Genomic DNA, 121,896 nt, shown 5'->3' on the forward strand with positions numbered 1-121,896 from the left:
ACAACCTCCTAACCTCAATGGAATTAGGGTTTGGATTTATTTTAACATAATACACTTGAATAGCATCTAAAGAAATTGCTCACCCTCATCACAGAATCATCTGCACTCTTTCAAGAAACTTCAATCATTCTCTCTTCATTCAAACTTTTTTGGCCAATCAAATATAGAAGGCCAACTCTCTCCCACTCCAAACCAGACTAACAGACTCAACAAAGACAAAAGCTCCGTCTTGGCCCCCCAGGAGTTACTTGAGATGAAGAGGCCCATCCCTGTCATCCTGGATATTTAGTAAAAGAGCAGAGGCAGCAGGGGTTGGTTATATCTCATGGGCCTCATCATGTATGTGTATACAATACACGTACACACTCATTTTACCATCTACACTGCCTGGCTTTCATGTTTTCTGAATTTCACAGAGTGTCCACACTATGGCCTGCTCCCCAACTTTAATGGCTTGCAGTAAATGATGAAAATATCATTGAATATGGCCTGCATAGGAAAATTAAATTCAGTCAACATTTCAGCTTTAACATTAGATGTAGCTAGTAACTTAAAGGGTGCATTTCCATTAGTTGCGGGGTCAAAACCTGGCTTGTTGAAACAAATGTTGAAGACTAGTTTTTTGCAGTGTATATATTAGTGGAAAAGTTTTGGAGTGTCCTTATGCCTTTGTTTTCTTGCTTGTAGCCTTTTACCCATTCACTTCCATTGAAAGTCATAGACATTAAATTATTTTGGAATGCTGGTATCCAGTCATTGTGTTTAACTGCAATTGACTGTGAAATATGTTCAATCGGATATGACTGACCGTCTGATCTTCATCAAATCAAATCAAAAGCCTTTCTTGTCATCATAAACAGATGCGTATAACAAAATTGGTGGTGCAACTCCACAAGGTGCATTTTCCCAGTAAAAAACAACATAAATAGTGATAGAAAAGTATAAAAAGTCACATCCCTGCTAGGTACATTCTAAAATATTGCACCCTCCAAAGTTATTGCACAGAAGGGATTGTGTGTCATGCTAACGCAAGTTCAGAGTCCCGATGGCTGTGGGAAAAAAATGTAGATATGCATCTTGGGTAGTTATCAAAATCTGAGGCATTTGAAAATTCCTCAAAATGTGAGCAAATTACAGCTATTCTACATCCATGTGACAGTAAATGTCAAGTGTGGACCTTAAGGCCTAGGAAGCACAAAAGCATACTTTAATTTGTCCTGTTAGAATAAATAGGAAAGAGACAGACAAAAGACACGTATAAATATGAAAATGAGGTGAGGTCAAACCATATGCAACGCCCTCCCAGTCAAAATGGATTGTCCGCAATGGCAGGCAATGAGTTAATTCTATCACAGTTAATTCAATTATAATGATCTTTCCTTGTATCTGATTCCAATGGTTTCTTTTTAAAAAAGGTGCTGGAAGGATTACAAGTTGGCCCTCACATCCTTAGATTATTTTAAAGCAGCCCTGGAAGAAAAAATGTGGACAGCCCTGGTATTGGAATTTCAGCTGAGTGGCAATGGCATCCAAATCCCTCCTTGTTTTGTGCCTTTTTTCTTTTTAGGCAATCCAAGCAGCACTGTATAATTCATGCAAAGACGTTGACCCTCTTGCATGTTTTGAAAGACGGCGCAGGTTGAAACCTTTTGCCTCCCTTCTACTTTGCATGGTTTTTCTGAAAAGCCTCTCCAGCAGTGCTGTGGCGCACTTTGAAAAGAATGTGAGAGGGACAGAGAAAAATGTGACACAATGAAAAGCACATAGTTTGGTGCATAGACATAGCCAAGAGAACATTGCGGGAGAGTCAAATTAATGGCATCAGACAGCCTTGTGACAAGAGAGGCCATTATGTGACAGTATCACAAAGCCTGTAAGACTCTGGACTCCAACGTTGAAAAAAAAAATACAATCACACGTTTAAAAAAAAAAACACCCCACTTCTACCAATCCTGGATAAACCTCCTGACAAAAAAAGACCCCTCTGATATACTTTGGGTAACCCACGTAATCCATGATTTTGATACAGAGCTTAATATTTTCTGTTCTCTTTGGATTTGGCAAGAGCTTGGCAAATATCAATGTGAACAAAGATTCCCTTAATAGAGATAAGAGTGTGTTCATAATCATAGCTGTGAGGCAAAAAGAATGCTATACAGCTACCCCACAATCTTAAACTGCACATGGAATGGGTATAACAAAGCGTGAATATCAATGAAACCTTTGGATCGCACTAATTTAACTCCTGAATCGGTGGCCAACCGATCGCAGTGCACAAGGAGATGGACAACCATGCACACTCATACCTGGGGGCAAATTAGAGTGTCCAATCAGCTTACCATGCACGTTTTTTGGAACTTGGGAGGAAACCGGAGTACCCGGAGAAAACCCACGCAAACCTGGGGAGAACATGCTAACATGCAAACTCCACACAGGTGTACGTGACCTGGATTTGAACCCAGGGCCTCAAAACTGTGAGACCAACATGCTAACCACTCCCACCACCGGGCCGCCCTTGACCATATATGCACTTCTCTGGGGGCAAATTAGAGTGTCCAATCAGCTTACCATGCACGTTTTTTGGAACTTGGGAGGAAACCCGAGTACCCGGAGAAAACCCACGCAAACCCGGGGAGAACATGCTAACATGCAAACTCCACACAGGTGTACGTGACCTGGATTTGAACCCAGGGCCTCAAAACTGTGAGACCAACATGCTAACCACTCCCACCACCGGGCCGCCCTTGACCATATATGCACTTCTCTGGGAGCAAATTAAAGTGTCCAATCAGCTTACCATGCACGTTTTTTGGAACTTGGGAGGAAACCGGAGTACCCGGAGAAAACCCACACAAACCCGGGGAGAACATGCTAACATGCAAACTCCACACAGGTGTACGTGACCTGGATTTGAACCCAGGGCCTCAAAACTGTGAGACCAACATGCTAACCACTCCCACCACCGGGCCGCCGTTGACCATATATCCACTTTTCGTTAATTATTGTCCATTTTTGTGTACAAAAATGTGGAAGCTCCCAAAAGAAATTGCTAAATTGTATAAAAGAATGTAAAGTTTGGAAAACCAAGAAAGAACTCGAAAAAACATGATACAATCTGTATATATGGCTACAAGACACGGAGTCATAGATATTAAGTCCAACTATAAAAAAAATAATACCCGCCAATCATATTTCTCATTCGTTTCCAGCACACATTTTCTCATAACTTTTTCGTTTTCGGTCTTAGCAAGGGTTATTTTGTTTCCTCTTTGTAGACAACTCAAAGAAAACTGCTCAGGAGGTCAAGGGCATGCGATCAGGTACAGTTTCTCTCATAATATTCATCTTACCACACACATTGGTTTCCTCGTTCCTCTTGAGAGAACAAAATCACATCCAAGAAAAATTAAGATATTGAATGCCAAGTTAAAAGGTAGGACGCGGTGTGGTCATGTACACTTGTCTCCAGCTGAAACTTTTAACAAAACTCGTAGGAATAACAGACTCAACTGTCTTATAACAATTCACTCTCAGCACTTCCTATTCTATTCAGACCATATATTCTGTATGTAATGTGCATATGAGGACTGACCATGAGGTCTAAAGGACTGCAGCGAGTCGGATACTTTTCTCTCACCAAACTGCACCGAATGTTGATATGGGAATCCTTCCATACTCATCTCCAGCTTTCTTTTGGAATATTTTTCCTCTCCCACACTGAGCAAAGAGAGAATATTTGGCAGTGCGTGTTTTCTCTGTAATTCAACAGGCTGAATTTTTAGAAGATGAAGTCAACTATGGTGGGAAAGACATGGTAGACTTTGCTTTTTGCCATGGAAATGTTTTAGTGCTCTAATATTTTGGAAATCAAAACAGTCTGTTAAAGTCAAAGATTTATTGGTCTCACAGCAGTTTGGTACAAAACATTGACAATGTGTTATATAGCAATAAGGTGTTTAGTGAAGCAGACACCATTTTTAGCCCTGTTACTCCTTCCAACCTTAGCAAGCAGAGGCCAGATCATTTGAAGGCGGCTCAAACATTATCCTTTGATGCAAGTAATTTGAAGAATGATTCTTTTTGGGTAGGTGCCAACTATTGTAATTACTGATCACATTCAATTTTTACAGTACATTAAAACTATTGCATGTGGTACAAGTAATGTACGAAATCCATCAATGTTACTATGCTAAAGGAAATGAATGAATGAATGGATAGAAGGAGTGAGGGAGCGAAAGAGGGTGGGAGAGATGGCGGGTGAGAAGGATGGCTGGATGGACTGATGGATGGATGGATGGATGAATGATGGGTGAACGAATGAGTGAATGAATGAACGAGTAAGCAAGAAGTAAGAGCAGTTTAGAGTATTCAACTAGCCTTTCATGCATATTTTTGGAATGTGCTAGGAAACCGGAGTGCCTGGAGAAAACCCACGTGGGACCAGGGAGAACTTACAAACTCCACACAGGTACATAGACCTGGCTGAATCTCATTATACTTGTATAATGATAATAAAAGCATTCATTTAAATAAAATGTAATATTTAAAAGCAAAATTATTTTGGGGAAAAATCAAAAGTATACCAGTGTGTTTTTTTCCTTTGGCGCAATGGACAGAATATTTCAAGAGGTAAAATATAAAAATACTCCTAAGAATACATGCGATAAACGTGCAGCCCATCAATATTGGTATTGTTATTGTATCAAGCATGCTGAAAAGGCAAACATTTTTACACACATATTTTTGGTGTTCTATTACCTAAACGTCAAAATAGCATACTAATATTTCTACCACCAGTGGTCTCGGCAAGCGTGGACCTGTGTTAATAATAACTGTGTTATTCTTGTTTCATTAAAAACTGACAATTTACATAGTGTGGCTATATAATGCATGTATCAATTGCTCATAGCACTGTTGGAGAAGTTTGAAACAACACTCACGGCAACAGTCCTGTGTTCAGTCATATATAAAAGAATCAGACCTACCTCTGTCTCTAAAACGTGTGGCTTTGTTACAACTCTCCAAAACAAACAGGAGGTTAAGGGGTTCATTATCATTTCAAAAGTTCCTAGGAATCGCATTCTAAAACACTTGATATAACATTCAACCTCCTGGTTGCTGAAGTGCAGCCCTTAATTTAATTATCGCGCATTATCTGAGAGACCATGCTACAATAAGAATATATATTCTCATGAGATTCACACTCCCAGATCCATCAGGGAGGATTTCGAGGCCGTAGCCTTTAGCCGCACGGAAATGACAAAGGCTTATAAGAATGGGATCACATGCACAAACAACCGTAAATCCCTTCTGCGCAGGTGAGAGTTATGCAGATGCTCATTTAGTCTGTAAGAAAAATAAGACCCTAATTACCATTCAATCTGTCTCTGCCTTCATAAGTTCCCACCCCCATCTTCCACTTCTTTTTCACACTGCAATGCGGTTGTGGTGTTTGCCTCAAGGCTGGTGATTGCAGTGTGGGGCTCCTCCGAGAGTCCTCCCTTGTTATTATCCTTAAACAAGCAATTATAGCCGAGCCCCTGAGTGGAGCAAAATAGGGAAGGCACACCCACAAAAAAAGCTCTGAGCTCTATACACAAATGAATAGTTAAGATCCACCGAGTAATTTTGTCTCATTTTGGCTGTATACGTCAGGCAATTCTGTGATGGGAGAAGAAATGTACGCAAGACACAATGAAAACATTCATAGTGAAACTCAAAACGGCACAATTGCAGTAGTTCATGGTTACAAAACACGTTTGACTATTTTTGTAATAGCACAGCAGTAATTTTATTCCTTTGGCTTTTGTGGTTCAGTAAATAAGCAAGCAGACAAGACCACAGGAGGGGCAGTTCCAACAGTTTTTTATTCATTCAATTTCCATATCGGTTATCTTCACAAGGGTTCCTGGGGTTACCGATGCCTATCCCAGCTAATTATGGTGACTATCCAATCGCAGGGCACGAGAAGACGCACAACCATTCACGCTCACACTCATACCTGTGGGAATTTAGAATGTTCAACCAGCCTACGCGGCATGTTCTTTGGATGTGGGAAACCGGAGTACCCGGGAAAAACCCTGCAATCCCGGGAGGAACATCCAAACTCCACACAGGAAGGTAATTGGACAAAATTATTTACTGTAAAACCATAACCAAAGATCAATGTGATGACGCATTAACCCGGGCCACCTGGAATTACTCCAAAATCTAAAAATCAAAAGTAACTTACAACAGCCTCAGAATCAACAGGAAGTCACCAGGGGACAAAAATCCACAAAGTGGCTCAATAGCCAACAAAACGCACACCTAGATTAGCATAGCTCTGAAATCAACAGGGCATGACCCAAAATCCCTCAAAACATTAAAAGTGACATAGATTTTCACCAATAATAACAAAAAAGTGACAGGAAATGCCAAATTATCAATAAATTGTGACCTGAAATAAACAAGAAGTGACCCAAAATAGCCTAAAATAAACGATGCAACTCATGCATTGTACTTTGTACTACTGTGCTGCTTGCAATACGCCACACAGGCGTATTGTCCGGTCAACCAAAAATATAAAAAAAGAAGTACATTTGTACAGAAATGATCTACCCAATACTGGTCAATTTGACATGTAACATAACAGGATGGTTAATGGAAATGTGATTTACCATAAGTATGCACAATAATCGAGTGGTTACTACTACATTAACCTCCCAGTTGTTGAATTAAGGCTCCGGTCTTCCTGTGTGGAGTTTGCTTGTTCTCCGGTGACTGCATGAATTTTCTCTGCGGACTCTGATTTCCCCTGTCACAACAACACAGTCAGAGTGACAGAGTAACAGACAGATATGCCTGGACTGCACTTCCAGTTTTGATGTGATCTCATCCTGGTATATTACTTTCCATAGTTGCGTCATCTGCTGTTATAGAAAGTAATTGATGGTGCCGTCATGTTACTTTTGGCACTCAATTTTCACATCGCTGAGTTACGAGAGGACACAATTTGATCTGCAAGCTCATTTCAATTTGAAAAGCAAATGCAAATGATAAGATCTGTGCCGAAATGCAATCAGATCTGTAAAACTGCCCTTTATTTTTTTAATTGTATGGTGCATTCAGGGGACAGCTCAAATTGTGTAGTAATTACAACATATAAACATTCAATAAGCATACATGCAACCAAAGTTGTTAAATTACTGTACTTTTTTCTTATGTTGCATTAACCGGAATATTATTGCTTTTGCTTTGACTGTTGGCGACGTTAAACTGCTTTTGGCAATGATTGAGGCATTTTTGCGTGACAGTTTAACTATGACGACGCAAAACTGGATTTGGCAATGAGCAAGATGTTTTTGTGCGATGGTTTAACTTTGGTCTGAATGCATCTTTACCAATATTTGTCTTTGCATCCTCTTTGTAGGATCATTTTACTGTATATTGTACTTTTTTTTTTACACTGCCTTGTGGTGTAGAGGTTCACGCGCCTGATTACGGTGCGGGCAGGTTCAATTCTCGCTGGTGACGGTATGATTGGTAGTGCGGATGGTTGTTTGTCTCTCTGCTTGCCCTACAGCTGACTGGCAACCAGTCTAGGGTGTAGTCTGCCTTTCGCCTGGAGATAGCTGGGTTAGGCTCTAATAACCCCCGCAACCCTTTCGAGGTTCAGTGAATGTATTTTTTATGGACTGGTTAGGGGTATTCCTCTTTGAAGCTATCATGTAAAAAAAGATGGCAGAAAAGGCACAGAAACTCACAAAAAGGACCAACACTACGCAATAGCTAAGAAGAAAAACTATACCGGGACTAAAAGGCAGAATAAAAATTTGGGAATCATTAAATTTAAGCGTCGTATGTCGAGGACAACGAAACCCGAGGACTGTCAGATGATAAAATTTGAAGATGTGTACCATTTTTGGAAGGCGGAATTTCTGTCACTTGTGTTAATCAAAACTTTGTACCTTGTTTCAACTCATGACTTTCAGATGTGGGGTCTACTGACAAACTATATCTTTCTTATAACCTGTCTTTCTTAATGAGAACCCATTCTAATATTAAAGCTCAGGTTGCTGGCTTGGAACAACCTTAACCACAAGCAATGGAATGACACCATGTCACTGCTCATCAAGTTTCCTACAAGTCCCAAAAAGACAGAAGATTCTGACATTATATTCACAATTGCACACCATTTTGACATTCACTTTTATGACTGGTTTCTCAGTTCATAAGCTCAGAAAACCTGTACACATGGGAGCTAAGCTGTCAGGCCAAGGATGAGCGGAGGATTTCTGGTTTGTGCTAGGCCCCTGCTGAGCAGTCGCCCAGTCCCCTGACCTGTCGATAAGTGGCAGGGGATTATTAAGTGCAACAGCACTTTGTGCTCCCCTCTCATTGGGGGTTTTGTTAGCTGCTGCAGCTGTATTTCTTTCCACTGTGTGGAGACACTTCTCCATCTCACTAACATTAATGTTTATAACTGCAAATAAAGTACATTTGTTATAGTATATACTGTTATCTATTAAGAAAAATGAGAAGCAACTAAACACACTGGAAAGCCTGGGTACTGCTTGCCAACTGATGAGCAGTGAACATTTTGGAGTTATGTCAAAATATACAGGATCTCTATCTACAAATGCTTCTACATACAACATATTCAGGTTATGAAAAGCCTTGATGGCAGACCTTTTGTTCCTAGATACAAAAAAAACTGTGCAAGATTCAAAAAACTGTCCAAGATACGAAAAACTGTCCAAGATACGAAAAACTGTCCAAGATACGAAAAACTGTCCAAGATACGAAAAACTGTCCAAGATACGAAAAACTGTCCAAGATACGAAAAACTGTCCAAGATACGAAAAACTGTCCAAGATACGAAAAACTATCCAAGATACGAAAAACTGTCCAAGATACGAAAAACTGTCCAAGATACGAAAAACTGTCCAAGATACGAAAAACTGTCCAAGATACGAAAAACTGTCCAAGATACGAAAAACTGTCCAAGATACGAAAAACTGTCCAAGATACGAAAAACTGTCCAAGATACGAAAAACTGTCCAAGATACGAAAAACTTTCCAAGATACGAAAAACCGTCCAAGATACGAAAAACTGTCCAATATACGAAAAACTGTCCAAGATACGAAAAACTGTCCAAGATACGAAAAACTGTCCAAGATACGAAAAACTGTCCAAGATACGAAAAACTGTCCAAGATACGAAAAACTGTCCAAGATACGAAAAACTGTCCAAGATACGAAAAACTTTCCAAGATACGAAAAACTGTCCAAGATACGAAAAACTGTCCAAGATACGAAAAACTGTCCAAGATACGAAAAACTGTCCAAGATACGAAAAACTGTCCAAGTTATGAAACATCAAACGGAATATAAATATGAAAATACAATGTAAATCATAGGTTATTAGTAGGACTTTTTCATTTTCGTACTGTGCATCCTCGTAAGGCTTTTGGTGGTTGCCGTAGCCTAACCCAGCTGACTGGTCGCCATCAGGGATGATTTCGAGGCCATAGCCTTTAGCTGAAAATGCAGGGTACAACAATAGTATAAAAAATTGTGGAACATTATATGCTAATTTAATGTAAAATGTCCTACTAACAAAAAATCCAAGTAACGAAACCACTTCTGTAACCTATTACTCACATAGAGGTACCACAGTATATTTTCTATACTGTGATCCTCATTAGGGATGTGGTGTATAAGTAGGGCATATTTTAACATGGTATTTACAAAGATAGAATTCCAATCCCCTTTTCCTCCTGAATATGATCGCATTGGGAGCCTCGGAATTTCATCATCCTTTTCTTTACTTGGCTGCCACAAATCAGGTGATAAAACTGGTTCCAAATATGACCATGGTTGTATGTGCAGGCGTCAGGATTTACATCCCTCTTAAATCCTTCACTGGTTTATTAACCTTGTTTAAAATAGCTACGTGAATGCAGTTTAGAGGTATTCACTAAGGATTTACAGTACATAATGACGCTTTAAAAGAAGCATTATGGCCGTTTGCTGTTCAACACATTATTGCCCCTTTATGGAGTAGCAAGCATTTTTCTTGGGGATTTTTTTTCATTTGATCTTAACACTGCACTTTTAGAGATCACAAAAACTAAGTGTTTTTGCCAAATGCACACCCAAGTATCTGCCATCACAAAAATTAGGAGGCCGGAGGATTTTCCTGAGAGTTATTTTAATGTATTGGGTAACTGTATAAGAAATGAAAATACAAAAATAAATAGATAAATAAACAGTATGAAAAGATGGTGTACTGTAGAGTAAGGGAAAAGCTATTTTTTATGACAATAAAATGACAAGGTTATCCGTGCAAGCACATTCGCTTTTGACCCATCCAAGTCAAAAAGCCATCCACTTTGAAGTACATTTTAGACTTTTAGAGTGTAGATAAATCGGTTTGGAAAATGAATGCAAGAATTGAATTGAATGCTTTTATTGTCATTCTAACAAGTGTAATGAGATTTAAATGAACGAATAACCGTATGCCCTATGTGTGTCTCTGTAAATGTGTACCAATTTTGGGACAGTTTTTCCCCAGAGCCATCAGGGCTCTGAACTTACATTAGAACAATCACACGCACTTCGGTGCAATAACAATGTGCAATATTTTAGAATATCCTACAATTTTTTTTAGATTATCGGATGTGACTTTTTTAAATTGTTTATTTATGTTTTTATTGGGAAACACGCACTTTCTGGAGTAGCACCACTAATTTTGTTATATGCAGTTGTTGTACTATGACAATAGAGTGGTTCCTCGAGATACGAGCTTAATTCGTTCCAGGACCGAGCTCGCAGGTCGATTTTTTTCGTAACTCAAAATAACGTTTGCCATTGAAATGAACTAAAACCAAATTAATTCATTCCAACCCTCTGAAAAAACACCAAAAACAGGATATTGGATGGGAAAAAAGTTCTATTTGTTCTAATCCGCCATCTATTAACAAAGTTTCAAATAACTTGTAAGTAATAAGTTTTTTAATAGTATACTCAAATATTTTTAATAGAACTAAAATTAGACGGATTTCGCGGAAGGTAGAGAGAGAGGGACAGAGAAGGGTGGCAAGGGGGGGGGAGACTTTTTGCATGGCAACGCGCTCATAAGATAACATAAACAAATCAAAACCTGCATCTCAAATTTCTTCTATGTCGGGCCACTCGTATGTCAAGGTACCACTGCAAAGGCGTTTGACTTTTGACTTAGGGGCGTTGCATTTGTACTATTTTTATTGCTTAATAAGGGGAACATTTAACCGAGTTTGACAAGTAAGAGACAATCTTGAAATATGGATAGTGGTTGTTAAGACACAACCAGGGAGAGCCATGTAGTGTGTAGCGCAGGAATCAATGCATCCGCGGCAATATTTTCATAAGTGTTCGCTTATAGGTGAAGGCAATAGTTCACATTACAACACAGATGCCGTCTGTCCTTAAGTGTTTCTGCAGCGCTTTTAACTAATGAAATGCAAGCCAGCAAGATTGAAATTATTTAGCAAATGAGACATGAACAAATCTCAATGTCTTCTAATATATTTTAGACCGCAGACTAATATTAATTTGCATTTCAAAAGTCTCCCTTTCAACTTTTTTCCCAGCTAAAATCTGAAATGTAATGATGAATTTCCATGCTCAAATGGAGGCTGTCTCTGGCCAATGAAGGGTTAAGCTTGCAGCGGCTGGTATGCTCGCAGCAGGAAAGCAAAGGCCGGGACTGGGCTAGTCTCCAAACAGATGTTGGTTTGTTTCAGGGCTGTGGTTAAATAGTTGGATGGGGTTCCAGCACACAGAGGAAACAGGGGGGAATTAGAAACGAGAGGATTCCAGCTGCACAGACAGGAAGAGAGCAGGCAAAGGGAGGGAAAGAGTGAAAGGCCCCAGTTAGAGACAAACTAGGAGCATTGATGTAGCGCTAAATAAAATGGATGCTAAAATGCATGACCTCCAGTGCTTCATAACCATAATGCAAAGTACCAAATGAACAGAAAATGTATGCTCATTTTCCTTTTAGTGCAAACTTGTATTGTGTTGTTCTGTTCAAATACCTGTCACACTTGTATCCCATTTATACAAAAGTGGAATTTTAGAAAGTATTAATGTGTCTTGGTTGTTTACACCATTTCATTTTTTATCTGAAATTGAAGAATAAAATAAATTAAATGATGAAAATAAAGATGTTAACTATCAATTTACCTGCTTGCAAGCTGGACTGGTAAAATGCTGAATGTGTGTGTGTTTGTGTGTTTGTGTGTTTGTGTGTTTGTGTGTGTGTGTGTGTGTGTGTGTGTGTGTGTGTGTGTGTGTGTGTGTGTGTGTGTGTGTGTGTGTGTGTGTGTGTGTGTGTGTGTGTGTGTGTGTGTGTGTGTGTGTGTGTGTGTGTGTGTCTAGTATGTCTAGTATGTGTCATCGTTTATCTTCAACCTACACAAGGGACTAAAGATGAAAATTAGCCCTCGGCTACAATCTTACATATTTACACACATATGTTCATTAACATGCACATGAATATGTTCATTAACATGTGCTGTCCATTATTAAATGAATCAAACACAAGCTCATGTACACTTCTTAAAGAAAGATAATAGCGATAAAAGCAAAAAAAACATCATGAATAACATTCATATATAAAACACAGTGGGTCAAAGTTTTTAAATATCAAAAGTGATAATTTTTTAGACCTCTTAATAATAGAGAAAATAAATGTATAGTATAAAATTGTATATAAAGGCGTACCCATGAAAAAAATATGACACAGCATATGGGTGCAACCATTTCTTGATTTTAGTCATACCCACACAGGTGCATGTGATAGCTATCAATCACATAACAAGAAAGGGCAGGAAATGTGGAATACTTGCAATTTATTGGCTAAAATACTCTGGGGGTTGATAAAATACCTATCAAATGTTTTTCAGCTAGTTCCTGTAGAAGTAGTCTAATATTTAGCTACTTTTCTACTGTAAATATCAGAAGAAAATAGATTTATCTTCTTTTTTATTCTTTAGGGATGAATATAATAAAGATGTTTTCTTCTCCCTTCAACTCTTTCAGTCCTATCGATGATGACAATGAATCTTTTCATCCATCTGCTGTTAAGTCAATTGAGTTTGTCCCTTGTAGGCGTTCTATCCTCTTGAACTGGAAACTCGATTTATACTCTGTGCTAGAATGTATTGGACGTGAATAACTGTCAAAGGAACCCAATGAGTTAAAAGGCTTTAGTCATGTCTTCTTTCCTAATTTTTGTGACTTTTGTAGAACTGTAGAAACATGAATTCCTTCAGAGAAGTTTGTGCCCTTGGGAGCAAGGAAAACACCAGTTTTAGCATAAATATCACTTTGAAGCCAGGAATGAGAAAATGGGGTGGTAGGAAGGAAAGGAAGGCGGAGTATCTAAGTCAAAGATGGGGGCGGAAAGAGGAAGAAAGAGTGTTTGGCTAAGAAAGAAACTCTGCAAAAAAACTTTTTTTCCGAGTTCATATCTTGCTAAATGTGTTTCCTTGGCTCTTTGGGGCCCTAGCTGTAGTTGCAAGGTCCATAACTCATCCCCTATTTGCATTTAGGAGTCTGGCTGATGCCAGGCCTCGGTTGAAAACAAGGCATATACAGGAACAGTTTTGTGACATTGTTACTACAGAGAAGAACAGAACGTTTAATCATCAACACTTTTCAGAAGCATGTTCCATACTTAAAAAGCAACACGAAATCCCTCAGAAAACAGATAAGACACACATTCATCCTACTCACCCGCACTCAGTGAACCGCAGAAAAGTGTAAATGTTGTTTGAAAAGTTGATTAAATAAATACTGGTGAATGCTGAGACATGACTGAGCAGAGTGGATTGAAGAAGCGCCGCCGTACATAACAAGGCACAGGATGATTACATGAACTGGCACAAATATGTCAATATGATGGGCTTTTATTTGTGTACTTTCCTCTTATTTTTTTGGCGTGTTTTGTGCAGCAGCCAGCAGGCAAGCGTAGAATCTTTCTAATGAGATTATGAGGTGTTTAACTGGGGTTTGAGGGAACATGTTGCAGTGTGGCATAAAAGGCACCCCTATCCAGCTGTGTTGTCTGGAGTACGGTCTGGATTCTGTTTTGGGGGCCTCCCCCATACAAACATATCATATAAAACACATGGAATAGATGTTGACAATGCATGTATACTCTCCAGGTATGAGAATGAGACCAATATAAATAAGTATTAGAAGTATTTCGCTCATCTTGTCGATCAAACCAAAAGCTCGTACCTTGAAATACGTGCTGGTTTTAATCACATTTTTTTATCTTTTTATATGGGTAATGCAAAACATTGGTATGGTTCCAATTTTCAAAGACATAAAGCTCATTTCTTAACATGGTTAGTGTGCCAGGGTGCGTAAGCAATCAGCAGACTTCTGCAGCAATTCAAATTGCATTTGCGTGTGTGTGCGTCAGTGCAAGTCATCCAAAAATTATGAATTTCACTTCCAACCAGCACGACATCATAGAAAAAAGCTCTTGGGCCTGAGGCTGAAGAACCTTTAGTAGAGAGCAATCCGTTTCGATACTTGCCATCTGCGTTCCACAGACAACTGTTGTAGTCATATCAGGAAATGAAAACAACATGTTGATGCGGTCTCTTGATGGCTGGGCTTCCTCCTTACCATTGTGGTCTTCGAAAGACTAAGCCAAACATTATGCACAGAGTCATATAACAACCATCCAAGTCAGACACATTGAGTCACTTTTCAAAACAATAGAGTTCACTTGCCAAATGTATAATTTCATCAATGTCTTGTGAGATCAGTGTTTTCTAATATTGGTCTTTCTGTTTGATACAGCATTGAAAAATGTCCAAGATTTGATGGTGGACTACTGGTAACAGCCGGTCACAATGTGACTTTTTTTCAGAAAAAAGAAACGTTCGAAAAATATTCTTAATGAATCTTTAAAACGTCCCAAACCAATGCCTCCAGAGAAGAAGAATTCCAATTTCAGCCAAAATACGCCTTCATTTAGGCTACGCTTAATGTAGGTGTGATCTATGCCTCTAATGTTGATTGATGCAAAGAGGTTAAAAAGAATAAAGTTTATGTAGTGTAGTCATACCTTGAGATACGAGCTTAATGCATTTCGGGACTGAACTCGTATGTCGATTTACTCGTCAAATCAACGTTTCCCATAGAAACGAACTACCGTATTTTCACAACTATGTGGCACATCACATTTTAAGCCGCAGTGTCAGTAATGAGAGAGAACCCTCCCGCGTCTTGGCCACCTGGGTCTCTCGTATGCTCGTATCTCAAATTGTGTCTCGTATTTCAAGGTAAATATTTGCTCTAAATTTTTCTCGTCTCTTAAATTGATTTTATTGTTTTAATGATGAAAATGTATTCAATTAAGTGATAAACACTTTTTTACCAGTCCAAGTACACCAGTTCAAAATGAAATTTAAAGATGAATAGGTATTTAAAAAAGAAAACAATCAAACAGAACTACGATGACTTGAATTGCTTTATCTCATCCGCCTAGCACAGGGGTGGCCAACCCGCGGCTCGCGAGCCGCATGCGGCTCTTTGCCCGGTTTCATGCGGCTCTTACGTCCATATCAAAGTTTGTATTTGTGTTTTCTTTTTATTTGCGTGTGCGCTTCGCTTGAGTTCAATACGGTATTTTCGTCCAATGCGCATGTGCTCGGGATGAAAATACCTCAAAGTTTCCCAGTAGGAGCAAGGTCATTTAAGTAAACGTTTTTAACAGAGTGGGAGAGCTCCCGTGAACCAGAAGCGACAATGAACAGCGTCGCGCACACAAAAAGTATCCCAAAGATCGAGCGTCGGCTGAAAAAGCCACACCCCCTGCGAGGCAGACCAAGGCGAGAGTGCTCAGCCGGGAGCAGCCAATAGAAGAGTGAGGCGTACACCACGTGGTGGGCGCGCTACTTAAAAGCCATTCATAATAAATGACAGCTCACAAGGAGCGATTGTTGCGCAAAAATAGGCTCTGATTTTATGCCAGAAGTCCCACTAAGTAACATGCATAGCAAAAGAAAAACGCTATTGTAAATTATTATATTTTTGTTTGTGGACTTGGTTGAACTGAGAGTTTGTCTGTGTGAGACAGTGCACACAATGTTCATTGTTGATAATGACTGGCCTGTGCTGTTAGTGCTGTAGGAGTCAATTTATGTCATTACTATGCTGGTGTGTGACATTTACAATAAATGTGGCTGAGCAAAGGTATGTGTATGATGTGGCTCTTTGCGGTAACACAGTAAAAAATGCGGCTCTTGGTCTCTGACTGGTTGGCCACCCCTGGCCTAGCATATATATCTTAGACTGATTAGGTAACTAAAATTAACCACTTTTGAGACAAAATAATAATAACAAAAATCTGAATATATAGACTACACATTACATTCTCATACTTTCCAATATTAATGTTCGTCTAGCCTTTAGATTGTGTCTTCCAACCCGAATTATCAAATATCCACCTTTCTACATGAACTGGGGGAGTTTAGACTGAACCGTCAGCAGATAAGAAGTCTACTTGACACAATTATCTCCTTTGCAGTCGCTCTCCAAATAATTTTGGCGGGTACCCACAAAATTGTGTGCATTGAGAGTCTGTTTGAATTAGTGTAGCATGAGTGATGTATCAAAGACTTATGAGAATTGCTATCCTGTCCATTCCCCCTTTCCTTCTCTTCAGATCACTTTCACACTACTTGTGGGGCCTTAACGTGATCCAATGCAGCAGAAGCTAATTAAGATGGTGAGGCTGGCATGGGCTTTGGCACTGCAGAGAGTCTCAGATGAAAGCGTCATTAATGAATCAGAATCCTGTGACTGTTCTAATAATTACCTCTATTGGAAAAGAGATGAAAGATTAGACTGAAGAAAGGATTGTTGAGATTTTCTCAACTGTAGAATACCTCTGTATGTACAGAAATTGCCTTCAATGTCATGAGCAAGTATTGTCTTGAATCAAACACCGACCGCATGACATTTTGCTCCTGGCGCTTCATATTATAAAGGCTACGACTTTATTAAGTGTTATTTCTTGACCATTTTTGTTTCCTTTTCAAGATGTTTATTTTTGTCCTAAGATTCTAAATTACCCCTAGGTATGGGTATGTGTGTGCATGGTTGTCCGTCTCCTTGTGTCCCCCGCCTCTGGCCCGGAGTCAGCTGGTATAGGCTCCAGCAACCCCCGCCACCATAATGAGGAGAAAGCGGTTCAGAAAATGAGATGAGATGAGATGTTGTCATGCGGTAAACAATACATATGTATTCATTCATTCAATTTCTGAACTGTTTATTCTCACAAGGGGTGCCTATCCCAGCTAACTACTGGCAGAAGAAACGGAACAGGGTGATTCAGTGGCCAGCCAATCGCAGGGCGCAAGGACACGGAGAGGCCATTCACACATACACTCATACCCAGGGGCAATTTAGAGCACAGGTGGAAAAATCCAGTCCTCCAGAGCCCCTATTCAGTCTGTTTTCCATGTCTCCCTCCCTCCAACACACCTGAATAAAATAATGGGGATTGGTATGAAGCTTCTGGACAGCTTGCTGATGAGTTGATCATTTGATTCTGGTCTGGTAGAGGAGGGTGATATGGAAAACAGATTGGACAGGGGCTCTCGTGGACCGGACTTCGCCACCCCTGATTTAGAGTGTTTAACCAGCCTACAATGCTTATTTTTTTGGGATGTAGGAAGAAATCGGAGTGACTGGAGAAAACCCACACAAGCCCGGGGAAAATCACTTTTTTCTGTTCACCCATAATAAAGTCATAAAAGAACCAAACTTCATGTTTTTTGTGACAAAGAAGTATCTGTTCCAATCACTCTATCAGAGAAAAATCTGAGTTGTAGAAATAACTGGAAACTCAAGAGAGCCATGACATGTTCTTCACAAGTGTATGTGTACGCATGTATATATATATATATATATATATATATATATATATATATATATATATATATATATATATATATATATATATATATATATATATATATATATATATATATATATATATATATATATATATATATATATATATATATATATATATATATATATATATATATATATATATATATATATATATATATATATATATATATATATATATATATATATATATATATATATATATATATATATATATATATATATATATATACGTATATGCAAGACCCATACAAGTCAGTGAGTATCCCCCACTCCTATAGCGATGCACCATATACAGTATGATGTGAAAGTTCTAAGCTTCCAGTGCACAAACACTGATAATGAGTTAGTTTGAAATTAAAAATTGATAGCTTCTCTCAGAATTTTCTATTGAGAGAATTAACAAATGTCATTTTTAATGATGTAACTAAATCTCTCCTTGGAAATCATACAGTATGCATTATTTAAATGAGTCTTTTTAGATGTATTTCAACATTCCTGAAAAGGAAATTCTATAATTTATCCTCATCTTGAGTGAATAGCTGGTTGTAAACAAGACCATTTGTGAGTGGGGTGGAGAGTTTACTTGAAGCTTATTTTAATGAAAGAAAAAGGATTAAAATCCCTTTATGGTGCATGTATAACTCGTTGGCTGCTGTTGACGGCACTAGACGTCCAATTAGTCCTTTACTAAATGAGATTGAGTGAATTGCGCCTGCAATAGGTCAGACAAGTATGCATTGACAGTGACAAGTATGCATTGACAGTGAATCTTTCCAATTTAAATGGCAAATGATTTAAATACTATGAAATATGAAAAAACAAATTTGTTGCCAATTATAGAGTGACTTGGGGCTATAGGTAGTGTGATGTAATCTCCCGAATACGGGATGAATAAAGTTATCCAATCCAATTTTGAATTCATTTGTTTTATAATTATCAATTTCATTTTTTATATTATTTTAACATATACACGTATTAATAGAAAAAAACTGCACACAGTGAGGTCCCACCTTGACCCAGAACTGTGAGACCAATGATTTTACAACTCTTTCACCAGTCTGCCTGAGATTTTTATGATTCTTAAAATGAAATCCCGTGTGTCCATCCTCAGCTAGACCATAAAGGTATGCAACGTGTGGTTTTATGCAGGACTGACCAAATATTTTTTGGGTTGGCCTCCCGCTACTGATTCCGACACCCAATTTTTGGAGAAAAAAAAATAGACTGGATATTGAATGTAGAGTAATTGCTATTATGACTTGGTCCGACACTGCTTGAGTCATTGTCTGCTATTGATTCCGCTACACTAGACGTCCATACCTTTTGAAGTAGGAAAGCTAGCAACCAATGAAATAACGTTTATTTAGCCTCCCACTTCAAATGGATTGGACCTCTACAAGTGATTATTTTCATTTCACAAGAGAATGCTTATTGGCCCCACACAATTTGATGTCTATGATCAACTTGTGAAGGACCAGAGTGCAAAGGCAGTGTGCATAGGCTTATCTGTACCAATACTGGACTGTACTGTACTCGAACCTAGGACCCCAGAACTGTGAGGCAGACGTGCTAATCACTCATCCACCGGCCACCCTTATAAGTATATAAATATCTTCATTCTAACTGATTTGAATGAATTTCCATACACGTTACCTACAGTCATAACTGAAAAAAAAACAAAATAAAGACAATAAAATCCCAACTAACAATTGAAAAAAAAACTTGGGATCCATTGGAATGTTTAGATTGTGAATTGTGTTGTCAGTAAAGTTTGAAAATGTAACTATACTTTCCAAGATTAGACCTATTTAGGAGAGATCTTTGAGTACATTCTGGAATTTTGACCTCTAAAATAATATCAAAATATCACTGTTGAAAAAATGAAGACTATTATTTGGAGTTCTAAAATAATGAAGGAATGCCTTCTTTATCTGGCATATGCGGATGTCTGCTATTACTAGCTTGACAGCTCTCTTGCCTCCTGTCTCTGAAAAGATAATGGTGTGGGCTCTAACACCAGCATATCCTGCCTGCAATGCAAGAATGTAAACAGACCCACATGTTATGTCTAAGATACCAAGCCTGATTTCATAATCTCTGCTATTATATCCAGCTGGATGAGTTCACCCAAGATGGCCTAAATTTTGATGGGAGCTAGACATTCCCATTGGAAAGTGTTATTTCAGCCTATTGGTGTGATATTTGCATGTCCTCCCTGGGCTTGCGTGGGTTTTCTCTGCGTACTCCGGTCCCCTTCCACATTCATGATATGCAGGTTGAATTGCTACTAGGTATGAGTGTGAGAGTGAATGTTTGTCCGTTTGGCCACCAATTCAGTTTCCTCTGCCTCGTCCCCGAAGTCAGCTGGGATAGAGGCAGTGTGAGAATATGCAATTCAGAAAATGAATAAATATACTTGTATTTTATTCACAATAACAACCAAGATGTATTTATTTATTCTTCGTATTTTTCTCTTACACTTCACTATTTAACTTGTGCAAAAGCTTGCCAAAAATGAGGCTATAGCAAGTGTTGTTATACTGATAACATAAAATAAAAACCGAAATGCTGACTATCAGATATAGATACAACTCTGACATTATTTTTATTCTCAAAATCAGGGGTGCCTTATCTTCCAAAAAGTCTGTGGACCCTCTGATACTGGTACGTATACAACCTATTTCATAGTAATTCTTAGAGAGTTTTTTTTAGCACTTTTAATTCATTTTGAAAAAGACTGTTAGCACCTTTACCTTATGGCCGTAGTTGACATTTTATTTTTATTTAGTTATATAATTCCACACAAAAGCTATCAGCATTTATAAACTTAAGATAACCACAAACTATCTCTTGAAGAAAATGAGTAAAAAACAAAACTCTAGAAGAATTTTACGGAGGAAATAAGCAAATGAGACCACAGAAGTGCAAGAGAAAGCTTCAGAAAATATTAAGATTTTGACTCATTTGCGGATTCATTGCAACAGGTGATGCAGAAAAGGGACACCTGCTTCGTAGTATTTGCGGTGAACAGATAAGTAATAGAGCAATGAAAACCATCAAAACGTATTTCCCGTACTCAATTGAAATACCCCAATTTAAACATGACATGCTCTCTCAATTTTTGGGGAAAAAAGGCAACTTGAAGTAAAACTATAATTATTACGGGTTACCACCTCAACAAACGAGGCTGCCCTGAAAGCATCATTCTTAGTTTCAGACCACATTGCCAAAGATAAGAAACCCTGAAGTCATTCTGCCTTCTACGAGAGGCATTTGCCCTGAACATTTTGGACAGAATGAGAGGAAAAAGATAGCAAATAATACATTTTTAGCTAAAACCATAATAAGAAAATGTAATAAAATTGCGGCACAGTTGTTAAAGGATAAATAATTCACTGTGATACGGAATTCAGTTGTGTGACCATTGATGATCCACCCAAGGCAATTTTTCATGGTTTTGTGCAATTTTCCTCCAATAGGATATGAACGAGGACTTATTTTGTGGGTTAATTTTGCCAACCAACACCACAATTGGCTCAGGAAAATGAGCCCATGACTTCCACTTGTAAATCTTCTTGTATACAATTGGTTTAATTGCATAATATCAAGTGGAACAGTTGTATTCAGATTGAATACTATGAAATGACATTTAATCTTATCATTTAATTACCTGTGCCTTACAGAAATATTTTCATATATAAAATTGGTCATGCGTGGAATAAAGGTTAAATACCGCTGCTCTAAAGTGGATTAACATCTATTGCTGTTATTTTTCTATAAATATCTTAGCCGATCTCATCAGAACTAATACAAATATGAACAGAAAAAAATTGCGTGTCTAACATTCCATAATTCTGATTGTAATCAATAGCGTGGCCGCTATTTCCATTAGTCTTAACACTCAGAAAAGACTACATCCCTCAAACATAACTTATGACCAGTCTTGTTATTGAACTGATAGTCTTGTGTCAGTGTTTGTATGTCTAAATGTTTGTATGTTCTTCCCTAGCTCAGGCAACAGAGAGGGCCGTCTGTCTTTATTTGGCAGTGTGCTGTTCCAAAAATGCCTTTATTTTTTCCACTCGGCTTGAGCGTCAGTATTTCTGTAGCTCAAAATTCTGTCTTGCAACACTAAGTGAAAATTTCCCCGAGCAACCCCAAAACTCGAAAGTTGAATAGGCAACAGTGCACTGGACAAATTGCAGTCTAGAAATCTCTGCAATAACAGCTTTTGTCAGACGCACCAATGACTGAAGATTCTCAGCTCTCCTCCAAATAGAAACTTTAAACTGTGTCATTTTACGCCTTTAGATACCAGACACCAGATATTGTTGTCTATGTCGCGGTACACCACCAAGTACAGCTCGCAATGACATTCTCGTTGGATGCCTGCAACTTCCCCGATCTGAAATCAGTCGCTCATTTTGGTCTGACACACCTCCCATACAAATGAGTTCCTTCTGTGCACATGTATGCAGCCACAAGACACAAATAACTACATGCAGCTCCCTGTAATGACATGTAATGGACAAAAAAGGCTACCATTATAGAGGGAGGGGGAGAAAAAAAATAACTACTTTTATCTTGCCTTCTGGAGATGTTACACTCTTACAAGGTCTCAGGTCAGGAATTTGAAATTGTACATACATATGCCAGTGGGGGAAGTGAACGTATAAGAAGCAAAAACATTAAAACCCAATCACATGTCTTCCAGTCTCCGTTGGCTATCTCAAAGCTGGCTGCTCTTTTTTGAAACCTTTAATTTAAAGTGTTTACAGCAATGTAACTATAACTGCATGACTTTGGTCAACAAATAAGTTGGAAGGTGAGTCCCTAATTAAGGCAAACTCGTTCTTCAGACTGGTAATATTTCATTCTGTCATGATAATGATCACCCAAATATTGTTAAAATGAATAAATCTAAAAATCCGGTATATATATATATATATATATATATATATATATATATATATATATATATATATATATATATATATATATATATATATATATATATATATATATATATATATATATATATATATATATATATATATATATATATATATATATATATATATATATATATATATATATATATATATATATATATATATATATATATATATATATATATATATATATATATATATATATATATATATATATATATATATATATATATATATATATATATATATATATATATATATATATATATATATATATATATATATATATATATATATATATATATATATATATATATATATATATGTATATGTATATGTATATGTATATGTATATGTATATGTATATGTATATGTATATGTATATGTATATGTATATGTATATATATATATATATGTATATATATATATATATATATATATATATATATATATATATATATATATATATATATATATATATATATATATATATATATATATATATATATATATATATATATATATATATATATATATATATATATATATATATATATATATATATATATATATATATATATATATATATATATATATATATATATATATATATATATATATATATATATATATATATATATATATATATATATATATATATATATATATATATATATATATATATATATATATATATATATATATATATATATATATATATATATATATATATATATATATATATATATATGTGTGTGTGTGTGTGTGTGTGTATTGTTGTATTCCTTGGAAAGATTTCGTCATGAGAGTTTTTTTTTCCAATTGAAACATTTGACAGTGGAACAGTCACCCTCTCTGTCTCGACATATGGTTTAAGGGAAACGGAGGCCAGGTGAAACAAGGGCTGCCAGACGTGGCAGGTAATATAGAGTTCAACAGGAAATGGGCCTCAGGGATGAGGAAGGGCTTATTTGTAATGTCTATACAAGTGTGTCTGTGTTTGGTCTTTGTAAACCGCTTTAGAAAAGTAGAGTGATTTATATTTACGGATAATGTTAAGTGACTGGTTTTGGTGAAAAGGTTCGGACAAAACTGCTACAAGTGCATGAAATGGTGTGAATGTGGAATGTGTGCGCATGTGTGTCTTCTGCGAAAATAGATGATTTAGAAAAATATATATCTAAATTCCAATTATATTACATTATATCTTACAAATTTTAGGACTGACAAAAGCAAGATTCCCCAAAATTTGAGTCAGAAATTAAGGAGTCAAAAATGAATCTTTAATTGGTCCTTGACCATAAGTAAATGTATCCACATGACATAAGATAACTATTGTTCTGTGTAGTAAAAATGGTGCCTTACGGGATGCGTAGAATTGATGTTAATGACAAACTTTGTGTTAAAACACCTGGTTATGGTCTAATTTGGGTCTTAAATCGAAAACCCTTGTACTTTTATACAATACTTGTCATATTCCTGTATTTGGCCTGCCTGTGTCCTTTCAGCAGAAACTAGCATATCATTAGCCAAATCTTATGAAGGTCGAAGGTTGTAACTTTCTTCACATGAACCTACACTTCTAGAATACATAGTAACATCCCCTCCAGGCACCTCATTGCAGCATATATTAAAGTCACAAGACAGTACTACGTAATCAAATGACCTTGGCAACAACGATTCTAATGAGCTTCTCGGTGGGCTTTCCCAACTCCGACAGGACATGAAGAAACACATGTAATCAAATATGCTGTTTTCAAACAAGGACAAAAGATGGCCTTCACTTCACGTATGTGACAAGCAATATATAAGTTTACAGATGTACTAAGGTGGTCGTAATGTGAGTGTTCTCAAGGAAAATGAGGTGAGATTTTTTTTTTCAAAATAACTCGTAAAAAAACAAAAGTAAGAAATCTGACTCTTGCTTGCCTATATTCAGAGAAAAGTAATTTATTTTAAATTTTGTGTATGATTAAAGCAGCAGTGCACAAGTTTAAGATAACGTGGGCAAAAGCACTGATGAAAACATTTTTTCCTTATTGTATATAATTCAAGAACTATTTGTTTGGGAAGCTGAATTTCCTCCTAAAACAATTTGGTAGCAGCAAATACATCAGTTTTCATTATATTTTGTCCTCATTTATTTACCATATTTTTCAGACTCTAAGTCACATATTTTTATTTGATCAGAAACAAAGAACAAACAAATTGTGAAGTAACAATAGTAAAATGAAATACATCAAGGTAAATAGGTATCTATGAAAATAACAGTTTTTCAGTTAACAAAACAATATACAGAATATTGGTGGTCAGAGAAGGGAAAAAATATATATCCTAAGTCGCATTTGAAAATTTGTCGCAGGCCCAGTAAACTATAATAAAAAGTGCGATTTGTAGTCAGGAAAATACGTTACATGCATACATACAAACTTTTATTGAAAGAGTTGTACCCCACTTTGTCAAATGATACACCAGCATTTTTCTTTAGCTTTGTTATAGTTTTTTTTGTATACATTAGATATACAAAAGAATGCATTCATTCATCTTCCGTACCACGCATCCCTCTAAGCGTTGCAAGGGGGTTGCTGGAGTCTATCCCAGCTGACTTCCGATGAGAGGCAGACTACACCCCAGACCCGTCACTGGACAGCCATTGAGTACACAGAGAGACAAATGACCAGTCACACTCACAATCATACCGCCACCAGCAGGAATCGAGCTTGCGCCTGCTCACATCAAAATCAGGCAAATGAACCACTAGGCCATCTGGCAGCTACTGCAAAAAAGAAGATTCCAATGTTATTGTCATACTGCACCTGCAGCCCTTCCAAATCACTAAAACAAAGTAAGACATTAATGCCCTAGGACTACAAATGCCCTCAGAATCAGAAATGTTGCTGAGTTCCTTCTCTCCCTGTGGTGCTTAAGCATAAAGCTGTCAACTTGAGAAAAAAAGCTCTGGCCTTTATTCTCCTCTAGTCTCACTTCTCGTTTGCTTTAATCTGTTCTCCTGAACAAACCCAGGTCAGAACCCTTTCCTTGGAGAGCAGAAATAATACCTTCCTCAGTCAATAGGGATTTCGAGTCAGCAATACTCTGACATCACCTTGAGAGGGGGGGAAAAAATGAGGCAACTCCCTGGCCAACGTACACCGAGGAACATGATGAGGTTAATGAGGAAGGCGGGCTCCCGCAGCTTTCCGACGTCTACCAAGAGCTCGGTTCCTCCAGAGACGACCGACATCAAGGCTAAACCAAGAACTAGTTAAATCTCAACCCTAATGACCTTTAAAGTGTCTTTTTCTCCGATAGACCAATACTACAGTAGTAGGTTTGTGTTTAATTTTGCAAAGCCAAAATGTCAAATGAGTGTTCTTTTTCCTTGTTATCAAGATGGGGACACAGAGAAGCCTGGTGGAAGCTGTTGTAACACGCTGTGTTAGTTAACAGTTTTAAAGGTGTAAAGGATGGCAGTGATTAGGCTATACATGCGTATGCGCATGCACGCACCCGTGTGCATGTGTCTTTGGGGCTGGGGCAATTTGTGAGTTTGTGGTGGGCTGGATGAAAGGTTCCCTGTGGAAATAATTATCCCCACTTAAGTTCATGAGATTGGGGGTGAGGTAGGGGTGGAGGAGGGTTGATAGGATGCTGTGTCTGAGAACAGCAGGCTAATTAATTACACATCAGCTTGTGGGAATATTCAGCCTAAATGCCAGTCAGGTCCCTGCGAGTCAACACACTTAACAACTTTGAAATGCACATGCAGCAAAACATTCACACTGACAACAACAAATCTAAATGATTACACGTATGGAAATGAAAATGTTGTGATTATAATAATAATTTTATACTGAATCCCTGTTGTGTAGTGGCTCACTTGGTTGACTGTGGTCATCTGCACAGTAGTTTGCTTGGGATAGACATCAGATCACGGCATTTAACAATTTTACTACAATCACAATGTGGTTCTTCTCATCCCAGCTAACTGAAAAGGAAAGACTAGTTGCGAGTCAGTCACAGTAGCGGGTGAGAATAGAGACACAGAAAAATACATTTTACACATAAATAAATACATATATCATGCAACACACTTAATTATTATGTATTTATTTATATGTAAAATGTATTTTCCTCTGTTATCACCCACTACTGCATTTGAATTTCCTGAATACAGGATGAATAAAGTTATCTAATCTAATCCTAAATCTAATAGAACTTGTGTTAATAAATAAAAGTGACCTTTTTGGGGTCTTTTGCATCCTGGTTTCATTCAAATATTTTCTAAACCACTTTATCCCGACAAGGGTTGCGGGGGTGCTGAAGCCTATCCCAGCTGTTTTGGCGGCTAGATTTGGGGGACACCCTGAATCGATGGCCAACCAATTGCAGACGGACACATTTTCACGATCACACTCATACCTCGAGGCAATTTAGTGACCAATCAGCCTACCATGCATATATTAAAAATGTGGGAGGAAACTGGTGTACCCGGAGAAAACCCATGCAGGCCCTGAGAGAACATACAAACTCCTCACAGATGGACTAACCTGGATTTTAACCCAGGACCCCAGAGCTTTGAGGTCAACGCCCTAACCACTCATATGCCGGGCCGCTCACTCTATTTTCATAAATTTAAAACAAAGGTAAACTGTGGTAACAATGATAAAATCTAAAATGTGTGAAAGCTTTGAAGCTTTGAATCCCTAGTAGCACGAACCTGCAAAGACTCATTCAATTATTTTCAACAGATCTTAATCATGTTAGGATCATGAGGCTATCCCAGTTGACTCGGGGAAAAAGGCAGAATAAACCCTAAACTAGTCGCCAGTCCGTCTTAGGGCACACATAGAGACAGGCAACCTTTTGTACTGACAACCACATCACCAGTGAGCAACTCTGCCCACACTGGAGTCAGGTGAATGAACCATTAGCTTTCCAAACCTGTAATTATCCAAGGTTACAGTTTTCTGCACACATCTGGTAGCAGTGACAAGATCTATCTGATTTTGTCATATTCATCTCGATTCATTGTCAAATTGTGCCTTTATAAAAAGGTTAATATCTGTGCGGCAATTGCCAACATATGGATTTTTCCACTTGCCTTTGTTCATGGATAAATTGAACAAGCAAACCAGAATGTGTAGTTGAGCCGGCAGTCGTGTCTCTATCCTTAGCTACAGTAGTGAAGTAAGATGAGCTTTTAGCTCAACCTTCTTTCTTGCATTTGTCTTGTTACCATGGGTCATGCCTGTAAAGTCTAAACAAATTATGAACAGTCTGACACTTAAAGCATCCTTGCGGAAACTCCCGCAGGCCCTCAGAACCGCATGCAGAACTTTCCTTGCGCTAATAATAAATTTTATGAGAAGAAAAACGAATTAAACAAAACCAAAATGCCACGTAAGTGAACCTAACTGAACTTGCAATATATTTATACATACACACACACAAATATATATATATATATATATATATATATATATATATATATATATATATATATATATATATATATATATATATATATATATATATATATATATATATATATATATATATATATATATATATATATATATATATATATATATATATATATATATATATATATATATATATATATATATATATATATATATATATATATATATATATATATATATATATATATATATATATATATATATATATATATATATATATATATATATATATATATATATATATATATATATATATATATATATATACACATATACATGTATATATATACATAGATGTACATATGGTATACGGTAGGTCTTAACATTATTTTCAACTTTAGAGTATAGGTAAAGGCATATGCCGGTTACTGGTTAAAAGGTGTATCAGCATTTACTTTAAATTTGCCAGAGCAGTAAAAATAACAAGTGAGTGTTTTCATTAAAAATAATCTAGAAACGCTACACCTGAGTATACAGTATGTCACATGCCAAACTAAGAAGCAAAAGTGTAACTACTTGCACTTAAGCTTGGACATCTCTAAAGAGTTTTGGCTGAGATGAGTCACTGCAATGCTGATATAAACTAATTATAACAACAATTCAAAAATAAGTGTTGATTGCTGCCTCACACCTCTCACTCCTCTCCCACATCATTGCCTACAACAAGCTGTCCTATGTTTTCAGAAGTCTTGTGTGCGTAGGTGGAACTTTTTGTGTGTTTGCTTCTTTTGATAGCCCACCAAGTCTCCAGAGTCCTCCTTGAAACCTCCCATCCACTAAAATTCTCATTCTGTTTCCTAAGCCAGTCTGCCTTCAATCAGCGCTGATGCTTAGTTTCCTGCTCTTCTTTAACCAATACAGGCAACCAAATTCAATTTTTGTACTCACTGTGCTTGAATGCATCTTTACATGGTAAATTACAGAGTAGCATTATGTCACGCCACGCATGCCTTAAATTGCTGATGGTTTTGGTTAGTTTTATGGACGTACATGTGGATCTTTGAGGTGCATGTAGAGTAACTGGTGACTAGTGTTTGTGTGTGTAGAGAGAACATGTGAGGCCTCTATTTTTAAATGAGAAAAAAAATGTAATTTAGCCTTTGAGAAGTCGGAGGGAGAAAACTGGCATGGTTCTGCAGGAAGAAGATGGACTGGGCACAGGCGTGCACCATATGCTGCTGCAACCCATGTTTGGTTAAACAGAGACAACTGTACACAGTAATCACATGCATATTTCTTGTTTCACATAAAAGTGTTGATGCAAAAATGATGCACATAAAATGATCTGATTTCTTTGAGAGATTGTCAAATGACAAAGAATAATGAAGGTGACGAGATTCCTTTGTAGTCACAAGGTAATGCATCAAACCAATTCGACTTCATGGGAATCAAAGATACCCACTTTCCGCTGCGTGTATAGAATAATAACATAATAGTAAAGATTTAATAGTGGAAGGTGGCAGTCATTGAATGTGGCCACCGACCTAGTTTAAATGGAGGGGATAACTATCTCTGTCAATGGCTGCCAATGAGGTGTTCAGGTACTTCAAATCTCACAAATGTCAAATGCGGGAGAAGACTAAATTGCATTTCATCTTACATTCCATTTCAAGAAGTAAAGTATATATCTATACACCTAAGGAAGCTTATTGGATTCAGCTAAAGAATAAATTTAAAAAAAAAACAGGCCGTTATTAAAATCTTTTTTTTTCAACAAAAAACTAAAGAAAATCAAATCAAAAAACAACCCGAGAAGAAAAATAATTATTTGAAAAACAAAAGAAGAAAAACAATTCATTAAAAAAACCTGGAAAAATAAAATAAATTTGAAAAATCTGCCAGGGCTTTTTATTTTATTTTAAGGTGACTACAATAAGCTTTTGTTTTTATCGGTCAGCAGGGAAATTTGACTTCCAAATGAATACTAAATTATCTAGAAATAGCAAGAGGTAAATATAGTTTATTTACATTTGATCACACTCAATATGAATGTCAACCATAGAAAGTCTTTAACACTTTGCAAAAGGGTGCCTGAGGAGAAATTTGCCAAGCCATCGCTCCCTCGTCCTGAGAGTCACATATATAACTATCGCACCACCGTTCAATTTTACATCTCTTTGGGCAATTCTGTTGTTTTTTTCGTGTTTTTTTTTTTTTTTTTTGAGGCAATGACGCATACATCTACAGATTATGAGTCACAGTGACCCATTTTTTCATTTGGTATAATTGGAAAGAGGATAATCTCATCATTCCAATGACATATATATCATTTTTCACCTTGAAATTTAGAGTGGAGCTTGGTTTTCAAAATTGAGTAGAAATATACTTTTGATTCTGATGAAACTGATTGACAGATAAAGAAAATCTGGAATGATAGAAATTCCATTGTAAAACTAATCAAAACAAATTTGTAAAATCAAAGGTCAGGTTCCTGAAAAGTGTGTTCCTTTTTTGTACTCAATTCTTAACATATCCAAACAATATCTTCAAATACTACCTCCATTTATTTTTTACCCTGCATCTTCTGGCCACATGTTTCACTCAGATAAGAATGCTCTGGGATATTATTAAAAGGAGGATGTTCAATTCAATGGAGCAAAACACATTGGAAATTAGAGTACAAACTACTGTTTGCTTAAAATAATATTTGAGCCAGCTGCTACACGACAAAATACTTTTGATAATATCGACAGTTAATGTTGTATCACACACTGCAATGATCATTTCTCTGTTATAAAACATTTTCTCATCAATATAATCATTCACTCATTCATTGATTTTCTGATCCTCACAAGGGTCTCGGGGGTGCTTACTACGCTAACTAGCTACTACAATTTAGAGTGTTCAACCAGCCTATCCTGTATGTTTTTGGTATATTAGGAACTGGATTACCCAGAGAAAACCCACACCAGGCTGTGGAAAACATGCAAACTCCACAGTGAGGATCGAACCCTCGACCCTAGGAGTGTGAGGCAGACGGGCTGCACTAGTATATCATGGACTGACTTTATATGTGACAAAAAGCTGGTACTTGAACTACAGAAATGGCTTACTTTGACTTTTACACTGCAAGGCATGCTGAAATCCCCATTTTGTCTTAAATCCAAGCTTTTTATGTAGCCATTCATGTTACAAGAATAATTGCAGCCACTAATGTGAATAAATTGTTTTAAGTGGCACAAAACATCATCTGTTTAGTGAGATATATTTCCCTTTTAGTGGCATATAGGTTAGAGGAGCGCGACGTGAGTGGCCAGACTGCACTCACTTTGGATCCGCATCCTATTTATATATCTGCCTACTAATTATGCCTTGGTTAAGGTTTGAACAAAATCTGAATTACTACACTGTTCACATTGCATTAGGAATGTATGTATGTGTATTGTCAAATTGTCTAGGCCAATAGAGAAGCCTTGCTGGACCTCAACTGCACTAAGTGCATCAAGCTGTGACCTACTTATGTCAAGAAACTTTTGCATTCTTTTTAGGCTTTTTCCAAGCTTTCACCGCAGCTTCCTCCAAGTGTTGTTATATTTAACTGTTTAACATTCGTTCCTACCCTCCCAGTTCAAATCTATGCAACGTCTACTAGCTATAAACTAAACAAGATGAAGTAGAGAATATCCACACTGTAAAAACACACCTACATAAAATGAGTTCAATTCCCTTGTTTTTAATTTACATCTACTAGAAATAAGTGAAATTATCTGCCAGGGCATTTAGATTTCTTAAAATAGAAAAAAAATATATTAGTACTTTTATATCAGGAAATTTTAAGCTCTACATTTATGTGTCATTTTTGCATATAATAAGCAAAAATCACCTATTCTAAGCAACAAATTAAGGAAATCAATTCTTTAAAAAGCTTCAATCACTATCAAGCAAAAGATGAACTGTATTTTAAACCTTTCCCATGCATTAGGATTTATAAAGGCCTGTTTGTCTTTCAAAATTATTGACAACAATGCTGTCATGATGCAGCCTGGTGGTTCACTTGTATGGCTTTGGTGTGGGGAGGTGTGGGCTCGATTCCGGCTGATGACAGTATGGTCGTCTGTCTTTCTGTGTGTGCGATTGGCGAGCCTGATGTCACCTGGGATAGGCTACGGCAACTCTCACGAGGATCCGCGGTACGTAAGATTGATGAAAAAAAAGTCTACACCTCTTGAAATTTGAGCTATTTGAGATGACAATAAATGGGATTTGTTAGTTATATTAGAGGGTTTCTTATTTTAGAGGGGGAAAATAAATGTCAGAAATATTTTGAATTCCAGAATAAAAAATGTTCGGAATATTGTTTAAAAAACATTTTTCTCCTGATTTACTTGAAAAATGACCTTGTGTGAAGATATAAGAGTTTAATAAGAACAAAGAAAATAGTTGTATTTAAAAAAAAGTAGAACATTCTTACACATTAATTTTTAACTCATTTTAGCACTCAAAACAAGCTGGGGGAAATTATTTGGCTAGATTTAAAGAAATAAATCTTATAGTTATACATTTGCAGTGCATTTGCTGGTGCTGTTAAGTTGTTTAGTGATAAGAGGCAAGTTTTTACCTTGTGTACTACTAATATGTGGATAAAACAAACACGGTGTTAAACCTGATGGGCTCACTTTAAGAATACAAAAACAAATTTGAGCAGCAAATAAAATAGCCATCCTGACACAGTGTGTCCATCTGTTGCCTGAGGGAATGGCAGGAGTGGGACTGTCGAGCCATCTAATGGCATCGGGCCTTGCCCAGCAGGGCTTTATAACAGAGGCGGCCCAGTCTTGCTTTGTCTGGCCCACAATGCACTGATGCTGATATCTTTGCAATGGCCGATCAAATACAAAGCAATTGCTGCTTATAGAAAAATTGCCGTGTCAGAAGAATGAATAGCAGTTTCAATCGAAGTGACAAAGAATACATAATGATATCCGTTAGTTAGGACAAGAAATACATGGCAAGTTCCTTAGTCGAAATATAATTTATTCAATGTAAGTAAAAGGTATTTTTGAATCTGAAGTTTTAGATATTTCAAATATTACTTTAGCACATTCTTTTTTGTATGCAAGAATTCTAAAACATTTTTTTAAAAAGAAATCATCAACTCTTATTAACGGTGGCTTGCATGGTTAGCAGGTTGGCCTCACAGCTCTGGGGTCGTGGATTCAAATCCAGGTCGGTCCACCTTTGTGGACTTTGCATTCTTCCCTGTTTTTTTTCTGGGTGCTCCGATATCCTCACACATTACAAAGACATGGATGATTTAACACTCTAAATTGCCCCAAAGTATGAGTGTGAGCGTGAATGGTTGTCCTTTGTCTCCTTGTGCCCTGCCATTGGCTGGCCACCGGTTCAGGGTGTCCCCGGCCTCTGGCCCAAAGTCAGCTAGGCTAGGCTACAGCACTCCCCTTGGTCCTGGTGAGGATAAAGCGGTTCAGAAAACGAATGAATGAATAAATTGCTCATTGAAATTGTGAGATATTTCATATCATATTTTCTTTTCCTCAACATTATACTCAACTAATTCATTGAGTGAGATACATTTTGACAAGTGTTTTGTTGGTTTCATCTTCCAATTTATGGACAGTATCTCCAATTGCAGTAAATCTTCAGTTTGGCGACCAAAACATTTTAAGGATTGTATATGTTGTGTGGGCCTTTTTGTCTGGCATAATTATTTGAGGTGTCAGTTATGCCTCCCACAATAGGAACAATGGCTCTCATTCACAAACGCATTGGAAGAAATGTTATCAATGATGCACAAATTGAGCATAGAGGTATGTGAAATCATTCTAAAACGAAACTGTCAAAGAATATAAGTAATTATAGGTCATTTGTATCCAAAGAATGCAGTGTTTAGCAAGCTCTGAATTGTATGAATGCATAATGTTACCTTCTTCAGGTACAATAGTAGTAATCAATTTACAACAATCAGTAATATAATGACAAGCCGCCTCGTATGATTGGGACTGCGGATGGTCGTTTGTCTCTCTGTGTGCCCTGTGACTGACTGGTGACCAGTCTTGGTCGTAGTCTGTCTTTTGCCCGGCAACAGCTGGGTTAGGCTCCAGCAACCTCACAAACCTTTCGAGGCTGGGCGGTATGGAAGATGAGTGATACATCAATGATGCAATGACACAATGATATTAGCACTGACAAACATTTCCGTTTTAAACCATGCAAACACCACCCAACAGAAATAAGTGGCCTACCAGTAATTCCGATTTTGGTAAATCAAATTATACACTCATTCATTCATACATCGTCCATACCACCCATCCTTAAATGGGTTGCGTGGGTTGCTGAAGCCTTACCCAACTGTTTTCGGGCTAAAGGCAGGCTACAACCTAGAATGGTCGCCAGTCAGTCGTAGACAGACTACCACTCACACTGCCACCGAGTGGGAATCAACCCCAGACCGCCTACACCAAATTCAGACGGAAGAACCACTGTACCATTGGGTGGCCGTAAATCAAATTTGTTTTTTATTTTCTTTTTATTTGGCCTCATATGTTTGACTTAATAGTTTTCGGAGGAAAATGAGAGTGAATATCGTTTCCTCGAGAACACTCTGATCAGGCACACGGCAATTCCATACACTGCACAGCTTTACTTAATTGCACTGCTGCGCTGAGGAGCACTTAAATTCCCTGTAAGATGAATGAAAAGATAAAATAAAATAAAGCTGGAAACTCCCTGTTTTGGAGCTTGCAAGTATTTCAGCTCACTGTTTTATCCTTTCATGCCATTAAAGATAAACACTTTTCTATCTTTTCTATCAAAGTACTGATTCAATTATTAAGATGCATAAACGGATAAACTAGCACTCTATATTAATCATATCCTAAGATAATCATCACTTTTCACTATTATTTCAACATAAAGGAGGCTAATTCACACTGAATTATTTGGCCGAAACCTGCAATCTTTAATGATTTTGCCTTATGAAACATGCTGTGATGACAATTTTTAAAGAGTAATAACATTCAATATAATAATATTAATTGCCAACTAGTTATTGGTGAGGAGTGAAATTACTTTCAGGGGTCAGTAAAATTTCCCCTGGAGAGATTTTAAAGTACAACTCATGTAATTGGATTAAACATTTTGCTCCTTAAATGACAAGCAAAGCAGGGAAAGTAGTTCCCAAACCACATTTGAGACCAAAAGTACACCAAAAATGATTTATTAAATAAAGGAATGTGACGGTGTGTCTGTTTCTATGTCAGTTTTTCACGTGCAAAAATACGGTATTAGACTTGGCCACAGATGAATGTGATATTGGGCAATAATAACATAATCAGGAAGGCCAGGTAGATTAGAGGACTCTGATTAGGTCATATGGTAGTAACATTGATAAAATGTCTGCACACATGTCAGGCCAGCCATTTGCCAGGATTATTGGCTGTTTTTTACATTTGTTTCGCCACTAGAATTACTACTTAGATATATTCAACTGTATTATATTATTAAACACTACACTTTCCACTGGAGTGGACATGATAAAGTTGTCTTTTTCATTAACCCACGATTCTTCAAAACCAGTCCTTAGGGGCCACTGTTCAAACCGATCCAACACATACAATTAAACTAACGAGGTTTGCCGATAAAAATTGGAGCACCTGATTGCAATCAATAGATTGCAATCAATGGATTACAATCGTAAATAAACACCAGATTGGTAAAAGGGTTCTTTTTTTCGTTGGAATGACATCCTGCAACCTCTGTAGGCAGAATTGTATGTATTTTATTTTATTTTTCAAATTTTCAACAACCGCATGTCAACAGAACTTGTTTTCACTGGCAATTTCATTGTGCAGTACTCTAGATAGTAATTTGTGGGGTTTTGCATTTCCTTTTTAACTCTTTGGCTTCACTGAGGGCACTAGACACCCAATCCATATTCAATGGGAGGCCTGGCAGGTGTTCATTCGGTTCCACCTTCCCATTTCAAAGGGTTTGGACATCAACTAGAGATGAACCTATTTACGCAGTTAGAATTTAGTTTTTAAGAACCATGTGATCTTAGGTCTATCATTGTCAATGGGACTAAAAAAATATTTTTTTATTGTTTATGTATCAAAAATGGTAAAGAGGTTTTTTTTTAGTATCGATATCAAGTAGAATCCTTTTTGCATCATGACAACAGTAACCGTTAGATCTGAAAAAAAAGCTTTTTTCTTGGAAAGTTTAGCGACTGCAGCTTATATGCTTATGCGCCTTATAGTGACAAACAAAAGCAGTGTTAGTTTTGTTCACTGTGTACCGCTCGAAGTGACAAAACAATCATTATTCAAAGCCAGAAAGCTACAGAACTGGATAAAGCTGTCTCAAAAGTCCTATTGACACAGTAAACTTGGTAGATGTGAACAAATAGGATCTGCTTTTCTTCTCACTGCGTGTCATTTAGTCATTTACTCGCTGAGCCAGTTGAACCAGAGGTGACCTTTTGACAAGGGAAATGAATATGCCGCTCACATAAGCAGTGAGGGCTTGAGAGACAAATGGAGGGAACGAAGGGATGCAAAGATGGAGAGCCTTAAGTCAAAGATAAAGAGAGCCTGACAGGCTTGAGAGAGTGGTGGAGAAAAAAAGAGGAGGGTTACTGGGAGGGGAAACTTTGAACTTCAGAAGGTCAACTGCTTTCATCTTTACTTGATGGCACTACTGTAGCTACGCACAGCTTCCCAAATACCCTGAAGTACTCCGGTCAAGCATGCAGGGATGGGGCCACGTCCCACTTTGAGAAGCGGGTCTGTCTATGCCTCGAGGTTCGGAGTCTCCTTCAGCGTTTCCAGCAGACAAGGGCCCTGCATTAATCATGTGCAACATGATAGTCCCAGCCTTCCCTGGGGGTGCTGACCCTAAACAGAGTATGACAGTGGGGACCTTAGCGCACCTGCATTGTTTGTGTTTGCCTAGCCTATATTTAAGAGGAGACGTAGCCCAAAAATGATAACTATGTCTGAGGCGTGACGTAGTCATCTTGCCATTGACTTCTCGGCTTCCTGGTGATCCTTATTCAATGGAATCCATTTGGTAAAGATCAATTTCAGACCTTTTCATGGGAGGAACTTTCCAAAAATATACAGCTGCTGATTGGACGATAGCAACATTAAGTAACCACATGACGAAATGGTCGGGAGAAGCACAAAAATAGTTTACTGCCCAAAAAAAAAAGCTTTCAGACCTTCTTCGCTCAACTTTTAATAAAAAAAAATGGTATTTCCGACCTGACTTTTGAAATTTATGTATGAGAACAAATGCAGCATAATATTAAAAGTTGTCAAAGCAGAAGATGCATATGAAAAAGCAAAAACATCGACTAAGGAACATTATTCAATTGTTAAAATGCCAGTTTTTTTTAACAAACCAACACTGAATCACAAGAATTTGATTCTAGTGATGTGGGTGTGACTGCATCTTTTTACAGTGTGTAGAACATTTGATTCCAACACCTTTGACTAAGCCTTAGTCTTTCAGTGTGGGTGGATGAGTGGAATGATCCTCCTGTCCATAACTTTTAGTCATTCACTCATCAAGAGTTTGTTAAAAGGCACCAGAGGGCCGGCGAGTGGGTGAACCAACACGTGTCCAACTCTCTTTTCAGCCGCACCACTTACCACTTAGCACTCACTAAGCCTACTTACTGAGTCGCTCTCTCAAACATTGATATCAAACTGCGTCGCCTACACATGGCCGTACAAAATAACACAAACGGATTTGACTGGCGCCATCAAACACACTGCATTACTATTTTTCTACATATGGTCAAAGCCAGTCAACGTTTGCTAATAGAAAAATGTTGGGAAAAAAGAAGAAAATTCAAGCCCCCTTCATTTACTATTGAGCCTTTGAGATAGATTACATGCCCCAACCACTGTGAGCATCCATTAACGACACATTCTTATTTAAAAAGTGAGCAATTGGTGAAATCACTGTTATACTGTACTGAATATTTGTTTTATGATCATTAATTGTGAATTTATTAGAAGTTGCCATGTATGTCGAGCAGAGTTTAAATAGTTTTTGAATTTAGTTTTGCTAATTTTTCTATGTTTATCTGCTCTGTGATTGGCTAACAACTAGTTTAGAGTGGACTTATACTTGCTCGTCACCAAGACAAAATCAACAGTTTTTGGAGTCCAGACAAAGATAAGACTACATTTATATGAAGACAATAGAAATAAATTGTTATAAAATGTACAGGTTACAGTTATTGAGTGGTCAGCACGGCTGATTGAAAGTTCAATACAAGTAGGTTTGTGGAGTTTGCATGTTCTCCCGTGCCTGCATGGGTTTTTTTTACAGTTAGCTAAAAACATACATGATAGGCTGGTTTAACAGTCCACATTGTCCCCAGGTATGAGTGTCAGTGTGCATGGTTGTTTGCGTCTTTGTCACCTATGATTGGCTGACCCCCAATTCAGGATGCCCACTACCTACTGCACACTGCTGGGATACGTCTCATGACCAATATTCCCTCTAAGATGCACGCATGCGCAGTTGCACACTACCCTCATCTTCTCTGCACAGCAGCAATCATATGGCGCGCAGTAAATAAAATCCAAACTTTTACTTGGCAGTCAGTGGCAATAGCTCTGTCCACTCTTATGTTTTTTGTGTTTCACAGCATGTTTTACTTGAAAAATTAGTGGGAACATTGACATGCAACTGCTTATGGCAGGTGTGACACTGGTGTACCCATAGTGAGCAATAATGATGTCGCTCACACTGGTACTCAGTTCGCTCAGAGAGGTTGTCTTTCCACCTGAACCAACAAAAAAATTGGGGGAACATTGCTCATTACCCTTGTGTGAATAAGTAGCAAAGAAATTGAAAGAACGGATAAGAATATACAGGTTTGGTGGAGTATTAATAATGTATGCAAAGAAAGTATATGTTTATTTTAACATGTGTTTATCCTTAAAGTTTTTCTTTGAAGTTGAAGTGCTGGATTTGACTCCCCTGCTGTCCAGTCTGGGCCTTATTGAAAAGATGAAATGGAATTTTTTTTTCCTTCCCTAATTTATATTGTAGCCAATCTGTAGTGGAACCTTTAGCACCTTCCTTTCCAACCTTCCTAGAACTTAACCTTAAGCCAGCACACTGTCTAGTTACCAAAGTCTACTTCCTAAGAAATCTGTGATGAGGAGCCTCTACAGTTGTGTGTTGATGGCTGTCTTCAGCAGCTGCAGTTGCGGAAAAGGCACTTCAAAGGACGATAAAGAGTGTTCAGAATTGCGGGGGACCCGCCTTCCCTCAACCACAGACATTTTCACAAGAGAGAGGGCTCTCTGCATCATCAACGACTAACTTGCCCAGAACACGCCGTCTCTCGTCTTCTCCCCTCAGGCAGAAGACAAAAGCGCATCCAGAACTTTCGCTGTATCCTTATTTCTGCTTTATTGGCATTTCTGTTCACATTCAAGTAATGATGAAGCATTTTTTTTACTTCTCATTGTATTTATTTGACTTATTTTGTGTTTATGAACCTCTAAATTATTTTGAGTCACTCTCTCTGCAAATGTGTGTTGATATAGTGGCTATTTAATAGCTTGAAAACGCCATCAACTTTATTTGGTTAAATGTTGTACAGCACTGCTTAAATAGCTTGCATACCTGTCAACTGGTACGTTCTCGCCGTAATTGGTACAACTGAAAGCCCATTTTTATATTGGTACGCTGTACACATGAAAATGGTACGCTAAACGGTGATTTTGAGAAAAAAAAATAAATTAAGGCACTTTCTAGCCATTTTTCACCATCCGCCATTGTTTCTTCCCGGAAACGCATGTCTGCCAAGTGATATATGTACCGGCGCCTCTGATTGGCTAAAAAAAAAAGATCATGATAAACATTTCGTTTTGTAACACTTTCACCATGTGATTTCCGTTTCCTGTTCCCTTGTTTATGTTTACTTTCATTTGATCAGATAAAGTGGTAAGATTTTCCATGTATTTATACATATATGTAAGGGCGAAAACAAAATTTGGTAAGATCACAAATGGTTCGAGGTTGACAGGTATGAGCTTGAAAACGGCAACAACTTTAGTTGGTTAAATGTCGTTCGGTACTGCAGAACTTGAGTTATTCTGCAGTCTGAATTCTTTATTGAAGTAGCTCCAACTAATGATCCTGGTTGCCAGAGACACATTGATTTTTCCCTCGACTGGCCCAGAGGCTGCAGAGACCTGTCCTTCAAATGCACTATGATATGCCAGGGCCACTGCTCAGCCTAGAGAGGTCTGCTGTCACAGCCAGTATTCAGGGACCGTCTGATGAATTCTCCTGTCGCTTTAATTATGGAGTCATTCACTCACTACTACTGTGTTTGTGTGTGCATCTTTGTCGATGCATCAACAATTTACAGAGACCAGCACTTGTAGAGATACATATATATAAAGGCAAGTACTTGTGTCAAGATTTTGATAACTACATGACTTTTTAAGATTAAATGTATGCATGTGTATGTATATATGTATGTTTGGATGTATGTTCATTCATTCTGAAACGCTTACAAGGGTTGCAGGGGGTGCTGGAGCCTATACCAGCTAACTACAGGCCCCAAGGTACACCCTGAATCGGTGGCTAGCTAATCGCAGGGAGCAAGGAGACAAACAACCATTCACGCTCACACTGATACCTAGGTGTAATTTAGCGTGTCCAGTCAGCCTACCATGCATGTCTTTGGAGAACAAACTCCAGACAGGTGGACTGACCTGAATTTGAAATCAGGACCCGAGTTATGAGCCCGACGCGCTAACCACTCAAGCCGCCATTAGTATATACATTACTATTACTAGTATATACATATTACTATTTTTGAGGTGAGTGTATGTATGTGTGTGTGCGTTAATGAGTTTGTCCGTTAACATCGGACAAAATGGAGACAACACCATACATCGAACTTGAATGCAGTTTTGAACCAGAAATTGCAAATCAATGGCTCTAGGATGTCATCATGCTCGAGTTTTTAATTTGGGCCCCAGTTTTTAAAAGAATAGATATTTCTAACTGGGAGTCGCATTTTTAAGGTGAAAACTTTTTTTGGTACATGCGACACTAAGACAAAAATTACTTTGTTTATTTAAAGCACCATAAAGACGCAAAGATTTTAAGCCTACCTTTTTCTAGGTCAATGGCTGCACGTATCTAAGAATCAAAGAAAAACCCTCGATTTTCGACACTAGAGTGCATTCTCAAAAAACAACCTACCACTAAGTTCAGCACGTTTTACGGCTGCCTTTTACATTCAACAAGCAGAGGGGCCCGGCTTCTGTTACTTCAATTGGTGCCTCATATCCAGGTAAAGATCAAGTGTTGGTATCCCATTTCAGCTCCTTTAAAAAAAAACGATTCCTCCAGGCATGGTCGGCAGTCTGGGTCTTAGGGGGTTAATATATTAGTCTTTTCATATGCCTGTAACTGATATTTAATCAATACATGTGCTGATAATTGTACTGTATTCTGATAATTGTACTGTATTTTGATTTAGGCGCAAAAACTAGGTAGTATGGTTGGTATGTAGTAATAATAGGGGTGATCCTAGTTTGCGGTTTTTCGATTATCGCGGCCATATCTGGTCTACATTATTAATACATTATTAAATGAGGGATTATATATATATATATATATATATATATATATATATATATATATATATATATATATATATATATATATATATATATATATATATATATATATATATATATATATATATATATATATATATATATATATATATATATATATATAAATACATACATATATCATCATCATATTCATGCACCTAGTCAATAGCTTTTTCTAGTGTTTCATTTATTTTTTTGTTTGTTTTAGGCTCCCTTATTTTATAAATTTTGATTCTGGTGCTACCTTGAACATCTACTGCCTTCTAGTCATTCATTCATTCATCTTCCATATCGCTTATTCTCACAAGGGTCACGGGGCTGCTGAGCCTATCCTAGCAGACTTTAAGCAAAAGGTGAACTTCACCCTCCTCTACTCGCCAGTCAGCCGTAGAGCACTCAGAGACACACAATCACCCACGATTTCCCCCACCGAAATTAGGTGAGCGTGTTATCTGTTGGCTACTATATACCAATGAGTATTAATATTCAAAACTGATAATATCTGTCCTTATATTAATGCTAAATGTGGCACCCTCATACATTAGTAAATCTGACAAGTATTAATGCCTCACTAGTCCTGACACTCAAAGCGCGTCCCTGCCGGGACCAAACTTTGATGAGGCTTGAGCCGACAAGACGAGACGGCCCCCGGTGGGCTGCCATCACATGTGCATACAGTCCGCACCCATTTATTTATTTATTTTTTAAAGTGTGCAGTTGTTTACATACTACCACGACAGCGTAAAGATTTGCAGCGGCTTGTGTAGGCGTAAGACTGAGAGGAATGAGCGTCGGGATAAGAAGGGAGGGGGATGGCGATGAAAAGAGAAGTAGGACGCGAGCGGGACCAGATAACTGGCTGCCTTCCTCCTTTTTCTACATCTCCTCCTCCTCCTCCTACCGTCTCTGATGGTCTCAGAGGAGATGGAGGAACATGAGCGCAGGCCAACATTTCCACAAATGAAGCGATTGCTGCATCCCAACTACTCCTACCATCACTTTAGCCAACTGCTCTCTTGTTATTAACATAGAACTGCACCTACAGGGCCAAAATTCTGCAAGGCAGTAAGACAAAGAAAGCGAGCACAAGATATAGAAAAGCAATGCTTAGTTACAATATGCAGGAAACTCATTAACTCTTTCAGTGAGGGGCAAAAGAGAGGAAAAAACATAAAAAGGTGGTTGAAGAGAAAGCATGGTGCTTGTGCTTTAGGGTTCTAGTAAAAAATGAATTAAAGGTATATTGGCATTCCTATTGAAAAACAAAGAACCCGGCAGCCCCCTCTTTGTGGAGAAGCACACAAAAGGGGCTATAGTAGAGAGGGTAAAGGTGTCAGTCACAGAAGGAAAAAAGCATTGATGTTATAGTATGTGGAAGCCTGTATACGCATTCTAATTAGCTTTCACTCACTGCCTGTGAACTTTGTAATCCAAATCACAATCAGAATTGTTTAATGTATTTCAAGAGTTCAAGTTTTGGTAGGTATTGTATATATATATATGTATGTGAAATAGTAAAGTGAATATTTCCTGAAGAAAATAGAACTTGAGGAACATACATACATATCTCATTAGGTAAAATAAGTAAAAAAAACATTTGTAGTGAATACATAATGTTCTTTTTCCCCAAATAACTCAGTGAAATTAAATACCTTTTAATTCTAAAAGTTACTCCTTGAAGTGTGTTTAAAATGGAACACTGCGATTTTGACACAAGAAAGAACATTATCTACTGTGTAAACTAACTGAAGTTCCCACTGTTGCTTGGGCACATTACTTACAATAAATGTTAACTTTTCTTTATTTTTATAAATACAGTTTTGGAATTATAAACCATATTTATGGAAAACTTCCGGGTCATCTATTCAAGAACATTAACAAAGTGTGGTCTAAATGACCCAGAATGTGGTATCCATATACAATATAAATTGTTAATTAACACTAAAATTAATCAAATGTTCTTGTTTTTGACACATGTTTTGCATTGTACTGATATCATTACATAAAATACATTTAATTACGCAATTCAACACTTGAATTGAATAGAATTTTTTTCTCAGTCATTTGTCTAATTGGTCTTATAAAATAATTAAAATCTAACTTATGGTCATCAAGTAAAATAAAATATTTAATAGTTTCTGATTATAGTTAAGAAAGTCAAGATGTTAAAACTTAGTGAAAGCTTATACCCTTTGTTGTTTGCCCCAAGTTCGGTTTACCGAGAGTGATGATTCCTCCTCCATGTATTTGAATTTGTTTGTGTTAGGGGGGTAGGGTTAGGGTTTATAGTTAAATGATATACATAGAAGTTTGGCTTTGAATTGTCATCATCAATCTTCATTTTACCCCGGCAGCATACATTTTCTGAGCAATAGTATTTGTGATTTGATTGACAATTTCTTAAAATAGTATACCTGAAAAAAAACAAGAAATATATAAAGCAGCCATGTCTGTTTTATTCATATTTCCCTCTATTTCAATTACTTAAACATTTTATTACACAAGTAGACATGATAATTAGTGTTTTCATATTTAAAAAAATGATTCTTTGGATAAAAAAGTGACCTGGGAAAACTGAAAGCAGCTTTGAATTCAGCACATACAAATGTGTTAAAAATACCTGTCAGACCAAGCAAAAACTGTGTTAACCAGTGTTGTCCTTCATTCTCAAACACATTTCTCACAACATTCATCATCATATCTAAACGCACTGAGCCATTCATAATAAAGCTATGGAGAAAGATGTGTTCTATAGTAAGAAACAGACAAATCAAAAGAGTGTAAATCTCAGAAGAACAGGAGCAACTAAATGCATGAAGATGTTCGTTTATAGCAAAAGCACAAAAGGAAGTGGCTGTGTTGATGATCCTTTCAATGTGGCTTTCAATCAAGGCGTCTTTCTGTTAATCGGTACAGTTGTGCAGCATTGTGCAAAATGTGAACTTTTACACCTTTACTGCATGAATTGTCCACGGGGCCCCACGAATGCTTCAGTTCTCTCAATCAATATTTCAACGCCGAGGCGTCGCTCAGCCTACTTCGAACCTGGATGGCTGCCAACATTCAGTTTTATTCCTACCAACGGTCAGCCTACACACACGCATCCACAGGAGCATCAGCAATCAGCACACTAAGCTTTGTTTTGAATTGCTAGGTGCAATCATAAATAATTATAAGCCGTTGCCTGTGGCTTCATATGTTGTTAGAAAAGTAGTGGTGAAAACAATATTTTTCATGAAAAATGGGCACTCGGGGGCGGCATGGTGGTCAAGTAGTTAGCACGTCTACCTCACTTTTTCCAAGATCGAGGGTTCAATCCCAGGGGTCTCGCCGACCTTGCTGTATGGAGTTTATATGTTCTGCTCCGTGCCAGCAGGGAGGTTTTCTCCAGGTACTCCTGATTTATCCCACCACCCCAAAACATGAATGTCAGCCTGAATATCAATTGGTGTCTGTCTCCTTGTGGCATGTGATTGGAGCTGCCCTTTGTGAGGATAGGAAACAAAACAAGCAAAAAACAAGCTACAGTGGTACCTCGTGTTACAAAATGCTCGTCCTATGACATGCTCGTGGTACGACGAAAATTTCGATCGAATAATTCGCCCGAGATACGATCAGAATTTCGAGATGCGACCAAGCCATGTGGCCATGGCACTGTCTTTTTTGCATCTCTTTTGTGTATAAAATATATCTACGAGCACTGGGCGAACTTTGCATTTCGCCACCCTTTTTTCCCCCCACGTTGGTCTACATTTACATACAAATTAACAACTGCTTTGGCTCGGCAGAGTTTTGCAAAGAAAAGGTGACCATTGACAATCGACATGAAACACGAAATAATTGAAAAATATGAGAGTAGGGTACGTGTTACTGAGCTTGCTACGAGAGGAATCCGTCAACCATAGCAGAAGAACACAATTAAGGAGAAGAGGCCTTCTAAAGGACTAACTATCATTTTCCACCGGTGCAGTGACATTCATGACGAGATGGACAGCCTTCTTTTAAAACAGATAGCAGGAGATAGCGTAACCGAGTCAACCATATGTGAAAAAGCCAGCGGAATTTACATGGATTTGATAACAACGAAAGGAGAGCCTTCAACACCTTCAGAACTCTTTAAAGCTAGTCATGGCTGGTTTGAAAAAAAATTAAAAAGATCGGGAATACACTTGGTAATCAGACACGGGGAAGCGATTAGTTCCAATTCGAAGGCCGCGATGGAATTTACCAAGACATTTGCATCGATTATCACCCAGAAAAGTGACAAAACTGTATTTTTTGGGGGAGAAAAGATGCCCAGGCGGACATTCATCGTGGCAGAGGAAAGGGCATTACTGGGGCATAAACTTTCTCAAGAAGAAAAGATTGGAGATAATTTTAGGGGTTGTTGCTTCATCAGTGTAAATGCAATTACGTATCGCTTAAGTGGCATTTTGAATACCCGAAGAGCAACTTGTGTCAGGCCTCTTAGTTTGGAATGGTGTGAGTAGAGCAGAGTGCATAATTTTCTAACGCACTTTTTCTGTAAACACTCTACATTGCCCCTAGGTATGTGTGTGAGTGTGCGTAGTTGTCCGTCTCCTTGCCCTGCGATTGGCTGGCCACCAATTCAGGGTGTCCCCCTCCTCTGGCCCATAGTTAGCTGGGATAGGCTCCAGCACCCACCGCGACCCTAATGATGATAAAGCGGTTCAGAAAAGGAGATGAGATGAGATGTGAAAATATGTTTCCATTACTATTGAGGCTATTTCCATTTCTACACTGCTGGCTCCATCACTATTGACTGAAACTGCTTTACTGTTACAGCATCATTGCTGTTGAATTGATCTGTTGACCCTGCGAATTCTCAACCAACGCCAGCTGGCATAAGCCACCCTGTGATCCTGCTGTGGATTCTTCATAAGTCACATAGATCCTGAGTGAAAAAACACGACGCCCTATGTAAAGAGGATTTAACCTTCTGGGCTGGATTTATTTCCTCTTCCATTCCTTATATTATTTGTTTATTTTTTGGTTAAGACTTACTACTCCTACACTTTGGGCTTGTCCCATGAGGGTCTCTAATACAAATCAACTTTTTTTATTTGACACTGTCCTTTGTATCATCCACATTCGTGTCCTCGCTTACTACATACATGTGTCTTTGACTAGAAGAGAGATCCAAGTTGTTTTATAATAGAGGGGTACAATCAAGAATGGAGTGGGATTTTCATTGAATAGTTCATATAGTGTGTTCTAGAGGTGGAAGGAGTGTTAGATGAACTGAAGAATTTGAAGGGCGAGATTGAGATTGAGGGCGGTATAGTGAACATATATATATTTATTTTCCAAGATAGCGCCATCACGCGGCAGCCCGTGGCAGTAGCTCTGTCCACTCTTGTTTGTTTTTTGTGTTTTACAGCCTTTCTATTTTACATTTTAATATTTCTTAATACATCCCTTTTACTTTGTACGTTATCCTTCGTACTTAAATGTTTTTAAAACTTTCTTTGTTCTGTTAGCCTGGCTTCTTTATGCTATGTCTTTTTTGGAACCAATAGGCCTTGACTATGCTGTCATACACATGGGACTAGCTGTTACAATACGCAGCAGAAGGAGCAACAACTCAAGGCTGCAGGAAATTTGGACCTGGACAAAATCTACGCTTCAGACCAACCATTCCATCATGGGATGAGATGGAAGAGCTGCCGGCGCTTACCAGCCCAGAAACGGAGTCGAGGGGTCCTACTCTGCTTCTGTTGATTCTTCAGCTCCAGACTATTGAGGAACTGTGCGGATAAGCTTGGAAGAGGGACTCTGCATATTCTCTACCTTGGTCACAGTATGCAGAAGTTCCCCATCTTGTGGAAGACATCCTATGTGTGGTTCCAGCTTTATCCAACTCCACAACGTCTTTTTCTTTGGGGTAAAAGGTAAAAAAAAAAGTTTTAAACTGACAAATTGTCTGACACCCATCATTGAGGAACAAGAGACCCACAAACATACATGAAAGTTACGGTCCGCTTTTTTACATATGTTGCCCAGTGAGACCTATTAATAGGCTATTCAAATGCATTCATTAAGAAAAATAAGACTCTGTAACTTTTGCAAAGGCAAAATAGGCAAAGGTTTCATGTGTTAATTTTGGAAATAAATTGCCAAAAAATATACTCACACTGATTTAATCTAGCTAATATTCTTGGATAGAAAAACCTGCTTCTTGGCCAAGAGGCAGACACGTCCTGCAGCGCCGACAGTGACAGCTACTGACATAATGATGCACGCAGTAGCCGCTTTGACAGGCGGCGCACTGAGATGCTGATCATTTTTGTCAAGCTGAGACGACAAAATGCTGCAGCGACCCATAAATATTGAACCTGCCTCGTGGGGGGCAGGGCCAATGACCTGCATGGGATTATTCTGGCCTTTCCAGTAATACAAGTTTGCATACTACTTGTGTATGTGCATTTGCCACTTGCTTTAGTATAGGTTAAAAGTCAACTCTTTTATTGGACTAAATTCACATTGAGAGATGATATATATTTGGAGAAAAATACAAAAAACAAATTGCTTTCTTGGATGAATAATGAAAAGCTTTTTTTTCTATATTAATTTTCCCTTTTTTTAAAAGAGGCTGGTCAACAAGTGTTTGCGATTTTAGCTAGTAATGTTGCTTAGATACCATTTTTATGGCTCTTCTTACTTTCTTAAATAATCAAATCTAAATCATTAATTTAACCCAAATTAATGAATATTTACTTAAATGTAATGTAATTGCTATTAATGCATTGACTGCCATTGACGTTTTTCTCATGAATGAACGTTCTTTTTCTGTTACCCTCCTATTTAAATGGATTGGACATCTACTTGGGATGCTCATTTCAATTAATAGCAAAGCCTCACGATTGAACATCCATCATCAATGAGAAGGGTGACAAGTGCTCCTATGTCTATGGCGGTATGCATAATTGACAGCTCTATAATGACATACTGAGCGGTAATTCTTCATACTCCTTGACAATTATGAAATCATCTTAGTTCCGTATTGGTACCAACAGTTATACTAGTATTGATGCAACAGTGTTTTTCATGGAACTGCGTTTTAATAAGGTTTTAAGATTATTCCACGAAATTTTAGTTTTAGCGTATGAACTGGGAACTGGATTTTGCCTGTGTTTGCATAATCTCAGATTGCAGCATTGTCCTTTAAAAATATTATTAAGTTCCTTTTTTTCCATGAATAGAGCTAAATATGCTACTGTATACATATTTTTAATACAATAACTGTGTAGAAAATAATATAATTTGCAATTCAAATATGACGTTACATGGCAACATTTACATCATTGTTCAAAATATACCCAAATGAAAAATATATAGTTGTTAGATTGCCTTAGTTTCACTTTTCTTTCCCAAAAATGTTTTGTGGCCATAAAGTACGTACATAAATAAAGCAATGGTAATACATTCCTACCTACTAATACATTCACACAGTATTCATGAGTGATAGCACAGCCTAGTCCCTAAAATGAAATTAATGCAATAATTCAATTTGATGGCTTTGGGTCAACGTCTATAAATAGAATCAATTTGGAGACTCTCGCAAGGGAGTCCCAGTCAAGGCCCTAAAAAATGTGCTAAAAGGTCATGGGGAGTTCACAGAGTAGTTTAAATTGTTGAATGGTCTAATAAACATATCCACTAATCTTTTAAGAGTTTTACTGTTTTCATTCATTTCTTCATTTATTTCTGCTCATTTGATAAAAATTTCATTAATTCCTTTGAACAAAGCAGCTCAGTATCAATAAAACTTTAAAGCACAGCTATGTTTCATTGACAATCCAAAGGAAGTGCAAATATAAACAAACGCATCTTAAAAGTAGGCCAATTGATGTTTCATATTCTATCATTTTAAATGTGCTTTTTTTCTAAGCCTTTTACCTAATTCATAGTTATTAACAGTTAAAGACATGAAAAAAATGCTGAAAAACATGGACATTTGTTAATGCATACTTTTGGGTGAATTAGTAAATATGAAATAGTAAAATGCCGCATTGATTCCTGAATTATTTTCTACATGTAAAATTACATTAGTCGCCTCAATTTTTACTATATAATATATATTTATATATATATCTATATCTCTCTCTCTCTCTCTCTTTATATATATATTTATATATATATATATATATATATATATATATATATATATATATATATATATATATATATATATATATACATATACATATACATATACATATACATATATATATATATATATATATATATATATATATATATATATATATATATATATATATATATATATATATATATATATATATATATATATATATATATATATATATATATATATATATATATATATATATATATATATATATATATATATATATATATATATATATACATATGATATGATATTTTATTCGAGCAGATCAAGCAGAACCAAAAATATGATTTAAAAAAATTCAGGTGATGATTAATGTAATTTTACATGCAGAAAAGAATTCAGGAATCAATACAGCAGTTTTTTTTTTTTTTTACTATTTCATATTGTGTGTGTTAAATGTCAGATTTTGAATGTAGGGACAAGCTGGAACATGTACCAACCAAGTAGTAGAAAGTTATTCTGTAAATTGAGCACCTTTTCCTGAAAGGTGTCCCAATACATTTGTGTGCATATTTTTCAAAGGCTGATATTTTTCCATCTACAAGAATATATATAGTGTGTTACATACTGTATATCTGAAGAGAAATATATGCCAGCCAATTAGAATATGCTCCATTCAGCTGTAAATAAAATAAAAAAAGAAAAATGTTTTCATGAATTAAACATGACTTTGTAATTGACTGTACATTATAAAACAGCAGGAGACGTGGATGGTGAGGAAGACCGAGAGCTGCAGAGATACTCCAGAGACTAATAAGCTCGCTGTGGGGTTTTCCTCCTCATGTGACTGCTGTAATTGGGTCAGTCAATAGACTTATGTGCAGAACTGTCGCTGTCTGACGGCTTTGCTCACTCTGCTGGCTCAAGTAACGTAAGGACTTGCCAGAGTTTTGTCAATTTCACTACTTTATGTGAAAAGAAATCTTGTCTGCATCATATTTATCTAATTTGACGTGAAAAGCAAAGTTGAAATGAACAAGTCAATCAATTCACTATTTCATTCCATCTTCCATACCACACATCTTCGAAAGGGGAGTAGCTAGAGCCTAACCCAGCTGACTTTGGGCAAAAGGAGATTGGTTGGAAGTCAGTCGTAGGGCAAACAGAGAGAAAACCATGGCCCTTTGGTCCCTAAATAAAGGCTGGTGATAAGAAATGGTCAGCAGACGGCTCAGATAGGAGACCCTGGTGGAAGGCCGTAAGAATCAGGTTGTAGGCTCTTTGGTTCATTCAGCCAAGTCTCCGTGAAGAAGATAATGCAGATTCTCCGATATTGTCGTTGTTGTTTGGTAGGGTCGTTAGCTCTTCCATCTTATTGGGGAGAGATCTTACGTTCCCCATAATAATAGATGGAATGCTAGGTCTGACGCTTTCTCTCCTGACATTTTCCTCCAGCCCTCCATCCTCTTCTCTTTCTCTTTAACTCGACGGGGAGGTCCAGGGGAATCCAGGTGTTGCGTAGGGCTAACAGCTCACCCTTTGTGTAAAACAGCGGAGGTATGACTGAGTGGGTCAAAAATGTAATGGCCAGAATTTGCAAAGATAAACTAAACTAATAGATCAAAGACTGACTGCCTCTCGCACAACTTGAGTCTTGGAGTAGTCTTGAAAGTAAAGTTTTAAAACATTAAAGTATGGAATAAGTAAAGTAACAAGTAAAATCTTAAGAGACACAAAACTTAAAAATAAAGGATAAAAAGCTCTAAAAAAGCTGTAAAAACACAAAATACGAGTAAGGGTTTAGGGAGGTACTGCAACTAGCAGTCACTTTGAACGGAGCCTATGATGTCTAAGTGTCTTCTCATTAAAAGCAATTATCTTCACCTTCCATCTATACTTTTTGCCTGACACTAGGTTTATTTAGAAGATAGACCTAACAGTGGCCATCTACACATTAAACTTTTAAGACAACAGATTGGAGGAAATGTATCCTCTTCTTCAGTTGAAACGAAAACCTGCACCCACTGCAGCCAATGAGGACTGGTTTGGACACCCATGCTATAAAACCAAGGTGTCCACATTTGACCTCAAAGGTTGCATTGGTGCAGGTTTTCATTCTAATCGATTAAAACAGGGGTCCCCAAACCAGTTTTCGAAAACCCAGTGGCGGGCCATCATGGCCTTCTCTGCTGGCCTAAGAAATATATGAATCATATATTATATTTTGTCCATCAGTACTTCTTAAATAATTCCAAATTGTCTGTTAGCTTCCTTTCATTGCTTTTCCCTTAGTTGTACTGCTCCCAGATGTGAGTTTTCATATTGAAGCATTTAACCAATCATAGATGCCTTTTCTCTAAAAGTATCGAAAATAAAACTATCTCGAAAAGCACTCACTTCAAGAAAAGGAAAAAAATGATCAGATGGTGTTTATTTCTCATTATCCGTTCTATTTGTGTAGAAGCTAGAGATGCAATGATAACAATGAGAACAACCTAATTTCTGCCCCTCAAAGTGAAGCAGGGTTGTGGGGGGTGTTGGAGCCTATCCCTGCTGACTTTGAGGCCATATATATGTATATGTATACGCACACGCCTAACTTTAGTGCGTGCAAGGCTGGGCTCGATTCCCACTGGTGAGTATTTTGTATTTGAGAGACGTTTTCAATTTATTACCATTACCTAAACTGAATTCATCAACAAGCTGAGTTTGGAGTCGCATGGCTTTACATGCCATGTTTACGAGATCATTATTGTCTAAGTGTTTCACCAAATAAGCAGGAAAGAAACTGGGCCATTCAATCTGGACAAACAACTTTATTTCTGGTAATGCATCTATACACTGTACATTCAGTCACTGCAGTATATAAGCATAGCTATTTTCAAACATAATCGCATAAAGTCCTTTACTTTACAATATTTTCGGTATCGTGCGAAAGATGTGCTGTTGGGAAAAGATGAGCGAAGATGAGGGGGATCACATGTGGCCAAGCTTTTTGTACTGCATTTGTAGCATTTAAAAATGGGAAAGATTCCATTTTGCCTCTTACATAAAAATATTTCTAGAAGTTTTATATAGCATTAGCAGCAGCACAGGGCTAAACAGAGGAGAACAATCTTTAAGATGACCTTGTGTAAATGTGAGTGAGAAGGGAAGTTCCGCTTTGTGATACATACATTACATAGATTTAAAAAATATATGCACTGTTGAAAATAAACAAAACAAAAAATGCCATACAAAGACAACGGTTAAAAAAGATGAATGAAATAATGTAGGGAAAAGCCTTTTACGCACTGCATGAACTGTTTTTGAAACATTTTCAAATGCAAATTTAAAAAAGAAAAACATTAAACAAGACCTCTATTGTAAGAAAAGATTTCATTTTGAAAAAGCAAACACAATGTACATATATTATACAGTATTGTTAATGAAAAAAATATTTACACTTTGTAAATTCGTATTCAAATCATCACACTGGCAAGTAATTCTTTCTCAACTTGGATAGTGATTGCTGTTTTTAGCAAAATCCTGTCCAAAACAAGACAATGACCTTGCTTTGCACGGGCCGATGTCATTATCCTCTCCCTCGTTTTGTAGAAAACCATGCACAAAGAAAACTACACACAGGCTATCAACATTTTAGAGTGTAAAAACAACTACAAAATGTACCAATTTGCAGAGGCGCCAAAGTGGCGGACGAGGGAGCGTCATGTAACTCCGAGCTAGCCTTTTGAAAAAAGTCAGAATAACAATAACCTCTTCATTATCCTCAACATGCATGATTTAGCATCGTGTGTCCACAAACAAGGATTTAACACATAAAGTAAAACTCTTCATATGTACAACAGTAAATCGAAAGAGGTGGCTTATTTTTTCTTCCAAAAAGAGAACCTATAAAAGTGTTTGCGCATGCACGTCATTGACTTGAAATGAAGAATAAAAAGCACACAGTCTTGGGAAAAGAAACTTTACGTCTTTGTTAAATTGCTCTTGGCTTAGGGAAAAACAAAATAAAAATTAAAAAAAAAACGTGTAAACTGGTTGTACTTGATTGCTGTTTTGTTAAGAGCTGCTGGGAAAGTTATTTTTTTTAATCAATTTCTTTTTTTTTTTTTTTTAAATAAAGTAGTTGTCTCTCCCTGATCACTTTCTTCTATAGCTTTCCTTGTTTGGAAACCTTTCGCCAGTGTCAGGCACTTGAAGTTGTCCAGCATTGCATGTGATACATATTTCTTCATATTTTTGTATTTTAACGCATATATACAGTTTCTTGCTTTTAGTTACCATTTCCTCCTCAAGATAAATTGCATCAAATTTTAAACCTTATACATAAACAGTATACAGTAAATGCCCGATATTGGACGATATGAATGGCAAACGTTCTCGCTTTCATGCATAAACAAAAATATGAGTTTTGTATCAAAACGCGAACATAACAGACAAGCAGTAAAATACCTCCGCATTTAGAATATTAACAATCAAAGGAAAATAGCATTAACATCATGTACATTCTGATTGCATTGTACCCACTGCAACGGCATCGTAATGACAGTCTTTTTTATCTCCATGTTTTTGATTAATTGATTTAAAAAAAATAAAAATCCAAGTGTGATTGGTTTTGCATGTTTTTTTTCAAAATAGAAATCCCACCATTGAGATACACACTGGTGACGAATTATTAGGCAGTGAAAAATGATGTTAAGCCTGTATTACACCCATAAAAATAAATTCCCTCCTCACCACAACACATCAGCTAAAGTTGAGACAAGATGAACTATAACCTAATTTTAAGGAACCTTAACCAATTATCACATACATCTGCGAAATGTCCCCAATACGGGATGAATGAAGTTATCCAATCCAATCCAGCTATTCATTTATTTTTCCCTCTTAATTTGTCATCTATTCCTATGTTTTGGTGAGCCAAATTGATTCCAAAATTTCCACCAATCAGGTAGTAACAGGTAGAGCCTTGATTACCTCTCTGTTTATTTACAATACTTTCCCTTAAGTAAACAGAACAATATTTAACAGAGAATGAAGGTAAGCAAAAAAATGTTAACTGGATTTATACGGTAGCATTCACATATAAGATGATGTTTTCAAAATAACGTTGAAGACATAATTGGGAGTACAATGCATAAACAGTTTGTTAGGACAAAGTGCCATTCATTATGAAGTCCCAAAAATATGTATTTACAGACCTTAACTTAATTAATGTGACGTGTGGTTCTTGCCAAGGATGCCCCATACAGTGATGACTTTACTATATTTTGATTAATGAAGGAAAATAAATGTCTGCCCATGCGGAATATGGGATATTTAGAAGATTTGACACCTCTGGGTTTTGACCCAAATGCTTCAACCTGATTATGGCTGGTGACCTGTGTTGAGTGGACTGAGAGTGAGGAACACTAGACAAAAACTGATGGATATAGTCTGATGGTTTCAAAATCAAGTGCTCACTTCTAGAGGCAGATACCCGTTGCCCACCCAATCACGTTAATTTGAATGAAGAAGAAATGTGAACCATTACTTGATTATTAGCTCTCTGTCTGATGTGATGACTTCCATAAAAGCAAAAATGAAAAAAAGTCAAATAAAATAAAATGGCGGCACATTTGGGTATATCATTTGTCTGTATTATTTGTCCTCAGATGTATTTGCATGTATTTCTTTCCATAGTCTCTATAGCTTATCAAGTCTTGGAAATTTTCCGTTCTCGCTACGTGGAGAAAAACTTGGAGGCTTCTGCTGTACGACTAGTAGTTGATCCATTTCATCGCAGACCTTTTGACCTGTCTTATCGGACACAAGCAAAACCACATTCTCCTTTCAGTTCTGTGAGTTTGAAGGGGATGCTTGCTTTTCCCGAGTGAAGATGAAGAGCCAAATCTGGCAGGTCTATGTTGTTCACCACGCTGTGGGGTGAGCATGATGAAGACAGGTGTGAATGTTGGTCCTAGTCGTTTGGGAAAGTGTTCGATTATGCAGGTGGTGGGGAAAAACTTGGCTACTGGGTTACTTTTTGGCCGTAATGTTTTTGTCCTTGGGCGTCAAGTCTTTTTCACTGCCGGATTTTGGCCAAAGCTGCTGTTGCAGATCCTTCACCACCCTCTCCAGGTGCTCCCTGGCCTCCCGCTCGTGCATTAAGTCAGCTCGAAGCTGCTCACGGTCAGCCTCGGCATGCTGCAGTTTCATCTGGAGGTCTTCGATCTGGAAAACATCACGAGACGAAGATAAAATCATACACCAGAACATTTCTGACTGCGAGAGCAGTGATCCAATTACTGACCCCTTTTCCCCCGCAGACAAACAGACGAGGAAAAGAAACAGAGGCAACGAGAAGAGACACGACAGAAGGATGACATGAGACTAAGCAGACCAGACAAGATAGACAGACGGATGCAATGAGTTCAAATAGGGGGAAAAGTGACTAAACGTGGAGGAACAATGGACAAAATCGGATAGACGGCAACAGTAAGGACAAATCAGAGATTGTAAAGAATAGATGTATAAGTAGTGTTTGGAGGATGTAGGAAAAAAATCCTATTTGATAATTATTTTACAGCAAAATAATGACATGTCATGACTTAGTTTCTACCCCCTTTAATTTTAAATATATTGGACATCAATCATCATCAAAGGACGCCAATAAGTTAACTTTTTGTTTTATTCATGAAGCATTATGTAGTTTCTATTTTGTGGTGATTGATCACAACACTGGTTAGCTTATGTCGTGACATCTGGTGGCCATTCTTCATCGTTGATTTGTATAAATATTAACATTGAACGAGTTGAGTCGTGGATTTTTATAATAGATTATTACAATCCACGACAGTGACATAAAAAGAATTAATTATTTTATTTAATCTACTTTTGGCATCGTATATCATCATATTGCCCCAGACAAGCTGAGTTCTGTATACTATTTGTGTTCAAATGTGTTGAAAAGGGGTAAAACTTGTGGTTTTACAATTATAACCTGTAATTTTCTTAGTTTTGATTGTCTACCAATTTAAACTGAGAGAAGTAATAACCAAACTCTCAGGTTTTGCAAGCAAAAGCAAAAAAAAAATGGTCTTATCTCAAGGCTAACCTGTTTTTAAACCTGGTACTGCACTGAGAAAGCTATTGTTTATGATTGGTTCAGAGCAAATTATCACTTTTTTTATACTCCTGCATTCACTGTTGCATCACAGAAGTTGAAGGTGTGATGATGCATTATTGTATTAGACACAACTATCCCAATTTGGGGCTGAAAAAATCCTCAATGGTTTTACAACGTATTTTTTTGGAGTTTCTTTGACTTGAAGGATGGCAACGTTTGTTCTATGTCAATGGCAATGGATCATGATCACTCAATGCTGGCTTTACCATTTGGATTTGATCTCTCTCATTGTCAATGAGTAACAAGAAATTAAACTGTTAAAATGCTTCAGCCTGTCAAATCGGAGAGAGGTCTCTACAAGTAGACAGACAGCTGGAGAGCACAACCTTCCTCTTGTTTTGTCTCATCTGCATTTCCTATGAAATTTCTTCCTGTTTCCTTTCCGGTGACGGATTGAATTTAGGTCTCTGCATTTGAGGCAACACCCTTTTATTTTTGACCGGGGAAAAGGAAATATATATTTTTTCCCATCCTTTCTTCCCTTCTCGGCAGACCTTAAGAGGTCAGTCATGAACTACTCAAATGACTGTACATACAATTGTATGGTTCATTAACGTGCAGACTTGAAACCACTAAAGTTTCTTTGCATGTTCATCATAAACCTTGTCATTCAGGGATGTGTCAGGTCAAGAGGAGGAGTTTTACAAGGGTTTGAAAGTCCAGCTGACCTGCGCAGAGTACTTTGCACGTAGACGTCCAGCTTCGCAGCCTTTATCGCAGACCCTCAGCTGCCGAGCCTGCTCCAGCTCGCGCTTCAGACGGATTCGCGACTCGTTGGCTTCCTTCATCTTTTTCTCACTCTCGGCTCGCAGGCGTTCTATTTCCTTCCTCAAATTACGTTTGGCCTCGGTCGCCTCCCGCAGCTTCTCTTTCTTCGCAACCCGCAAGAACTCCAGCTCCTGGAAAAAGATCATTTGTCAGAGTTGTTGCTATGCAAAGCAGGAAACAATCTTGGATTATGTGCTATTCACCACTTGTTTTATGTGCACCAGGATTGCTGTTGTAAAAGCAGTCTCTGACCGTTTACTCGAGAAAGCTATGGTGTCAATGGCAGTGTTTACGTTAAAAAGTCAAAGGTGAGGCCAACGTGTAGGCTAACCAAGGTTCCTTCCTTTAAAATGCTTCAAGTGTTTGTATGCGTCAGTAGTAACCATAGTCTACTCATGGGAAATTGAGTTTCGACAAACACGTCTGTCATTAAGTTTTTTCGGTTCCAAGAAAAAGAGACTCTCCCTATCACACCCTTTGCGCTATACAGACTGTACATGAGACCGTACTTTCAACACTTCTCGTTTCCTCATCGAGTGTTGTTTCAGCTAAACCCAGCAGGAATGGCAGTTTTTCACCCCCAACCCCCCCCCCCCCCCCCCCCCTCTCACTCGCTAACCAAGACCACACTTCATTCAGCCTGAAGCTTGTTTGTTGGTTCCTGGAGGTTGTGCTTTTTCTTGCCGCCTCCTCAGAACTCTGATACAGAGTGAAAATCGAGTGTCGTTCTACTGGAGTAGCTTTGGGTTGCTCAACATTTATTTTTGTGCCCCTCTCTCACTCACTCACACACACACACACACACACACACACAGACAGTTTGAAGTGCATTTTCTTGTTCCCGGTCCAAGACCAAATATAAAAATGGAAGTCTGGCCTTTCCTTTTGCAGAAACATCCGCTCTCATTGTTATCACTTGCCAACTCACACTACACTTTGCAGGCAGTGATGGTATTCACATGTTTCATTTAAATTCCCAAATTGTTTCCATAATGGTGAATCCTGAAATAAAGAGCTTCATAATTCTAAAGAGGCCCTAGAGAAGGCATTGTGACTTTGTGGGCTTGATGACACGTCACTATTTGATGAGGTTAGTGCTGACTATAGGATTGATTTTTTTTATTTTTCATGTACAATATAATTCACAAGAATCTGTCAGCGTGTCCATCGGGATTCAAAGTGTTCAAGGGATCAAAAGGTATTAAGTACTGTATTGTCATTGGACAGGGAACCGTTTTCAGTCACTGTTTTCCCTTTTATAAATATTTTGGTCTCAGGACAAGTTTGATTATATAATCTGCCTGTGTTTTTGTTTTTCATGTGGACGTTAGACATCTAGATAGACATAAAGTGTTCTTCTATTCGGGAATGACCTATTGACACTTTGTGAATCGACTCAGCATTTAATCTATGTTAGCATGTGTATTATCACATTTAACACATTGGCTGCCATTGACAGTGACAGACATCTAATGTGTTCATTCGCTTTCGTTCTGCCCAGTTAAAAGGGTTTTGGATGTCTAATAGTGACAAACTCATTTGTATTTACACATCAAGTTTGAAAAAAAGGGCAAATGATTGAACATTTATTAAGGTCAATGCCACGGTGTTATTAGTTGGGGCCTACATTTTCTAAACTACATGGATATTCATGTATGCTAGTAGTAAGTTTAGGAATGTTCGAGTCACTTTTTCATCTTCCATACCGCGTATCCTCGCAAGGGTTGTGAGGATTGCTGGAGCATAGCCCAGCGGACTTCGGGCGAAAGGCAGACAACAATCTACACTGGTCGCTAGTCATCCGTAGGGCACACAGAGACAGACAACCATTCACACACCCAATCATACCACCGTCAAGCAGCAATTGATCCCACGCATGCCTGCACAGAAGTCAGGCGAGTGAAACCCTACAACTTCAGTTGGCTTGTTGGAGTCATGTTTCGGATATTGAAGATCAGAACTTTTCTAGCAAGAATTTAGATCTTTGGATTAGTATTTAGAAATTACCTGCTGAAGGCTGCGCTTGGCCTGTAAGGCAGATCCCAGCTTTTCTTCCTGCTTCACCCTCATCTTAACTATCTCATGCAGGAACTTCTCCTTTGACTCTTTGGAGTCCAGTCCATTGTCCAGCGCCTGCCGCAAGCTCTCCAGCTCTGACTCTAGCCCCAGTTCTGGAGGTGTCACAGGGGCTGAGATAGCTACAGGGGTAGTGGCCTCAGCAGTTGTGACAGTGCAGATTGGCCCCAGGATGCCAGGTGAACTCAGATCCTTGACTGAGCTGGACGACGTGAACGATGGTGATGATAGGGAGGACAAAGATGATGTGACTGTTGGGAGAGAGATTGAAATGTGTAGGAAATGTCGGTCCGAAATGTCATTTGTTTCATATTCCATGTATTCTGTTCACGTTCTTATCTTACACTCATCACGGCTCTCCACTTCGATCTCCACCTCTGAGTCTTTGTCATCCTGGGTTGATGGCTGCTTGCTGGCAGTGGAGGTAAGGGAGCAGGTGCCTTCAGGAGCTGGAAGTTGAAGGTCCACTGTGGCTTTTCTCTTCCGTGGGCGAGAAGTGGCATTGGCACCCTCACCCGGGGGTTCCCCTGCGCTGGGGTGTGATGTGCTGGGAACTGATGGGGACATTGGACCCACCTTTCCCAGAGGCAGTGGTGTGAGGGCGACATTAGGGGCCACAGCATTCTCCAAGCTCTTGTAGTTGTAAAAGCTAAAAATCATACAATATCAAAGAATCCAATTTATTTCAAAGGGAACTGTTTTCATTTTATGTCCTATGTACGTCATATTGCGTTTTTAACACTGCACTAGGAGGTGGCAGGGATCGTTCGATGTGGCAAACAAGTTACCTAAGGTGGTTACATTTTTTTTAATTGACCAAAAATAGTCAGGGTTAATTCTGAAGGTCTACATCAAACAATGAAAGTAAGCGCTCCAAGCAGTACAGCATTTGGATCCCATCCTACTCCCACTTTATGAAAATCTGGGCCAGATCTACAGTAATGTTACACTGGCAACAGTATGCCAAGTGTGGATTAATGGTATGAGTGTGTCAGATGTCTATTAATGTTTAAGTGTGGGTGGCAGTGGTACAGTCAGAATGACTTGATCAGATCCAGTGGAACAAAGTGGTGGTAATCGCTCACAATAAAGACAGGTAAGTATTTTAAACATAGACCCCCGCCTCCAAACCAAAAAGTAGTTATGTACTTACTTGTCTCTTAGCAGAGTGAGAGGGTGACTGGAGGGTTCCTTATCACCAACCGAGATGTGTGGCGACCAGGGTCTAAAGGCTGATGGCCTCTGTCTCGGCTGAATGCAGTTAAGACCCTGAGGGTGAAAATGCATGAAGCAATTTAAGAAATGCTGTTGGCAAGCAATTGATTCTTACACAATTTATGATAGATGTATATTATATTTAGCAAGTGTGGGGTTTACAATCCATGAGGATTTGTGTAGTTGAGTGCTTCTATTGGCATCTGCCCAACAATTACCGTATTTTTTCGCATATTAGCCGCCTCCACATATAAGCTGTACCCTTAAAATTGCCTTAAAATTGTTGAATTTTACAATGTATTTTTTATAAGATGGCCCCTGATTTTCAATTCCCACCCCCATATTGATGGTTTTAAGTACAAATGTGTTACTTTGAAGGGAAAATCTTGAGAAAAATCACCGAAAATGATATTTCTGAAATACTGTATGAATCGATACAAGTCATAAACTGACATTCGGGTCTCAAAGACCAAATTATTACTGTTCACAGGGAAAATCTCAGCAAGTGTTGAGGTTAAGCGACGAGGAAAATGAATGAATGAATGAATGGTTGAAAGAACTATTATTATTGTCTTGGCAACCAATCTGGGTGCAAAAATTAGCTATGATGGGCACCACCTTAACCATGATGAGCACAAGTATTTTTGAAAATGGCAAAACTCCCTATACTATGATTTAAACAGACTTAAACATTTTACACATGAATGCATAATAATATTTCAGTTGTACTGTTACATGTTTAAAAGGAAAAAAGGCAACAAAATCAGGTGGATCCCAGAGGGGAAAAAAATCATGTTTTTATGTTTGCAATGTCTTCGTGGAATAAAATGGAAATAAAATGAGAGAAGTGACCACTGTACTGACTGTACTATTTTAGCCAATCAAATATGATAATCCAATACTTCGCACTTCGCAAACAAAAAAGGTGGGTTTAAACTTTCTTGATTGTCAGAATTCAAAGAAATTTGAAAACATTTGCATACTTAAATACTTTGCGGAACCATCTTTCACATAGTAAACTGGGACTTGTCTTTACCAGTCATATGTTAACATACTATGTGTTTGTGTATGTACAAAGTTAGACCAACCTTATTGGAGTTTGAAAATGATTGTAGCCAGTCATGCTGCTTTTCCTTGTCAGCCACCGGGGTTTGTATTGGGATGTCTTCGTATTTGGGCTTTTTGATTGGGAGGGGATCCGACACCTTGAAGAAGATGGAATTGACTGATTATTGTATGATATCGAATGGCTTTAAATTTCAATTTCATGAGAAATATCCAGTATTTTATGTTAATTCTGAAGAAAGTTTTAAACTCAAGCAGATCTAAATCAATGTTCTTTCCTCATATTACGTGAAGGGTCTTCCCCACTTGGTGTGTAATCATGAACTGTCACACTATAGAAGGCCAGTGAACTGCAATGCATTGCATTGTGCCAGAAAAACCAACATGTTTGTGTGCAAAATGGAATTATTGATAGAGGAGGTTTTTGATAACTGGAAGTGCCAGTACTTTTAAATTTAGATGCAGTATTGACTTTGGATGACTTTGATAGTGTGGTAATCCTGAAGCAACTCATACACACACCCGCACACAAACCAGATGATGATAATGTGTCACACACCAAAGCAAGCAAGCAAGGCGTGTTTGCTCATGAGTTGCCAAGAGTGATGGCAAGAGGTGACTGGGGCACTGTGTATGTCTATGGATGTGTGCGCCTGTGTCTGTCACACATGGACACACCCATAAAGACAGACAAGTAGGGTTTTGTTTCTCTTTGCTCTGTAGGCTGGCTTTATGGCACTGACCTCAGCCTCTCCAAAGTGGGGCTGTCACGAGCTGCCACGCGTCCGCGCTTGTGCACGCGCACACACCTGTGCATATGTGTCTATCTATCCAGTTTTTTTTCCAAACTGTTCACAGTCAAGCTGTTTTTTTTGTCTCAATGAAAAATTTTTTTTTTAGTAGACTACAATTCTATAACAATGGTCATATTTAGTACAAGAGATAGATAATTATTCCACAAAGGGTAGCAGAGGGTCCTGGTCTTGGTTTCAACCGATCCACCACAGACAGTATATCCAAAAAGGTTTTTGCTTAAACAAATGGCAAACGACTGCAATTAATTGATTATAATTGTAAGAGACTGAATTGGTGAAAAGGTGTTAAATTGGTTGGTTGGACTAAAAACCTGCCCCTACTGTGGCCATTTGCAGACTAATTGTCCTCCCATTTTTTTATACTGTACTCGGAAAAAAATGTTTTAGCTAAATGCATTTTAGAACTGGCTCAACTTTTCCATCAGGCAGTGGTTTTGCCTGACAATAAAATCAGTTGGACATTATTATTCTAGCCTTGGACAATCAATAGCTAAAGGAAGAACTGTCTGTGGTTATCAGCATTTCATACTGATAAGGAGATATGCCCTACATATCGGTTTATAGAGTTATGCCTTCAGGCTTGTGCCTACAGGTAAACCGAAAATCTGGCCAACACTACTTGCACACCCACAAACATCCACAAACTATAGTACACTCTGAGCAAAGTCTCTATGCCACGTGTCTTTCCTCTTCTTGTGAGTTATGACTTGCTAGACCATTGGAGAAGGAAGGGAGAACTGTGTATCAGCAGAATTTATTTGACTAACTTGGTTCCTGTAGGTGGGAACCCACACCCGGACAGCTAGAGTGACAGTTGAATAGGCGATATCTAATGATATACAATATGATAATAGTGATGGCTCCAAGGGACCAAATCAATAGTGGTACACTTAAAATCTAAATATGAGTAAATATGAGAATGTGGCTCTCTTGATTATATATAATGATCAAGTGTGCAAAGAGAGACACTAATTCCGCTTTAAGTGTGTGAAAGCATGTTTCTGCACTCTTTTCAGCCCAACCCTTTTATGATCCCTTGCGGATTACCCAACATAGACAGGATGTCACACTTCTTAGATAAGGGTTTCCGAATAGCTCTGTGTTAGACATTACTTTTCTGCATCATCTACAGAACGACAATACCTCATATTGATAATATGACACGTTTAGAATATCTATGTACTTGCATCGTTCCACTGTATGCAATGTAGTATTTAAGACACAATTTGCTGCAATAAAAAACACCATGTAGTTATTGTATGGTCTTAATTCTTGAATGCCCTTTAATGCTTTCAGGGTTAAATAACGTAACTTAACACGACTAGTGTGTCGAGAAACCAAGTTACAGTGATGAATGGCATATGTGGAGAAGTAGAGTGGCAGCCCTGTGTCAGCTGCCATAGAGCCCAGCCAATGCGGGAGCTCCTATGGGTGCACGTGTCTGGGCAAGTGGATTTCTGTCAGTATGTCTGTGTGTCTGTGTGTGAGACAGAATGGGTGGGGTGAAAGCAACCTTCTCAGTTCGAAGAAAGTCTGCACTTTCTGAAACCCTCAGTTTCAGAACACTTCCTCTGTCTGCAAACCACTAATGTATGACAAAGGTCAACTTTGTGAAGAATACTTCTTTAAACATATTTTGCTCCAGGGGCTTAAGGCATGGCATGCCTTCCGCGCCTTTATGTATGCTTGGTTTAGAGTAATATCATTACATATATGTTGTAATACATTTAATTTGAATATTGCTGTTTGAGTTCAACATTACATAACATTTTTTTTCAGGTCAGTGTATCAAATCTGCCTTGTCTGTTATAGACAGTCAAATTTTAAGATTAGATTGAAAAAAATGTAGGTCGATCTTAGTGTTCAGCTGTGTTATATTTAACGGTGCTTGAAAGATTTTGAACATTTCTTTGGAAAGAGTCTACTGTTAACCTTTTTTTATGTACTAGTTTATTACAGTTCAGAATAAAGAAACCATACCAATTAACATAAATAAATGTATTAAAACTACGACTGTAAACTATTATTAATGATTATTCAAAAAGACAGAATGCAATAAAAATTAAACTTCTTTCTTGGTCAGATTGGCAAGCCCAACAACATCTGCCACACATTTCCATTTACTAGAACATTTTGGCAAGAAACCTGGCCCAGTTTCCGAGTAGTTAGCCCATTGGCGTTACAGTTGTGAGATCAAAAGTTTGATCCCAGGTCCAGACCTCCCTACGTGGAGTTTGTATGTGGGCTTGAGTGGGTGTTACTGGGTACTCTGGTTTCCTCCAACATCCCCCAAACAGTCTAAATGCCCCCTATGAGTGTGAGCATGAATGATTGTCTGTCTGTCTGAATTTAACTTCACAAACTCATTATAAAATGCACAAAAATCCACATGGCAACCAACATTATGATATGGCCTATAGCTGTTTCTGCCTGAACACATAATTGCTGACTGCAGACATGAAATATATCTTTTTTTTGCTTTTTCTCATCAATAAGTCATTCATACAAATCACAACAATGACCACGTTTTTTTTTTTTTTAAATGAAAGCACGAGTTTTAAAATAAGGTGTGCATAAATGAATGCCAGAAGATACCTGACGGCAGAGCAACCTCACAGGACAGATAGGATTTTCTAACAGGCCCATTCACGCCTGCGGACCGTATGTTTGACATCAGTGATCTACCAAATATGTATTGCAATAGAGTAATTGCAATGGAAAAAGGAACAGCCAGATGGAAGGGTGACATACGTTCAACTTTGCTGGAATAATGCCAAAATGACCTCCGAAGATCACCCTGTTTTCTGAAAACTTGATCTTTGTGTATTTGCTCACCGCAGAGGTGAAACTAGCCTAAGGATAGTTTTTAAGTGAAGACTTTTTCAGCTATTTGGGGTGTCATGTGAGCAAGACACCATCAAATCCCTCAAACTTTAGCTCCATCTCATATGACAGACAGCAATTTATGAGATAAAGAAAAATCTCTTTCTTGACTCTGTCACCCCCTCTTTGCTTCATAATCTGCCACATGTAGTAGTCCGTTTGTCTGCAAACCATTTCCTGAGTCATAGATTACAGGATATCTTCAACAAACAAACAAGAGTGTTTTTCCCTATGAAAATAGCAGCATCATTTTTTAAGGAGAGGATTCCTAAAGACTCGCTTTTAAAATGTATTCCGAATGAGTAAATCTTAGCCACTTTTGAAAATTCTATTGACTGCAGTTACCATTTCCTTAAACAGGAAACAATTCTTGCTTTGACCGCATAATGTGAATAAAGACTGCATGACTGAAAGTGGCAAACAGTCTTTTTTTTTTTTTTGCATGGTGCTCGACTGGTTGCTTTGCTTAACAACCCACTTTTTAGGCCAAGATGAAAGGTCCAAAAACCTGTTTTCTTTGCTCTTTCTAAACTCAGGAGGGTGAACACAGCCACGCCCTGCCTATGACCTAACACTGGCCTCTGCTTGTCTTACTAGAGGCCCCTGTCGTGTTGAAAGAGGAGGCGCCCTCTGTGAAGAAAAAGGTGGAGCGCTTCACCTCTTGCAGCTCGGCCACATACCTGTACATCGACAAACACGTTTTAAACTTGGTCACGTTTCTTTGCCGTTGACGGCAATAGACGACCGTAGCAGTGAGACGTGATGACTCAATGCCAACCACCCCAAACTAAAATGAATTTGATGTCTATGAGTGTCAGTGACAGGGAATGAGTTCATGACAAATTGTCCTAAGAGCTACGCAACTGTTTGTACAGTTTTACCATCGGAACAAAAGAACGGAAACACTACCTCCCCTTTCGAGTAAGTTTCCTTAACTGTGCTTGAAGGTTGCGCCCTCAAAAGCACATGCACAGCTTCAACTGGCGACTTCATCCTGCTATCTTTCAAGTGGCTAGGGATTTGACGGGAAGAACAGTAAATGTATCCAATAGAGTAGCAAAAACAGTCTGCAGTCACCAGAAAACCACTGGCACACTTTAATGTTAAGGATGATTATTATTCAAGACTGGCTTTCTTGGGCTGATTCCTGACATCAGTTTGAACTGATTTGCTGACTACACTTAAAACGGCCTCATCTAGAATTCTCTTTGATAAGGGAAGTATCGTGCAAACTTTTCATTGCTCTCAGCATATAACTAACTACAGTACTAGAAATTAGTTTGTCAGTGTTCAGACAGCCGCTCAGGTTATTAGGTAACTGTAAAAAGCAAAAAGTCTTACACCACTCAGCCAAAACCAACCCGTCATTCATGCTTTCAGCACGTAAACATCAACGGTGTTCCTAAAACAAAGGTGCACTGCAACGTAGAAAATGTCATTCACATAATCCTTCAATGTTTTTGCGGGCGGGAAACTGACATTTTCATTTCTTTCATGTTGAAACATGAATTTCCACATCCTCTGTTCACAATATTTTTACAGCAGTTGGTCTGTTGTTTTTCATCAGCCTACACTTCCAGGACGAGTCCAGCAAAGCTGGTAAACAAAATAAAAAGGAAAGCAGAGCCGCAGCCATAAAAAATGCTAAAAGTTAAGAGTCGCTGATTTAATAAAAGGGGCATGGTGGTTATTTTGTGTTATACAATACTGGGTAACAATGTTTGCTCCTCAATATAGCAAACATGTAAACACTCAGGGATCCAGTGGAACAAATGGGAGGATAAGAAGCTGCATTTGTCCCATGTCCCAAAAGGAAGGAAAGTTCAACTCTCACAGGCACATTAGGGGAAAAAAAGGCAGGAAAAAAGTTACAGGCTCTGCAAAGTTAAGGAAAGCATGTGTTGGATCACATAAATCACATAAACACAAAAATGTTTGCTTGTATAAAAAGACGTCAACAAATAATATATGTCCAGTTGTATAACATCTTCTAGAATGTGGTAAAAATATATAAAACTTTCCAAGTATTCAATAACCCATATTTAAACAAGTATGGGCAAATTGTACTCGAAAAAATAGATTTAGAAAGAATACAGTAATGTATTAAAAGAGTGAGAAGGCATACAATCCCTCTTGTACCACAGTGTTGAAACAACAGAAAGAAACATACAACATAAGAGAAGGGACGGGAAGAGATTGGGAGGGTTGGAAAGAGAGCAGGGTCTCCATATCCTCTCGCCAAATTTGCTTTGGCAACAGTTTCCGTGGGAATTGTGGGAGACTGGCTCTCCTCAGACGAAGAGAGCCATGGATCCGCCTACTGAGGAAAGGAAAGACTAAAGATATAGACGCGAGAAGGCTTAAAGCGTAAGTAAATACAGCTGGACTTTTCCATCTCTTACCCCCAAGTGACAAGACATGGTTGCATCCACTTCATGGCTTAAATGTTTATACAGCAATTACATGGTTACCATTGTGGGAAATTTAAACAGAAATGTTATTTGATTATTCTTGACATAAGAGTTGTTTTGGCATGGTTAGATTACAATACAAATGTTCTATTTGTTTATGTAGCACACTATATATAAAGTTGAATAAAATGAGTCAATAAAATATGTAAGTCGCACTTTTTATAGTGTAGTAGTGATTTGGAGTAAGATCAAGAGTTTGATCAATAAGTTTCCTCAAATGTGCTTGAAGGTTGCGCCCTCAAAATGTGAAATTTGACTTTTTCTTAAGAGATGAATCTACAGCAATCTCGCGATTATTGCGTGTTCACTTATCGCGAATTCATTACTTTGCGATTTTTTCCCGTTATTAACTATTAACAAATTTTTTAAAGTTCATTAAAATGTCAAAATCTCCTCTGAAACTCGTAAGCGGAAGTCACTTTTGCTACTCAGACTCAGCATTGAAGTAAAAAAGATTATGATAGGGGTGACCCAACTTCAAGATTTTTCAATCATCCCGGCCATGTCTTGTCCACATTAACCGCGATATTCGAGGGATTACTGTACTCAGTTTGCATCTCCATATACTACAGATTAGATATAATATGGCTGTATCCTGTAAAGAAAAATCTGAATTTTTTTCCCATCTTCAAGCACGATCTCTAATATCGTTCAGTCGTAATGCAGACAATTTCACTTTCAATGAACCCCTGACATTTCAGAATTGTAAATCATTGTTAGTCAATGAGCGATGTGCTTAGTTTTTATAACTACATTACATTGGGAGGTGGTGATAAAAAAGAATGATGTTTGGCATAGGAACTGTTGAATGACTGATGAGAGCAAAAAAAATCCTTTGTTTACAGCCCTCGTAAAAGTTGTAGACGGGTGTGTGCGTTTCAATGTGTGTATTTGAAATATGCTGCTGGCTCTTAGCCTTGCATCAGTGCAAATAGCTGCCCTCCTTTAAAGGAGGCCAGATGTGAATTATGGTTAACAAGGGAAGGAATGTGTCTGTGTATGTACAAGATGGGGAAAACGTGGCTCAAGGGGCGTAATTCTGCTTGATGTGTAACATGCCTTAAGGATGAGTTTGCTCGTGAAAGGGTTAAATCGCATGGTTGAGCAAATACATAAATAGCAGTGCTACATGTGAGTGGGCATGAACACTTGCCAGCTGACGAGGCCTGAGAGGGCATGAATGCACATGCAAAAGGGCAGTTTGATTTCCAATCATGACTTAAGGGACCCTGAATCCAACACTAGCAGATGTATCACCACCTCAATCCAGACTTCAAGACAAGGCATAATCTGTGGGAGGCACAGTTTACTACAGAGATAATGATGATAGTGTACATGGAGAGTATAAGCATGCTTCTTTAATTTTTTTTTTTTTAAAGACAGCAAAGACTTCAAAATTTGCTTAGAAGAGTTTGCTATTTTGTAAAATTGTGTAATATTGCCATTTAAAATTCAATCTCAAGAGTGTGTTCGGATTCTAACGACATTCTCTCGCTTAGTTGCCTTAAAATCGGACAGACTGATGATGCCTGCCAATAAAAGTTGATTATTGTGAGTGCATCATGTGTCCTTGCATTGGTAACTTGCCCTGCTTGGATCCTCCTGTCAGAGTAGAGGATGAAGGGGATTTAAATAAGGGTGGGGGCCTGCAATCAAATCCCTTCTCATCTTACAGGCATCATTAGGCCTGCTAAATGGCTTTCTCCATAGAGCCCTCTTCCTTTAACAGGGACCCAAGACTGACCACCAATTGCAGTCTTGTCCCCTCTAGCACATTCTGAATTCAACCCACTAACACCTGCATTTCAAGGGTTTCTAATAAGAAACAAGAGTGCTCCCACTATTGCTTATGATTTTAGTTTTACCATAACTGCTAACCAGGAATCGATTCTATGCCCTGCATTGGCTTGTCTTGGCGTCACTTGATCATTATGTCAAACTATAATAATGGTGTGTAAAACACCTGAAATAAGAACATGTTTTGAAGAACATGCATGGTAGGCTGATTGAATACATTAAATTGACATACAGAATGCATTAAGCTTTTATCTCGAGGTACCACAGTAATATCTAGTCACAAGTAGTTAATAAGAGTTAAAAGTTAGTGTTACTTTATAGCACCTCACACATGCCTGATGACAAACTGCCTAATGTACACAAAACAGCTAGTCTTAGTGGCCAGAGATCAGGTGGCTTGAGGCTGCAGGATTTTTCCTTCCTGTCTGCAAGGTAGGATTAGTTCTGTCTGTCAGCTGTTTCAGACATCATGGCTAGCCACTCTCCTGACTGGTCTTCTCATATGACAGACCCAGCCACTCATCTTGACCAACTTTGTAGAACAAGCCACCGATTACACTGGGTCCGCACAATCAGACAGTGTCTTGCTACATACTGCAGAATAAAGACCATTGTGTTCACTAATAGCTGTGTTTGTTGTGCATAGGCATTAAGTGGGCCATGCATATAGTTGCAGTAATGGATTTACTGGCATGGACAGTGAAATTATAATGACAGAACTAGTCAATGGGTGAGAAGTGGTTAGCACATCAGCTTTACAGTTATGAGGTTGAGGGTTCAGTCCCCAGTAGGGTACAACCCTTCTGCGTGGAGTTTGCATATGTGGGTTGTGTCCGGGTACACTGGTTTCCTTGCATTCATTTATTAATTTTTCGAACCGCTTATTCTAACAACAGTCACAGGGGTGCTGGAGCCTATCTCAGCTTACTGTGGGCAGTAGGTGGCGGACACCCTGAATAAGATGCCAGCCAATCGCAGGGCACAATGAGACAAACAACTAATCAACCAACTTGCCATGCTTGACTTTGGAATCGTGAATGGATGAACTATAGTCAGTCCATCATCTATATCTTATCAATTATTAATTAAATTATGTTTTGCAAATGAAAAAATGCACAAAATAAGGACTTGCTTTTCATTTCTTGCAATTTTAAATGAAAAAAATCTACACTTGGATGCAAAAAAAAGTCTAGCACTCTGCCTGAAAGCTTGTCAAAGCTTCTTTTGATTTTTCAATGGAAGAATTTTATGAAATTACACTTTTCAGAAAAAAAACACCTCTCAACCATCACACTTGAGAAACTACTATAGGCTCTTGACGGACTGGACTTAGGTGACAGAGAATGTCTGTCTCCATTTAGGCAATACGTGCTGAAGTGCCAACTCGGAAGGCAGAAGCATAATGAATGGTCTGGGTTGTTAGTGAGCACTCTAGTTGTGCTGTGATGAGAATGTTTTCGACAGCTTTTAGACACTCGGTTATAATGATGTTCTTCATGACCTGGGGGTAGCAGGAAGATTTCCCCTCTATTTCAAATCAGCCTTTTTTACCAGCAACCGAGCAAACTTGTTGTAGCATGTTGAGCCCAGAAAAATGTTGTTAGCTTTGCTTAAAGAGGTACCAGTGTGTGCGTACCAGTTCAATTGCATCTGATATTCAAATATACCCAGTCACAGAACTTTGCTTTATAGGAAGTGTATACTTTTAGGGGTATCAACCTATTTTTTTGACATGAGCCACACTACTACTACTACTACCACCACCACTTCTACTACTACTACTACCACCACCACTTCTACTACTATTACTACTACCACCACCACTTCTACTACTATTACTACCACCACCACCACTTCTACTACTATTACTACTACCACCACCACTTCTACTACTACTACTACCACCACCACCACTTCTGCTACTACTACTACTACCACCACCACTTCTTCTACTACTACTACTACTACTACTACTACTACTACTACTACTACTACTACTACTACTACTACTACTACTACTACTACTACTACTACTACTACTACTTCTACTACTACTACTACTACTACTACTACTACTACTACTACTACCACCACCACCACTTCTTCTACTACTACTACTACTCCTACTACTACTACTACTACCACCACCACCACCACCACTTCTACTACTACTATTACTACCACCACCACCACCACCACCACCACCACCACCACCAGCACGTCTACTACTATAACTGTGTTTTAGAATCTGGTGCACTTTATATATGGAACAAAATAGCCTATTCATTGAAAGTGTGCTTTATAATCCAGTGATCATTATAGTGTAGATCATACTGTACTGATTGTTTAATCCACTATTTTGAGTAACTTCATTGCAAATGTTCTTTTTTTTCATTTCTGTAAATTTACTCAAACATTTGAAATGCAAAACACAAAAATAAATTGAAATATTATATTATTATTTTTTCTTTAAATTAAAAATACAGTAAATAAATACATAAAATTACATAGTGAATTGTATCAGAGCCAGGGGCAACAAGTTTGACACTTGAGCTTGATTCGAACAAATTTGTGTTTTCATGCCACAGAGCATTATAGGTTTCAGTTAATGGGCTATAATCACAGCGTCATAAAATTGGAAATTAAGAAAACAATCTCTAATTCTCTACAATCCCATAACGTGATAAGTGAATGCCTTGTTAGAACGGAGGGGGAACAAATCAATGAACACCATAGGATCCCTTAGGGCCAACGAAGAGGTGGGGCCGGTTATAGTAAATCAATTGGAGGCCAATTCATTTCCATTGATAGCATCAGAATAATGGCACAGTGTAATAAAATGGTAATCACAGCCTTTAACTGCAGGCATTGTAGGGTCGTTTGACAGTCTGTGCTGCGGGGGAAATGGCAGTGGCCCACATTCTTTGCTTGTCCATTGCTCATCATGAGTGCACCTACTCATGTGTGTGCTAGACAAAATGTGTATTTTTTGTAGCTTGATATGTTGTGCTTTGAAGATTGTGTGGATGCCAACTTGTGCCAGTGTGCATGAGAGCAACACACGTGCCGCACATCCTCTTGATTTAATCCCAGAGATATGCAACCCAACGTCAGTGGCAGATGGCTTGGTGAGCAGATTAAATATATTCCCACGTCAAAACAAAAATACTTCTTACAGGAGTTCAGACAATTACAGTACATTTATTTGCATGCAGAGTTAGAAAACATGAAGAGGTGAGTTTTAAAAAAAATGCTGTCAATTATGTTCAGGGGAAGAGGTGTAGGAAAGTCAAAGTACTTTTAAACGTACTGGCTATTTAAAAAAATCTGTGGTAAAACTATGTGACTTGGTTCTCATCACTATTAAGATTAACACACCTGCAGTTTTCTCCTAACAGATCCTATTTCACGTTGAATTGTACAATCAATTTTATTTTTAAAATGAAAGGCTCCATTTGGAATTTGGCCCATTATAAGCAACTACATTTGCAAAGTTACCTGTCAACCCACCACAGGAATTATGGAGTTATGTTAGTTGATTGATTTTTAGATTTGCATGTATGGATATGACTAAAATGTTTTCATTCCCAGATAACATTTTTATAACAGTACACCACAGAGTTCACAGTTCATGACCATATTATTTCTGAGTGCTCAATCACACTTACTCTGTATTGATATGCCAAATAAATTGACTTTTATGAACACCCACTAGCTTAATGCTAATATGACAAAAAAACACCCCCAAAAAAGAAAAAAACTGGCAAAACAATTTTAAAACAACTGCAAAAAACAGTTACGGTATAAAAAATAAAATGGCCCATCTATAACTACCTATTCCAACGAACACATCGTTCTGTCCAAATGAAGTCATGGATAAGATTGTTTTCTTAGCAAAATAAGGGTTAAAAGCCATGTGCGGTAAATAAAAAGTCTTATTAACCTAATGGCTACAGCAAAAGCATCAAACCCATTTGAACTGGCTTTGGGATTTGAAGTCTATCACCGTGAACAGCAACTAATCATTTAATTTATGAAATAACATCAAATCCCTTACATCCGTGAAAAGAGTATTGATCTGTTACTTTCAGTATTGTATTGGTTGTATGCTAAACTCACTGTGCAGTAAACATTTTTTAGATCACTTCTGGTTTGTCTCTTCCCCAACGGCACACAGAGAGTTGATTGCAAAATTGAGACAAAAAAAATGACAGTAGCAGATTCATATCCATGAAATGCATGACAGTGCCCAAAGTCCGAAGTCAACCAAAGGGCAGGTTGGGAAGGGTGAAGTTGGGGTCGTGTTGTTCTTTGCTCTTTCATGAAGGGACAGTGGTGTCTGCCTTGGGAGTTCACACAAAGGTGACTAAGCAGACCCTCGCCGTAAACAAGTCTGAAGTTTATAGCCACAATTGGGTTTGGTTTTCTGTTTTGCATTCTGTCGACTAATGGTTCGTCCAGGGTGTGGCTGTGTGTGTGCATGTTGTGGAAGGGGATGGCAAAAGGGACAAGAAACACAAGGACACCGTAAAATACAAAGGAAAGGTTGTTTCATGGGGAGGTCAACTGACCACTAAAATCTAGGGTCACCCAGGGTGCAGCATTCAGATTGTAGTATTTCAGTCTGCATTGCTGCCATCTTACTTTTTGCTCTTCTTCCGCCTGCCAATCATGTGTATGCTGCTATACAATCTTTTGGAGTGTGTCATTACTCTAAGCCCACGCCTTCAACAGAAAAAGACCAAACTTGAAGGAGCAACTCGCTAAAAAAGTGGTGGTGAGAAAGGGAAAGTTCAACACAAACAAATGATAGGGTGCTATGACTATGTTTGACAGCAAGGGGAAAGGTTGCAGTTTCCACACAAGATTCTTTCTTAATTAAAAAGAATTGGTTTCCCGTGAATGTGTTTGCACAAGATGAGCCCATTTTGCTACAACCAGAAGCTCAAAAGCCTCCATCTAAGGCCGGATGCTTTGAAATGCTTTTGACTCTACTAAATCATCACAAAGTGTTCTGCGAATACATCTTTGTGTGTGTTAATCACTTTTTTGACAGGAGGAACTGATTATTGTGAGAGTACTAAACAGTTAGAAGTAATAAAAGCATTAGGTAATATTAATTGGAATTTTACAACAATGACTCAGCTATAAGTAAAATGTAGACTACCAAATAATTATAAGTGATGTAAAATAGACTAAAATATAAAAATGAAATATGCAAATTAAGAAATAACATAGAAACAGAGTCGTGACAAGACTCACTCGGCAGAATTTCGAAAAATAGATTATTTAATTGAAGATGTTTACAGATAAATGAAAAGCCCGTTCGGTGGTATAATTTCAAAAACAGAAACAGTTTACTGTCTATCCTTCACCTGGTGCAACAGCACACAGAGTGCTTGAGTGAGCAGGCAAACTTCCAGCATCTGTCTTTGGGAGTTGTAATGTCAGATGGACTGTTCACTCATCAAGTCAGTTTAGTTGGATGTCAGATGCCATTCCTTCAACCAAAGCCCTCCAAACAGAAACATACCTGGCCTCGGAGCAATGCCTTTTAACTAGCAAACGTCTCAATAGTCAATCTAGATTAGTTTGAAATAAAAAAATAAAAATAAAAAAACCCTATGGATGGTTTGACCCTCGGACTCCAAGGATTGACCGTCTGGCTAACAATTACCAACTTTAGATCTGTGTTGGTTTTAGCCTCTTCACATGGGTCAGTCTAGCCAGGTCTTGTAAATTCCACAAAGATACAAAAATGTCACGAGCCTCCAGTACCAATTACTGCGTATGCATTTTTCCCTTCCTGTTACATTAACAGCCATTTCCTCTTGCTTCGAGGGCTTCCTTTTGTGCACTTTTGTCAAGGGGTATTGTCAAGCTAGTGTAGAAACTAGGCTGTGTTAGGGGGTGGCAAATGTCTAAGAGGTCGATTAAGGGTCAAGGAAATGCTAGCAAACCCAAAGGGCACTTTATTCAAGCTGCAATTAAAGACCAAAGCAAACCAAGATAAGCCTAGGCCTGCCATGTAACTGGGGTCAAGGCAGTCCTCAAAAGAGTGAGTGAACACTTCCAGCTCGCAGGCAATAAATGATAGCATAAAATTTTAGAACGGCATCATCGCCGACCGACTCTTGAATCCATTTATTTTATCAAGTGTAGACCTAACTGTTGCTACAGAGTCAAAACAAGACCAAAGCAATTCACTCAATAGGCTCAACGGGACACTACAGATACGGGATCACCATGACCTGCTAGCAAAACGGTGCACACTGTTGTTGCTGGGCTTTTTTTCGTGGTCAAATTGACATCTGTTTGCTAGGGAATCTGGCAAAAATTTCTATGAGTGCGTGAGGGCTGATTGAACATACGCAAACAGTGGGCAGAAGAGGCTGCAAATGACTCACCTCGACTGTTTGCAGACAGGCAACACTAGCCAGGAGAAGTGTGAATGTGCATTCCATGTGCAAAGCCATGCCTTTGTTTGCCCGTGGGCTGACTACCCAACTGATGGGTTCAGTGAATGCCCTGCTTCTGTGCCAAAACACCTGGCACTGAGTGTGTATACAGTAGCATAGGGGCACATCAATGAGGTAAGCTGCATTCCATCAGTCAACCAGAAGATTAATGAACTGGTAACAGACATAAAGGTAAGGACTCAAAAACATATGGAAACAATCTATATAGATCTGTAATAATAAACTAAAAGATTTCATGCATAGATTAAAACCTAGCACTTTGATCCAGCTTAAACATTTTTTTCACACACAGCTGTGAATACAAAATAACCTTCTTATCAATATAGTCCCGGACACCATTTAAGCAAGTGGCAAAGTCGAAGCATCATCCACATACTCCCAGCTGACATTTCAATCACTTCAATCTCCTAAGCAAAATTCATTCCATCACTACAAGTGTTGTCTCTGCTCTTCACACATGCAGACATGCTTTGCTGTGTGTTAATTCACTCCATCTTTCATTCATGGACAGGAAAACGATGAATAAGCAGCAGCTCTTTTCTCGCTGAAATCTAGGATTCACACTGTTGACTATATTTCTGAATTGACTGTTGAAAACTTGGGGTAGCAGTCACCTACTACAGTGTTGCTTATAAATAGATGTGTAATATCACAGTGGTGGCTAAAGTGTTTTTTAAGTTTTGAGGAAGATTTAAACTTTCAACTTCATCCCAAGAAAACGATGGGGAAAACATGACCCCAAAAAATTAGACAATGAACTTTTATGGGTAATTTTATGGCTAAAATTGAAAAACTTATTGAATCCATTCGAAATTTGCTCAAGTGACTCATTAAAATGAATTCCAACCCACGAACAAAACCACATAAGGTACAATAGACAGTAAAAAAAAGCACATTGAAATACAACACTCACATCCATGCCTTTTTTTGTATTTCACCATACTACTTCCAACCATTCAACAAGGGTCGCTCGCAGGGGGTGCTGAAACCTATCCCAGCTGACTTCAGGCACAAGGCGGGGAACACACTAAATCGATGGCCAGCCGATCGCAGGACACAAGGAAATGGACAACCATTCACACAGACACTCAAAACATAGGGGCAATGTAGTGTCCAAGCAGCCTCCTATGCATGTTTTTGGAATGTGGGAGGAAACCAGGGGACCTGGAAAACACCCAGCCCAGGAACATGCGAACTACACACTGTAGGAGTGACCGGGATTCGAACCCAGGAGCCCAGAACTGTGAGGCCGACGCGCTAACCACTCATTCGCTGGGCCTACTTCTAACCAAATGCCTATTATTTTAGACCTATACTCTCATGGACAGAACATTTTTTTGGACGGATTTCAACTCTAACGGTGTAGAGTAATAATGATTTGACCGGAAACCGAATGAATTTCAACTATCAAGCACTTTATTGCTGATTAATGTTTCCAGACTGTAAAACTAAGTCAACTTATACATAATTATTGTGCCACATTGGATTGTTTGTATTGTTGTTGCATAGTCAAAGCATATTTTTGCAATGCAGTCTTTACTTCAGTGCTCGTGTCAGCTGCAGATATAATGTATTTCTATTTTTTTCTTGCTCTATGATTACACACCCTCTGAATTCTTGGAATTGAAACGCCCCCCCCCCCCCCCCCTTCACCATTACCACATTGCCTCCCCTCTCCTCATCCATGCACACATTTTTTTCATTATTCCTTGTAGCACTCAGAAAGTCTGGCATGTTCCATGTTTTTCTCCATAGAAACCGACATAACAGTCTGACACAGCCAAGTTAAGGCTCAGCAAACAGAGACCAAATAAAATCCATCATTCAGTTGGTGTGTGCAAAAGACCTCCGCCTCCTCCCCAACTCTTTCACTCTTCATTGGGCACTCAAAGCCATATTTTCGAGCGATTCCAGGAGGACAAAGAGGGTGGGGACTTGTTCAAAGTTTTGAAACTAGACGTCATTTGGCAAGTCTGCTCAATGTATTAAGTGCTTTACATGTGTCTGACAATGCACAATATAAAGGCACCCTGTCCAAGCTTAAGACTGTATTGACATAATGATGTTGTAGTTAACCGAGACTAACTGCTATAGGGCATCATTTCTTACACATCTTTTGTTTAAACAAGACTTGCTTTAACACTGTATCTTGTGAACACATGGATGGAACTAAAACATAACAATTCGATCCCTTTCTTGTGACGTAATCCCCTAAAATGTTGGATATTTGTTTTAGTTATGTAAGCCTTTGAACCCTCCCCCTCCCCAAAAACCTCCACTTGCCCTGCCAGATGGAGCAAATGACGAATCTCAGACATTTAGTGTTTCCTGGCTCAGGACAAGGCTAACTTCCATGCCATTTCCTGAGACACAAACTGTTCATTGAAGCCCACACATATCAAAGGATATTTCCATCTGAATGAAAAAAAAACATCAGGTAAACATTGCAACAGGCAAATGCTACAATACTGTAACATTTGACCAAAAAGTAACTGTAATTTTTGCTATATACTTTTGGAGGCTTTAGAGACTGGTTTTGTAAGTAAATAACATGCAAACACACACAATAACTGTCAGCTAACAATGGCCAGGTCAGGGCAATAGGCCATTCGTTAGTGACTTTGCCCAAAGGCAATCCCTCTAGGATATCAGGGCTGAGAAACTAAAGAAAGATGACTGCAGAGGGCCCGATCGTGGCAATGAGTGAAGTATATGTGACACACAGACAAGAGCCAGAAAGACATAAGCAGACAACATAAGAGACGCCAACATTTATGTCTGGATTCAGTAGATTGTAGTCCACTTTCTGCAGATTAAGGACACAGAGTTTACTTCATTTTAACAACTCAAACTCTCGTTTGGACAAAGGCTGTGCTGTTTTCATTACTTGTTTTTATGATAATTTTTTATTAAGTTGTAGGTCACTTACACTATTTTCCATATCCTTCCTACTAGCCATAACTGCATTTTCCTCTATCATGACACCCTTACATAATTGCATTTTATAGACGATGTGACATTTAACCCCAATCCCCAATCTCACATTGCACTCATCTGTTATGACTGTGAGAAGACGAGATTCCCAGACAGACTTATCACAGTCTGTTTTGCTACTGCAATGTGGAACACGCAAGTTACTTTCCTCCATTCCGTTATACACATACAAAGAGACAAATACACACAACAAGACTCCCAGTGAAATATTCTATGTACATTGTGATCTATCAAGCTAAAAAAGCCACAGAATCACCCAAGCATACACTACTGGGTAACTCCCAGCTGTCCTGTAAAGAAGTTCAGAAATCTAATATATGTCAATATAAAAAAAGGTGCAAGCTTTTGATAACATGTTTCTAGATAAAGAATTAACAGAATATCTGTTTTGGTATGGTCCAATGATATACAATATTATACGGGGTGTCCTAAAAATAGGGGTATGGCTGGCATGAAAATGATGGAAATTAAATAAAAGCTCTCTTGAGCACAAACGCTGGCCACAAGAATGGAGCCACGCCTGACCAAATAAAATACATCTAGTGGGAAAGAGTGTGACACGTTTTGGCTTCTGCTATTAATGGTCAACCACTGGTTTGAAGTTCACAGAACTCACTGCAGACAAGTGAACACCAATATCATGGGTTGGGGTACACTTGGGCAGCTGTTAGTATTTCAGAAAAGATTAGCACCAGGTTCGACTGTAAACAATGAGCTCATTCTTCAGCTTGAGCGCCGCACAAACACACCACATCTGTTTTGGAACAAGTAGACTTATTCAAGGACCACACTGATGTAATCCACGCCTCCCTTGTAAAAATCAAACTGGGAAGGAGGAGACCTCAAATTCATGTAATGTCCTGTAATAAGAATACCATGTGTGAAGGAATGTAACACTTCGCATGCTTAATGGAGATGGGAAGATTTTTACTGTTGGCCAATGGCCACACAAGATAATATATGGTGGAGATTTCAAATGAGCTCAGATGATACAAACAACAACAAATATCAACGATGGATTATGCATACCTCTGCATTTTTAAAATAAAGCCTACATTATAAAAGAGTAATTGTTTGCCTTTTTACTATTGGTTTTCCTTTTGATGCTAATATTGTCACAAACTATGCCTTTTAAATTCATTGTTGTGACTGTGTTCTGGGTCACTTAAGATAAGACATGCCACTGAAAGTTTTACAGTCTATTTAAAACATCTGCTGGCAGAAATGACCATGTGAAAGAGGAAAAAAAGAAAATATTTCAATTGCAAGTGTATTTGACTCCGATAATGGAGAAAATAATATGTGAACACAAAACAGACGCAGTTTAAGAGTGTAGCCATTATGCACAAAGTTTAACTTGAACACAGATGCATGGGACGATGGGTATAACTGACATCATGGGGAAGGGCAAGCGATCAGCAATTTGATTGGTCAATACGGACATTGAGAAAATGTCCAATGGCACTAAGGGAAACCACTTCTTGGCTGTGTATTTTTAAATATAACTTTTAAATAACACATTTTCTGCTGGAATACAGTTGATGAAGTGGCTGTCTCTCCCTTTACACATCTACCAACCTTTAGTCAAACTTGTTTAAAAAAATACAGTTTTAAGGATGTTTTACATGACGGCAAGCCATTCCAACACATAATTTCAATGTTTTATCAATGGCTAATATTGTGTTACACATATTGTAACAAAAAAAAGCCCTCTTTCCCTATAGGACTGTTTCTGAATAACAAAGCCTTGGGGGAGACAGAGTGGGTGAGTTGGAGACAACAAACACTGTCTATAGCTTGCTACTGCATGTAGGTCAGCCTTGAAGTCTCCTATAGAAGCACAAAGTGTGAGTGGAGGATCAGACTCTGCTGGCAACAGCATTCACTGGACATTTTCTGAGGCTTTTGTGGTTTCGATACAAGTAACAGCTCAGAAGAAGTGTCTTTGACACACCCTACAAACTGAACAAACAAACTTCACATTAAGCAAAATGTACTGAGAAAGCGTCGGTATGAGCTTGCTGGGGGACTCTTTCAAATTTTACTGTATATGCTTGGAGTTGGTTGGGGTGAGTGTGCTGGCATGAGGGTCAAACACACAAAAGGACCAGGTGGCAACTAGGTGGGTGCTCAGGAGTTGGCGGGTAGAGATTGGTGGGAGCTGTCCTATCACAAACCACAAGCCATCTGCTTGGGCCAGCTCTCACAGTATCCCGGTGACAAAGAGGGAACAAGGACCGAGGAAGATCGCCGGCGACTAATTTTTGGCGTAAAAATGGAAGCTATGAAGTTGTCAGGCTCCCACCCGGGCGTCTTCATTAAACTTGAATGGTATGATAAATATAAGTCAGCAGCTCTCATAATAGTGTTGAGAAAACACTTGATTTGAATCCAGGTCTTTAGTTTTAACTTGATGAAAAATAAATCTGTTTTTCAGCCTACAGCCTTAAACCAAAGAATTGGCCTTGTCTCCATAGAGACTTGATGTAACACTCTGCCAATTAAATTTGGCAAACTAATTTATGGAATCATTAATTGCAACAGTGCTCTATTTAACAGTCAAATGAGTTCTGGAATATGTCCTCAGTCTTGTGACCTCCGTGATGTAATGTATTTTAATGCAAGCAGGGAGAAAGCTTGTGTAAAAGTTGTCGACTCCTTTGGCATCGTCAATTTTTATTATGATTATTATTTTTTGTACTGTTCAGCTACTTGGGCACAGAATAGTGAATCTGAATGTCTTTAAATCCTGAAACAATTGTAGTGTTTCACAGGGGCATTTGGAATACTTTGTTGTTTATTAAGAAAATGTATAACTGGAGAGGTGAGAAACTAATAACAACATGAAGGAATATATTTGCTACCTTGCATTGCAATTCCATTATGACTTAATTTACTGAAGGGGACATCATGCGGAGAGGGCATATACCTAAAGACTGATAGGAAAGGAAGAGGGACGATAGGACAGTTACTAAGCATAGGAGAAAGAGTGTGCATCGTGCATTAACACAGAATAATCTCTTTGTAGTCACATCTTCAGCTTTTCACCCTAGCATTAAAACAAGACAGATGAGAGGCCATTATGTTAATGCACTTCGGCAGCAATTTGCGATTGTAAGTGTCGGCAAAACGTTTCTTGCTTTGAAAAATGAGATTTTCATAAACTGAACATTCGCTTGTTACAGTACTTAAACTCATTTCAGTGTTGTATTTCTTCGTCCCAACAGAATTAAAGAGAGACGGTAAAGTCACACAAGCTATTTACAAGGAAGGTCATGCGAAGAGGATATGTCAAGGGGCAGTAGTCTCTCACCAAACATACCGCTTTCCTTGCATGTGTTTCATACAGTCCCCGCCACCTCTTTGCAAATAATTTTGCATTGAAAATTTATTTAAAAAACTTTAAGATAGCTGATGGTGCTGTGGGTCATTTGCTTGACTGTTGTGTATGCAACATGGGATCAATTCCCGCTCAATGGCGGTGTGATTGTGCACGCAAATGATTGTATCTGTGTGTGTCCTCGGACTGTGTGGCGACCAGTGTAGGGTGCAGACAAGGGTGTCAAACCTGTGTTGGTTCGCTGGCCGCATTAATGTCAACTCGATTTTGTGTGCCGAATCATTTTAGATATATATGTATATATTTTTTAATTGTATTAAAATAACTATAAAATTCCCTAAATATTCCGTTATTTTAAAGATCTAAAACAACGTATTTGATATTTTTTATGAGTACGGGAAAACGTCTTTTGATCATTTGTTTTTCATTTCAAAAGTAAACTAAATATGTACTTTTAATTAAGTTCAATATTAAAGTGAAAAACTGAAAATATTTTTAAATATTTTGATTTTACAAAATGCTTTTTGAATGAAAAACATTTAAAAAATTGGTTTATAAATTCTAATTCTTGATTTAATAAGGGGAAAATCCGGACATATATATATAATTTAATTTGAATTTGATTCTAAAACGGAAAGTCGGCACTCGTGATTTACTTTCCCAGGCCACACAGAATGACGCGGCGGGCCAGATTTGGCCCCCGGGATGCCACTTTGACACCGGTGGCCTTAAATCAGTTGGGTTTGGGTCCAACACATTGTGACCCTGATCAGGATGAGAGGTGTTAAAAGTGATGGAAATTAAAATCATTTGTCAGGGATTAAAAAAAAGAGCACAGTCTAGAAATGCAAATAAAGGAAGCGGCTCAAAAGACAAATCAGCATATCTTTCTACGTTTGAACACACTTTACAGTTCATTAAGTCTCCCAGAGTTGTGTAGGCCCGCTCTGTTAGCTTTCTTCCCTCGGGATGCTAGGATGGGCGAATGAGGGAGGCAGTCTGGTCAGGAGCTCAATAATAACTTTTAGCAGTCTAGCCAGTAGGCTGGAATCCTAGACTGCAGCTGTTCCCTCCCCTCTCTCTCCCTCGCTTTCTCTCTCCATCTCTCTCTTTCTTTCTCTCCCCCCCTCTCTCTCTCTATCTCTCTATTTCTCTCTCTCTCCTTCTCTTTCTCTCTCTATCTCTCTATTTCTCTCTCTCTCTCTATTTCTCTCTCTCCCCCCTCTCTCTTTCTCTTTCTCTCTCTCTATTTCTCTCTCTCTCCCTCTCTCTCTTTCTCTCTCCCTTCTTTCTCTTTCTCTCTCTCTCTCTCCCTCTCCTTATTTCTCTCTCTCTCTCTTTCTCTCTCTCTCTCTCTCTCTCTCTCTCTCTCTCTCTCTCTCTCTCTCTCTCTCTCTCTCTCTCTCTCTCTCTCTCTCTCTCTCTCTTTCTCTCTCTCTCTCTCTCTCTCTATTTCTTTCTCCCCCTCTCTCTCTTTCTCTCTCTCCCACTCTCTCTTTCTCTCTCTCTCTTTCTCTCTCTCCCACTCTCTCTTTCTCTCTCTCTCTTTCTCTCTCTCTCTCTCTCTCACTCACCCTCTCTCTCTCTCTCTCTCTCTCTCTCTCTCTCTTTCTCTCTCTCTCTTTCTCTCTCTCTCTCTCTCTCTCACTCACCCTCTCTCTCTCTCTCTCTCTCTCTCTCTCTCTCTCTCTCTCTCTCTCTCTCTCTCTCTCTCTCTCTCTCTCTCTCTCTCTCTCTCTCACTCACCCCCTCTCTCACTCTCTCTCTCTCTCCCTCTCTCTCACTCTCTCTCTCTCCCTCACTCACTCTTACTCTCTTTCCCCCTCTCTCTCTCTCTGTGGCTGTTCAACAGTAGTGTTCAGTCTTTTTCTCAAAGTGGCAGGCACGGGGCTACACAGCTCATCCACGCCCACTCACAGCTGTCTAATTGGTGGGAACTTTCAATGATTTTGTGGAAACATGAATGTTTTCTCTCCAGATATTGATAGATGTGACAATACATTTCAATACTATTGTAATTGGTCCGTAAATGGCCTCAAATTCTGTTAAAATATAGAAGTACAGGGATTCAAATTATTCTAAATCGGCAAGTGCATTCACAGGGTGTTTATTGTCACTGGACAAGGCAGAACGAAAAACAATTCCAATTCAAGGGCTACATTTGACTAATTGTGTATTTTGAAAGATATTTAAAATATTTCAAAGAAATTTCAATTTTTAAAAAGTCAGAAGAAGTAATTATGCTCACATAGATGGCTTGTTTTAGTATTTTGTGTGTCATTGTATGGAGTCAGATAATAGAATATGATTTTTTCTTGATTTATTTAGCATTTTAAACATATTTTCAAACTTTCATTTTTTTTTCAATCTTGCTGTCAGGACAAGCAAATGTACTCACATTAAAAGGATGTTTTAATATTTTATATAATATGTCACTACACACAGCACTGCCTTTTTTCCGGGTTGGGAGGATACTCCTGACTAATTTGGTATTTTTAAGCATATTTTCAAGCATTCTTTCATCTTACTTTTCTAAAGGTCAGTCATGGGACAAGTACATTAACTTATTGGGATGTACAAATGTCCTCTAGCTGCATAAAATGGCTAACCAAATATTCCACCATAATAATAATCACTTTGACTGTTCCAGCAGTGATTAGAATAGTTGATCAAAATTACAGCCATCTTGCTTAGTCACGATCTGCAGCCTCAGCAAACCACAGGCAAAAGAAGAGGCTCACATTGACTGTGAAATAAGTTCCGCACTTTTAAACAAGGATGAAGCAGCGTGGCATTGCTGGCGGTGCAGACAGCACCTTGCTCAGGCCTCTGCCTTTGATGTTTCTTTTAGAGAGCAGCGAGAGAGACACTGCAGTGTGTGTGCTCCATGGTGGAGAGCTGTCAATTGTCTTGACACTCTACAGTTTCCCATCAAAGGCTGGATATCCGTTCCCTTTCATTTATTCCCCACCAGTGATAAAGGAGACTATGGGATGCAATACAAGGGGAAAAAAAGGAAAGACGGGTGGGGTAAGAGCAGCAGGAAGCTGGAAAAGTGAAATGGGTTTTGTGGTGGTGCCTTATGTCAAATCTGGCCTGTGGTAGCAGTTTTCATGACCGATTAGTCTTCTGTGTCCTTCCCACTCCTCTCATTCTCCCTTTGCACATCTTCAGCCATCTCACCCACAATTCCTTTCCACTATCCTACTGCCCTGTCTTTCCATCTTCACTTCCCTTCTGCTCACTAACCAAAGTAGAGCTGTGTGCTGGGCGGAGAGAGCAATTAAAAATTAATGAAATCTGAGTGATAGAGAAAACTGCAAGGGCGTGCCGTCCAACGCATATGCAGACATGTTGCCAACGCGCGTTCACATGCCGTATGTGAATAGAAAAGGGAGTGAGGGACATAGACACGTGTATAGAATATACCTGTTTAACATGTAAACGTATAGTATGTGTCAGATAAACACGTCTGTGGATATGTGGAAGTGCATGTCTGGAAGCGAATTGCTTTATGTGTCACATCAAAAATGCTATTCACTTCCATGTATATATTGAACTAGTGTTTACTGTAGCTATCCCTCAAATGACTTCTTTTCGATTTACTTTTATGCGTATCAAAGGCTACAGTGTTTTATAAAATGACAGCTAAAAAGGATAATAAGAAATAAACCCCTTGTTTTATCAAAATATTCTTTTTCAATATTAATAAGCTAAGTATTTCCAATTTGTCAATATCAGTTTCTATATCCATGGTTGTCAGAACAGGACATGACCTCTGCCCTTTTTTGGTCACACTATGAGACTCATTTACATTTTGAAGAGGAGACCCGTGCAATCGAACACATAAAAATACCCTACCTGACCCTTGACCTCAAATCTTTTCCTCAATCTCCCCCCCCCAGTTCCTCCTGATTTCAGCAAATGAACTGATGTATTGTTACCTAACGGTGGATAACTAAGGCTTTGTTCTGAGCAAGGATGCATTCACTTTGACAGTGTGGCACATCTCTCTGTATGTATGCCATACAAATACTACTACATACTAACAAAAAAAAATGGTATACCGTGCTGAAGTTCTGGGGAATGATTACTACTTGTTTATATTGTAGTAAACAAGTGGTGGCCTAAATACCGCACAACAACAACAAAATTAAAAACCGGTTAACACATAGGTTTCTGTTGATGGCGACGAACATCCAAACTATTCGAACTAGCCTTCTCCGTTCAAATGGATTGGATGTCTTTTTTTTCTACTCCAGTAATTTGAAATATACTATACTATGGCATATCATTATCATATGATATCTATATGTCCATATGGCCTTGTGAGTATAATGGGTTCAGAATAGGAATGAATGAATGTCCATATGGACATTTTTTTCATGTTGCCCAGCACTACTTATACAGCAGAATACAAACTAATTAATCAAAGTAGATGTGCAATTACTATTCAGCTGTCAAAACAAATGCACATCTGCTACTGGGAGAGTAACTCCATTTCATTGAGAGAAATGGGGGCAGTGGCAAGTGTTACATGACAAGAGTATAAATATAGTGTGAATCATTGTCAATGCGTGAGCAGTAGTAGTAAGCAAACAGAACTGTTAAGGAGGATCAAAAGTGGGAGTGAACTTTAACACATTAAGAAAAGCAATTTGCCGCTAAACAGCATTGTGGTTATTATTTAAACTATTCAAACTGTCTCTCTGCAGGTGCTTACAAGAGAGTGACTGAAAGCGAGTTTGCGGTGAATAAACTTAATCATTGTAACATAGAGTCTGACTAACACACCACTTTGCAGTGTAAAGATAAACTGCATAAGACAAGTATACTATAAGATAGCAGAGGCATGTGTTTACATCCGTCTCCTTCCAAAAAGACCTGCGGGGGCCCATCCATTTTGGTTAATCCCACATTGGTCTGTAATAGTAGCTGAACTACCGCACTGTTCCTTTCACACTGCCGCAACTCCTCTAAAAAAAACGACACTTAGAGAATCTCAGTTGACAATGTCTGTTGAAAACTGAAAGCAGTTCTTGCTAACCAAAAATAGCTCAATTAGTAAAAAGTCTACATGTAGCGAGAGTATATTGGCCAAACTGTGAAGTGCGGTGTCTTTTATTGCCGCTCCAGAGTAAACTACCACCGCATGAAAGACACTAGTGTCTTTGGAAGCATGTGTAATGTGGTATCAAGGTGAAAATGGACAGCCATTGCTACATCTCACACTGTGTTGTGAGTGCAGCAGTGGAAAAATGTGAGAAGAGCTCCTGGACTAGAAATTAAGGAAAGCAAGTGCACTCACCTATCGATCAGCAGCATCAGGAACGTGCCAGAGGATCATGGAAGAAGAAGAAAAAAAGAGAGATTGTCGTTTAGCAAAAACACAGATCTGTCTTTTTTTGTCATGTTCACTTTAGTTAAATAAATTTGACTTTGTTATATAGGCAATGTGACTGTTTTTTTTTCGATTCTCACAAGCACAAAATGTTGTGCGGGCTCTCATTGAGGGTTCAGACAATGAATGCATCAGTTTGTTAGAATGGTGTGTCAACTGTTACAAGACAGCTTTCTATTACAGGTGAGCTTCAACTTGCATATACCAGTCTTGGTCACAATGTCAAATGCACAACCTATTAACAAATAGGTGTCAAACTTTTTTTTGTCAAAGGTTGCATAGTTGAAGTCTCATAAATGGACATCTCGACTGTGAACCCATATAAATATGTGGTTACTTCATATTATCACATACCCCCAAAGTGTCTTGAAAAGACATTAACTTTCACTTGTTAAATAGTAAACTACTTATATTATAAATTGATTTGCATTGCATGAAACCTTCAGATGTTCTAACTTAGAACTTCTAACGAGTTGTGAGGATGTCCATAGAATTTGGTCTCAATTTTAGCTTTTGGTGGTAAGCAGAGAATTTGGCTGGGTTTTAGTTTTAATTCCTGTTTAAAGGGTCTTGAAAATACCAAAATTTCACTTGATGAAACCTGGATGAAAGCTTTAAACACAAAACATGAAATTGATGCACCTGATTTGCTTTTGTGGGACCGCCCCAAATGAGTTTTTTTCAGTTGAACATGACTTTTAACAGAACCAAGTACCCACACACCATCAGATACCTTACATTTGGTAGTTTTGCTAAAAAGTCAAGCACATACAATGGTGACTATATGGGTGTTTGTCAAAAAATGTCAAGAACAGAAAAAAGTTTATTTCTGTCAATAATTCTATTAAAAAAGTAAAATGTGTGCAAATATGTTTTATCCACTCCTTTTAACAAACAACTATTGGAAACCAAAAGAGGGAAAATAAGCCTTTCATATTTATTTATTTACCTAATTATTTATGTATTTTTCTGCTACTGTTGGCTGGCAAACAGTTTACCGTCTACCATAGTTAGATGGTAGTAGGCTCAAGGACCCCCGCAATGCTCATGAGGATAAGCAGTGGGCTAAAAAATGATGCTTATATTTCACTAGAGCTGGTTCTTCTCAAAAGCACCACCCCATTGCCTGGAGCAGATAAGCTGTCAGAGATTTGATCTCAAAAGGCTCAAGAAGTAAATACCGCATAGAGATTTGCTACTTTAAAATAAATGCATATAGAATGATGCATACATCTCTAAGAAACAACAACAATTAATTCTGGGAGGGAGTAGAACTCAGAAACAATAGCAAAAAGAGGGCGGTTGATATGTTTGGAGACGGTGGAATCCCTTAGTTGGTCTCACTTTCACATGGTGATTAATCACTTAAGAAGATTGTGCCCACCCCTGTTGCACCCCACACCCGTATGCTGATGCTCATAACAGGATTGGTCTGGCTAATGTCTCTGCTTAACACATTTCAGATCCAAGCTATAAAGAAGCATATTTTAATATGAAAGGGTAGATGAATTGCAAAGACAAAAGACAGATGATAGTTCCTGACTTTTTCTTCTCTAGGAGGAGGGGTGACAGGGTCCTCCACCCCGCCTCAGCTTGGCTTTCCCTGTGTGTGAGAGTCGGCATGCAGGGGGTCTTCACTTTCTCTGCAGCTAAAGGGATTAGCCGTAATTGTGACAAAAGCACTGTCTCCAAGCTTCTTTTTTTCCACATAGGGCCTCCCTTTCGAGAAAGCTGCAGACAGTCAGTTCCTCTGCAGAATTCCCGTTTCTTACCGGTCAAATCTATTCGGCTTGGAGAACCTCGGAATTCCGTTGCGGGACACGTGGCAGCTTGAAGGAGCCGTGAGCTCAAGATACTGTGTTTCAAGAAATGATTTAATCGTTGATGCTAATGTTGACTTGTTTGGTGTTTTAAGCCTTGGAATTATAGTTATCTATGATCTATTAGCGAGTGGCTAATGTCATTTCTAGATGCACTGGAAAGGCTATCTGTCATATCTGCTAAGCCTAGTTGCATATGGAAGTGATTCAACAAGAAAGAAACAGAGAAAGTGTTTAAAAAAAGGAAAAGGTGAGGAAATGCCATGACTGCTCAGAAAAAAAATTGTATATAGTTGTAATAGTTTGTGGCTGACATCATTTGTTTGTTTTGGTTCTTAAATTTGCAGTGAAGAATTCCTCTAACTAGGATTTTAGAACTCTTTTATAATATTGTTTGGTAAGGGTTATGGTAAAACCACATGCAGTATTTGTTTTTTAAATATTGTAATATGTCAGCACTGCTCGACAAAAGAAACAGATGTGAACAAGCAACCAAGACTAAAGGCACCTTTGCCTTCTTGATACCGCAAGTGAAGCTACCAAAGGTAAAATATGTCGACCCCAGAAGTATAAAATCTTTAGAAAATGTTAAAAATACACGATGGCTGAGACGTCCCGGATGGAACATATTTTTTCCTATAAAGTACAGTAGGTACCCTAAATCACGTTTTTTTTTAGCTTGGTTGCCTCAGCAATTTATAATATGATGAAACAAAATCCCACCAAACATGCCACTTATACCAAAGTGTGGCTTGTGTATATTTTTTCCTCTTTATACTTTTTGTTCTTTCTCTAAGGGACTAATACTCAAGGCAATTTTTAATCCAAAAAACACTTCCGTAATATTGCATAATACAGACAAACACTTTTTATTTGACTTCAGTGTCACTGTCATACATTAAAACTCCATCAAGCAATATACTATTACTCATTGGAAGAAGTAGAAAGACAGCAGGAAGGAAGGAAGGAAAGAAGGAGGGACGTTAACGCACTAAAAACCCACATACACAAACATAAAGAAAAATGCAACTCAATCTGGGCTTGCTTGGTAAAAGTAAGGCACACGAGTCCTGACCAGTCCTCCATCTTCTTCCACCTTAACTCAGCTCCACTGAGTCCCTTTAAACAGTATAAAAGTAGGCATTCTGGTCTGACTTTATGACTGCCAGATGGCATGAGAGGGGCCTGACTGCCTGTGAACTAGCCTCCACCCCCGTAAAACAGTGACCAGTTGACCCTGGAGCCATATAAACCCGACTTTAAAACAACAAGGCTCCAAACACTAATTCTAATCAAGTCATTGGAGTCATGTTGGCATTAATATAGCTTCTGCCATCTGATTCCTAGACCACGGGAAACAGAGGTTTTAAAGTTTTAGCATTTCTGCAGTGTCAAATAGCACATAAAATTTTCTGGCTTGCAGTTGCATGGGGACCTCATTAGCTCCTTAATTATAGCGTGGGAAAAATAAAATAGTAATCTGGCGTGGCTCATTTTAACATTTCACAGAATTGGTGACCCTGTTGACCTCACAAAAAATCCAAAACAGGACCGGTTTACTGAGCCACTGTGAAAATAGAAAGCAGGGAGAAACACAAGGTAGACTGTTAGAAATGCGGACTGACTCTGCAAACACTTCCTTGAGAAGTAATTAAGGGAGGGGCCCGCAAAGCTTTAATTGCACCAAATGTCATTTAATGACTAGAGGTCACAGCCCTTCTTTATTTCTCTCATTAATCAGCCCAGGTCGTTGAAGGGTCAGGTTGAACAACATGTAATCCAAATTTTGGGCTTCATTTACATACTGCAAAATAAAGAAAACTGATTATTAGTAATTCCATTAGTTAATCCTTTAAAGGGCAGTGATAGTATTTACATATATATTAAATGTTAATATTGTGACCTACGCAACCTAAAATCTTGTGGAAATCCAGGTTTTAATGGGGTTTAACTGGGTTAGGATTTTAATATAACTCAAATTCTTATGTTCTATAAACTAACTTGCCAATCAGCCAGGGTCTTTAGTTCAGTTGTTGTGGCCTGTGTTTGATTCCTAATGAATTAAGTTGTTAACTTTCTTTACTTCGAATGTCATTAATTTTACTTAATTTTTTTTTAGTTAAAACCAGTTAATAGAGGTCCAGTTTATTTGATCCATATATGGTCAAATGGATCATACTTTTCCTTGATAAAAACTGATGTATCATATAAATATGATACAAATGTATGAAAAAATATATTTAGAATATTCTAACATCTCTGTTCAGAATGACCATAAATGACTCAAAGTTTAAATAACATTAATTTGCAGAGAATAATTTTGTGGTTTGTGCATTTTTTAACTTTAGTTTTCCATCAAAATTCAAATAAGATAATTCAACTTGAAATTTCATGTTCTGTCAATTTTTTTAATTTTAAAGTACAGCTATTCCTGTCGAGCTGGGCTAAAGGTGAACTAAGAAAGAAGCTTGGGACGCTTCTGAGAGGGGCATTTGTTCTGAAGGAGAGCTTGAGGATGCCAAAATATTTAGGGATGAGGAAGGAAAAGTCCTATTTGTATAAGAAATGCCTTGCAATGTAAGCAAATGAGGAAACTGTGGTTTGACTATAGTGCCAGAATTGGCTGGAAATATGAGTTGCGGCTACAGATGATTTAACACCATTAATTGACATGAGGTGACATGGGCTATCCTACCTCCACATTTATTTCAAAACTAATGGAAACGACCGGGGCAGGCGTTTTTCCATTACAGTTTGTGGCTTACGCATGCCTTGGTCCATTCTGTTCTGCCTATTCCCCCCACTCCTCTCACATCTGGAAAGCAGGAGTGCTTTCTCTGCTATTCTCCCTGCACTCACACAACACACACGTACAGACTGACGTCATGCAGATCACTTTTCCTGATGGGAAGCATATGAGCTGAGAAAGGAACATTGAGAAAGGGGGTGTTGTCTCCACAACACACAAGAAGGAGAAGAGCTCACTTTTTCCTGGATGTTTTTTCTAATGGAGCAGCAGCTTGATAAAACCACATCACAAGTATTACAAGCAGTGGCAGGGTAGTGCAGAAGAAAATTAGCTCCACTCATTTGCTGGTAAAACTATGACTTCAATGATGGCTTCAGTGTCGTTCTCCAAATCTAATGTGGCTTTTGTGCAATTATTCACAGCTCTTAAGTCATGCAAAACAATACGGGGAGAGATTTGGACGTGCCTCCAGAAAGAAAAATGAAATTCCCGCCCAACCAGTATTTTTGTCTCACTTTCCGGCTGCAGAGCAACACCATTCTGTGTGCCAAAACTAACCTTGAATGCTACTCTCTGGGCAGATCCTCATCTACTGTGTCAACATTTAAAGCAGTAATGGTTTTACTTTGCTATTACAATCCCAGACAATTAGACCATGTTCCTCTCAGTAAGATCATTACTGAATAAGAGGATATTTGGGCTTCGAAAATCTTGAAAATTCAGCCTTCACTTTTCTGATTTCCTGCTACAGTACATTGTACCTGTCGATTCCTACATCTATTTAACCAATACAGCGTACAGTGAAAACATAATATGGGAAAACACGTAAGAAAAAGGAAAATATATATATCAGGCGCCCCCTGTGGTCGAGTGTTTAGTGCACCAGCCTCACATTTCTGAGAGTCAGGGTTTGATCCCAGGTCTGGAGCTCCCTGTGTGGAGTTGGCATGTTCTCCCTGTGTCTGAATGGGTTTTCCCCTTGGACTACGGTTTCCTCTCACATCCCAAATCATGCAGCGTAGGCTGGTTGAACACTCTAAATTGCCCCTAGGTATGAATGTGAGCCCTGCATTTGGCTGGTCACTAATTCAGGGTGTCCCTTGCCTTGTCCTGATAGTTTATAGGCTCCAGCACCCCTTGTTACCCTTCTGAGGATAAGCGGTACAGAAAATGAATGTCTTCATTAATATAATAATACTAAGATATATAAATTTATGTAAGATTTGCTTTGGCAACCAAGAGCACCAACACAACTACTGTAAGCTGTGGCCGACGCCAATAAAACAAAAACAAATCAACAGGCCAGGCCCTCCCGGAAACTTGTCATCCCATCCCATCCCTCTCTCTTTCCAGTCAGTCATGCGGTTTGTTTAAGGACAGCCTGTAATTCACTAAACTTTACACATCAAGTATTTACTTTCTGGTAACTTGGTTGTGTGCATGTTGAAATGTTCCATGACTAAAAATTTGTATTTGAAATAATGTGTATCATTGTTGCCATGATTAACAAAGACAGAAATGAACAACAATTGAATTGTTTTACTCATTTTAATTTTTGGAGGGGATTTTATCATTATTGAGTGGGGAGGGATAAAATTGCTTTTAATTAGGTTACTCCACACTTCTTTGATATTAATAATTATAGCTTCTTTTATTTATTTTGTCTCAGAACAAGTGAATTTACTCATAAATCGCATGGTTTTGTCTATTGCTTGTGAATTATTTAAAATGTGCCTGTCAAATGTCCTCCAATTCTGAAATGACCTAATAAATTTTGTTGAACTTAGCATATTTATAGAATATTTCTTTCAATTTTACATGTTTGATTTCAACTTGTAAACCTCATACTGGTGTAACAGGCAAACGCTGGCAGAAGCTGAATGAAAATTCAAGCAAAGCCAAAATTTGCACAGAGAGCCGCTCACACATACAAAAACCATACGCGTAAGTGCATCTAAGCAACAACACAAATGGGCAGTAAACAACCTCACCCACTCGCACACTAGTGAGAACAAAACAGAAAAAGCAAGAATCGGATTAAAGCAACGAGCAGGGTGAGGTGGCGCTGGAAATGAATTGTGTGTACTTTGCAGTTGGTATATAAGCCCCTTCGTGCTGAGGGGCGATTACCTAGTTTGCAGCCCTGGTAATCTGAAAAGCAGCTTGGGTAGAGTTTTTAAAGACACAGCACTGGTGGCAGCCTGTCCCCGCTCCTCCTAACCAGCATTGGTCAGCTTCCTAAGTCTGCCCACATACTATGTAGACATTTCCACTGCCGCACATGTATCAATGTTTCTCACGCAAAAGGAAAACAGTCGATGCATTTGGTGTTTGAAAGCCACCAAAGTCACCATTTCGGTACAGCATAACTGTTATGAGTGTAAACGCGCCTATATTTTTGTTGCCACTGACCTTTTTTTCCAGGAAACAATACAGATGACTTCAGGCCGGAAATCTCAAATGAGCGATGAAGAGCATTTATATCTTTGAAAGCAATAAACTTTTAGAATATGTACAGTAAGAGGTAGTGTAATCCATTTAGAATGGACGATTATAACAGACTGTTTCTGTTTTCATTCAGTTTTCCGGAACCACTTATCCTCACATTGGCCGGGGGTGCTAAAGCCTATCCCAGTTAACTACCAACCCGCTAACCACTCGTCCGCTAGTAATGAAATGTTTTTAAACACATCATTTAATTTTTTTTCTCCAATATTACTTACATTTCCTAATTTTACACAAAAAAATGGGCTCACACAGACTTTACATCGCCAAAAGTTGATGCTCTCGGACCCAAACAACTTCCAGTTCATGTTAGAGGAAAAATATGTAACAAAATAACTGTTTCACAATTTGAATCTTGAAATAGTATAATCAATCTTATTTATCATATTTTGATTTTAACCTTGTAATAGTTAAATGTATATGTCATTATATTCATATTCCTTTCTCTCTTTGAATATTGCATTGTATGACTTGCAATTTCCCATGTCATACCTGACCATTGCTCACCAGTGTGCCCCGGCACAGTGGTTGGGAAACACTGATTTACGGTGCCCAGTCCTAGGTGGAAATAAGGGATTCAATGAAAATGTATCACACGCAAGGCTGTCAAAGTCCAATCAGATTATTTTGCTTTTAGCATATTGACATTGTCCTGCTTTCTGTTTCGCTCCATGCATCTGGATTTCCAACTGCTTTTTGAAATAGCTACCTGTCGCTTCTCTTTGCAGCCGATAAGAAATCTAACAAAATTAGCATCTCAAAGATGTTCTTTTGAGCTTATCTTAAATCCATTATATATTATAATGGATTTATATATATATATATATATATATATATATATATATATATATATATATATATATATATATATATATATATATATATATATATATATATATATATATATATATATATATATATATATATATATATATATATATATATATATATATATATATATATATATATATATATATATATATATATATATATATATATATATATATATATATATATATATATATATATATATATATATATCAAAAATGCTACTGTACCGAGCTAAGCTGTGAACTAATAATGACAGTATATGAAAGATGAGTTAATAGAAATCCGCAGGATTAGACAGGACGCATTTACTATGTGCTAACATTTATATAGAACTGAAAAACAGGAACACTGCTGGCCAAGTATCTTTTTGTGTCCAAACCACAAGGCGGAAAATGAAAGAGAGAGAAGGAGAGAGAAAGAGCAATAGAGAGAGAATAAAAAAGAGAAATGAGGATTAGAGTGAGGGATTGAGGCACACATCTTGGTAATTGGGAATGACAGGTCTTGGATCATCCCTCCCAAAAACAGAACATCTAAAAAATGAAGAGGGGTACGGGTTTCCTAAATGCTTTAAAGTTTGTAATAAGGTGAAGTCTGAAAATCAAACCAAACCAATCCTTTCATTTTACGATGTTACGTGAAGCACACAGCTGTTCATGAATACAATATCGAAGATGTTTACGAATACAAATAGAGTATTTATTTTATCACCATCAGTTGCTAACTGTGTATGAGCACGTTTTGTTTTGGCACAGTAAAAATCTACTGGCACAGCAGATTACTGCTAAAACAGACCCCCCCCCCCCCCCCCCACACACACACACACACACACACACATGATCCTTCCACCTGCCCAATGAAACATGAATCGTGACAGAGTATTCACGCCCTCTGCTTCAAGGTGACGTTTTTCCAATGGCAACTAGGCAAGATGGGCTTCAAGAGGTCTCTTGAGTAAGCTATGCATGTTATGCATGCATGGATGTATTTACCCAAAACAATATACACACCCTCTTTCCATGGGTCATTTCTTATAGCTTTTTATTGACTTCATATTTTTTTCGGAGTATTTTAAGATCATTTCCTTGTTGACTCATTGGCTGCTATTGTCAATGGCAGTGAAACATGAGCCTTCACACCCAGTCCTCCAAATTTAAATTAATTGTATGTCTCTCCTTGTCGATGATGGACAATAAGTTAATTTTGGGTCACTTTCTTTCTTTGAGTTTTGGTTTTGAGTCACTTCCTGCACATGTGAGGGCTTTCCGGGGTAACTTCCTGTATATGTTTTATGATTTCCTGTTGATCTTATGCTACCTTATGCTTGGGAGCTATTGAACAAAATAGGTGTTAATAACAGTAAAAAAATATTAACTAATAAATGAAATGTGTTATTGAAAAACCAATGTGTGTTACTTAAACAGAAGGTAAATATTTTTCTTTTCTGTAAATTCGGTGCCAAAATATTGAAATTGCTTGGGTGCTATTGAAGATATTAGGTGCTAATAAAAGTAATAAATTAATAATGAATTAATGGAATGTGTTATTAAAAAACAAAAGGTGTTCGTTGAACAGAAGGCAAATAGTAACACATTTGTAATCCCGATTAAAACCATGAATATGGAGGTGAAAAGTACAAATCAGGAGGCGGCTTATACACGAGAAATTTTAAAATTCTAAAATTTTAAGGCAATTTTAGTATGGCTTCGCTCACGTTTATGAAGAACAATCAGGGAGGGTTCAGTCCCACCTGCTTGTATGTATTAAAAGACAGTTAACATTTTTTGCTCTTTTAAAGCTCCTGCAAATTCAACATTTGCCAGTAGTTTCTATAGAGGTAAGTAAGTGCACAGGGAACCTCTATCACCTGTGTGTTTGTGTGTGTGTGGGGGGGAGGGGGGGGGGGGTGTTGCACGTGTGCAAAAAAAGAGTGTTCAAGTGAATTGTTCAGCCAGGGTGGTGAGTCACACTGTAATGTGGGGAGAAGGAGGGAGGTAAAAGAGAGCGACAGAAGAATGGAGGAGAGAGGGGCAGAGTGGGCAAGTGAGAGTGGGTTGGATGGGTGGATGCGAAAGAGAAAGAGAGGACGAGAACAGAGAGATGCTCTGGTCAGGCACGCGATGCTCTGCTGGAATCAGGTCAGGCCCACACCAGGCCTTCGTCACAGCTCATACAGTTGAACACACTTCTTCAGGGATGTACAACATCATAGGCTACCAGCTAAAGTAGTACCCCATTACACTTTTGTTAATGGTCTCTCAAACCTTTTCCCAAACAATTCACATTTTTATAATAAAATATTGGAGAGTAATCAAATCTGATCCTGCCATTTTTAAAGAATTGGATTTGGCTTTATTATATTTTCAAATGTTTTTTTTGTATTTTAAGAGGTTAAGCAGTTCTGTTTTACTTTCACCATGTAAAATGCATGTATTGACCTTTTCTTCATCTTTTGCTGTGATTGAAATTACTAATGGAAGTTCTTATTCTTCATTTTTTGTACAGGTATTTATTTAAGACAGAATGATCAATTGTAATTTGTTTGCAACTTTATTTATTTAATTTAACTGTCCATCGAGAGAAGTGGTCTCAAACCGGTCCTCAAAGAGCCACAGTGGGTGCAGGTTTTCATTCCAACTCAACAAGGATACCTTTTGTAAGTGCAATCAGTTAATTAGAGTCAGGTGCTACTTATTTTAAAGACACCTGATTAGTTAAAATGTCGACACTGGATCGATTAGAACAAAAACCAGGACCCACTGCGGCCCTATGTGGAACCGGTTTGAGACCACTGATCTAGAGCCATTCAGGAAATCAATTTGCTCTCATTTACAACTATTGTGAATGTTTCTCTAATTCCAATGTTCAGTGTGAGTTTTAAACTGAGTCAGAAGTCTGGTGGTAAGGTGGGTAAATTTGACACTAAAAGTGTGAAGCTAAAAGTAGATGGCACTTTGCTCTTCCGCACAAGCCTATACTCCCGCAGAAATTTTGAAAGTGAATCCATGTAAATATCTCCTGGCCTTACTCATAACAACCTTTTGACTTCAACACAGCCTAATTGGTGGCCACTGACCTCTCAGGTCTTTTGACAAGAATGTGTGGTGTTGACTCGTAACCTTAGCAGTAGTTGTTCTAATTAAAGCCACGTTCAGACCCCTAATTCTGAACCCCTCCCCCATCGTAGACCCCTATCTCTTGCTTGGACAGACAGTTGAGATCATGCTGCCATATCACTTTTCTGGAAATAAGAGCTGGTGGGCCAATGGGTTATTGAGAGGAAGCAGAGGCTTAGGCAAGACTAATCAACATGTCAATATTATCAATCGATTGATTAAAAATGTATTTCTTAACAGATCTGTAAAGATATGTTGATCAATCAGTCATGACATAGTCACACATTTCGACAGCCAAATGTTGCATAGGGGGTTCAAAGAGTGGAAAAAGATACAGCACAAAGCCGCCTTGAGGTTCACTCGCCTGACTTCGGTTGGGGCAGGTGCAGGCTCGATTACCGCTGGTGGCGGTATGATTGTGATTGTGTTTGGTCGTTTGTTTCTCTGTGTGCCTTAGGGCTGAGTGGCAACCATTCTAGGGTGTATTCTGCCTTTCGCCCAGTCACCTGGGTTATGCTGAAGCAACCCCCGCAAATCTTTTGAGGATCCACAGTATGGAAGATGATTGAAAAAGATACAGCACAATTTAGTTTCCTTAAGAGACAATTTCCCAAAATCTGACATTCAAATGGAGTTAGCGCTTCAAACAATGAAAGCTGTGGACTTCAGTTGTGAATAACTATTTTTTTACTAAAACCATTTTTTGTAAAGTTTTTTTCTTTGTCTGGCAATCAGTTCTAATCATACTTCACACAACCACTATTAGTGACTCATCCTGTAGTTTAAGATTGCTTCGGATTTTGCTAAACTTGCATGCGACACATGGTGTAGTATAATGTATATGTGTAGTGTGTAATGCTAAATCCTAATGATACACTTTTCCTTGTGCATGAAAGCATGTAGATAAATTTTACTCTGCATGTTTCTTCCTATTGGTCTGATTATTCATGGCAGGCCAGGTTTACATGTTACACAATCACTAGAATATCCTTTCTTGGGCTGTGTATGTATGAAAAGCTATCAATATTTTATGCAGTCTAACAGGATCAGTCTCAAAATATGTTTGCTAATCAATTCAATGATCAGTTGCGGGTTCTATTTTTAAAAAGAGCTTTGTATATCTCACATTAATGGACAAATGTAGCTCATTTCTGAGCTTCATCTCTTGTGCATGTGCGTGTTCTAAGTTGCATGAGTCATGTTAGCTGAGGCCCAGCCCACCAGCCAGACAGCCAGGAAGCAGTCTTTCCTATTCTGATTTTGTCCAGGATGACTGCATTTGCTTAGTAACCACATAGGCCCTCCAATCACAGCAGCAGCATTTGGGATAATGTAGAACTAGGGAACTGTGTTCTGCATTGAGGCAGTGCATTAGCCTTCCAAGCATAAACACACTCAGACTAGCCACTGGTCTTCCTCACTTAATGCTTCAGCTCCCCCCAAGCATGAAAGGAAAACTGCCTTGCCTTAATGCTTCAGCTAGCTCACTTTGAGGGAGAGAGACTGTCTGGCACCTTGAAACACACTCTAAAGTCAATCCATTATCGCTTTTCCCTGCCTCTCTATGCCACAAGGGTGTCTGACTGTCTGCAGCGTACCCCCTGCTTCTCCAATTAACCTAATCAGACTGAAATAGAAATATCTGTGGTTGTTGCTGTTGGCTGTTCTTCGTAGCACAAGCACCTCAAAAACTATTTTAAGAGTGTCTCTGAAATACCTCGCTGCTATTTCTATTAGGAAAGACTTAGGTCCCGTTCAGAACTCTAAATGGGACTTTGTTCAACACACCCTGTATGCAGCCGGAAGTCAACAAAACGGTGACCCACGCAATACGTGTGTGAGGCTGTAAAGTTGCAGGTTTAGGGTGGAAACTCCGGTTGTTTGGTCAAGGGCACGAAACAACATCAATGCAGCAGCCGACTGTTTTCACAATTACAGATGGCTGCTAAGGCATCAAGATGAGGCTCAAAGTTCATTAGCACCACTGTATGAAGACACACAAACATATTGAGTCAATAAACCCTGTCAGAGATGTGTTAACAGTGTAGATAGTGTCTGGCTATCTCTTTACGACTGCTACAGGCGCTTGTCAACATGGGATTTGTAACTTTTGCTGAAACACAATTCCCATTGGTCAGCAGTTTTAACTTTCCTTGCACTATTGAATAATTGAGTAATTACTCTATGACCCAGCAAACACTGGGAAATTGCAGAAATCTGTCAATACACAAAACATGGCAAAAATTAACTTTAACTTGGGGCCTGTTAGTTTTGTTTACTAGTGTATATTATACACGAACAAACGGGTTACCTCTTTGAATACTGAGAACCATGTCTAATACTAGCGCAAAGATTTCCCAGTGTGAAATTTGCATGTTCTCCCCTTGCCTGGGCGGGGTTTCTCCAAATCCTCCGGTTTCCTCTCACATCCCAAAACTTGCAAAGTAGGCTGGTTAAAAACTGAATATTGTCCCTAGGTATGAGTGCGAGCGTGAATGGTTGTTTATGTCATTGTGCTCTGAGATTGGATGGCAACCAAATCAGGGTGTACCTTGCCTATTGCCACTAATTAGCTGGGATAGGCTCCAGCACCTCGGTGACGGTCGACCGATATGCAGGACAGAATCTGAATGAATGAAGAATTATTGAATGATTTAAAAGATAACATATTAATCATGATATACTTATTTTCAGTGGCTCATTGTTTCGAAATATAGTAGTAGAGCTCATTCTATCACTGCCAGTCCTTCCCAGTTCCAATTAATTGGACATGTTTCACCACCAATAGCATTGAAACATGATAATCGCCGCCATTCCTCCCAGTTCAAATGGATTAGACATCAATCACCATCAATGACAGCAACTGTCTTAACTGTTTGATATATGTATTAATGCACCACATGCCAGTGTTGATGCTAGTGTTCATTACAGCCCTGCTTTGCTAGTAAATAGACATATGATATATAATATAATTTCATATTGGCGACATGTTCAGAAACCGTGAAAAAAATGAAGTGGAAAAAAAATCAACCAAACATGATTGGAACTATTGTTAAGTATAGATGTTTATTTAACTATCGCAATACCGATGATAATTCAACATGGTAGAAGTAAGTGTGTATTTTGGCTACAGTGAAATGCGTATACACAAGCACTTGCAAAGCCATCACAACCTGCTACATTGGGAAAAGGAACGAGCGAAGTCAACTATGCAGATCCTTTTTAGCTAAGAAAGAAAAATTCCTTCCTATTTTTCTTGAGCTAATTCAATGGGGTTTTTTTTTGAAACCTCCAAATTTGGCAGGTCCTCTTAGTGGACACTGGATAGATGCAAGAAGTCTTGACTGTCTGCCTTTTTTGTGTGTTTTTTGTTTGTTTGTTTACTTGTGTTTCAATATGGTGTATATCTTTGTTAATGCTGAGCAGAAAGAGGCCCGTTGGTTGAATAGAGGTTGCTGGGAAGCCTCAAAATCAACTTGGCTGGCCAGAACACACTGGCACTTTCCGCTCTGAAGCCGAACATTATGTTCCACTGTTAAACTCTTGGAGCCGAGCAAGTGAGAGAAACATTCAAAGGAGGGAGTGCTTTAACTCAGTAGTCAAACCACTTGGTTTCTAATGGGAAAAGAGGGGGCCTTGAACTTGGGGTTCGCTGTTAGTTCAAGTTCATAGGCTTCAACAAGCATGTGAATCGACATACTTTTTGACTTACTTTAGGAACCTACAATAGATTGGCATTTTTGCCAGCTGTGTAAGCGTTGTTGTTTTTCATCAAGCACTCAATCTTCTAGTCATAGTTGAGTCTGGTGACAGTGAAAGAACTCTTGTTGTTGTTTTTTTAAAGGCCATTTGACTCTTCTCTCCCATTGTTGTTGTGAGGTGACCACTGACAGCTATCCCAGTATTGTCACCTGATAAAGAGGGAGTGGGGTGTCCTGTGGGTGCTAACTCTCGTACCTTCAACCTCACTGACCTCTGTAGAAAATACTGTATTTACACAAGCACAAGAGTGGCTGGTAGACATCAGAAAATAATCCTTTGAAAAGAAAGCTCTACAGACAAATTTATAATTTCATTATAACTGATGGAACAAGGGCAAATAAGGACTCAGATTATGAATGAGCAACCACACAGCATTCAACAACAGTGTCTTAATTAATGACTTCAACATAAATCCTGTTGATAACACGAAAATGCAGTCAAGAAAGGCAGCATGCCTCAAAAGCAACCGATTATAAGTGGATCAAATTGAGTTAAGTTAAAGCATCAGTCTGTCAAGGGATCAAATTTATGCTTTAAAGTTTTTTTGTCCTCCCTCTCTTTCTCACAGTTAGGCTGGTTTCTCCTCCGTCTGAGGGAAGGCTAATGGACACATTAGCCGCTGGCTTGTCCCTCTGCGGTGATTAGGTGGCTGTGAGGTCATCCCTTCACTTCTGCCTTCATCAACATCAAAGATCTATCATTTCATTACTGCCATGGGGGGGAGAACGGGAAGGAGTCCTGACAGAATCATCAGTTGATCCGTAAAGACATCCATTTAGGCAAAACAAATGCTGAAAATATTCAGGTAGAAAGAGAACTAAAATTAAAAACTAAAAATTTGAAAATGATACGTATGTCTCGATTTTTGCACTCAAGTCCAAGTCCAAGATACCTAATCCGATACATTCGCAATGAGGAATAATATAGCAAATCCAAATGTAAAATATTTATATAGTGCTGTATGTATATGTTGTCACGTGTGCATGATACGATCATACTACTTCAGCTTCGTGCGACAGCTAACAGAACAATCTCCTATCGATGTTTACTTCCACCATGTTGTGATGTTGCATACCATAAAATATACAAATTGTAGTTTTCTTATGCTGCATCCGGCATATTCGGTTGATTTTTAGCTCTTAAATATATAAAATAAAGGGCAGTATTTAGCCTCATGTCATTTGGATTGTTACACGTAAGATGAACTATACAATTTTTGTAGGGATTCATCCCTTGATAATGTACAAAATATGAATTTTCGTCTAAAATCCTTTGTTCATCTCAGAAAGTATTTTGAATGTTGGTTGATTAACAGCTACAAATAATTAGAGATCTTTCTTTTTAAAGAAATGAATAAATAAATGAAGATACATTTTTTGTTCTAAAAGCAAGGTGTCCCTAAAGTGTGGATTTTTTTCAAAAGTGCAGAAGTGACTTAGCGACTGCTTGGTGTACACTCAGTCCTGAGTGTGTGTCTGCTGGAGATTGTATTGATTGCTGCAGGAAGTTGAAGCTGATGTTTCACAGTGCTTCCTGAGTAGATGCCTTTGCCACTGACGGTGAAAGCAGTGTGATGTGAGGTTCTGGCAGGGTTGGGGAGGCAGCATGACACAGGGGAAGTAGCTAGTTCATGAAAACATGAAAGGCTAAGAGACAAGGAGACATAACACCTCAAGATTTGTCCTTGGGCCAAGACTAAACAGTAACTCCCATTTCAGTTTCCTCCCAGAACATCAGCTACCCTGAATAAATGAAGCCAACTCACTGCGCTCTATCTCAGACCTTGATGCGGTCAAAATTCTGATTAAAGTGCATCTGGGACAGTTAAATGTAGATGATTGTTTACCGATGTGATTGCAGTATATCAATGCAGACACTATTTCAGATCCTGTGAAGACTTTTCAGCTATATGTTTTTGGATATTTTGACATTTGAATGGATTATTGTGTTTGCCTATGTTCTCTTTTTGATACGAGCGCAAAAATTGTCATTTGTTTAGTTTTGTTGACACATCCAGCAAGGTTGTCAAAGTTATTTTTACCACATGGTAATATCAGTCTCAGTAAAGTGACTTAAATCACTGTCAGACATATGCATGATTATGACAGATAAAATTAACCTAACCCAGACATTTTAAACAATGTCAACTTTGCATAAAAAGTGACTGAATGCACTGAATGACACTTAATGACATCTGTCCTAGACATACATGCATATTTCTGACAGGTGTCATGTCGTGATTATGACAGTCTAATGGCGGTGTCATAAGAAGTATTCAAATAAATCACAACTGTAACTTACTAAGAATTTGAAGGGTGGGACCTCCAAATTTGGAATGAGTTTTTCATAACATTGCCAGCTTGTGTAAAACAAGACATTGTGAGCATGTTAAAACACAAGTGTGGTAAATGTTAACTTATGTGTATACCCCATACGCGAAGCTGCACAAACACACGTCCAATTGGCTTAATCCTCTGCAGAGACATGCAGACGACCAGCAGCAGCCTGCCATGACTGGAGAAAAAGAATTGGGGGAGGGGGATTGAAGAAGGCAGGGGGATTGGAAGTAGTGCAAGGGGCGAAGCAATGGTGAGGCAAGGTTCAGCCTCCCCTCTGACCTTTGCATGTGTGCACATGCGTGTGTCTGTGCACATGTATGTTCGAAGATAATTAAACAGGGCAGACAGATGAGTCCTTTGAGAAGACTGCGGAGGTCACATGGGATAAGTCAGCTCATCCAACCTTCCCCCATTGTACATACACACACTGTGACAGCAGACGTATAGAAATGGCAGTCGGGTTTATATAAACAGATGTCCGACTGCTCAAGATGGCCTTGGTAGAGGAAGATGCTGAGAATAACTTCTTTGTTCTCGCAGGAGGTTGACGGTGCTTGGTGGTTGGTTACACACTCTCGTTATCTTGTCTTAGACATCTATAATTAAGTTAATAACACGATGTGGCCATGAACAACCACATTGAGAGGTCTGTTGAGTAGAATCAGGGCTGTACGTGTATGAGGATATCTGAGAAGCATGCCTGTGTATTTACCTGCATACTTGTGCAGGCTTTACAAGAATATCTGACTAATGGGAAGGTGGAGGAGAGGATTTAACTAAAATGGCTCAAATTGGATCGGGTATTCAAGTTCTTGACAGGTGGAGGTTTCCAGAACCCCAGAAGCAGGTATAGATTCTGAAAGGAAGGATCTCTTTTCACGATGTTGTTTTATTTAACATTCATATATAGATGATTCATTGTGTCAAGTACGGCTGGGCTGTGCAGTGATAATCAAATTAATAAATGGTATTTTTTTCTAGTTAATTTAGACACATTGTAGACCAGAAATAGTCTAAAAATGTCTCCTAAAAGTAGACACTGATAGTCTTTTTTTTAATTGTGTTTTTTTTCTATTACAGAAAAGCTTCAAGGTAAATATTCTCAATCATCTCTTCAGTGAAAAAATTGTTTTCATGAATCTATTTTCAATTGAGGAAATAAACCATTTTTGCATTGTTATTTATTCATTCAACATTCTATTGGAGAAGGAAACGAAGAAACATCTTCTCTTAGCTTTTTCTCATTTTTATAATTAGAAAGGTCAATACACAGTCATTTCTCCAGCCCTCAAAGCAGATTCATAACGGAACTAGCAAATAAGAAAACAATGAATGCAAAAATAAATAACTGATTTGCAAAGCCGAAGAGTTGACTCATCGCTAAAACAATTAGGGAGAAGTCTAGTATTAAAAAAAGAAAACATTTTGATCAGTCCAACTTCGTTCTATAAGAATACATTGAGAAACCCCTTAACTGTCTGATCAAGAAGGGTTAAATAACACTTAAATATTCAATGGAACTTTTTGACAAGCTACAGCTTAAGTGTGGCTGCAGTTTGTTTTTCTTTCTGTCCAGCAGCCTCAATGAATGCTCTCTATCTCTGTTCATTTAGTCTTAACAATTCTGCAGTCCAAGATCACCAAAAGACTGGACCTATGATCTCAACCCCGTGTTCAGGACAATGTTTTAATGGATCATTAAGGCAGCTCCTGATAAATCCTCATTGAGATTAACCCACTTGGCCCTACTGTAACTAAAACCTTCTTGAGAGTAATCGTGGCTGTGGGAAATAAATGCTCGGGCTAGAGGAAGTTGCATGGTATCGGAATAAAATGGTTGAATACGCCAACAGGACTAAAAATCTAAATAAAAACTCTTATAAAGTGTTTGCAGATTTTTGGTAAGACTCATCACCAATTTTCAAAACGGAATTAGCATCAAGTTTGACTATCAGGCCTATAATTTAATGTATTCATTCTTAAAAATTACCAATCAAATTGCACTTTGTGCATTTCCTGTTACATTTGTCTATATAGGAAACCATAATGTTTTCAGCAAAACAAGCAAATAGGCACAACTGAAAATGGAGGAGGGGCGGGAACAATAGACAGTGTCCCATGACTCAGGCGCTTTGGGAGCCCCAATCACCCTGTTGGGATGGGGGTGGGTCATCACCTCTATCCATCGCACAATCGTAGATCCACAGCTGATACTGAGTACAAAGGGGGTGAGAAAAACCAGTCAGAATGCAGATACTACCCCCAACCCCATCAAATTCTCTCACAACAATACCTCACTGATCTCCTGGGAACTGTCAACTCCACATGGCTGAGTCAAAGCTAGTGCGAACCTGCCTTTTTTAATCATTAATGTTAAAATTTAAGGGCAACAGTGGTTTTTTTTCAGATGTGTTTTCCCAAACGCTAATCTGGAAAATTATGATTGGTGTCTGTAAATGGGTGAAAATCTGTCACCTTTCTTATGAGATCATGTGCGAATTAAAACCTTTAACAAATCCATGTAATTTACACTGCGCAAACAAAGTAAATGTCTTCCACCGCGGGTTACAATGGTTATACTGTGTGAGGGGAAAAAAGAACATTCAAATTATTAAGTAGAAGATACATGATTAAAAGTACTTAAGTAACTCTCCACAACCAACAGCCCATCCACTTAATTTGCAGGATTTTGCAAAGCTGCAAGGATGACTTGGCAGCTCTGTCCTCTGAGGAATCAAGTCAGTTCAGACAGAAATGGGATTAGTGTATTTTTGTATGAATTTGAAATCTGCTAGTATCTACCTGCCGTTTTCAGAATTGGGTTGAAATGAGAAGATGCCTTCTACAAAAAGAAAAAACGGCCAGTCAGTGGAATATTGTCCAAATAGTCTGAGACAGACCACTGGATTGAGACAAAACATTGTTAGTGACTGTCCCAGGTGGATGTTGTACTACACTTTGACAGTGGAGTGTGTCTGTGTAAATGTGTGCACGTGTGTATGTCTGTGTTTGGGGGTAGGGAGTGTATATGACTGTGGGAGACAGGCAGATGGGGATGGAAATGAGTAGGCAGTGAGCTCATGCTAATCTTCTTCTACAGCTGATCCAGACGGCAAACACACACACGTAGCCAATAATACATGGGACCAGATTGATGCACAATCACGCACCCATGACACATGGGATGCACGGGACATTCAAATATTATTTCATCTTGAATAAAGGTCTGATAACTTTTTGGCCATTCAAATATTATCTTGCCTTGAATACAAGTCTGAAAGATGGGCTGTTAAATATAATATGAAATAAGGTTGAACTATTTTTAGAAAAAAGATAATCTGGCCAATCTTTCTGATTTGATGGACTCTTAGTTTTTTTCAAATGGGGCTTCGGAGTAAAGTATATGGGTTTATATTCATAATTAGAACATGAAAATGTGACACTCAAAAAATCTTAAACTATGGCTACTGCTCCAAAGGTGACTATATACTATAAATATATATATATATATATATATATATATATATATATATATATATATATATATATATATATATATATATATATATATATATATATATATATATATATATAGATAGATATAGAGATATATATATATATATATATATATATATATATATATATATATATATATATATATATATATATATATATATATATATATATATATAGATAGATATAGAGATATATATATATATATATATATATATATATATATATATATATATATATATATATATATATATATATATATATATATATATATATATATATATATATATATATATATATATATATATATATATATATATATATATATATATATATATATATATATATATATATATATATATATATATATATATATATATATATATATATATATATATATACACACACACACATCAAATATTTCAGGACATCCTGAAACACCAAACAAGCCAATCCGAGACAAATCCAAGAATATTGGGAGTCAACACCAAGACCCTAAAAAAGCATTACAAGACTAGTCTATATATACAACAGAAACATTAATTCCATTACATCACACTCCCGGGGAATGTTAATTTGTTTTGACTGTGTACGTGTGTGTGTGTGTGTGTTCCGTGCGTGCGCGTGTGTGAGACAGCCATCTGCCTCGTGGGAGTTACACAGCAGCACGCAATTGGTGGGCAGGGCATATGATAGAAGCCACGGGTGAAGCAGGTTGCCTCTTTATTCGGGAACGGGAAGGTTGAGTGGGGCCGACTCCTCTTCTAAACATACATATGTGGCCGCAGAGGTACATGGATAGGGGAAGAGGCCACCAGTGCTGTCAAAAGGGGTGATGCAGCAAAAAAGTGTCAAGTACCCTCTGTCACATGTACACACAGCATTTAATCTCATGAAGCCTGTTGCAATGTGTCATTTCCAGAGTTAAGTCATGAATTCTGAAGATGTGTATCGTACCCATCAAATTCAATAGCTTTTGGGGGGCCTACCACTGCTGACGTACAGACAAAAACACATGCAGGAGACAATAGACAATAGGGTGATTGTTACTTGTCTTGCTTGTCTAAACTAAGCATATCTGATGTGATGTGTTTGAAGCATCAATGTAGCAACGTCAGCCTCACCGTCTCAGTTCTTCATGGTGACACAAAAGAACTTTTTCCTTCCAACAGTTTGGACAGATTTGGAAACAATGTTTGATTTAAAGTACAATTATGGCAAAACATACTTTTCATGAAGATTTTTCCACAACTTATATTTGGTATATATATTGTTGTTGGCTAGGAGCTTTTCCCTTGTAAAACTGTATCCATGCCCAAGAATACAGTAAACCATAGCTACACCACATTTTAATATTTATGTTCACTTTGTATAGGTGGGGGATGTTCTATCCTCTATTTATAGGACGCACCCACCAAATCTGAAAATAACTGTGTATTTGTTCATATATAAGCCACATTGGAATATAAACCAGATTTGCACATTGTATTATGGAATAGTTTGGCCATTATCCACATATTAGTTGCACTCAAAGTTCAAAGACGCGGAAAAAAAGTAGTCTCATAGTCCAAAAATGTTTGTGTTGTCTAAATAGGCTTATAAGTAGATCTGAGAAATATGGACATTAAGTATGTTTAAGTTAGATGTTGAAATATGATATACACATCTCGATATTTTCCATCCAAACTATTCAGTCCAGGTCAAGGCAAAAAATGACTTCACAAGAACTTGTGTTGAAAATTGGTCTAATCAAATAAGTCTTTCTTTTTTAAACCTGGTTCATAAAAAAATGCTATGTTGCTCAAATAAAGAAAAATAGTGTTTGTCAACTAGTGTACATTACACACACAGATGCACATTTGAGCAAGATCGATATATATGCTATAGTATGGATTAATTCCATATTCATTCATTCATTTTCCATACCGCTTATCCTCACAATGGTCATGGGGGTTCTCCAGCCTATCCCAGCCAACTAAGGGCAGGGCAGGGCACAATGAAGCGAACAATCATTCACGCTCACGTTCATAGCTAGGGACAATTTAGAGTGTGCAACCAGCCTACCATGCATTTTTTAGGATGGGAGAGGAAACAGTTTTGCCCAGTCAGATAAATTGGGCTTCAGCCTAGAATTCATTCTGTCATTTTCAACACCGCCGGACCCTGGCTTTGAGTAAATGGCTATCAACCTGATCTTGTTTTGTCACATCAATGTTTTGAACTCTGCTTGTGTGACATTGTAATTTGCATGAACTCTTTCAGTGCCATTTCAGTGCTTACAACCTGTAGCTCGAAAGCTGCATATGGCTTTTGTTTATCCTTCTGCTGTGAATTTTAATGTACGTGTCATTAAATAGGTGTCTAATTCATATTGAATGGTTTGGATGTCTACTGCTGTCAGTCAATGAGATAAATTGAACTGGTATACATACAATGTATTATTTCAAAACTCTTTTATTGTTTAATCACTCCTTTTACTCGATAATCGTCATCCCCGATGATTCTCAAAGAATATGTTAGGCCATTCTCTGCATTTTGTGCAAGAAAATTGCTTGAATGTATAGAATAGCTGAAATGAAAGATATGTGGTGTAGAGTAGTTGCTGGCGTATTCAGGCTTATGCACCATGTGTGTCGATAAATATTTCAAAGACCAGCTCATTAAATAAACAAGCTGGACCTCAACGCCTACGGTAACCTCCCATCAATATTGAATGCTCACAAAAAAATTGACAGTGTTGTTCACAAGCCAACAGACAGTCCAGTCATCAAATCGCGCCATCTGACTGAAAGCGAGCTTCTTTTTCACGCAACACCTGGAGCAGGTCACCGAGTTCTTGCTTCCGTGCAGCTTGTAGAATAATCCCAATGAGACATGCTTAAAGTCCTTCGAAGATTTAAGAATAGACACTGTGAGCTGAATGTGCTTGTTAGCACAGGGCCATGAATATTCTGACAGGGATTTCACCAAGTGGGAGGAAATACTTTATTTCCATGCATGCTCTTTGCTCCTGAAACGCATGTGCTCTGAGCTTTGCGTGCAGCACATTCCAAGACTACTCGTATGCATGGCTGCCTAGAATGTTGACTTCATGCATTACTTTATGGCAAGCAATTCTTCCTCCATGTTATTTAAGTAGCATTCTGTCCCTAGAGCTTAGCTTTTTTCCATAGTCCAATCACCAATTGGTCTACGAATTAATAGACGCAGGCAGAGTCAAGTCTAAGTGAGCGGTATAAAACGTACAGTTCATTGGTAGTATACAATTCAAAACGGTAGAAGAAACTGAGACTATAAAAGTCGATTAAACGAAGGTGTGAACCCACACCCAATTGATACTAGCAATTAAAGACAAGGTTGGACTCGTCTGACATGCTTACCAAAGAATTATTTTTTAACTATGGAGTACATTGATAATTTATCACAAGCTTGAGTTAAACACTGATCTCTGCAATGTTCACGGTGGAAGTATCAGGTAATTTACAAAACACAAATGCCAATAACAATAATAGAAACACAAATAGCCGCAATATGACTGTAAAATGACCACAAATGACCAAAATGAACAGCCAATGTGCTGTGGCACAGTGGGTTGCCGTGAGCAATGGTCAGTTGTACCGAGGGAAATATTTCTAATATTAAAAATGATATATGATGAACAATAAACCAATATTGTCCAATATTAAAAGATTCACATGGCTATTATAAGATTTAAGTTGTTTGTTATTTATTTTTTTAATTTAATGTGAAACGGAGGTTAATTGGTTTCATTGTCATAAACTTTTGGCGACGTAAAGTCTTTGTGAGCACAAAACTCCCTTTTTTGCGTGATCTTAAGAGTCATGAAGTCATGATGGTAGAAAATGTCATAAAATCAGTACATTACTTATTTTTACATCAGGGGAACTGTAAATTGTTGAGGGTCTGCAGACCTCAACTAATGACCTGAGGTCAGTATGAAAAATTTGATATTGGAATACTTTTTTTGTGTTCTCCTTAGGTCATTTCTTATTTATGCGTTTGTGTATTTTGGCAAAGCATTTAGAATGTTCAGGTTGTCTGACAATTGCTGGCTAGAATTTTTTTAAAATTCAATAGATTTTTGGGAGAAATTTAAGAGTTTGTTTCTCTAATGTTAACTACATATATATATAAATAAATAAATATATATATATATATATATATATATATATATATATATATATATATATATATATATATATATATATATATATATATATATATATATATATATATATATATATATATATATATATATATATATATATATATATATATATATATATATATATATATATATATATATATATATATATATATATATATATATATATATATATATATATATATATATATATATATATATATATATAGACCTGCAAATTCTATAAATATTGTGCTTGCTCTTGATTAAATTTTAAACAGAAAAATAACACTCAAATCTAAAAATGCAACAACAACAAAATCTATTGTGTTCAACGGGATAGAAAAAATGTTCTTCCCATACACAAAAGAAAATAATTGTGACCAAACATTTTCATGCGCAAATTTGAGCATGAAGGTGACTCTACAAGAAGAAATTAAAACGAGGAGCAATTCAAACAGTTGTGTAGATTTGTGGTTGCGCCTCTGTCGGGGGAATAGTAATATGCTTCCATGAAAAATACAGCCATATGTGTGTAAATGAATTAGAGAATCTAGAAAAACCCTCTATTTAACTTCTAATTGTGCATCCTTATTTTTACTGGCATAGTATTTAGCTTATTTGCAATTATTATTATACTGTTATATAACTTTCACATTGTGTTTTTAGAATGTCCTCCCTTCATTGTATAATCTGGCTAAATACCAACTGTAGTTTTCAGGGCGGACCAACCACTAAACCATTGAAATTTGGCTTTGGAAGTGATTCAGTCTTCAGACACATTTGACATTTGGCCTTACTTAACAAATACTGACTGACAGGCTTATCAAGTAATACCACTCGTTCCCAAAAATAAAGGGAAAAAAATCGAGAAAAATAAATGAATGGGGTAAAAAAAAAAGGGTGTTAAAACTACTCAAGTGCTAATTCAGGATTTTCAGCAGACGTTTCCAACTGTCAAATTTGCTGATCAGCATGCAGCAAAAAGCGGATGGAAATATTCCCTCTGCAGCCATTGAAATGGACAGCCACCAGCTGTTGTCCTGTCCGCTGCGTGGACATGGCTGGCTGTCAGCAGGCTTAGCCAACACTGCACTTTGCATATGAAGTAGGACATGGACTGTTAGCCCCTCTGGGAGTTCACTTCCTCTGAGTCCCCAGTAGCACCAATGCCCCACCTCGCCCCTGAAACAAGCAACCCCTTCAGATAGAGGCCATATATCCAGAGGAAAAATAAAGGAATTTTTGTGATGGGATTAAACGAAAACCAAGTCTTCACACAGTGAATACCAAATTAAGATTTTAACAAAACAAAAATGACCTTCACTTTCATGGCTTTATGACATGGCAACACAAAATATGTTCTGCTTTAACAACCCAACTCCTTAATGGATGTGCGGTTTCGATTGGACATAGTATATCGCTGTTTTTATCATTGGAGCATGATCATTCAAACCTCCAGTTCAAGGATATTGGGTGCGTATCACTAGGAATGGTGGCCCATTAGTTAGCTCTATATCTGTTTGTTTGTTTTTTTTTAGAAATACTGTATAGTTATATACACTGCATGCATTTTATAATTAAGTCTCAAAATTGATAATTCTGGTTTCTGCAATCAAAGTGCTGCCTGCTTAATTGGTCTCATTACCTGCCACTTTCTGTGGAAAAGTAAAATAAATTGAATGGGATGAAAATAAAACTTACAATTAGAGGATTTTAAAGCCACACATTTTTTGTTTACAGCTATCATCCACATATTGATTCCGTGCCATGATATCAGTCACTTTGTTAGAATATTACACTATTTAAGTAGATGATACATTGATGATACTTGATTTTGGTCAAATTCATCCATACCATGAAAAACTATGTCTTTACTGACAGTGGGTTGAGGGCTACAAAAACAGTACCGGGGAGAAACCACACATAATACTCCAGACTGAAAGACCACAACCTAGGATTAAAATGATGTTTAACCACTGGTCTCTTATATAATCAACAACCTCTAGAATGTTCATATAATCCTACTTGGGTGTTTTTCATCCCACCAAGAAACCAGAGACAAAACTGTGTTGACCCAGAAGACATTTTGACTAGTTACAACCGCAACAGCTATGTTTCCTAAAACAAAAATAATAATCTAGATCTTCATTTGTTCAGAACATAAGCTTCAAACAGTTCCTGAAACTAAAGTCACAGGCCCCCAAAAAGTTGCATTTTGTCATGTTCCCTTTTCTGTGTGCATGTGTCTGGGGAGGAAGCTCTTAAAGGAGTGTCTGCAAGGCGAGAGAGTGGCAATATCATTTCCTGCGTCTGTCTGCTTTCGAGACTGCCGCTAACGCTGCTGTAACACGCTCATTAATATTCACAGAGGCCGTACAGTTCCGCTGCTGACGGCACACAGATGACAGCGTTTTCTTGAAAAAGGCATAAGGCAGCATAGGCTGGCACTTTTCGCTGGCATGCTCCAAGAACATTTTCAAAGTGCCTCATCTTTGCTTAAATGTGCTGACAAAGGGGAGCTCTGTTGCCGTAAGTTTAGCAATTTTCCTCAACTCCTACCCAGCATGTATTCCCTCATTAGCGTTTCTTGAAACAGGGTATTCGGGCGGTGGGGGTGGGATGAAGGAGTCAGATTAAAAAGCAAATGAGCCTTTGGCATAACACTTGAGTGGCCTGTGGGCTCTTCTATGAAAGTAGAAGAGGCCCTAGAAAATGGGGTCCTTGAGGTGTGCCCACTCTAGCTTGAATGAACGTGTGTACCAGGAGTGGGTATTCACCATGCATGGCAAGACTTTGGCACTCTCCAGGACATCAAGGGTCTCTCGGATTTCTCTTGCCTTGGCATGTTCCTCTGGGGGAATCCTCTGTGCAGGACAAACACCACGTCACCGCGCCTTGATCAAAAACAAGTGTTTTGCCCCGCGAGTCCACTCTCTTGGCAATCAGATCTCAGTAAAGACTCGGTACGAGAGGGTAAGGGTAAGGATCAATGTGTTGGTGTGTGTCAGAGGTGGATTGCTGGCCTGGGGTAGGTGGATGTTCGGGGGAGGGGTGGGCCTGATGTTTGCTGAATGCTCCTCTTTGTTGGGATCATATTATGTTTCCACCACAATACTTCTAAACCCTGCTTCATCAACCCCATTCATGTGTAACAGTTCATGCAAATGGCATCACTAGTCTTTTTTCCTTGGGGTGGGGTGGGGGTGCTTTTCTTTTATCAATCTCCCACACAAACTTCTTTCTTTCTTCTCCTTGAAAACTGCTACAGGCGCATCAATGGTGTATAATGCATTCATATTATTTTACCTGTCTGTCAATTGCTCATACTTGACATTTGTCATCAAGGCTACTAAATTCAAACTCTTACGACATTGTAAAAACAAAAAAAAAACATAAAATGTTTTTATGGTAAACTGTTGGCAGATGTAATTCCCAGATTATTACGATAAAAAGCAGAAGGGAAATCCGTAAAACACACGTAAAACAGTATAAGGCTTGAGTAAGTGTAGATTTTAGTGTAGATTTTTGTCATTTGAAAAATGAAAATTATGGTAGAGAAAATTATTTTATACTCTGGTCTACATGTAAACCCATTGAAGAAAGTATTTTGCGTATACATAGAATCTTGCTGGCTAAGAACCAAAAAGAGCATCCGCACAGCTAAAACTAGACTAGGTTGTTGATTTAGTAGTTAACATGCTTAATTGCCACGGTGAACATGCGGATTCAAACCCTTGATGGGGGAGAAATGTAGTGCAGCATTGTCACCGTCAAACTTGTTACACATACAAACGTATGGTCGTTTTGCTGTACAATAACAATAGAAAATGCAATTCGTTTCTAGTAATTTGTTGTTTAATTTGAAATCAAAGTTTATACATTTTGCTTGTTTTTTTTAACTCATTGCCGAGCATTAAACGAATGTTTCTTCAATCCCATCAAGAAAACAACATCCCCACACACACACACGTACACACATACATACACACATTTCAATTGGATTGATCTACTAGCGGTAAACTCTTTCAAATTCAAAGCAGAAGATTATTGAGAACCACATCTTCTTCGGTGGCACTGAAAAAGTTGATGGTAAAACTCAGGCAACCACAGCTGGTATTACTTTACTGTAAAGGATATTTTCAACTTCTAATAACCGGGGAATGTTTGGATTTGAAAAAAAATGTGAGCACGAGCAACACAACAAAAACGACAATATAAAATCACTTCATCCATGCAGCAAGAAAAGAGAGCTGTGTAGTCACAAAATATTTCAAACATAATAACACAGCAACACATGTAGAACTGGCTGAACTTGCTATGATAATTAAATCCAACAGCCATCAGTGCAACGACCACACACACACGTGCAATAAATCAAAGCATACCACAGGATGTATAAAGTAAAGTTTCCCATTGGCGTGTATACAGAAAAAGTGATTTGACTCAGTGTTTTTCTGTTTTCATTTTACCTCAAATATTGTGTTTACACAGTCCTCATGAGGCATTTGTTGGGAAACGGGATTCTATTTACAGTAAGGCCCAATAAAACTAAGGCTGAGAGGTGTTTCCCCTGCAAATAATGGCTTTATTGCCACCATAGGTGTTTTAGTGTCATCACTGTGTGGGGGCTAAATAGTAATAACATGCAAATGGTGATCAAACACTCATTAAAACACACTTCTAACCAAGGTGTTACTTTTAGCGTATCATTTCCATTCGGCCAATAGGATATGTTGCCATTGACGGCGATAGGCATCAGATCCATTTGAACTTCAAATGGATTGGACGTCCACCGCCCTCAAAGGCAGCGAATGAATTAAATGCACATTGACGCTGAAGGCAGTTCTGTCTAATCACCCTCTTGCTACTGCCACAATGTAATTTCCCGAATACGGGATGAATAAAGTTATCCAATCCAATCCAATTCAAAGTCACTTGCTATTACTCGAACACTAGAGGGTATTATTTCACATCTTGGGTATCAGAATGATCACAATAGTGCCCAATAGAAAAATGCCTCACATCACTTTAAGGTAACAGGCAATTGCTTATTTATGTTCTATTTAAAAATGCCCAGGTTGTTATTATTGTGTAGTTTTTCTCATTCATTAATCAGTTGAGGGCCAGTGGGTGAGTGGTTAGCACGTTGGCTTTAAAGTTCTGGGTCGTATGTTCTTCCCGGGATTGCGTGGGTTTTCTCCGGGTACTGCGGTTACCTACAACTTCCCAAAAACATGCATGGTAGGCTGGTTGAATACTCTAAAATGCTCCTAGGTATGAGTGTGTATAGTTGTCTGTCTCCTTGTTCTCTGGCCACCAATTCAAGGTGTACCCAGCCTTGTGCCCATTGTCAGCTGGTATAGGCTCCAGCACCCCTGCGACCCTTGTAGGGATAAGCACTTAATACAATGAATGAATGAATGGTCAGTTAAATGCTAGCAATTCACTTATATTATATCCCAAAAACAACTTGGGGTTGATTGTCACACAATTAACAGTTCTAATGATTTTTGTCTTATTTTGAACCAAAATTTTGAACCTATTCTTTTTTTGTAAACTCATTCGAATTGATTAGAAACGTTATATTGCTGATGTTAATGTTACCTGTATGTATATTAATATAATAAATTAAGAGCACATATGCAGTCCAATCAGATGTTGTCATCATTTTTAAAGAAAATCACTTTTAAATTGAAGCTGACAAAGTGTTTGTCTGTCTTTGATTGATTTTTATTTACTGTTTCAAAAATAGATCCAAATCAAAATATTAAACTTTTTGACAGTCATTTAAATTATTGGTTGCCATTGACTGTGCTAAATGTCCAATCCATTTTTGATGAAGAGAGGCTGGCAGCAGAAAATGGTTGTCAAACCTCCCACTTCAAAAGCACTGAATGTCCAGTTTCATCAATGGCATTAAAATATGAGCATTTATTTGGGGGTTAAATACTGTGAATTTAAAAAAAAATGGATTGCGACTGAGGATCATAACCATATTTTTATTTGAATTCATTTTAATTTGATATATTTGGTTTTATAAACAATTTATTGACTTAAACATTAGTTTATTCATTCAAAATGAGTAGTAATGCATTCATTATTGAAATTAAAAAGTATCTTGTATCACACACACACCAAGTGTTAATATTGTAGCCAACATGTTCCAAAATGTGACGTTCTGATATTGTGTGTGGAAGCCAAGTTTAAATTAAGTTTGTTCTAATCCCCTAAAATAGTCACTTGGCCTGTAAAGGTTTAAGCTTGGTGCTAATGCATGCATGTCAAAAATGATTATTCAAAGATTTGTGGATTGGAGGATCTTCATAAAAAGAGAAAGTGAGGAATGTCCAAGGCGGTCACCCGGTTGTCCCCTAGCGGAGTATTTCCCAACCTTTTTTTGAGCTGCTGTACACTTTTTTTGCATTGAACAAATCTCAAGGCACACCACCAGCTGAAAATCTTCTAACTTAAAACTATATTGCATATATGAACAATATGAAGTCGTTCTCATCAAAGTTTTATCAACAAGAATCATATGAACCCCAAAAATGATTCCAAAATCTGATTATATGCCATTCTAATTATAATTAAATGATTTACATAAACATGTATTGCTCTATTTACAAAACATTCAAGTTAGGAAAAGTGTTCTGGAACCAATTAATTTGGTAATAAAGTTTCTAAATGTGGGAACTCACCCTGGACGAGGCTTTTCTCTTGTACCTGTTGGCGAAATCAAACTTCTCCTTGACTTCATCCAACAGCTGCTCCAGTCGGCTCTTCTCCTCCTTGCCCGTGTAATCCTGGCCCAGGAGGACGTAGGCCCTCCAGTTGGCCGAATCGAAGCCCCAGTGGCAAGTCCTGTTCTCTTGGGCTTTGTGGCTGTGCACCACAAACTTATGCGTGGGGTACATGAGTCTACAGTCCATGCACTGGATACAGGCGGCATTGGGGCTGGTGTAGAGCTCGGGCACAAACAAGCCCTTGCACTTGCCGAAGCACTCGTGGTAGATCTTGAAGCTCCTCTCTGTGATTTCCAGCTCCAGCTCCAACGCTCCTCCGCCGTTGACCTCCTTCTTGCAGCGAGGAGGATAGGCGCCCCCGTAGATGAGCGCGTGGCAAAGGCGCTCGGCGTCCGTCTTGGTGATGAGACCGCAGGAGGGCGCCGAGAAGGGCAGGATCCCCATCACCTTGAGGATCTCCAACTGGTCGGCGGTGCAGCGGGAGCAGTAGATGTGCAGCTCGTCGCAAACCGAGTTGATCTGCTGCAGGCTGAAGTCCCGCAGCACCGTGTTGAGGATCTGGGGCAAACACAGCCGCTTCTCGCCACCCACCACGAAGCAGGAGATGGTTTCGCCCTCCAGCACGGTCTCGCAGCGCTCGGTGGAGCGGTCCGATGGGATGAAGAGCGGACCGGGCATCACTGGCGGCGGTAGATGCTGCAGGACCGGAGGCTCGGGCTCCTTGCCCTCCTTCTTGAAGAGGAGCTCATGTTGCCAGCGGGCGGAGAAGGCGGCCGGTCCGCCTAGAGAGCTCATAGAGCTGAGGTGAAACTGTTTGAGAGTTTGCTGCAGTCCCGGGTGAGGCTGGAAGCTCTGCCGATTTACGGTCTCCATGTTTTGCCCCAAACTTGACCAGAGAACAGCCCTCTCGTGTCTGTCTGCTCCGACCGGGGACCACCAGCCACTTGGCGCGCCTGAAACGGAGAAATCCAACGCGTCCGTGAATTGCCTCGAACTTCCGAGTACTTCATCAATCGTGCGAGTTGAACCACGGAAATTAAAAAAAAAAATCAAATCAAATCAAAATGAAAAATTAGAAAAATTTAAAATCCGACTTTAGAATTCCTGGGACGAGAAAAAGTAGACGCCGGTCATTGGCTCCCTGATCTCGCACTGTCCATGGCGACGAGAAAATTGGGCTGCTTTTCCAAACTCCGCCACAAATAAAAAGTTCCCCGCGTCCAATTCCGAAGCGAAAGACGCAGGAAAAGTCGATAGCAATTGAATTTCAATCGTCTAGTTTAGTCTTTTTCCGCTCTCGAGGACAGCTCCGTTGGCCCCCGCAGTTCACTGTGACTGACTGTATGGTGATGAGTTTTTTTTCTCTTCTGTCTCTCGCTCTCTCTCTCTCTCTCTCTCTCTCTCTCTCTCTCTCTCTCTCTCTCTCTCTCTCTCTCTCTCTCTCTCTCTCTCTCTCTCTCTCTCTCTCTCTCTCTCTCTCTCTCTCTCTCTCTCTCTCTCTCTCTCTCTCTCTCTCTCCCTCCCTCTACCCTCTCTCTGTCTCTCTCTTTCTCTCCCTCCCTCTACCCTCTCTCTGTCTCTCTCTTTCTCTCTCTCTCTCCTTCTCTCTCGCTCTCCTCTCTTGCTCTCTCGCCCAGTCTGTCTCGGTCGCACGCAAGCGCACGCGCACGAGCTCCCCTCCCCTCCGTGTTTGTGTGTCTGGCTCAGTCATTGAATCCAAGCC

General features: G+C 38.3%; 1 protein-coding gene across 1 annotated transcript; it reads right to left on the reverse strand.

The window, feature by feature from the left end:
* Positions 1–52,948: 52,948 nt before the first annotated feature.
* Positions 52,949–121,626, reverse strand: skia (v-ski avian sarcoma viral oncogene homolog a). Its single transcript, XM_077715238.1, has 7 exons — positions 120,129–121,626; positions 62,471–62,587; positions 61,321–61,436; positions 60,512–60,816; positions 60,099–60,418; positions 57,992–58,222; positions 52,949–56,368 (listed from the first exon to the last, which is right to left on the reverse strand). Exons 1-7 carry the CDS (start codon positions 121,044–121,046, stop codon positions 56,174–56,176), a joined length of 2,202 nt encoding a protein of 733 aa, XP_077571364.1. The 5' UTR covers positions 121,047–121,626; the 3' UTR covers positions 52,949–56,173.
* Positions 121,627–121,896: the final 270 nt, after the last annotated feature.

The sequence above is a fragment of the Stigmatopora nigra genome, chromosome 1 (genome assembly GCF_051989575.1).
Source record: "Stigmatopora nigra isolate UIUO_SnigA chromosome 1, RoL_Snig_1.1, whole genome shotgun sequence".
NCBI lineage: Eukaryota > Metazoa > Chordata > Actinopteri > Syngnathiformes > Syngnathidae > Stigmatopora > Stigmatopora nigra.

Bases quoted from the DNA above. Each gene is read 5' to 3' on its own strand.
- skia (XM_077715238.1), bottom strand. From the start codon at position 121,046: ATGGAGACCGTAAATCGGCAGAGCTTCCAGCCTCACCCGGGACTGCAG. The intron at 62,588-120,128 runs GTGAGTTCCCAC...ATCTTCTTCAAG, and splicing joins AGAGAAAAGCCTCGTCCAGG to GTGTCGGATCCCCTCCCAAT. The intron at 61,437-62,470 runs GTTGGTCTAACT...TTTCACCCTCAG, and splicing joins CATTTTCAAACTCCAATAAG to GGTCTTAACTGCATTCAGCC.